General features: G+C 40.5%; 1 long non-coding RNA gene across 2 annotated transcripts; it reads right to left on the bottom strand.

Moving 5' to 3' along the window:
• Positions 1-137,649: 137,649 nt before the first annotated feature.
• Positions 137,650-143,704, bottom strand: LOC134509015 (uncharacterized). Of its 2 annotated transcripts, none has more exons than XR_010069215.1 (3): positions 143,575-143,704; positions 139,820-140,103; positions 137,650-138,183 (listed from the first exon to the last, which is right to left on the bottom strand). It is a non-coding gene; the product is annotated as an uncharacterized LOC134509015 (long non-coding RNA). The 2 variants fall into 2 exon arrangements; XR_010069216.1 differs by having other exon boundaries at positions 139,814-140,103.
• Between the last annotated feature and the right edge of the window lie 475 nt (positions 143,705-144,179).

Raw genomic sequence — 144,179 nt, forward strand, 5'->3', positions numbered from 1 at the left:
CCTACAGCTGAACTCATGATTTCCCAAAAACAACAAAAAGAGCAAGAACAACATTAAGGAAGGTATTAGCCTTATTTTGATAAAACTGTTTGCTGTAAAAGACAACCTGCTGGCTATTTACATTTAGATGAGGAGCTTTGGTTTGGGTTTACATTAGGTATCATGTGATATCTTTATTTCTTCATCCTTTGAGCTCTTGTTCCACTAAGGAACACTAAGAAAACCAGTTCCCACTTCCTCTAGGAAGTTTTTTATTATCATTAGTTATTATATACCTGAATATTATTATAACAATATAATAATTAATATTATACCTGAACATAATAGTAATAATGAAGTTTTAAAAATTAAATCCAAAATTACATTAACATAGGACACAAAAGTCCTGTCATTCTATTAACAAAGCAAAGGACAAAGAACTCAAGAATATTCAAAAATGACAAAAGCATTTGAGTTACCTCGAACCTACAAAAAAATTTTCACATCCTTCAACTAAATTGCAGCTGACCTGGAAGGATGTACGCAAAGCTTTCTAAATCCATATACTATGCTCACACCTAAATAATCTGTTGGTTTCATTGTTATTTAGTTTGGTAAGGCATGTTTATGTTGCATTGCAGTTACAATATCCTGCTTGTCTTAGCAAATTTGGCAATTACATAACTTCCAAAAGCCATACAATATCTAAAAGTAAAAACTTGCGCTGTTGGTTTCTACAACATTTGTTTATTTAACCTTGCTACAGAACTCGTCCATTTAGTCTTCCCATGGCCCATTAAAAAAAAATAAACATTCGGACTTAGAACTTATTTCACAAAATCCAACAATAGACACTTTCTCAACTTTTACAAGAACAAAGCTAAACCTGACATGAGGCCTGAAAGTGGTGTGCATCAAAAAAAAAAGGGGGGGGGGGGTGGAAAAGCAGCCTCTCCCACTGATTTAAGATTACATTTTCTCCATTTACAGATATTTCTGTAACCTCTACTTTCTTATCAGTCAGTGAAGCAGAGTTGTCCTGGCTTTGGAATCATTGTTCCTATCTTGACACAGATAAAATACACTCATATCGAACTGAGTTTGCTTTGATTACCTTTACAAATACAGATTTTTTTTTTTATATTGCCTATATTCAATTTGATAGAAAAAACAGCAGAGAGAAAGAAAAAAAACCCAACAGCAAAACCCAAAACCATGATAGTCTGGAAAAAGTTCTAACGGCAAGGACAATGAAGCTTTTGAAGAGATTGTGTGGGACCTTATGGAGTCTGACTTTGGAGGCCTTTAAGGACATCTCTTAGTAATAATTTCAGTACAGTTGATCCTGTCCTGTGGCAAAGCATAATTAAATGAAGTCCTGAGGTCTCCTGTAGCCCTGTTCCCTGTGATTAGCAGCTTTCCCCTAGAAATTCCCATTTTAAGGACCATGTCATAAAATTGTGTGACACTACCCAAGTGAATAATTTTTGCAGCATGTTCCTTTCACACATATTTTGCAAAAGGGCCTTTGTAAATAATGCAGTTTATAATACTTGGTCAACAGAAGCTAAGTTCACCCTTACATATGTATTTTCCTCTTCATGCAGGGAAATATAAGAATTCTGAAGACTGTAAGCAGGGCGCTGATAACAGAAAAAAGCTGCTGGATTTTTTGACATAATTTGCTCTCAATTCTCCCATAAACTTATACTTACTTCTATAAGATAGGTCTCTTAATATTTTGAGTCTGAATTGCAATAAAACCATTTTTAATAAAGCTAAAGACTATTCTTGAGGCCTAACAAGATTTTTTGCTTTAGGTATTATAGTTTAGTCTGTTACTTATCAGACCCACAGTCTCACCGAACACCAATTTTGAGGAAAATTTGTCATTTCAGACCGCATATAGCAGGCCACTTTTCTTCTTTTCCCCTTTAACCATAACTTTATTTTGGTTCCTTGGAGCATTAAAGCACAAAGACTGTAGAAATTGCTTCATTCCAATATCATGACAGTAATTTCATAATTCAAGTAGAATGGGACCAATAACAATGAAAATCAGACTCTAAGTAATTTCTGAGTTCTTCCAGACAATATGCTAAGAAACAATGCAAATTTGTCAAACAACATAAAAGCTATTTGTTTTCACTTTAAGCTAATAAACTAAAAGTTTCCAAAAGTTAATCACAAGAAAATTCTAGAACCTGATCACCATTAGGAAAAGAGAAAAATAATTTTATACGAATAATTATTTACTTAATACTAACTTTCTCCCTGGATTCTCAAGCCAGTGTGCAGATAAACTAACACATGCAGTCCCCTTGAATTCTGTATAAAAGAAACTATCTACTTTTAATTTAGCAATTTTGAGGATGTTGTAAAGTTTTGTGCCAATTTCGGAGTGGGAAACATGGCAAAACTATCCTGGGAACCAACTGCAAGTAATCTGTTCTCTAGGGATAAAGGTTCTTGCTTTGACCCCAGTTTTTGAGCAACTAGCAGTTGTATCTTCCGCCAAGAAATGAAAAATAGCCACGCACTTACTGAAGTTTCTTTATATCATCTCGACTTGTATTTTTCCTCAGCATGAATATGTCTGACCTTGGGATACACTTCAAATAGCATGTGGTTCCCATCCACATTTATAATGCTTTAGTTGCAAGCCTATTACCATTGCTTAACAACAAGTCTTTTTCTCAATATTAAAAATAGGAAAGGACCCATTGCCTGTAAAAATGAATTATAGCTTAGCAAATGAAAATACTTTAAAATACTTGATTTCACTTTCAGCTGTGCTGCCCTGGCCTAGAATCTCACTGCAACTTGGCTAAGAATATACTTTAGTGCCATGAGCTAAAAATCTACAAACTTAGTATTTATGGCAAGCAACTTGCTGTGCAGATGCTAGTTGGCCATCACTGAGGACCTCAATGAAATTTCAAGCCTGGACATGCTGCTTCATTCTAGAACAGACAGAGGACTGAAGAGATGGGTCTTCTAAAATTGGATCTTTAAAGAATGCCTTGCAAATCTATTAAGAAGAGAATGTGTTTGTGAAACACTGATGTGTATGCATACACGCAGAAATCCAAATAAACTTTGAGAGCCTTCATTTTCTTCATTTTAAGGGATCTTAATTTTAAAGGATAGCAAAATTCCCAATTAAGACAATAGTTTTAATTATTTAAAGGCTGAGACTGCTGTGTGCAGTCCTTAAATTTTTGCATCTGGACTCCGGGTGTTTTTGGATCCTTCTGTCTCCACCCCATAATTGATTTACCAAAAGTTGTCTGGCTTCGGCTGTCCAGTTTTCTGCAAAGCGTGTCCTCTCCAATGGACATTCAGGGTGTTGAAAGTTATCAACTTTGGCCTGCTTTCTATATTCCCATTTAGAGAAGTCGAAGCCTGAACACACAAACTCTCTAGCAATATGTGAGCTTTGGGACAAAGATACAAGAAAGTAAATTTTCTTAATTCACTCTTCCTTTCACTGTTATTGCATAATTCTCCTCTTTGCCAGGGGAATGCTGTCCTGGTTCCAGTGGGGATAGGGTTAATTCTCCCCAGGATCCGGCAGGGACACAGGTATTCCATCCCTTGTGGGCCATGTCCAGTCTGGAGCCAGGAGCTGCTGGGGGAGGGGGCATGAAGTCACCGCTTGGGAGGGACTGGGTGTCCCGTGGCCAAAGTTATCATGTTTGTACATTCCTTTATCTGTGTTATTGTTGCTGTTTTCCTGCTCCCTTTGCTGTTCTGTTAAACTGCCTTTGTCTCAACCCATGAGTTTTGCCTTTTTCTTCCGATTCTCCCTGAAGGCTGCGGAGGGGTGCAGGTTGAGAGAGTGGCCGTGTGGTTCTTTGTTGCCGTCTGAGGCTAAACCATGACAAAGGTAAACAGGGGAAAGGTACACAGTTGGTTCCATGCTTAGAAGAAAAAGAAAGAGCTATTCATCTTCAGATCTCATCCAAGGGAAGTCACTGCAAACTGAGCTGTCACATCAGTAATCTCTTGTTATGAGCTTCCATTTCATTTAACCAGAAAGAGTAAAAGGGCAGCAGCCATGACTAACTTCATGTGGCCACTTCATGCACTTTCCACCTTACTGCCTGGTCTTCTTCCTATGACTGGCTCCTCAGTGCTTTTTTATGAGCAATTCCTGCTGAGGGACAACACCGGGTTCCCTCTTTCCTCACTAGCTGGATCCTGAGCAGTCAAGTACATGGAATTTAGTTTAACTGAATTAAGATGAAGAAAAGAACACCTTGCAAATTTGTTCTTTTATCTCCCCTTCTATGTAAAGGACTCCACATCACCCATTGAGTTCAACAGAAGTTAGGCATCTAAATAGCTTTGACTTTCTGGCCTTACACATGTCAAAATCTAGTATATGTAAAGCAGAAGCTAACAAACAGATAGACACATAGAATCATAGAAATATCAGCTTGAAGGAACTCCTGGAAGCCATCCAGAACAAGCTGGTTGAAGTCAGTCTGTGAAAAACACCAGACTGGAGGTTTTTGAGACTTAGCTACACAAAGCCATGACAGATCCAAGAATGGGGTGTCCACGCCCCTGTGCACAACTTGTTCCAGAGCTACACCACCTCCCCTTTTCCTAATAGCCAACCTCCCAAACAGCAGACAGTGCATGGTCACTGTCCCTTGTTATTCTGCCTGCCCTTTCTCAGAAGAGTCCAGCTCCACGATCTTTATAACACTTCCTCAAGTTACTGTTGGCTGCCATAAGATTGCCCCTTAGCCTCCTACTTACCAGATTAAAACCAAGCCCAGCTCCCTTAAAATGTCCTTATAGGTGATGTTTATGTGAGAGAGCAGCAGGAGTGTGTGGAGCTCTGGGTGGGGATGGGTAACCCAACTGAGAGCTTACGGGTAAGGATTAAAGAGCAGACAAATACGTGTGATATTGCGCTGGGTGTCTGCTATAGGCTACCTGGTCAGGAAGAACAAGTGGATGAGGGCTTCTACAGATAACTAGAAGTAGCCTCCCATTCACAGACTGTGGTCCTCACGAGGGACTTCAACCACAGCAATATCTGCTGGAGGAACAACACAGCCAGGCATAAGCAGTCCAGAAGGTTCCTGGAGATCATCTATGACAATTTCCTGACCCAAGTGTAGAGAATCTAATGAGGGGAGGGACTTTGCTGGATTTCATATGAGGAATGGCTCATTCAGGTATGTGAGGACTGAAGTGACCATGAGGTGGTAGAGGGGAGGGAGCAGGTCAAAAAACAGGACAACAGCCCTGGACTTCAAGAGAACAGACTTTGGCTGCTTCAAAGATCTGCTTGATAGGGTAAGGCTTTAGATGGAAGAGGAGCCCAGGAAAGCTGAGTAATATTCAAGGATCGCTTTCTTCAAGTTCAGGAAGATTCCATCCCAATGAGCAGGAAGTCAAACAAAAAAGCCAAGAGGCCTGCACGGATGAACAATGAGCTCCTGCAAAACTCAAACACAAAAAGTTACTTTTTGGATACAGAAAGTGGAAGTAGGGACAGGTAACCAGAAAGGAATACAGAGACAATGTCCCAGCATGCAAAGATACAGTTAAGAAAGCCAAAGCCCACCTGGAGTAATGTCAAGGACAATAAGGGTTTCTATAAGCGCTTAAGTAGCAAAAGGAAGACTAGGAAAACAGTGGGGCCATTGCTAAATGGAGCAGTGTCCCTTGGTAACATAGGACATAGAAAACGCTAAGTACTGAGTGCCGCCTTCACCTCAGTCTTTACTAGTATGACCAACTTTCAGAAATCTAAAGCCTTGGAGACCAGGGAAAGTCTAAAGCAAGGAAGACTTCCCCTTGGTGGAAGATGATCAGGTAAGGGAATACTTAAGCAAACTGAATAAGTCCATGGGCCTTGATAGGATGCATGCACAAGTGCTGAGGGAGCTGATTGAAGTCACTCTGAGGACACTTTTATCATCTTTCAATGATCACTGTATTTGGGACAGGTATCTGAAGACTAGAGGAAAGCTAGTGTCACTCATATCTTCAGAAAGGGCAGAAAGTAGGACCCAGGAACCTATACAGGCCAGTCAGCCTCACTTCAGTCCCTAGGAAACTGATGGAGTAGGTAATCCTGGGAACCACTTCCAGGCACGTGGAGGACAAGAAAGTGATTGGGACTAGGCAGCGTGGATTCAGGACCACTAAAATGATGAAAGTACGAAACCAACTCCCATAGGAAGAAAGGCTGAGAGAGCTGGGATTGTTTAGCCTTGAGAAGAGAAAGGTCAAGGAGAATCTCATCAAGGTGTACAAATATCTGCAGGGAGGCTGTAAAAAAAGAGAGAACCAGGGTCTTTCCAGTGGTGCCCAGTGTCATGACAAAAGACAATAGCTCAAACTGAAACACAGTAGGTTCCTGCTGAACATAAGGAAACCCCTTTTTTTTATTGTGAGGGTGACAAGCGTGGGAATAGGTTCCCTAGGGGGATGGGGGAATCTCCGTCCTTGGAGGTCTTCAAAAGCCATCTGGATATGGTCCTGGCCAACCTGCTCCTGACCTGCTTGAGGTGACCTGCTTGAGCAGGGGCTCTTGGCTGAGGTGACCTCCAGGGTTCCCTTCCAATCTCAACCATTCTGTGATTACATCATATACTGAACCTGCCTTGAGCAGTGGACAGCAAATAAAACAGAGCTCCGTTACTGTCAGTGAAAATAAGTGCTCCTGAATGAATCAGAGTCCTCTCAAAAATGGTACACAGATTCAGAAACTAATGTTAACATGAAAACATGCCTTGAAAGTGGTATGAGTGCAAGAAGTTTCAAATGAACCCCTTTTGTACTCAGGCTTGCAGTTCATGAGGAAAATGTTTCTTCTTTTGCCTTCTCTCCTAGGCTTCAGCACACAGTTTTTGTTTGCATGTGCTGGCTCTTCTGCAAATCACCCCTAAAGATCCTGTTTTCTTCTTGGTTTTGTCCATCTTGTTTCAACAATTTCCTTCCCGTCTTGTGTCCCCCTCCACTCTGAAACAGTTGTCATCCCCTTTGCTCACGTTGTACCAGCCATCACATGCAAGGAACAGTGGAGGTGAAATTTTGCTGTGTGGGCATGTATTTTCTAGGTATACAGAGCAGTTTTATGAAACATTGCATGCCTAGAGCACGTATGCAGTCAAAGCTGTGATAGACTATCATTTAAGTTGATTTTAGCTGCCCAATTCCAAGAAGCCAAATTTCTGCACATGTAGATTCAGAGTTTCCAAAATGTTATGTCAAAATTTTTCATGGGGACAGGAAGGAGTACTTTCCTGACAAAAAGGCCACAGCACTCTGACCAAATGTCAACTCCTTGCTCCAAAGCATGGACAGTACATAGCTAGTCAAAGAAAAGGTTGCCAGAGTTGTTTTAACATTGCAACACAATGTATTTTCTCCAGCGTCTTCTTGGAAATGGCAAAACTGTTTTGGCTGAAACTTTCTGGAAAAAAAACTAAGTGAGCCCAATATCATTCAATGGTAAATTTTATCCTAAAATGTTAATATTTGGCCACATTGAAAGTAAGCTAACACGAAGGTATTGTAACAAGGTTTGATATATCTCAGTAACAGTCAATGCTGCCAATACCAGCAAAATGCAGTCCCATATGAAGGCCAGGGAACTAATGATCACCAATAACACCGAGGAACTCCAGCCAAGACATCAAGTTGAGCAGTAATGGAAACAGACACAAACCCTTAAATTTGAAACAGGCCAGAGAACTGGTCAGTTTTAATCATCTTTCCTGTCCTTGCACTACTCTATATAATGCATTTTCTGCAGTACCGTATAGATACACACATTACGTTCTCAGCTGATACTTGTTTCCCATAGATGCAGGTATTTCAGTCCTGATAAACCAATCACCAAACTGAGCTCAACTGAGAAAAGAATACAGATTCAGCAATCATGAGACATGAGTTAACATAGCAGAAATGTTGCTGGTGTTTGCATTTGTAATTATAGGGTATTATTCAATACCAATATATTATAAACTTTGCCCAAAGTCATATGGCACTAGGCCAACAAATAATGCCTAATTTACTTTATGAACTATTTGAAAAGGAACAAATGAACAAAAAAAAGCACCACATAAGCGTAAAGTTTAGTGCATCAGGTAATTAACTCTGCATAGTTAAGAGTGAAATTGCAATGAAGAAAAACATGTGTTTTATTTTAAAAAGAAAACCACAAAATAGCTTTTTGGGAATACTAAACTGTAAAAACCTGGACTAAAGAATTTTATGGCTTACTGTGGTATAGGCGTCTCAGGCAATCATACCTCATCTAAATTCCTCAACTCATGATGAATAAGACTATTAATATGAACTTAATTAGAACTAATATAATATCATAAATCAAGAATTAATCATTAGTTCTTAGTAATTTGTTTTATGGAAATAATAGGTAAGTTAATTCATAATTTAGGGTCTAAGCCATCAACACCTGAGTATATGATTCCCCCCCTCTGAAAGTCTACCCTTAAATTTCACAGCTTGGAGTCTGAGAGAATGACTGGATGGAAGTATATGCTTCTGTTATGCAACCGGCCAGATTACTAGACCTAATAGTCCTTTCTAGCCACTGGGTCTATTCTATTAGAGATTTAACAGGGAGAGAGCACTATTTGTAAGGCTATATCCCGGGTGCGGAGTTTAAAGAGAGACGCACAGATGGCACAGAAGGTAAATTCCAGGAATATTGTGCCTGCTGCACACAAGCAATGCGACTAGTCCCTGTTCAGGAGCTACTTACTCCAGATTTAGGTAACGGCCCGGCTTTTGGTCTGCAGCTGGCTCCCTTTGGACTATCAGCAGAGAAGTCCAACTTCAGGGATCATTGTGCATGAGCAGTGTTAAATGGACAATGCTCTTGGACAGCCAGCTGTTTAGTACACATCATGACTCTACGCTGGTTATAGCACCCACCACCCATGTGCAACAAGACAGACTTTGCATCGTTCACACAGTAAGAGTGGAGGTGCTGTGCAGATTCTCCTGTGTTCAAGCAGTAAATCCAGTTTGTTGGACCTGTGCATAGCTGGGTGCTGTTGCCAGCCTTCGAATCAAAAGCAAACCTGATGATACTAGAAGGCATAAAGAATAGTCCACAACTGCCCTTCATTTATAAATGCTAAATCGTAAAAAAATAACATAAAATAGTCTGGGAAGGCTAGATATATAGCTCAACTTTGGTGCCCGATATCTTTTTGGAATGCCTCTGACCAGCATTTATTTAGGAATGGCAGGCACAAATCCCACCTAACTTCACAGACACAAATTTCCTTGGGAATAATTCAGGTAAAACAGGAGGCTTGGTGTCATCTCATCCAACCCCCTTCTCAAACTAGGCCCAGCTTTGAATTTAGATGAGGTTGTTCTAAGTCCTTTTGCATTTTAAAAACCTACAAAAGTAAACATCCCACAGCCTCTGTGGGAACCTGTACAGGGCTCAGCCATCCCCAAGAGAAAAATTTTTCCTATATCTATATGGGATGACTTTGCTTGTGTTTGTTACTGTTAATTCTTGTCCTATAGCTGTGCTCTTCTGAGAAGATTTTGACTCCATCTTCTCTATAAACTCCATCAGGTAGCTGAACAGAGAGGTTTGGTCCAGAACCCAAGCCCTCTCTCTTCCAGGCTAAGCAAACCTTGTTCCCTGAGCTTCTCCTTGTACATGATGCTCCACATCCTGGTGACCATCAACGGCTTCCTTATACTGCTGGCCCAAAACTGGGGACAGAAATCCAAATGTAGCCTCAGGACTGCCAAACAAAGGCGAATAACCACCCCCCAACCTGCTGGCTACACTCTTGCTAAAACAGTCAAATAAGCAATTAGCCTTCACAGCTGAAAAGGCACATTGACATGCAACATTCCCCCACTTTCTGCTGCCATTTGGTGCACACAATCTGAAGTACAAATAAGTCTTGAGCAGATAGGTATCTAGCTTAAATCCAAATTTTGACACAATTAGAGAAAATAAGAATTTTTCTGCTTATCTTGCTCTGGGAGAGTTATCTGGCAGACTTTTTGATGCAACACAACATAAAACATCTGGATAAGGAGGAATTTCCGTCCTTTTGTATACAATACTCTAGAGGTGAGGTGACTCACGCACGTGTGTTTTGGGGACTCAGGTTCATCTCTGTCATGAATATCAGTGGTTTTAAACTCGTGCACCTTGACAGGAAAGCACCTCACCTCTTGCCTGTCCCAGGCTGGACCTTAAAAGAAGGAAAAGCATTAAATAATTTGCCTTAAAAGAGATCTTTGATGAAATAGGAAATGAAATGAAGGGCTCATGCTAGGTACTCTCTGATCCCTAGTCTCTACAGTTGCTCCCATTTTCTCACTTGAATGAAAAAATAATTGAGCTATGAGAAATCTCCACCAGAACGTACTGGGAGGTAAGAGAGGTTACAAATCCCCCACCTCTCCATGCTCTGGCTTGAAAGTTTAGAACACAAGCCTCCCATGTTCAAAGTGATTACACTTGTCATCAATTTAAGGATGCCATATCCAACCCTGACTTGGGGCAGAGGCGTGGAGGGGAGGTAGAGAATAAACAAAACCCTAAAAATCCCTAACATTGCTTTAGTTCATAAGGAAAAAAAAAAACACATGTGGAAAGGAAAGGTCCTGGAGATGGTTCCAGATTATGCGACTTTAGAGGACACAGGTAATTCAATCTGAATTTGAAGAAATATTAAATATCTACTTTGAAAAGAAAGCTATTATTTGAGAAAAGCAAAAAAGGAGTGTAAATTTTAGTTCTTTAAAAATTTTTGCTCATCAAATGTGTAAGAAAACTGATCAATTAAGTGGGAAAAGAGCTGCAAAATATTCCTGAATCTCCTCATTTCATTTACTTTTCTTTTTAAATTCTGACCAGAGTCCCAACACTAACTTTGATTACAAGTGGGATTTGAGTCAAAGGCTCTGTTCAAAGAAGCAAAGAAGTAGTCTTTTGTATATTCTGCGAACGTTTCAGTTCGTCTCAGTAGAAAATTACCAAGAAAAGCTTAAAGTATGCAAACAAAGAGGAACTAAGGGAAAAAATTGAAGTATGGATTAGAATAGAGGAAGGGAAAGGCAGCAAAGAGTAATAGAAGCAAGCTTTTATCTCAAGAATTTAACTTTGTGTAGATTACTCAGAAAATGTCCTGAAACTTCAGGTGTGCACCAGTTCCTCCTATGGAATCTAACCCAAATTAATGAAGACAACACATATTTATCCTGGCAGCACATGCCCTTTGACATTAGGTCCAACTCCAGTGACAATAATTTGACAGCGGCAGGGGAGGGCTCCCCTACCCGCTGACCACTTGCAACCTCAGCTGAAGTCAGCAGATGCTTGCAGAAGTGTCCTTAATCTAACCCAGTCCTCTCAGCTACCTGTAGGCCAAGGAGGGGACACCCTCCAAACTATTTGCACCTCCATTCTTTACTTGACCTGCAAAATATATGATAGACAAGACAACAGCAACATTTCTATTTGGATACCACTTTCCAGTCACGTGCTATGCACATTAATGTAAAGGCTTCTCAAAACTACAGCTATAAAGCTGTACTCTACAGTGTATGTTGAATAACTAGTACTATCAGTACTAGTATTAACAGTAGCTATACAAATGATGTGAAAAAGATTATTACTTATGTATGGTAATCTTAGCTGAGGAGGTACGAAAAGCTTCCAGAAGCCACCAGTGAGATTTCCCAGGCATTTCTGGAACTCTCTATATCTCATTCTGGGATTTTCGGCTTACTGAGGGAAAGGTGTTCTGCTGGACCCACATTGCATAAAAATTGGCTTCATATTTCCCCCGTCCTCCCAACGGTTTGCTACCAGCTCCATGTTTACAGAACTCACTGAGGTTTCAGGTGATTTAAATCTAAAATACTGTTCCAGCCCTGTCCCATAATTCTCAGGAGATTGTTTAAATACCAGGCCCTCTAAATACTGCCCACCCACAGCAATACCATAAATGTTAGGCTTTAGCCCTATGGCCTCAGTCATCTGGGCTAATAGCCATTATTCTATGCAGAAAGGTGAGTGCTTCAGTAGGAAGAACTAAGAAAATACCAGAATACCCAACAGGCTGATACTCAGAGTTCCTCAGTAGGAAGCTCAGACAAAAGGGCAGCTGCCACCTCCGGGGAGACATTCCAGCCCCTTAGCTAGCGGATGAAGGCAGTTGCTGGCTGCAAAGGGGTCAACATGTTTCCTGCACACCAAAGCAAAGGCCTAATTTCCCCTGAAGCTAAGCACTTTCAGCATTTTGTACCTACCTCATTTAGGTAGATCCCTACCCAACAAATGGATCCTAAAGAGTTAAGCCTTTTCCACATGCTGAAGATGAACAGAACAAAGTTCACCCTGTGGTCTTCTTAGGTAGCTGGAAATGTGAGAGCTGAACCAAGTCCTTTTTTTGTGTGTTCTCCCCAGCTCTGTACTTGGGACAAGAAGCTGCCAATGGCAACTCTGCTCATCATGAACAATAAAACTGTCAAGGACAATAGTGGTCTCATGAGAGAGGATCATCTCTGCATTTGGCCGGGTCAACAGAAAATCTCCCACTAAGAGGCAATTAACCATGAACTTGGCAGTGACAGCACTGTGACATGATGAAAGACATGGAAAAAGAACTATCTATGCTAACAGAATATGGTGACAGACAGGGGGAAGAGGGAGGAGGGATATAAAAATGAAAAGTCACCATGCTCCAAAGGAGCAAGAAACAATCAGTAAATTGCCTTATGCGTTTATTACATGCTCGGTTTCTACAGCAATTAGCATAACATAAATATATTTGATATATTAACCTTCAGATGGGCGGACGGTACAGCACTGATCTAAATGTGCAAGGGGTACTATGCCACAAGTTCATAGCTGTAAGTGCCGATGCGTCCCACTGTGTGTTGCAATGGCAATTGCTATGGAGAGGCAGGCAGCTAAAGCCCTGGATAAATCCGTAGCTGTCTATATCTGGGAACTCAAAGTAACTTGCGAAGTTGATTTTGTAGGCTCTTGGGTCTGGGCCTTAATACATCATGATTTATAGTTTGACTTAAAGGCAGATGCATTTCCATTTCTGGACTATGTCTGACACGCTGAATGTGCTCATCTAGAAACAGTATTTTTAGGAAGAAATTGTTCCAGACATTTGGAAGAAGGCCTTTCTGCCCAAGTTTTCAATAGCTCAGTAGCGGGTGTCCAAGCCTTTGCAATGGAACAGACAGTCACATCAGTAAAGCATGTCTCAGAATTTGCCCTGCTTCAAGATTTTTTTATTTACTAGAATCTCATTTTTACCATGGGCAACTGACGTTTTCTAGAGTGCCAGACGCTGTTGGCTACACTAATCTCAGGCAAGTAAGTTGAGCCTGCAGATGTATTTGGCTGCTGTAGTCAAACCCGGCTGATGGACTTGGGGGTTTTGGAGGAACTTTTTTATGGTTTCTGTGTGTGCAGGCAGTGTGGGGATCATCTGCATTAGTTTGCCAGGCCAAGGTGCCAACACCCACTAACGAACTAACTTAGCTGGTCTGGAGACATCATTTACAACAACAAATGATGGGTTCAGATTCCCAATCTTTCTGTTTAAAGAACAGAACTAGTTGTCATCTGTGATTCTGCAGGAAACTGAAGGGAGGAAACAGAAAGAACAGAAGTGATCTGGCAGAAAACAAAGAAAACTCTGTCCAAATGGAAAAATAAAAAATCTGAGAATGAGGATACACAGGAAGAAGTAAAATACTAGTAGGTACAAAGCAAGGAGGCTACATGCATATTAAAAGCAATGATCAGTGAAACAACTCGGAGACTAAATAAGTTATGTACCATTTTCAGTTTGCTAGCAGCACTTACCTAAGACTTCATGCTTAACTTTGCCCTCTAGCAGGATTTCTAGCTTTACAGGTTTAAGTTTTCTTTTGTCATCTCTATGTGCTACTGTTCAGCAGATGTTTGCAGTTCTTTAGTTGGGATAGCATTTTGAATTTGAACAGGAACCTTTTGCTATTCAAGGTCCTACAGCATTTTTTTCCTGGACCAGTTACCAGGTATACGTGTGCCTTTGAACAGAAAGAGGGAGGGGAGAAGGGAGGGAATCTGGAGGAATTAAGTGCAGTTGAGGCGGTTTTGACTCATTACTACCACTATATCTGGAAACAAATTAGAATTTTGAAACCATTCTGACTTTCTGAACAAGATGCAAGTTTTTTGTGTCTACAGAAAAAAACAAGATTAATATAACAGGTTAATTTCAAGTTTACAAGAAGAAAATAGCCTATGTTAAGACTTCCCAAGTTGTGGCTCCTGCATGGGAAGCCATTGAGTTTCTTACCTCCCTGAACTATTTGCCAAAAGACTTCACACACAAACAATTCAAGTTCTCTAAAATTAGCTTTTAAAAAGCTATTTTTGTTCCCACAGCTATGTCTCCATGAAAACTCAGTCTTGTATTACAATCAAAGGAATGCAATTCATGCAAATAAGCCACGTTAGAAATCAAGTTTGTAAAGCAAAAAATAAGACAAGACTTATAAAATAATTCCTAGGCAGACTGACAGTCTCGAGTATCTGTGCATCATACCAGCCTTCGATTCTACCTTGCTCTTGTAACTTGCCCAATGTGTTGGGCAAGAGCAGATACCTTTTGCTCCCCTCAGAAAACTGTGTACAGCACAAGTTAAACAATAAAGTAATAGCATTATTTGTATTTAAAAAATAATCTTTCTGCTTTTGCTATCAGTTAGAGACTACTAATAATTGTTAGAGATGACTAGTAATTGTATCTCAAATACAATGAGACAGTTTTAGCCACCAGCACACCTACATCAAATGCAGGATCTATGCCAGGGATTGCAGTGATTTGCTTTATGACATCAGGTCTTTGTCCAGATCTCCGTGTTCAGCCTGCTGAATTCAACCCTTCAGCCGCGTGTGAATATCTCTCTCATCCCTGGAGGTCCGCAGAACCTACCCTCCCTGCACCCAGCTGGGGGAAAGGAGGGTAAGGCTTGTTTTATTGTTGTTGTTGTTCTATGAAAGAAAATAATCTGTGAGAACAGTGTGGTATGAAGTTATCAGCTCAGATCAGCTCTACAGAAATCTAACATGGCTAAAGGTTCCCCACTCCCTCATAAACCATTTACATAAGAGCTGTTTATGACTTCTCAGCATTGCACATAACCACTTCAAGCCACAGCTCAGCCATTAGACCTTACCTCAGCTCAGCAGGTCTGGCCGAAAAAGCACTTGGCAATGGGTCTCTGGGGAAAGTGGGGCCTCTGTAAGACAGAGTGGTAATTTGGTGGCTTCCCTGCTCGGGGTTAGCGCTGGCTTCCTTCCACAGGACAGCACAAAAGGGTGCTGTGCCAATTCAGGTGCTCAGATAGGAAATAAAAACCACACCTTCATCATCAGTGAACAGGAAAAAACCCTGCGCGCCTCCCCCCTCCCCGCAGCCTTCAGATGCAGCAGTGCTCTTCCATCCATCAAGGCAAAGGGGCTGCTTCCAAAAAAACAAGCAGCATTTTCTTTCTAAACTTCTGATTTCCTGGAGTGTGTATGTATACGCGCCTCTCCATCAGGGCAGCCTATGTCACAAAGCACAGTGGCACACCGCTAATCATCAATAAACTTTGCCAAACCCAGGCCAGAGAGACTGGTACCTGAAGACAGGAAATACCACCACCCACTCCATGATGCGCAGCTCTGCGACGTTAACGAGACAGGGATGATGTTACTGTCTCTGCTCAGGCAGCCCAGTAGAGGAAGCAGAAAGCAAGAGCCCAGGAAGGAAGGGTCAGATCCAGCAGGATGACCGCATTCCCCGTGCCCAGCATGAGATTCAGAATGAGCTTTCTGCAGGCTTTCCGTGTGGCATGCTGAAGCCAGGCTTGTGTCCCGTGCGCTCTGCAGCACTGCGTCACAGCCTCTCTACTTTTCTCTGTGCTAGATGTACACAGTCAGGATACTGCTATCACCTCCCAGCCCATAGCTCCTGCGATCACAGCACAAGCAAGGCCATCCTGCTCAGTGCTGTAGGCAGATGGTGCATCACTACAGCATATTAACAAGGAGGCATGTTTTCTTTTTCTCCCTTCTAGCAAGTCCCCGTGAACATGGCCATCGTGGCGCTGTAGGAGAACTAACTTACCAGGTCTCATAGAGAGCTTGTCACCTGTAATGGGAAGGAGAGAGATGGCCCAAGGAGGTCTCCCCACACACCTTGATGAGTGAGATGATATGCAGCAGTTGCTCCAATATCTCCATCTGGGAGGGCATGCTGTGGCAGTCCCTGCCAAGTCTAGCCAGGATCTAGCATCCAACATCAACCTCTTTGGAAACCTCTGCAGAATGCCACTTAAACCACCATGTGCGGTCATTAACCTAGGCCCCTTCAGGGTTTATTAGCAACCCCATAACTTTCCACCAGAAACTTTTACAGAAGATCTGACTAACAAAAGATCTTTTTTGCTGGGGCCTTCCTCTGCATTTGGAGGGCAGAGTAGTCAAATATGTTCACGGCAGGGTTCTCAAAGTACAAGCTTGAGTCTTGCTTTGGACTTGACCAAAGTGTATTTTGGGTTACAGCTTGCATAGCTCTTCAATAGCCTGTTAACCTCAGAGACCAGCAAGCATTACCCTCATTGGCCTTCACGTATGAGTTTATCCTAATAAACTAAACTTGGCCAAGGTTTAAGGCTCAAGCCCTGACATGCAACTACAGTGTAACTGTTAACACAGCTCTCAACATAGTTTTGGCCTATGCCAACCTGTATTGCCCCAGCACTTCAGAGAATGGGAGCAGCCCTCCTCTTGTGCTGACAGGCAGTACAGACAAGGCCACAGAGGCTTTCTGGTGCAATGTGGGTGGACAGGGTCTGCAGGTACTCATACTCTCATACCCAGGATGGAGTCCTGGCCCATTTTAGTTTACCGGTGCGGATATAACTGATGGGAAGAGTCAGAGTGACTTGCCCTTGCTCTGCTGCTCTGCTTTCTCCTCAGCTCCCATAACTCCATCTTTTTCTGTTCCTCCTCCTAAAATTTTCTTCCATTTTCAGATTTTCCTTCCTTGTAGGATCAAACTGAACATAATCCGCTCCAATAGTTTCCTCCGCATTTATAAAAAGCAAACCAAAAAAGTTTATTTCCTTCTGGGTTTTGTCCTTAGCATTGCTTTCCAGGCAGTCAGTCACCCAGTACCGGCTGACCCTTTTCATGCTACCGTTAGTTACTAACACCATTAGCCTCACCACCCTATTTGGTGAGTTTGGCAGGGGTAAATTCCATGGCAACTAAGTTGTCATTCTTCTCTTTCCCATGAGCCAGCTGACATTCCTCTTTTCGTTCTTCCTGGGCTTCAGAGCAAATAGAAACTTTTCTGGGAAATGATGCAATGCCTTCTTCCCTCTCCTGCCAATCCTGTTCTCCTAAACCTGTCTTACAGTTTTGCATCAGGCTGCAACAATTGTGTGCAATCAACACTTAGATAGCAGTAAAACAGCTTTCCTGAGGAAACAGCACAAATTTCCTGGCTGATGAGGTAGACTCTTCTATGCCATACTTTAAACTAACTCCTCACACCTCTCTGTCTCTACCAGCAGAATGTCCTACCTGCAGCTTCTGTTCAACTTTGTTTTATTTCAACGTAGATGCGTTTTTCAGTACTAGCAGATGTTTACTGTATCTGACAAGCCATGGAACAACAGTGACATCCATTGGCTAAACTAAACCCAAGCTAGAATTGTTCATTACACAAGAATAATTTTCAGTAGAAAAAGTATGTTTGATATAAGTTATTCTACTACATTTTTATGTGATCTATAGTTATCAATGTTTTAGAAGTATCATAGAAGGTAAGCTAAGTTTCACATTTTTCACCTCAGGTCTTTCCTGAGAAGTGATCAGTAAGCTTGTCTTGCCTAGGAGAGAATGCACACTTAATGCCAAATATCTACAACTTGAGAGATATCTCATTTTTTAGATACTGCAACACTGAAACCTCAAAAGCTCAAGCAAATACTAAAGACATCTGAAAATATTTGTGAGGCGCAGATAAAATTATTTGTGATCTTTCTAGCTTGATACGTACAGTCCAAAGGCTAGACCGTAACTCCACTTTGCACTGAGGGAACTGAGCCCCTGACTTTTTTCTCCTCTTTTTTTTTTTTTTCCCCCCCTCCTCCTTTCATCAGAAGACATTTGCTTTAGTAGCTTCAGTAGCTTTTCAAGGAAAAGGCTCTAAGCTGCCCACAACTGGAGAGGCTGTTGGCATCAAAACCAGTCACAGCATTCCAATCACACTTGCAGTAAGTTTTAAGGACAGAGGTGGTATAAATTTCCCCAGTTCTGCTGGCACACTCAAAAGCAGCATGAATCATTCGGGATGCAGAGTTGTGCTGGCTGCTCAGATTGCCCACCATGATACTCAACTATTTTTTTCATGCTGCCATTCCACAATAGAGGATCCATATTTCTAAAGATACGACTTTTCTCTTCAGAGATATGGTTCTTTTTTGTCAGAGGAAAGATTTTAAAGTCGATCTCACTGAAACACACGGTATTTTTTGCAATCAGTTATAAATCAGTCCACAGCATCCTCCATCAACCATCATCTTCTTCCCCATGCCCCAGTCTTCATGTCATCAGCCACTTCTATCAGTAGCACTATTGGTTTTTTCTTCCTGATAAGATGTTAGTATACTGCAGAATTAAAACACAAATGCAATTGTTGTTACTCACTGAGTTATATCCAAGTGTTAAGGTCAATTATAATCTAATTCTTAACCTACCTATACTAAGAAACTAGAAAACTGCAAACATAAATAAATGTTGCAGGCCGCTACATCAGACACTTTTCAGAAGCTCAGTGTTACCTATTTGCTGTTGACGAAAGCTTTCATTAAAGCAGAAGAAATTACATTTGTTTTGCAATATCTACTCTCCATAAACCTACGCTGATTGGTGGAATTACATTATTCTTCTTTGTTATCTGAGGCTTCATTAATCTACTTGGCATAGTGTAGGCTCTAATTATTCTGGCTAGCCTGTTAACCTTTCCTAGAGCTTGGTGCAATATTAACCTTCTTCATTTCTCTTCTTTGGCTGTTCCACGCTGTTCTAAGATTTACTAAAAATTAGCAGTAACATCACAGAGAGTTTTTTGGACAGCTTTTATACATTCCTTCTATACAATAGGATTCCTCACACAAATACTGTGGGAGAAAGATAGAAGGAGAAATCCCTGCAGTATAGCATTCCACAAAATGCTTGTTTTAAATAAAAAAGTATATCCTTGTTCATGATGTAAATGAATATTCTTTCCTTTCTCTTCCTCCAAACACAGGGTAGCGCTCTGGTTAGACCCTTCTCTGTCTTACTTGCGATAATTCTAATTTCTGAACACATCGGGCTAGCGTAGAGCACCATATTCTCTCTGCTGTTTGCTTTCTCGTTATTCATCATGGTTCCTGAGCACAGTTCATGGCTGAGTACTGCTATAGTGCATATCAGGGAGGAGAAGCTGTGCTGTCCAAGTCCTTTATCAGATGACACTGTGCTTGATTTATTTCAGGAGTATCTTGTATGGATATCTGCAATGACTACTGCATAATGGAGATGATAAATCACCTGAAAATATTATCCTTAGAATTTTTAGGGACCATATATTGTCCCTATTATGACAAAGTGAACTCTCTTTGCAAGTTTCCTTTTTTTTTTTAATTTTTCCAGCCTCTAAAGGGTTTAAAATAATTTCACTATTTACCCATGGTTATCCTTCAACTGGCACGCTTCCTTATTATTACCTTGTAACAGTGCAGGTAAAGAAGTGACAAAAGCGACTCCCACAGCTATTCCAACTTCTGTTCCAGTGTTAGACTTACTCCCCACAGTGGAACACAGAAACGGAGTAGCTGACTTCTTTAAAAAAAACATTATAATTCCTATTTTTTACTAATAGTTTGCTACTCTTTACTGCTTTAGCTTTTATTTTTATAAGAACTTTTACTGCTTCTTTCCTGGTGGAGAAGCTGATATGTGCTTTGGCTTGCAACCATTTATTTCTTGTTCTCCCTCAATACACACAATTACATGCTACCTCATTTACCCAAGTGTAATATCAGTTTGCTTTGAAACTGGCAGTAGAAACTGAGGTTTGTAAAGGATGCTGTTACTCAATAAAGAGTACAAGAGATCTCTCTGCAATATGACAGTCGACATACGACTTGGTGACAAATGCAAATCAAAATGCTATGGTTTACACAAACATCCAGAACGCTCTTATTCTTAACACAGGATTTTAAAAGTTTTGATCTTGTGTTGGATTCTAACAATATACTGCCAATTTCAAGCACAAAATTTCAGCTGCTTACACAGGGTCAGCAAGTTCAGCCGAGTGCAGAAAAGTGAAAAGCATGCTGTGTGAAATGCTCCATTATGCCAAACTGACCTTCCAGAGGAAATGAAATAAATGTCCTGCTCACTCACTTCAGGCAGATGAGACAGAAGGGTTTACAGTATTCGATAGGAGGCTTAACGAAAACAGTAAAGTAGGAGAAGCACAGAAATACAGAAAAATTTAAAGATTTACTGCTCCATAACCATACCTTTTAATTTTGGAAATACTTCTTTTTCCTGGACAGCTGTATTATAGGAAGTGTCTCATTTAAAAGAAATCAGCAAATTTAAAACAAAATACTTAGATGTCTGTAGAAACAGGTTGAAGCTTATTGAAAGCTGGGTAAGGAGTACAAAACCCAGAGGAGCAGTTTTGTGAATCACCCCTTTTCCTTTAATGAAAAACAGACAGTTATCCAAAACAAAATGTTATAGCCTGTTCTACCCAAACCTGTTTGTTTAGATCCACAAGTATCCCAGCTAGTATCAGTTAGGAGTGTAACAGAAACACAGACATCTTTCCAGTTTATATTTTAGCTCACCAACCACATCAAAGAAATCAATGTATTGCACAGTACTATTTATATGACTGGTCAGTTACATGGGAGGAAAAGTCTGTTTACGAGTTCCTTACTAAGTGAACTGCTGTGAATGTTGATTTAAGCCTGTCAGTGGGAGCATTTCTGTGAGAGGGACAGATGATGAGCAATGTCCTCCAGCCGACCACATTCAAGCTACGCTGATGACACTTGAACTTCGTGCGAACCTGGACATGGCTGAGGATCTTCACCAACTTCAAACGTATTGGAAGGGAAATCACTGTCATAGCACCTCCTCTCCGGAATTTATTTATTTGGAACTAAAAATCAACAGGCTATTTGAATAAGGAAATGATATTGCTAACAAAGATAATCCTTTAGATAAATCTTTAAGCTGGATCATTCCAGCTTTGCATCTTCACTTGAGAATGCAATTTAGTAACGCACTTACAGGCATGCTGCGGTGAGAGATAAGTAGTGCAGGCAATAAGCTTTCTCTGGGTCTACCTGGACTAAACTTCTTTCCCACGTTCAACGAAATGTGCAGCAATTCAGCATGCGGTGTAATCTCCTGTAGCCCCGTGCAATACCCTCCATTGCAAGCGTGGGAGGAGACCTCCCCAGACTCCAGCACCATCAGGTTCAAGAGGAGATAAGTGTGTCCTTAAGCAATTGAGCAGGAATGCTTTTCTGAACCACAGCCAGAAAGAGCAGCCAATATCTCCAAGGAGCCTGAGGAAACTCTCCTAGTTAAGAGAAATTTGCTTTTAAGTGATTTTTCATTTTCCTGATGCTCTCTTTCACTCATATATTTTCTACTTGGGAGGATATGGGGATGAAAACAAGATTTTTATTTAATGAGTTCATCTGATCCCTCTCTGATCTCTCAGCCTACATTAGTAATCCCTGCTAAGAAGAAAAACATTAGCTTTTCCAGCAACTGGGTGCACTATTAAAGATAAGCTCATGCAATAGAGCAAGGGAAAAACACATATGTTCTCTGAACCATGTTCAAGTGTCTAAAAGGTGGGAAGAGACTTCCCAACTGATATATAAAAATAAAATTCCATGATTCTACCTTTAATTGAAGCAAACATAACAAGTGCTTAGCACTCGCTGATGCTGCATGTTTAAAAGCTTTGCTTCTATATTTGGTATAGATTTACTTGCTTTACCCATTTTACATAGGAGGATGCTAAAAACAGCATGTCTATTTTTGTTGTAGACCCTCATTTTCCCCTATCTTTGAAATGCTCTCTAGCAGCATGAGCAAGTATCATTACTAGATCAAAGAAAGCCAATATCCTTAATCTAGTTAATAGTTACTTACACCACTGAGGAGTAAATTATGGGTGAGGATCATGAAGCAATTAAAGGCAAAAAATTCTGAATACACACTAAACTTCCAAGTTTACCAAGAAACCAAGTAATCGTACCTCATTGCTATTGTATACCAGTATTTCTATAAACACAGAAAACCTCATCTGAAGCCCACAGATTTCAGCAAAAGGGTTTCTTGCAGGGGTCAGCAGATACTGAAACAGGCTTTGGGGCACTGCTAAGTGCCACTGCTAAGATCTATTATCATCTTCAGTCCAGATCCTGAAACAGCATCTAGGAACCTAATTCCTTCCAGATCCCTGTGGGAATGAGGAGTCAAAAGAGGCAACATTCTAAAAACTTTTTCTGATTCAAGGCCCAGCTCATTTAATCTCTCAGGGCAGAGCTAAGGATTTACTTCAGGAAAGCCAAACACACAAAGAAGAGCACTGCAGGACAGGCTCTCCAGTGGTCAAAGTTTTCGACTGCAGAAAGCACAAACAAAAAATCTCCCTTAGCTCAAGGGCACAGGGACTCCTGTTCATTTTCCAGTGTTTATCACTTTGCCAGTTTATCACCAGTTCCTTGTGTTTAGAGCACTAAGCTTTGGGGAACTTCCACATTAGAAAACTATGCAAATGGGCAGAGGTATATAATTTCATCTGGCAAGAGAGGCTAGGAGCAAGTGCCTGAAGTAAAAAAAGAAAGGAACAAGTGCTCTTCTCTGTCTACCCTCCAGGTTTCCAGCAATTGATAGCCAAGGGAATTTTGTATCTGTGCCTTCATGGTAGGAAGCTTCATTGATGAGACTAATCACTTTTAAAACCTGACTTTTTTGCCTTCACAGCCTTCTACATTGTGAGGTCCTGCAGGTTGCTCACATGGGGTATGGAGTAAAGCGCATTTCTTTCTTCTGAACTTGCTACCATACTGATCTTGCACTGTGAGAAGTAGCAAGAAGTTGCAAGGAGTAGTGTGAAAACTGTGAACTGGCTTCACTGGTTCCACTATCTTCTTCATTAGCTATGACAGACGCACTCCTGTTCAAACTACCTGAACTTTGGTCCAGGCTCAGCAAGTAGACCTAATCAAAGTTAATCCTATTGTGTGAGGCTATCAGTGAGAACTTAACACCAAATACCAAAAAAACAGTTTGGCTGGAGACTGGGCCAAAAAGCAGAGGAAACTGCATTAACGGAAGAGAAAATCTGACTATAAATCAACCACTTCATGCTATGAATATCTGCAGCCATCAGGTCCCTTTGAGCTCTTCCTCCATAGCAGTTGGCTGCACAGCGGTGATCTCCCCATCAGCAGGGATGCTTCTCAAGGTTACGCCTCAAGGCTGAGATCCCTTACATGACACCAGACATCGATGTGTTAATAGGTGACATTTTTGGCACGCACGTAATGTTTAAGGTAAATATAGTAAGCTTACGCAATAATCTTTGTATCCCATACTAACAAAGTGTAGTAAATAGCACTGACCACCAATCCATCTGTACAGATTAAATATGTTCCATTCCTAAATTTACTGATTAGAACTCAATAAACTAAATACTAGATCAGATCTGTCTAGGTGATCTCTGACTCTTCTCCTGCAACACTAGTTGCCCTAAATGAGAAGCGTGCGCTCCCTGTTTAGTCACTACAGTCTCCATCGTGTGGATCTCTTCTCAGGGGTTTTGTTAGTCACAGCCTTGGACATTTATTTCTAGAATCTTCTTGGAGGCACCCACTCCTGCAGAGCCTGAAGCAGCAAAATGCTGCCGTGTGCAGCACTGCCCGCTGTTCCTGCTGCGAAGGCTGGCTGTTCGCTGCCAGCCAAAGTATAACTGCAACTGCAGCACACTGTCCCACCCAACCACTAGCAAGCGGACATGGATTTGAACAAATCTTTCACCTAATTCAGCTTTTAGACAAAGCCAAGCCATAAGCCTGGCATGCGTCAGCAACATCTCTTCTCAAATGCCACTTCCTTGACATTTCTGTCCCCACTGACAGGTCCTGCTCGTAAGCATACCAGCACAAACACCATCCACTGTAAACAAGGATCAGCGTTATTTACACTGACGTAACTGAGATCAAAGCGCATCCTTCCCACACACCGCCAAAACAAAGATATGGTACTGTTTATTTTTATGTAGTGTCAAGTCTTTGGAGTCAATTAGAGTCATTACTATTTACAGATGTCAGAAAAAGAAAGGCTGAATGAGGATGTTTGACAAGGTCACGGGAAAGAGGATGATTTGCATGCTGATATGCCTAGGGAGAAATATGTCTTTATTCCATAACGAAAGCCCTGTCAGCAGTGTGATGGCTGATATAATGAATAGAAGTTGCAGCGGCTGCTGCTGACTACAGAAAGGATGTGACCACAAAGATGGAAAGAAGGAGGTAAATTAGATGAACCCAAGAGAGTTCAAAAAGGGCAAGCAACTGAAAGCGGCTCATGCATGTTCACTCATACAGAACATTTTTAAGGAAAAAGTCATTTTAAATCAGATAAATTACAAATCCTGGCAGCATCAGGCTGTTTTTTTCCAAGCCTGTTTCTCCTCCTACTGCAGTTCAGTCAGACAATTTGAGCTATGACACAAAAGTTTTAAGATGTTGGCACCAGGGCTTCATATAGTAAGTGAAAATGAGTTCTTCCATTGACACCAGAGGCTAAAGATTTAATCCCCAGGGTGCTGCTACTGGCCAGGCTCTTTGCACTTGCAGTTTCACAAACAGGCTGTCCCCTCTATGAGCTCCCATCCTCTGCTCATGTGAACTCTCATGCCCACAAACTGAGTGGGGAGGCTGATTAACACATCCATTGAACAGTAACTTGCAATTTCTCAGTTCATTGATTTGACTGAAAGCAGCTCAGCCCTCAGTAGCACAAGGGTTAGAGCTTATGCTAGGGTAATGGTAACATTGCCTTCAGAGGAAGTGCTTCACTTTACCTTCAACCTACCAAACTCCATCCTCCTTATGTGAAGTTTGGGAGGAGACTGATGAGTAAAACTTATATTTATGGAAAGTATAAATATCAAGAAACCAAGTTCCAGTGGGGCTTTCAAGGGCTTTCACAGAGTGCTAAGCAGAAAATAGTTCTTCAACTTCAAAGACTGCAAGGGGGAAGTGTGATCACTCCTGTTATCCTGTCCTTGCAGCATAACGGAGACAATTCCTTCAGCTCTGACTCAACAAGGTGCAGACGTTCAGTATAAAAGCACCAAGACTGGCACGCAGAACAGAGCCCATTGAAGTTTCCCACTTGAGAAGCAGAACTTAAGCTCAAAGTAGGAGCATACATAAATCTGGATATACTAAGAAAAAAAATCTTCCTATCAACTTTGGTAGTACAATACATGGGAACTAGAGGAAAAAGTTATTAGGGCACTCCAATCTTAGCAGCAGCCAAGAGCAAACGTCCTCTGTAGAACAGGAGTAAAATATGATGAAAGACAGAAGCAAAGGAAGGAATTGGGAAATACTGGTGAGGCTCCACTGAATGTTGCTTACAGGGCCAGCTGTTTGCGTTGCAGGGAGGTAACTTCAAATCTAACGAATACATTAGAAAGCTTTTCACCTCCTCTCATACTACTTCCTGGAGAAAGGAAATAAAAATCTTTGTCTTAGTCTTAAAGCTTCAGGACAGTGCAAAAACTTAAGATAATTGTGAATAAGCTTGGGTCAGAAATTTGATGGTGAATTTAGCCATCAAATCACTGAGCTTCAACATAGAACTTGATAACTTTGTCATGTACTCCCATGTTCCAGGGCTCTACGAACATTCATCAGGGCAATTCAAAACCATGTTTCTTTCAGACTGTCTGTATCCTCCCACTAACACGCTTCAAGATAAATGAAAAATCATATAGTTGGTGCTAGCATCATACAAACTTAAAGATCATGCATCTCAGTAAGAATCCCCCCCAAAATATTAAGTTTCTTCACTTATTTATGCCTGTATCTAGTCCTCAAGATTCAGACCAGATCTCCAGTGCTGCTTGTACTGAATTACACTTACAAGGCCTCCTTAAGTCTGGAAACTGCCAGAACTCTCTTACAAAAAGATACAGGATGTGAATACATACAATGTCCTAATTCAGACCAGGAGTACCACCTAGCTCATGCTTAGGGAAGGGCTAAGAAACGTTGTAAAGGTCCTTTTCCGCCATGCTCCCCAAAAAAGGTTGACTGGGGGTTTGGGTTGTTTGGTTTTTTCCTCCCGTCAGCCTCCAGCACTTTGTGGTTCTGGAACAGCCTGAGCTGGAAGTACTATTATTTGTGCTTAAAAAGTGAGAGTTTTTCCTGTGGTTAGGAAGATACTTTTGTACGCACATTTTCAAAGCTGCTCATCAGAGGAATGTTTGCAAACATCCGTTGCTGCCCACTATTAACAATAAGAGCACAATCTGGTTGGGTAAAAATCCTGGTCTGGGAAAGTGACTGCTCTGTTCCCAAGCACTGCTCGTCTCTGCTTTTTCAAATGTCACCCTCTCATTTCCCCTGTATAGTCTCTCCATAGTACTTCCAAAGTATCAAGAAAAGGTTTTAAAAGAAAATACAATTTCTGTGAAGAAAATTCCTCTTGAGGAAACACATAGAAAACAAGAAATACTAACTTTTTGTAGTAATGTTGCTAGGAGATTTGTTAACATTCTTTTAGAGGGGAGGAACATCTGTGAAAGAGTTTTGCAAGACCAAATAGGACCAAGTGCTGAGGGGAGACTTGAAGCTCAGTTGTATTACAAAGTGCATGAAAGCTTGGCAGTTAACATGGCTATGTTAACAGTAGCACCCTAAAACATTTCAGAGAAAGAAGAAAGTCACCCTTCACAAAACCGAGAACACTGGGTATTTCACACAAGAGAGGTCTGAAGTAGAAAGTATCATGGACATGTGGCACATGAGGTCTGAAGTCAACACAAGCCAGACAAACATAGTGGCATTCAGACATTGAAGCAACCAATTTCCCCATAAGAAGTATTTTTGTTATTTCTTACTGGAATTCGATCCCCACCCTACTAGCCCAGTAGATCCCGTTATTACTTGAGTATCAGGGCATATTGCCAGGTCAACTTTCCCAGGCTTTTCTAAGAGAAGTTAGTTCCTGCTCTCTTCAAGTCCTAACAAGCAGAAGATAAAGTGTATCTGCTTAAAATAATTAACCACAGGGTGTTTTATTATTATCGTTTTAAAGCTTAAAGCTATCAAAACAAAGTCAAGAATGTTTTTTTTGGTTTTGGGGGTTTTGGTTGTTTCTGTTTTTTTTCTGTTTTGTTTTGTTTTTTAAATTAAGAAATCTTTACTTAAACAGACATTGAGAAATGCTGCTCTCCATAGATGTTACACAGGAGGTCAGACTACAGGACAACATTCCATTTTGACTTTGGCTTTTACACACCAGAGGGCTGAATCAAACACATACCTAACACCAGTGGGGGACAGAGTAGATGGTTACCTGCTCAACTGCTTGAGTACAACCACATCACTTACCATGGAAACAGGTGCTTTGGTGCTCCCACCTTACCCCATTCCCAGTTAGATTGTACTCATCTGATTGTTAACTACATAAATTATTCCACTGTGAACTGCCACCTGTGCTATCCACAACAGGGCCATGTCACCTAATGGGATGATTCTCTATCCATAGTCCACTTCACACTACCAAATGAAGTACACTCTTTATTAACCTCCTGAGGAAAGAGCTGTATTTAAAAAATAAAAATAAAAATAAACAACAACTCAAAAGAAAACAAAAAACCTAATATTTTTTAAGTTTACTAGCACTTAGCATAAGGATTCGGTGAATGCCTGTTACATTATTTTGTGCACCAACCAAGACTGAAGAATATGTTATAGGAAAGTTGTTGTAGGAAAAAAATATAAATGCTGTCAATCCTCAAATTAAAATTCCACCCTAACAAGACGTTGTTTTCTTCAGGCCCAGTCTTCAGAATAGCAGGTTCTGTTACTTAGTTGGTAGTTAGCAGCCCACTTCCTTTGTAATTTAGCCATGGAGTATTAACTAAACACTGACCTAAAGAGAAAATGGGCCTGAAGGAGACAACAATTCTTGGGATCTCCCATCTGTAGTATGTCAGTGGCATTATGACTCAATTAGTTTATCCTCACTGGATTCAGTAAATGAACTAAAAGTATTAACATAGCATTTCAAGATGCACTGCTATCAGCTCAAACTGCTGTGAAACTTGCCATGCTGATTTAATCATCTTGCTGCCGTGTGATCTGTTGAAGACATTGCATCATTCTTCACTGCCCTTTGAAGGCGTGCAATGTAGCAAGACCTTTCAGGAACTCTTCCAAACATATTATAGTGACTCAGATCTGCACTCTTAACAGGGCTGACCATTAAGTAACCACCCAGGTTTCAGCAGTACACCAAGTAAACAGCAATAACTGCCTTTAGAATCACGTTTTTTCCACAAAATAAATTTCAGAAGCTGCAAGTGCTTGAGTATTCATTGTTTTGTGGTATTTGTGTTCTCTTTTAGTAGCATGTTAGTATAGAAGCTGATAAATTAATGTTTAAAAGCCTAAATAAAATTGTTTGTTATAATTAAGAGAAAGATTTTCTCTTAATTGTCTTAAGTTTTGGGGTTTTTTTAACCTATCAACCAAAGGGCCATGTTAAAGAACTGGATTTAGAAGAAAGCTTTAAATTTAAAAAAAATCTGAATGCAATTACCATCTCAAGTATGACTTTGGCTGAAATGCCAGCACTACATTTTGGTAAATGGAAATTTACTAGGTTTGTCTGGGACAAACCCTTGTAGGTCACCTGAAGTATTTCTTTTCCAGCCTAGGCTGCTGGAAGCAGCCATGATTTTCCCTGTCATTTTCTAACAATGCAAGTAAGCAACATGGATTACACTCTGGCTGCCAACAGTACTCCCTGTGCCCCATGCTGAAATTCTTTCTCTTGACTATTTCATATTGCTGGACAGCAAACCACAGGAACTTCAAATTACAGGAATTCTTACGGTTTATTTGCATTAAAGTCTTTTGCTCCAGTGACTTGAAGTCTTGCTGTTTTACTCTACAAATTATTCCCAGTTCTCAAGCCTGCTGACTCACTAATTCATACTGAATCATATCCAGTGGTTCCAACTGGTTTTCGTCTTTATATACGACTACTTTGCCTTTGAGTCAATTTCTCAAGCATTCTGTACAAAGAAACCAAAGAGCGCTGCACATGAACATGACCAGGATGTGCGTTTACCTTCCCCGTCTGCATTCAGTTCCTTTCCCTCAGGAAAACAGGTTGATTTGAACACATGAAAAAGTCTGCATGTCAATTCTGTGAACAGAAAAATGTCACATCCTGCCCTTCACCCTTTACTTCTTTTAAACCCCATCCCATCAATTTTGGCACTTTTTCTTTCTTTTGATCTGCCCAGAATAAAAGTAGCCATTAGCACAGCAATGCAACCCTCTGGACTATTACTTTTCAGTTCTCATAACATCAAACTGTGTTGAGAAAGCACGGCGTGATGTCACTGCATTTTGTGAAAAACTTGGAGATTGAATGTTCATAGGAACAGCTTCAGCCAAATGCAGTGCTGCCTGGAAAAACACAAGGTTTTTTGCAGAGCATCGCCTCGGCCAATCTCTCCACTTGTCCTTCCTGAATAAGTCCTGCCAGATGGGCCAAACTGTGGACTTAGAGTGAGGAATCTATGTTTTTTGGAACTTCAGAGTGGGAGGTGACAGTGGGGTAAAAAACACATTTCCCAAACTTTCACAGCCTCAAACCTCACAGAATCATGGTTAGAAAGGCCCTTCATGTTCTGTGCTTTCTTCTCTTTCTCCAAATGAGAGCAGGAGGAAAATTTTGCAACACACACAAATGCACCCCATTGCTGACACTGACTTTTAAGGACATCTTCCACTGGGAGACTGTTCAGTGCTCTTGAGAGACAACCTTTTATGTCCTGCCAATGAATTCAGCTAGAAATGCTGAAGAACCTAATTTGAAGCAGGTAACAAGATCCAGAAGTCAGAAGATCATAATTTCCTCGTTTTTTCAGAATGGAGGGAAAAAAAGTTGCTGTTTGTGATAATATTTGTAAGCAGCCTACTTCAGAAAATAAAGAATTTTCCTCAATGTACAGATTTGTTCTTCCAGGATATTGCCCAGTTCTCCTCTGGCCAACACTAGTCTGATCACACCAAACTTAATATTTACAAAAACCACTCGACTCTCTGATGCAATGATTTACATCATCATCACTCATTTCAATGCTTTTTAATGAAGTCATAATAAAGGAGCATAATTACTATATTCATTACAATTAGGAAAAGAAGAAACATGGAGTAAACCATGAAGACTGGACAGAATGCATATAGAGCTGAATGGAAAGATACCACTTTGGATGCACCAGACTGAGTCGTCCTTTTTCCTGTCTATCTACCCATACCCATGAAAATCCCCAAGATTCCAGCAGTTTTTTCTGTCCAAATTCCTGACACACGTGTCTGCACAGAGAGACGGAAGACACAGAGAGGATTACAAAAATATCAGTTTGGCAGGACCTCTGGAGTTCTCTAGTCCAACCTCCTGCCAAAGACAGGACTGTTACCAACAACAGATCAGATGAGCCATAATCCAAAAACCTCCAACAATGGACATCCAGAACCTCTTTGGATTGGTGAAGTGTTCCAGAGTTGCACTGCATTCCTGCCGAAAGAATTATTCTGAATATCCACGCAGAACCAGCCAAGCTGTAATTTGCTGTACCTGTCCTTTATTGCCTCATCTGTCACTACCATGTTTAGTTGATCATCTTTACCTAAGAGGGTAGCTATCAGATCACCCCTTAGTGTCCTCCTTACCACATTAAACAAATCCAGCTCCCTCAGACTCTTCACAGGAACATGCTTTAGACCTCTCTCCAACTTCCTGCCCCTTTGCCAATGCCTCTTTGGTTTTTGTCCCCCCATTCCTCTGAAAATGGAGACCCAAAGACAGGCACTATTCTAGCTGGGCCTCACCAGCCCCAGCAGCGAGAGCAGACCCAAAGAATATGAGTTTTCACTCCCACAGTCCCACAACAATAGAGGGCTGTGCTCACATTACAGACCCACTGGAGGGGATGGGAAGCTTTGAACCCTCTCCCCAGCCTCAGAGGTGTACCGATAGAGCTTAGACATTAAGCTTAGACAGATTAACCATAGACTTTGGTTAGGGCCAAAATATATCATTACAGGCAATTACTTAACTATTTTAGACATCATTCATCCCTTTTTGTTCTTCTCTTTCCTTCACAGATACCACTTCACAAATTATTTTCCCCCTCTAGCATAGAAATCCATTCCCAGGGAATTAAGGGAAACAAATTACTGTCTATTATGATGTTGCAACGCTTAACCACAGGATTCAGCATCAAGAAGTAAAGAACAATTATTGGAACATCGGGGCCTAACTAAACATTTCAGTATTTAGCAAGGCATCCTCTGAACCAACAAGGAAACAGACAGCCAGGCATAGTGTGCTCATATTTGGAAGTTATAAGCTATAACTTGAACACTGTTTTAGGACTTTGAATGTTAGTAACTTTGGACTGGTTTTTAGTATAGGTACTGGCTACTAAAATGAAGCACTTCAAAAACTTTTTTTTTTTTTTTTTTGAGTCATTTGCTAATACTGAGTTCATGATTTGCATGGATCTTCACAAGGGTTCATGACATTTTTTTGTCCGACCAGATCTTTATCAGTTGTTCTGGCAATGATGTTCAGTGAGAAACAGAAGTGCTGACCCAGAAACCAGCTGATACTTCTTCCCATTGAGCACAGCAGGAAGAAGCCTGAAGTATTGAAGATATAAATCCCATTTGCAATATTCAGAGGTCAGCCTGCGCTCTGGATTAGCCCAGAATAGCTTGAATTGGCTTCTGAAGCTTAGCCTGTTTCAAGAGAAGGGACTAGCTTTTCCTGGAATTATAAGTTTGGTGCCTCTTAAAAAGCTGGAATGTGGTGTCCTTTTGGATACAAGAGGTCAGGGCTCTCAGAAAAAGAAGTCAGTTTTGAAACCATAGACATTAAAACCACACAAAACTTGGATTTGTCAAAATAGGAGATCAAATGAATTGACATTTGCAAGCTGTGAATTTCCTAGGTTGAACAAATATGCAAATGCAGAAACCACATATAAAATACAACAGATAAAAATCCCATCCCCACTACTGTCCTTTCCATGTATCACCAAGTTTATCACTTTTTAATATTTAAACTATCCATGATGTTTGTACAGGCTAGAGAACATTAGCCAGTAGCCACTGTGTTTCAGATCTGCAGAGCAGATGAGACTTCTCAGGAGGCGTCACTGGCCCCGCAGCACTGCCACCCTCCCACGAGACACAGTCCTCTTTCTGCAGCCTGACTTCATGTCATGGAAGAGATTTCTAATACCCCCTGCCTTCTTATAATGAAAACACACAGCCCTTGAGGGCTGGCCAGCCCTTGCCTTCTCTAACACCATGCCACAGACAGGCTGGCACCCAGTCACCACGGACCTGAGGCAGAACAAACATTATAGTCACGCTCCATGCTAAAACCCTTCCTATGCTGTGTGTTCAGCTACAGCGAGAGAGAGGGTTGAAGTCTCATTCATGAGCAGGTCTCAGATCAGGCTTTCCTGTGCTGTCACAGCTCACCTTCCTCCTTGGAGGATATGTCCCACAGCAGCAGAGCCCCAGGGCCCTATCTGCAGCCTTAGCTCCACACCCTCACATGGCACACCAGCTGCCCAGGCTCCTGCAGGGGAAAAACAACATCTTACACACCAGAAGGCCTTTCTGGTTTTGCTTTACCAGTTCCCCTTGTCCAAGAGGAATATAAAAAAAATACTATAGTCTCCCTTTTCTGACCTGCAAGGCACCATCTCCCCTTCCAAGCTGAGTTAAACATAGCAGCGCAGCTCCACCACCTACTAACGTGATCCTCCCTGTCACCATTCAGGCCGAAACAGCTGCTGCCGCCTCAGGGTTTTTGCTTTTCTCTCTCTCAGGCCTTCCTGCCTTCCTTCCTCCAAGCAAGCTTTGAGATGGAACAGTCGCAGAGACACAAACGGAAAAGAGGTTTCCACCTAACTGAGCTGTTCTCTACCCTTCTTCTGCAGGGTAGGGATGCTCAAGGCCATTTTCTGTATCTTCCTTCTTCAAAGAAGTCAGAGGAAGATAATCACACTTCACTTCCCTCCAGGGCATCCTGTGACCCTCTCGCAGCTGGATCTAAATAGGGCTAAATGGCTTTCAGATCTGCTGGGTCGGGGGCAGCTGCGTATCTACAGCAGACCACATGGAGCCGGCTCCTCCTGCAGAGCCAGCCAGCCAGCCTTCGAGGTCTCAGAAGCACCAGTTCTAGCACAGGGTGTGCAGCTGCTGAAGCTAACAAGTATTTTTTTTAGGATGACAGGTGCATATAAACAGCGGTGCATTAAATCAACCAGCCTTAAGTAGCACAGGCACATCCCTCTCCACTGTATGACAAGATTTTCGCTGTCTACAGTGCCAAGTAATTAGATAACCAATTAAACCTCTCAAAACAGAGTGTTTCCAATTAGAATAATTAAGAAGAAAAAAAAAAGTACTCAATAAATAACAGCAAGTCTTCTATAGGAGTCATCACTGAAATTGGTTTGCTGTCCCGACTTTGGTAGAAGACACAGATTGCTATTTCTCCCACCCTGTTTCCAGCGGAGATGTGGTTTACACTGGCAAAAGGGTTACTTAAACCAATTCCCAAGAGGAACAAATTACGCAGTAAGAATGATTGTTTCCATAGGCGCTGCTCTCTGCATTATTTGCCATCAGAACAATACTCACAAGAACCAAAGTTTTAAGCACAGAACACATGCCAGTTTCCACCAATTTCATCACTATCTAGATGATGCTGGAATTGAATCAGATTTACATGGTCTCAGCCGGCTGCAGACTCTTCTGAATCCACCAGGTTTTCCAAATCTGGTCCATCCTGCTTCAGTGCTCCCAAAAAACAGAGTTAATTTGTTACAGCTCTAGCATTGCCTTTACATACACAGCCCTTGCATGTCATCACTGGTAGTCACAGGTTGTCTATAAGCGGTCAAAGAGCAGGTGCTAAAGGCACCCCTGAGAGCCTGAGGTTTCTGACCATGGTTTGGGGTGAGCAGATTGAGGAGTAGCTGTTGAGATCATTGCTTCCCTGCCCTTCACAAAGCAGCAGTTGAACCATCTTAATTTACCATGAGGTCTCTTAGAGTAAAACCAATCACTAATTTTGGCTTGCCTCAAAATACTGCACTGCAAATTGCAAATGAGAACTTGCAACTCTGCTGCCTATACATTAGGGCTGAGCTGACACTTTGAGGTTGTAGTCTTATCTGTCTCTGCAAGGTATCTCTACGCAGGAATCAGAGCACTAATAAAGCATTTTAGAAATCAAATACGCAGAGTTTGTTTGAAGTAATAGATAAGCAAACCTTACAGGAGTCCCTGACATTTCTCACTAACCTATTTGACCCATTGTCACCCATGACCTAGGATTTATATTTCCTGACATAAAGATTACTGTGCTTTCTTTAAATAGTACTAAAGTGTTAATTTTTCCTTCTTTTAGTTTTTTTATGATTTTTATGATTAAGTTTTATAATAAACTTACTATATTATTTCTCATTTTCCACACTTTTTTCCTAGTGGTGATCTCACGGTTCTTTAAATATAATAAAATTCAGGAATTAAGGAGACTTTCTGAAGGGGATTCCAGTACATTCAATCCACTGTACGCTCTATACTTCATCTGACCCATCTATGTATGTCCTTGGAAGTTTTCAAGACTGGACTGGACAAAGCCTTGAGCGACCTGATCTGCTCTCACAGCTCTACCCTACCTTGCGCAGGATGTTTTACTAAAGATCTCCTGAGATCCCCTACAACCTCGATTATTCCATGATTTTGTGTCTTTTTGTCATGGTCGCTTCCGTGACATCTGAGTGTCTTTACTCCTGCCTTAAGCAACATGACTAACATCTGTCACACATTGTTTGTTTTCTTCTTTCTCCCCAGGGAAGAAGCAGGGGAGGGTCTGGTATTGGTAGAGTGTTTTGCGTTTGTTTGTTTGTTTGTTTAGCATGCATGTTGCTATGTGTTTACAACAGAAAACACGAGGTCAGAGTAATGCTTCATGGAACCAGAGTGAGAGGCGTAATGAGTATAGTGGTCTTCAGGAATACCAGGAGTTCCTCAGACTCCCAGGTAAGACCTTGCCCCTAACTTTGTGCTACAGAAGCACAGCTGGATGTGGTTTTCCTCCTGAATTTGTCTCAGGCTTAGGAAGGTTTTGAGCGTGAACACCGAGCTCTTAAACTTGATTCAGAATTCAGCAGGGAACTGGTTTGAAGAGTAAGGCTATGTCTAACACGCTCACGGTAATGTGTTGCTGGGGAGAGCACCATTGTGTTCTGAAGATACCTCAGCACTGATGGTTTCACACACACATCCAAGACTATCCAGGATGAGAGAAGGAAAGGGTTCAAAAATTGAACATGGGACAGTATATGGCAATTTGAAATACTCTTTCACTCAGATGAGGAAAGAAAGAAGGGCTGTCTATGCATTAGCTGCAAGTACCTCATGATGGCCTCTTCTCTCTACCATCCTTACTCTACCATCCAATCGCTTACTGGCTCACACAGAGCTTCACGAAGCTGTTTTTCCTAATCTCTTATAGGATTATGACTGCCTGAAATTTCTTTTTCTAATAAAATATTTGGTTTAGTTCCTTACACACTTGCTAAATTTCATCCACAGGGGCTGAAATTTCCCATATCTATGATAAATATTTTGGCAAAATTTCAGTCATGAAACATCTAATGAGACAAGGAAAGATGTTTTCCCTTGTTAAAAATATGTGCAGCTCTTCTGTGAAAAAACCTTGCAACTTTATTCTTAGAGAGACTGCTAAGAAAGTTGTTAGCCTTTATTCACAACAGATTTGTTTGTTTGTTTGTTTGTTTCTGTAAAAACACACCCATATTTGAGAAAACTGTAAGCCTCTGTAGCATCTCAATTCATATGCACCCCATAGTTACTATGAGTTTTCTACCTCTGACATGTAGTCTTGTCTCACCAGAACATTCACCATCGCCAAAGGTCAGGAATATAAGGCTCCTCCCAGCTTCTCTGGGCAAAGAAAAAGCAGCAATTTTCTTCTGTGCACACTAAGTCCTCTCTTCTGGAAAAAAAGGACGAAGAAGCTGATTCAAATGCCAAAGAAACATTTAAAGGTGCTAAAATGCCAACAAACAAGACTGCAGAATTCTTGTTTTTACAGAGGCAGGGAGAGAAGGACTGGGAGACAAAAAACTTGGACGAAGCTCAGAAAAACACGATGTCCTGGTTCCGGCGGGAGAGGGTTAATTCTCCGCAGGACACAGGTATCCCGCGCCGTGTGAGTGGTGCCGCCCGGAGCCGCCGGGGTAGCGGGACAGAAGCCACCCCTTGGAGCGGGCTGGGGCAGGGAGCGGCGGTTCCGTAATCATGTTTGTATATTCCTCTATCCGTGTTATTGTTGTTGTTTTCTTGTTCCCCTTGCTGTGCTGTTAAACTGCCTTTGTCTCAACCCCAGAGTTTTGCCTTTTTCTTCCGGTTCTTCCCGTGTTGGGAAGGCCCCAGTGAGCGGCAGGTGGTTTTTTGTTGCCGTCTGGGGCCAAACCACAACACACGACATGTAATCCTTGATCCCTGATGACTAATTTTGCATTTGGCTTTATAAGAAAAAGCTTTTTTAATAGTTCTTCATTATCAAGCAATCATTGTTATATACTATTTGCCTAACCTTATAAAATATCTGCAAAGATTTTGAATGGTGGTTTTATGGTTGCTTTCAAATCTCTGGTGAAAGTGTTGAACCTGACTGAATTCACATCAAACTGGACAGACACCTCTCAGAAATAATTTGATCGTGTGAGGTATCCATGCTGATACATTCTCCTAGACGTCAATTTGCTAATTGTTAATTAATGTATCGTGTGCTTAATACTGAACAGGATTATTTTTTTTTATTGTAATATAATGTATTAAATAAATCGGTATCCACATCAGGAGAAAAATAGAAGTTCCATGGGAAACCTTAATTCCGGCTTTTCCTATTATTTCTTCATCATTTCCCAATAATTCTTCATTATTATTATTACCATTTACCATGCCTTATTAAGCAGCAATAGGGAAGTTATTATCTTTGGCTCATTTCCTTTCAATAGAGAGAGAATCCTTTAAAATCCTGTGTTTGCCATTTTCTTCTGTTGGTCTTTCAATAAGCACAGAGGAACACAAACAATCAGATCAGATTTTTAGCACTCTTTTATAATTATGACTGTCACAACTACATGTTATTGCCAGTCTTGACCATGGTAGAAAGGCTATAGAATGTTTGTTAAGTTTAATTTACTGTTGACAAAAACAATGCCTGTTGTTTACTGACCAATTAATTGCTATAAATCCAAGTTGAAACATTTTCTCGTTTTGCCATGTGTGTAACCAGCTGATTTGAAAGACTTTGAAAATTGTTCTGGGAATAGCATGGGCCAAAATACACCACAAACACCCTCAATCACCTTTATAAAGCCACTGGCTTAAGAAAAGCAAGGAAAACCAGGCGTTTCCTGTTTTGCATTTAACCTGAGAAATTATCTCTTGGTTTTCTATAGAGCACCTTCAAATAGAACACTACTAACATTTTAAACACTAAAGAGATAAAGGAAGTGTTGTTTAAAAAGGAAATGTGTCTTGGTATTCAGGAAGTGCCAGATAAGTTACAGAAAAACAGACAGCAGAAGTGAAGGAGCAGCTGGAACCCACAATGAATGAAGCCAATGGAGAGGTATAAAATGAGGAGCTGGCAGCCAGGAGGTCAGAAGGAAATTCAAGAACAGCCTGTTCTGATACTCAGTTTAGAGACCTCCAGGAATTCAGGACGTGGCTGCGGGGACCCCATCTGCTGGATCTTCTGTAGTCTTTAAACTTAACAAATATAGTATTGGTAGGAATGATAGCAAATGACAGATATAGTGATTAAAGATGTGAATTCAGCAGAGATAAAAAAAAAAGTCACATCCAAGGACAGAGGATGTTGCTGCACAAGCAGATGTGATTAGGAATGTTCTTGGTTAGGAATGTCCTTGCTAGCACCTGAAATGCTTTAATTGTTCTCCAAGAGACCATAACAATTATGTTTTACTTTTTAAAGTTCTCATTTTCAGCTCTACTATGTTGATACACATCATGGCAGTAGTCATACTGCATGCATCCAAGCAGTGTCATGCGGTTTAGGCATATTGTGGTTCTCTCTATGGATGATTCCCACCAATTCACTGTTTACTAAAATTTTATTTCTATCATTGTTCTGGAGTGATTTTCAGAGCAGCCATTGTAAGGATTACTTGTAAAATAACGAGTTTTCACTTATTTGTGTAACAAACTCTTGCAGCAGCCAATATCCAGTTACATGAAATACTAGAAGAAAATGAAGTAAAGGCATTCCAGGGCTCACTTTCATAGCCGAGGCTGTGGTGTGAACTACTAGTACCCTTTGGCTGAGTATCATTTATATCTCCATTCTAAGGTATATCATAGGCTGTCAAATCATACTGACATTTGTATGAGAAGATACCTTTCTTGTTATTTCCTTGAGTTCTTTCCACCCTCAAAAATTCCTAATCTTACAGAAGCCACATTTTAAATCTAAAACGTATTTAAATTTAATATTTTTTTTCATATTGAATCACACTTAAAATTATACATTCAGTTACTGAGGATGCTTTCTGTGGAAATTTTAGAATATTCTTGTTTATTATGTCATTTTATAGAACCGCATAACACAGAACAAAAGGGTATTAGTCTTCATTACAAATCTGTCCCATGCAAAATGTAAAGGTGTTTGTATAAGACTTCAGAAAAGCAAGTAAAATTTTCTTTCCTCACTTCTAGTGAGATTTAGAAAAGACGGAATTATTATCATGATGAGAAAACATTTTAATACAGCATAGGATTTCCCAACTTTTAAGCAAATGTTACTGAGTAAAGTATTTTTTACTTTGTAACAAACACGGTAAGGTTTCCCAAGCTTGCGGGCAAAACACGTCATGTATTATTATCTGAAACACCATCTCTGAAAGCAATGAGAAGTCACGGACTTAATCAGCAATAATATATGTAAATGTAATTTGGACTACTGGAAAAAAAGAAATACAGATGTAATTCTTCCTTGGACAAAGGTAAAAACAATAGGAAACTTTCCACTATGTTGTTATTACTATGGCTGCTTGCTGTGAATAGCAAACAGATACAGAAGATGAATGTCAGCTCCATATTTTGGGCTGCGCTGTGCGTTTCTATGCTAATTTCATACTTTGCAAAAGCCATTTTAAACAAGACTTTTCTAATACTGTGAACAGAAGCCAGAAATGGGTGGAACTGAATAAAACTGAAATTAGAAATTTGTGGTGTTATTAAGGTTACTTGCATCAGGAAAAAAACCCAGGGTAAATATTGAAAGAGTAGCCATAATAGGAGAAACTTTGTTAAATGTGATTCTATGGGAAATGTTGTCAAGTGATCCAGTCCTGTATTCCCTCTTGCTTTAACTGTAGGTCATGCTTCTGAGAAGACACAAACAGTCAACAAACCAAAGTTTTCTTCTTACTGGCACACTTAACAGTCACGTTTTAGTTTTAGTTCAGTGACTACTTAACAGACACTGGAGGGAAATAGGGCATCTGAACCAAATATTCTTCTAAAATATTTATGATTGCTCATTCAGAACTCAGAGTGATATTTTAGTTGCACTCAAAGACAAGGGATGATTTTAATATTACGGCAATGGCAGCAGTATGCTAGCATAGTCATATTTGTATTGCTTCTAACTCCAAAGCAACATTAAGATAGCCTTTGTTTCACCATCCACTTAGAAAGGACAGCTAAAAATACATTGGACATTTTGTCTCTCCTTTGATCATCTTGCAAATTGCTTCTATACAAACACCCACACCTACACCCATGCTTCTTATCTGTGTTGTTATCACACCTTGATCAAATGTCATGGTAGTGTAAAACACATCTCCTGGTGAACATCAGAAATATTGTTGGTTTCTTTGGCTTATACTCATGCAATCTGCTCTTGAATCTGCTTATTTCTGAATGGGAGTAGTCCCATTTATTCCACAGTTAGACCTCAGCGTTTAAACTCTTGAAGACCCATTGTAATTAAAAATGGTAAGAAATACTGATAAAGAAAATGTAAATAAACATGTATATTCTGCATCGTTCCTATTGCCATCATCTCAAAGTGGTTGTACCGCAGTCAGAATGCCTGCCTCTTCAACTGAGGAGCAAAAAAGTTTGTTCACAGAAAGGGAAAAAAACCTCATCCTTTCCCTTCTTAGACTCAATACAAGCAAAAGAAACCAAAATACAGTAAAATAGTAATCTGACCTTCAAGATAGATATTCAGTTATGTATATGACTGGAAAAACAGTTCTATCTGAAATGGAACAGAAATTTCATTTTAACTCTGGCAATACTGCAAGACTGTGGAAAGTGCAATAGAATGAAAAACTTACATGCATAAAAGCACAACAATCCTTCCTCCCCAGACAAGCATGGGGCATTAAACAGAATTAAATGACAGGTATTGGTTTGACTAAATGACAGTTTCTTTGTATTCTAGTGATTATCTAACCTTTTTCAAACCCATTCAGCTTTACTGTTAACCTATGGAAGAGGCCAGTATGTTCACAAGTTCCAGCTGAATGAGACTAAGAAAGAGAGTTGCTATCGCAATACACCATTTTGTGGAAAAGAAAAATAAAGTGTTTGTACAAGTTGTCATGAAAAATCTTGACCTTACAGAGAGGATCCTAGACTTTTTCTTAAAACTACTAATGCTCAGTTTTGTCCGCTGATAAATTTATTAAAATCCGTAGTGCAATTACACTAGCAAAAGAACATTGCAAATACCAGCATTAGTTACATGTAAACTACCATGTTGGATGAAATAATTCTTTCTAACTCTATCATCCATTGGAAATATCCCAAAATCCCAAGCCAGACATTCTAAAGTCATGATCCATATATCATGATCCATTTATTATTTTTAACATGGAAGTTCATCTCTTTTTTAGCATTTGTGGTGTCATGTGTTAGATACTGTTTTCAAACTTTTACTTCGCAAACATAACAGCTTCAAATCTATTTCTTTTTTGACAAAAACCTCCTCAGACGTTGAGGCATATGATCTTTGGATTTAAAATACAGTAGTCTAAGACAAACAGTAACAAACACAGGTTGAGACTTTAATGACAATTAAAATCCATGACAATTTAAAATCCATTAGAAATGTACACAGGGATATTATACTCTTCACAGAAAGTTCTGTCCCCAAAATATGTGATTTCAAGACTATTTCTTCGTCTCTGGATACTCACTTCTGAATATCAGTGAAACCCTGACAGCTATGCCAATGAAATGAGCCAAAGAAATGAACATGATTGAGAGAAGCCTGGCTCCTCTCATGGGATAATTCCACTAATATTATTATTCACCAGACTCATAGAAATCTCCGTCAAACTTGGGGTGTGATCATCCTGTAGCACCACCAATTAAAAGACAATGGGACTGTCACACAGTTTTAAATTCTCTAGAAACACAAAACACTACTGACTTGGGATGTGGGTGAGACCATGCTGTGGCTGTGCATAGTAAGCAGAAAGGATTTCTTTCTAATCCTTTCCAGCTTGGCTCCTGGATACAAAATGGAACTGGATATGTGTATGTACATATCTGAATAAAGCAATGACATGACCTGAACTTATGAGAAAGGACACCATTTTGATCATGTTTGTCCATTTAGATTCACAGGTGACACATGTTTCTATTAGCTCAAGGCCAGGCTCAAGCTGCTTCTCCTGTATGGAAAAACGTCGCCTGTTTAAAGTGGAACACTTAAAATGCTCTCGGTGCTGCTTTGTGCACATTTCAATGTACCTGTTCAAAGAAGTTAAATGCCTTTCCTGAACCCTTTTGCAGGGGGATTTATGTCATCAGTCAAGGACAAATAATCCCCTCTGACACCAGCAAAACACCAGTTTGGCTATTAGACTAACAAAAGTAACATTATGTTACATGCCTAATGAGCTGGAAATACATTCACTTTGCACTCCGATTGCAATGCAAACATTAAACAGCCCTCCAGACCCACACTTTTAGACAGACATTTATCAAAATAAACCTTAAGCAGAGATTAAATACAATTTATCTCAGCCTTATTAGATAGTCTTTTTTCTTATTTGTGTTGTTCTTTAGCTCCTAGACAAAACAATATAAGCTCTAAGATAATGGACAAATAAGTGATAAGTGGATTTAACAATAATAGTAAGTAACAGGAGAAAGGGAAAACACTGTATAACTCAGACATTATTTAATGAAACTAAAAGCCATGTAATCCACTTGAACCAAAGCTTACAACTCAGATGGGTTTTAAAAACGGAAAAAGGAAGAGAAAATGTGAAACTGTGCTGGGGCAGTTATGACGCCACTGTGGAAGCAAAAAAAGAGTTGGCACGTCAGGGAATAAACAGAGCTGATTCAGTGACTTGTCATGTCACCATGAATATGTTGATTAAACCCCCTGAAGTTATCGGAAGGAGGTTTCCAGATGTGATGCTCATCAGCTATTGCTCAAGCAATCGGAGATTAGTAGCACAGTGTGCTGAAATACTGTTTTCCATCTCATCAAATATTCACCTTCCTGAAGTTCACTTGCCCCCACCATCTGTGCTTAGGTAAGCAGACAATGCTTGCTCAGCCATCCCATTGCGAGGGTTTCCACTGACTATTTCTGTTTCCTAGTTTAGATAAACAGATTTGTCATTGTCACTGTCACACATTCAACAGCACTAATTCCACATGGATTATACCAACTTTAAGCTTTAAAAGCCATAACTGTCTGATGTTCTTTAGCCATATACCTCAAAATACTGCTTTCTATAGATATATAGTATTAATAGGTTCACTTCAGTGGTATGTCACACAGTACATGACTGCAATTTGGGGGTTGAACCTGGTATCATAGCTGCACGCATCCAGCAATATCAGTTTGGTTTACTGCTGTAGACACTTTTGAGAGTTGTTTCAGGAAACTAATCACTGCTTTAGACCGTTTCGGCTCCTTTAGCAGAATAAGTTGGCATGACTACATTACACTCATGCTCAGAGAGCTTTCCATCTCCTTCAAATAATAGTCGTTGCATATCCTTGCATGGTTTGGACTTGTGGACTTTGAAGGAGAAGTTTCTACTCTAAAAAGTCTGTACTCAAAAATTTTGGCAACCCTCCTGCCCCATCACTTACCAAGTGTCAACCCTGAAACTACTACTGCAGTGGCAGTACTGTACTCAAGTACCTGTATCAGGACCTACTCAAGTGTCCTAGAGTCATAACCGGACCTGTCATGGAGCTAATGAAATGCCAGCAGAACTTAGAAATAAGAATCCATGTCTCGTCAATAATAAAGTCCCAAAAATTTGCTTAGTCCCTCACTAACAGTCCAACTTTACCCTGTTGTGAGCAGCAGTAATGCTGAAGCTTGCTTTTTGTAGTCCAGGTAAGGCCACTGTATATTCACTTACATTCTGATCATATTGCTGAGCTTCCCAACACAGTCAGTTTTGTAGGGCATTTTGAGTCTCAAGGTGCTTGTTTCATGTCCTGCCAAATCAGATGAGCAACTGAAACTGCCCAGGCAGATAGCTGTTTGTGCAAGACACTGAGCTGGATCCGAGACCTTAAGGCTGGGATTCATCTCACTGATTTGAGATGTCTGCAGCATAGATTATGACTTCTGAGATAGCTGTCCTCAGCTCCCAGGTGGAGTGATTCAGCTGACCTATTTCTAGACATCTGCTTTAGGGTAAGATGACTTAAGCTCCAGAACTGTTATCTATCCCTCTCCACTGAGTATAAAGGAAGCACAAGGTGACTAACCCAGTGGGGGAGGTTGACATTATCAGATGTTTTCTCCAGCAAGCCTTCTGAACTCAACTCTTCCACTTGCTTCCATTTATTTAATAAAACATGTTATGACAGGAACTACCACATAATTTATTTTTCCCTTCTTTCTAGAACAGGTCAAGTTTACATTCAGCAACCCTTGCACTGAGCAGAGTCATTTCTCCCTGGTTAAACCAGATCTCCAGAAAAACAGCTAGTCTCTTCTATTTGTCTACAGTATTCAGAGTTGTTTTTATTGAGCAATATCTTCCACCACTACCATAGGTTCATTGCTCTTGCTCGTCTTCAACTCCTTTTCCAAGCAAGTGATTCCATAGTGACAGGTAAAGAAAATGTGAGTATCACCTTCCTCCTGTCTCCAGTAAGGTAAACTACTTAGCCATGCTGACTTTCAGGAAGATTGCCTCTGGGCTAAAAAAAGCTACTTATCATATTTACTTCCTGTGTTTTAACCAGTGTCTCCTCCGTTGGCAGAATAACAGCCTGGCCTAACTGATCCCCAATAGTCTGCTGCTTAGATATGTATCCAGCTATAAGATACAGGAGGACTCTAGTTTATAGGCTGTTACGGATTTCATTAAAATTCCCCTGTGATGTTAAAAATGGTGTAACATTTAAGGATATAAGATTTTTAGACTGAACACAAATTGCCATGACAGCCTCATATCTGCTAATGCAATTCTAGCTCTTCTTGCATTCATTCCCTTTTCAGGAATCTGTCAGTGAGCACTAACTATACATTATCCAACTCAGTTATGGATACTATGAAGGGCAGATATACAGGTACTAGGAAGAGAGAATGTTGGTCTGCTTAGACTGGGAACATACAGGCGTGGATGGGACATGCTGGATGTCAAGTTCCATTTCTTGTAACTGAAGGGAATCATGACATGTAATCCCCCTACTATATTGAAACATACTGAAACAGACTCTTTCTAGACTGAAAAGAAAACAAAGCTACAGCTAAAAGCCCCAAGAATTCCTCAATTTTAGAAACAATCTCCATCTGCACTGAACACATGAGCTTAACGAAAACAAGTGGCTCGTTGTTTCCATAAGTCTATTGCTCAAATTAAGTATTTCAGGACATATACTACCTAGCTGCCACTCTCTATCCTAATCTTGACATGATTTAATCTGTTCTTAGAGATGCTGGTATAAGCAGACACACAAAAGACAATGCCAAATCTCAATACAAAATGACTGGATCATACACTTCTGTTTGCAACATGAAATTTACTGCAGGGCATGATTTTTAACGTTGGCAATTAGTTGTACGAGGGGAAGTATGTTTCAGATCCAATGGCCATTACACTGTCTGGTTTTCATTGTTTTAGAGAAGCACTTAAGATCAGGTGTAGGCCAACAGCTCATAAATCTAGAAAGAAACGAAAGTTACGTTTCCTTTGTGCAAAAATAGCAATCTGCGTTTTTTCAAATACTGTTTCCTGTTTATGTTGTCACTATTTTCCAGCCTCATGAAGTTCACCCAGGCCAAGTGCAAGGTCCTGCACCTGAGTTATAGCAATCCCAGACACAAATACAGGTTGGGCAAAGAATGGATTGAGAGTAGCCCTGAGGAGAAGGACTTGAGGGTTTTGGTGGACAAGAAGCTCAACGTGAGCTGGCAATTGGCACTCACATCCCAGAAAGGCAACTGTATCCTGGGCTGCATTAAAGAAGTATGGCCAGCAGATTGAGGAAGGTGATTCTACCCAGCTACTCTGCTCTCAAGAGTACCTGGAGTACTGCGTCCAGCTCTGCAACCCTCACCATAAGAAGGAGATGGACCTGTTGGAACGGGTCCAGCAGAGGGCCAGAGAAGATGATCAGAGGGCTGGAGCACCTCTGCTATGACGACAGGCTGAGCAAGTTGGGGTTGTTCAGCCTGGAGAAGGCTCTGGGGAAACCTTATACCAGCCTTCCAGTACCTGAAGGGGGCCTACAGGAAAGATGGGGAGGGACTCTTCATCAGGGAATGGAGCGATGAGGGGTAATGGTTTTAAACTGAAAGAGGGGAAATTTAGATTAGATATTAGGAAGAAATTTTTTATGATGAAGGTGGTAAGGCACTGGAACAGGTTGCCCAGAGAAGCTGTGGATGGCCCATCCCTGGAGGTGTTCAAGGCCAGGCTGGATGGGGCTTTGAGCAGCCTGGTCTAGTGGGAGGTGTCCCTGCCCAGGGCAGGGGGGTTGGAACTGGGTGATCTTTAAGGTCCCTTCCAACCTGAACCATTCTGTGATTCTGTGATTCTATGATATACATGATGGAAAATGGTAGATAAGGAAAAGAGGACAGATATATCAGTTAAATTGTTGAACTTTACATGCATTTTAAGGGAATTAAATGCATATGGAAGTTATTTATACTGATAAAGATGAAAATGCAAAGCATTTCAGGTACAGGTGAGAGAGACTGCACATTGAGGGCATGATCATTCTAACAGCTACTCATGCAAAGACTACCATAAATCTTACTCAAAACTATGTTTTTTCATACAAGTGAACGGTGGTAAAACACAAGATAGCCATTGCTTTTGGAGTTGAAATCATAATCCAGATGTCACCATGATGAAACATAAAAATTGGAGATTTGTGTAAGAAATACCGAGAATGCAAGTATAGCACTATGGGAATTGTATTTCAGAGCTATATTTTACTGTGTGAGTAGAAGTCAGGGAATAACTATATTTCTCACAATGCTACTTAGCCCTCTGATCTGTTTCTGTGGCATGTTTGTCCTTTTTGACATTTGTTCATTAAGAATATGAAAGTGCAGTTCGTGTTTGTGATGCTAATACTCTTCCGAAATATAGCTGGGGACTGTACCAGGAAAAGCATGCCTAAATATTATCTTGTGAACACATTCATGTCCTAGACTTCCAATGCTATGAGTCCTGAAGCCACCTACAGTACTTTAGAGAATACCCGTTACCAGAAACATCTGTACTATAACACCATGCTTAGAAGAAGAAAAGTCATCACAAGAATTACAATGTAAGAGGGACGTTTTATAATTGGTTCTAACTTGTGGTTTAGATTTTAGATAATATGTTATTTTCAGTTTATAATCAACAGCTACTTTTTTAGTGAAAGAGATGACAGAATATGCCAGATTACTAATCCATTTGACTGAAAACAGATACGTTGTTCCGGACCCCTCCTGATACAAAATTAATCCTGGTCATCAATAAGACTGGCTTTGGTCCAGATCTTTAGCTAGGTAAGAGACACCAAAAGCTTGAGACCTTCTAGAATGTGTAAGAGGGGATGGACTATTATTTATTTAATCTAACTATTTAATTTGAAGATTTAATTCCAGTCCAATATTGAGGAAAAATTGTTGTTTTATAAACTTGATATAATGTAAATTCAATCTCAGCTTAATTTAATATCAAATCATTATTGTTTTTTTTTATTTTAGCTGCTGTCAATTTCATTAATTCACAATACTGATCCAGAACATCAGAGGATCTAACAAGCTGCTGCCTCCTATACATAATTGCCCAGACAGCCCTGCATAATTTACCCTTCGTTCATTTCTGGGAGTGGGAAAAAGGTCCAGTAAAGATGACCATTAAAAGGAGAAGAAATAACACGAAAGAAGGAAGAAAACAAAAAGGAAACAACTAAAATCAAGATAAAAGGTCTGATAATTGTGCAACAAAAATCATGAGTCTAAGGAAGAAAAGAGGGATTGGTTAGTCATTAGCAGCACAGTCTGAAGTAAAGCAAACTTTGTAGATACCAATATTTGGGGCACAACCCAATGTCTCCTCTGTGCCACTCCTCATTCCTAGTGCAATCTCATCAAATATCATCCCAGATAAAGAGCAGAGCTTCGGAGTCAAGCATGAGAACGTGATGAAAACTCAAACAATGGTAAATGCAGACTCATCTACTTTGCCAATATGACACACTTCAATAATACCTCACTAAACTAAACGGCACCATATATTTTATTTTCAGTTGGTAAACTAATACAGATAAAAAAGCTACTTGAGCTTTTTTTTCACTTGGTAAATTTTCCCAAATGTTTTCAAATTTGGGATCATCTTTTCATGGTCTTGCATGCCCATGATTCTTCATAATGAAGACAGTAGATTTCCAACATGTTCAAAAACTCACAGCTACCATAAGAAGTTACTAGAAGTCACATTTCACATTTACTTAGAACCATCAGATCTGAAGAACCGATGGTGTATTTCCAAACTGAAACAGTTGCGTTGTCACTCTCATTGTCATACATCAAAAGCATACAAACAACTGTAGCGGGTCAAATAAGACAGCATGGAATGCAAAAAGACTCCAAAAGGGTCTGTGCTGGAGCTGGGAAGGGAAGGAAAGTCTACACTCACTTCATCTGCCCTAATAATTCTTTGACTGGGGAGGGTAGCATGTTTAAAATATTTGCCCCAAAATGTCCCAGAAAACCTGTTGCAGTCATAAATTTACGATGATCTCTTAATTCTGAAGCCAGTAGTCTATCCACTAGGCCACACTACATCTGTTTAGTCCAGTGGGACAGTTTTGGATCCGATCCAAAACACATGGAAAATAACAGGAGTCTTTTTCTTGACAATGGTGGCCAGCAGACGGTCAGCCCCAGAATTACACAGATCTCACTGGCAGATGAAAGGTGTTACACTATGAAATAAAGGCATATATTACTTTCGTTGGAGGTAAGTTTGAGCAGTTCCGTCAACCAGTCAATATGAAAGTTCTCTTTCATGTCTTTAAAGTACAAAGTTGTCCCCATTTAAACAAGCACAATGAAAAGGAGAAGCTCCACTCATCCAGTCTCTGGGCACAGGTTACTGGACAAATCAAACTTGTCTCAGACTGTTTGAAAGACAAAGGCTCTCCTGCAGTCACCAAGCCTAGGTCAGATCAAAACAGTGTTTGACAGCAATCCCCACAAAGGCTGTGGATGTTTCTGTGGGTTCTAAGTGCTCCGTTCTTCACAAACAGGCATTGCTGCTGTTATTTGACTATTTTTAGCAGTTCCTGTTTTCTTCTTCAGTGAACTATACACTGTTTTGCCCTCCAGTCCCTGTTTAACACATTGCCTCTGTCTGTGCAGTAGGACTGGCGGCTTGTCATTAATGGGCATGTTATTTAGGAAATTAGTGGATGCTTTTAAGATGAAAGAAAAAATATACCTCATTCGTGTAACTTTTTCATAGACAAATGCGTCTTTCAGGCTTGGAGCTGAGCTAATTTTATTTTAATAAAAGGAGTAGAGAGGGTTTATACACACCTGGTAAAACGCAAAGAAGTTGGAACCAGAAAGTGCTGTAGGGTTTTGGAAGGAAAGAGGCTACATCACCGGAGTGTGCACACAGCCAGCTCCTCCTCCCATGCCTGTGTGCTCCCACCCCACATGTGGAGAAGCTGCAGGAGGACTACGGGATAGAGAACACGTGTTAATACAGGTTTGAACCCTGATGTCACCGAAGAACTATCAGCTCTATAATGTCTTTGGCTTTTCTTTGCAGTGCTTATAAAGCTAGCATGAATATCATAGCAAAGGCAAAATGGCCCAGTTCAGATCAAAGCTGAAACCATATAAAACTGTAATAAACCTGTGCCAGATGATCTCCAGCTACTGTAAGCACATGGTGGTGTATTTAGTCCACTATTTGTGATCAATTTACTCTTCATTTAAACTGATAAAAATGAAAACATAATCTACCCTTAGTCTAAACATTACAGAAAAAAAGTCTCTTCCCTTCTCTCAAATATTCTCCTTTTCTTTTTTTCATATTTTTATTTGTGTTCATCAGCTGAAACAGGCAAAGCTAATGAAAACCACCAGAATATAACAAAAATCTATAAATGTTTATGTATTTTGAATATACTAAAATTAGTATTTTTTCCCTTACTTCCAAATTGTGTGCATACTCCTCGCTGAAATTACTACTCTGTACGTACACACATAGTAGCTACAGAGAAAAACACTTTCATGGCAAAACCCTTTTTCCTTGTAACAGTGTATTTTCATACAATGTAGAAAATGGTGCTGATATTGATACACATATATCAGGAATCAAGATAAGTACTAGGACTGTACTTTAAACAACAAATGGGGTCATAGGACCTGATGTGATCCAATCCTTTACAGGCAATGCTGTTTTATGTAACTCAATGTGAGGGGCTTCCTATCTGTGGAGCAAATCCTTGAGACTGATGCTAGTGTCAATTTATGACAGCTGAGAATGTGATCATTCAATTCTATAGCAAGCAGTAATTTTTTTTTTTAATTAATTCTTAAATTACAGAGATTGCTGCTACAAAGACACTAATTTCTTGTTTTCTAACTTACGATGAAGTTAGTATGGAATACACACTTGTAAATACAGTAGCAGGGGTATTTTAATTTTCTTGGTTTTGGTAATGAGTTAAAATAACACAATAGGAGTTTTTCTTGGAGTACCAGGAAAACTTCTTCCACCATGAAATGATTTCGCTGGAAGATGTACTGCATTCACAGTAAAGTGGCTAGGGTAGTACTGGTGCAGTGTTTGTTTACAGCTGTATGTAACTAACAGTGCATTGCTAATTGTCTGAGTAGTACTAGTAGCAAATGGGTGTCTGATACATAATGTCAAGTTCATGAAGAAATATCAGTTTAAAAGATTTTAAATGGGATTTGCAGGTTTTTGGTAGTGGAATGAAACTATAATGAAGCCTTGTTTAACCTCCAAACTTGGAAAAGACTAAATGGAGGCATCTGACCTGACTGTTTTTGACTATATAAAAAGCTAGGTAATTCTGGAGAGGGACTCAGTGCTCTTAAGGGAGTAGCCCAGAGATGCCAACTAGGAAATACTAAATATGATATGCACCACTGACTCAGGACTGCACCAGAGCACCTCCATGCACTCGGAATTCTGAGCTCCCAGGAGGAAGAGAACTCCTCTGCAGAGTACCTTTGAGGTTAGACATCTTGGTTAGAGGGAGGCATATGTAGGTTTAGATCTTTCCCACGCAAAAAGGTTTGGATCCAGTGCTCCCATATCAACACCATTTTTGTAAATACAGACAATAGTTTCATAATAAATATGTCCAAAACCAACAAAAAGCTTATCAAAAGAATAGAGGTAAATAGCTCAGAAGCAGGACCTCTTGAGATTTTTAAAAAAAAAAAAAAGTAGGTCCACAATAAAGTGAGTTTATGGCATCCTGTATTTTAAACATTAAAAAAATCTATGAAATATGTAATAAACACTTTATTAGTTCAATTAACATTCTTGGTATTGAGCAAAAGAATGTGTTGAAACCTGTAAGTAATCTAGCTGTAAGACAAGCTCTAAAAACCACTGACCCAGAATAACAATAAAAATACAAAGGTATCTTAACTAGGTGTTCTGTTTGAAATAGTACATTGCCTGGGGATATTTCATTAACATAATTATGTCTGGCTGTAACCAAAAAAAAAGTCAGACTAAAAGGAGGTGAAAACATTACCCTGCCAACTTGAAGAGTGTGTGCACCCTGAAAATACAGAACATCTGATATTTATGTTTGTATACAATATAATGAGCTCTGGAGCCAGATGGTCTGATTTTGTTCATGGTGCTGGGCTTCTGGGAGGTATGCATATAGATTTAATAAAAGCCAGAAAAAAAACATCTACTTCAGCAACGTATTTTCTACTAAGTAGAAAATAAACTAGGAGGTAAAGGAGTCTTAAATGGACAATTTGTTTGTGTGAAGAATTTCTGCTTTTTGGAACCAGACTATACGAAATGTCCCTTAACAAGCAGATTATCATTAATTATAAGCATATGCAGACACAAAAGTAGTCAATTAAGTGTATGTCTTTAAAGATAAGGAGATGAGGAAGGACAAGTTTCAATTATAAAAGGTGCCCCAGTTTTCCCTTCCGGTCAATCTATCCCAGATTCTTTCATCTGTTGGTACACTACAACTCCATCTCTGTCCTCTGAGTAACAGTATATTTTCTCATGTCACAGCAACTATCAAAACTAAATTGTCAAAGAAAAAAAATTACCCCAGAATAACAACCCAAATGCCAGGGAAAAAGAGAAAGAATAGCATTGCTGAAAAATCAAACCCTAGGCATTTAACGCTTTTCCATTAAAGCCTAATGTATATGCCTAAGCATATACAATTCCTAGACAAACGGCATTTCCAAAACCCTCTAAGATGAGGTTTATTTTAATGTTCTCTTCTCATCTGTAAAAAATATATTTGTGATCCAAAGAGTAAACGGTTTAAAGTATCAAACTTTGACTTGTCCTTTGGACAGTTACACATTCTTGAGAAGCCAGAATAAGAGATTTTGTTCTCGGATTAAGAAACAACTCTTAACCTGCTAGAACAACAATGTACTATATTTTCCATGCCCTTTAGTCTTTTGTGCCCTGCACTAGCAATTAAATCCATTTCTGGACTGTTGTTTCCCACAGGGATGGGCCCAGTTTGATCGTAAAGAAATTGCAAAGCTATGGAAATTCACATGATTCGGTATTCAGGTTGTTTCATTTCAACTACTTCCTTTTTTACTTTATTACAGGTTTCTTTGTCATGGCAATATGAAATACTTTTTGCCAACATGGGAGGTCATTTTCAAGGGACAGGAAGAACTAGAGATCTGTGTGCAGTTGCAGGGGCATGATCTCATTGCAGTCATAGAGACACGGTGGGATAGCTCACATGACTGGAATGCTGTCATGGGTGGCTACGTACTTTTTAGGAAAGACAGGCCAGCAAGGTGAGGTGGTGGAGTTGTTCTTTATGTGAAAGAGCAGCTGGAATATATCAAGCTCTGCCTACAGGTGGATGAAGAATGAGTCAAGAGCTTATGGGTAAGAATTAAGGGGAAGGCTAATATGGGTGACACTGTTCTGGGTGTTTACTACAGGCCACCTGATCAGGAAGAGAAAGTTGATGTGGCCTTCTACAGACAGCTGAAAGTAGCCTCATGATCACAGGCCCTGGTTCTCATGGGAGACTTCAACCATCCTGATATTTGCTGGAAAGGCAACACAGCCAGGAACACACAGTCCAGGAAGTTTCTGCAGAGCATTGATGATAGCTTTCTGACGTAGGTGGTGGAGGAACCAATGAGGAGTGGTGTGCTGCTGGACTTTGTACTAACAAACAAAGAAGGACTAGTTGGGGAAGTGAAGGCTGAGGGCAGCCTTGGCTGCAGTGACAAAGAGATGGTGGAGTCCAGGCTCGTGTGTGGAAGAAGCAGGGCAATAAGTAGGATTACAACCCTAGACTTCAGGAGAGATAACTCTGGTCTTTTCAAAGACCTACTTGAAGGAATCCTGTGAGTTAGGGCTTTAGAAGGCACACATCCAAGAGATCTCGTTAACATTCAAGCACCACTTTTTGCAAACTCAAGATCAGTCCGTTCTTATGAGTAAGAAATTAAGCAAAGGAGGCAGGAGACATGCATGGATGAGCAAGGAGTTCTGTAAAAACTCAAATGGAAGAAAGAACTTTACAGAATGTGGAAAAAGGGACCGGCCACTTGGGAGGAATACAGGAATGCTGTCAGAGCATGCAGAGATGGAACGAGGAAGGCTAAGGTCCACTTGGAATTAAAGCTGGCAAGGGATGTCAAGGAAAACAAGAAGGGCTTCTTCAAGTACATCAGTAGCAAAAGGGAGACTAGAGGAAATGTGGGTCTGCTGCTAAATGAAGTGGGTGACCTGGTGACGGAGGATAGAGAGAAAGTGGAGTTACTGAATGCTTTCTTTACTTCAGTCTTTACTGCTAAGGCCAGCCCTCAGGAATCCCAGACCCTGATCGTAAGAGAGAGACAGTCTGGAGAAAGGAAGACTTTCCCTTCATTGAGGAAGATCAGGTTAGAGATCATTTAGGTAAACGTGACACCCATAAAGCTATGGGCCCTGCTGGGATGCACCCACAAGTGCTGAGAAATCTGGTAGGTGTTGTTGCTGAGCCACTCTCTATCATCTTTGAACGGTTGTGGAGGAGAGGTGCCCGAGGACTGGAGAAAAGTCAATGTCACTCCAGTCTTCAAAAAAGGCAAGAAGGAGGACCCAGGAAACTACAGGCCAGTCAGCCTCACCACCATCCCTGGAAAGGTGATGGAACAGCTCATGCTGGATGTCATCTCTAAGCATGGGGAGGAAAAGAAGGTTATCAGGAGTGGTCAACATGGATTCACCAAGGAGAAATCATACTTGACCAATCTGATAGCCTTCTATGATAGCATGACTGGCTGGTAGACCAGTGGAGAGCAGTGGCTTTTACTCAACTTCAGCAAGGCTTTTGACACTGTATCCCATAACATCCACATAGGAAGTGTGGGTTAGATGAGTGGACAGTGAGGTGGACTGAGAACTGACTGAATGGTAGAGCTCAGAGTGTTGTGATCAGCAACACAGAGCCTAGTTGAAGGTCTTTAACTAGTGGTGTTCCCTAGGGGTCAGCACTGGGTCCGGTCTTGTTTAACGTGTTCATCAACTACCTGGATGAGGGGACAGAGCTGGTGACACAAAACTGGGAGGAGTGTCTGGTACACTAGAAGGCTGTACTGCCATACAGCGAGACCTGGATGGGCTGGAGAGTTGAGCAGGGATGAACATAATGAATTTAACCAAAGACAAGTGTAGGGTCCTGCACCTAGGGAGGAATAACCCCACACACCAGTACAGGTTAGGAGTTTACCTGCTGGAAAGCAGCTCTGCGGACAAGGACCTGAGAGTCCTGGTGGACAAAAAATTAACCATGAGCCAGCAATGACTCTTGTGGCCAAGAAGGCCAACGCTATCCTTGGGTACATTAAAAACCGTGTAGCCAGCAGGTCGAGGGAGGTTATCCTCCCCCTCTACTCTGCCCTTTTGAGGCCACATCTGGAGTACTGTGACCAGTTCTGTGCTTCCCGGTTCAAGAAAGACAAGCAACTACTGGAGAGAGTCCAGTGGAGGGCTGCAAAGATGATTGGGAGACTGGAGTATCTCTCCGATAAGGAAACACTGAGGCTGGGTCTGCTTAGCTTCGAGAAGAGAAGACTTAGAGGGCATCTCATCAATGCTTATAAATATCCACAGGGCAGGTGTCAAGAGGATGGGGCCAGATGCTTTTCAGTGGTGATCAACAACAGGACGAGGGGCAACAGGCACAATCTGGAACACAGGAATTTCCACCTGAACATAAGGAAAAACTACTTTACTTTGAGGGTGCCCGAGCACTGGAACAGGATGCACAGAGAGGCTGTAGAGTATCCTTCTCTGGAGATACTCAAAATCCAACTGGACACGATCCTGTGCAACCTGCTCTAGGTGAACCTGGTTTGGCAGGAGGGGTTGGACTAGATGATCTCTGAAGGTCCCTTCCAACACCTACCATTCTGTGATTCTGTAACTTTATTTTCTTGGGATTTTTAGTGGGTTTTGGAACAGAATATACAACATCGTAACACACTGTGGTTATGTCAGCATTTTAAGGAAGGATATGTGTGTATAGCATCTCCAGAGGATGAGTTTGAAAACCTTTTTTAATTATAATAAACTGAAGAAGTGTATGATTAAGGCTAATCATTTCAGACAGCCTGTACGAAGACCATAATCCTGCCTTTGAAAAACCTCCCTTCCTTGTATGAAACATATTGAAGGTACTCACCAGAAGCCACTGTTATGTACATTTCCGTGTGAAAGATGATTCTAGAAGAGGTGTGAGACGGCGCTGCATTGTACTTCACTTGCACAAGTGGTCTGATTTTGTGGTTTGTTTAGGCAGAGTTCAACACTCCAAACTCACTATCCACTCTTCCGTCTTATTCCAGGTCTTATCCCAGCAGTGCATGCCTCACTGACTTCTGGAAGAAGCGGAAGGAATATTTCTAATCCTTCCATTGGATATGCAGAAGGGGAAGACTCTTTGTGAAGCTCTTCACTAACAATACCATCTTTCAATGAGATTTTCAGAGAAGTAAGAACTTCAGTCTTTACCTAGAAAGGTAACTAGGAATTAATATTTAAAAAAATAAAAGGGAAACTTAACTTTCCAGAGATAATTTGATGTTCTGTGCTAGAACTTCTAGAGATTGTGGTCTGTGATAATATGACATTAGTCTAAATTGAATGATGTTTCAGAATTATTGTTAAAATTGTCCATGTTTTAGCTACAGGCATAACATTTCACTTTTGTATCTACTGAAGTCTACTTTTTATTATTCCCATTTTCCACACTGGTAAAAAAAAACAACCAAAAAGTAATTTTATACCTATGCTGAACAACTCTGCTGTAGAGATGTTATGGTTCAGGAATTCCTACTCATTTTAGAGTCAGCAGACAAGTTCCAGTTACGTCTGTATTTAAACAACTAATTTTGAGGTCAGCATAATTACATCTTTCACTGATGGCTGGACAGGAATAGTGAGAATGGTTGTTAATTCCAAAGGGTGTAAGATGTCATGAAATTTATTATGGAAATTCAAATTTCAAAATTTTTGTATGTGTGATTTATACACAATATTTCGGGCTTAGACAAAATGCGTTCCCCATGAGATTCATAGTTGTCCATGGCCCTGAAATTCAGCTTTAGTGCTGCCTTTACACATGTGAATAAGAAAGGGTGTTTACCTCAGATTTCTTTTCGTACTTTGATGTCTTGTTTTCTCATAAACAGCATTCACATAAAGATCCCTGACCTTCAGTTCTATGACTCCTCTGGTTATTTAAAGACTTATTATTAAATAAAAATACTTCCAAAGGGAAGAAATAGGAATCATGAAGAACTGAACACTTGCCTTCAGAGTAGAGTATGCATAACCCAGAAGTTGATGAAGAAGCTGACACAGATGCAAGAAGAAAATAAATTAATATGTGCTGATAAATTAATAAATGCAAATTTTATTTGCTTGCTCTAAAACTGAAAAGGATGAAGCCATGGAGTTCAAGAGCATCATAGAGTAGTTGAAATTGCACTGCGATTTTCTGGTGTTAGCAACATTATCAATGTGCTTTTTATGCATGTGCTGAGGATTCACACAATATATATGCAAATGAACTTTTCATCCCACTTCTCACAGGAAGAGAACAGCAAACTTTCATCTAAAATGGAAAAAAAAATTACAGTAAAATCACAAAAATATTAAATTAGTCTGAACTTTCTGGTCAGCAGGTTAAGTCAGCACTTACCAGCTGTGAGAGATATAAAAATGTTAATCCACATGACTGGGGACTGTTTATGGTTAATGGGATATAAAACTTCTGTTCACATCTTTGCCAAAAAGTAAGCGATCAGGTCTAATTGCAAGAGAAGACCTAAAGAAGATACACAAGAGCTTCTAATGCCATTGAAATTTTGAGTAAATGTTAAGACATCATGAACCGGGTTTAACATGAAAAATTGTCTTACACTGAGAGCTGTTTCACACTCTTGACGTTATTGCTGATGTGGGAAAACAGTATTTATCGGTACAGATAGACATATCTTTTAGTCTGTGCAATTCTTTTTAACATGACGGCGTCCCTGACCGGGGCTAAAGGGTTCACAGGGACAAGAGGAAGCTAAATGGAAACAGAGAAAAGAGAAATCAAGGCTACACAGATAGCTGGCAATTTTTCATGTTTCCTAGGTCAGTCAGGAGTGCACAAACATGTCAATGTTTAGTTGATATAGAAACTGTCTAGCTTATCTCTAAATAAATTATACAGTTTTGCCTTTTTTTGGTAAAGCTAGGAGCCTCATTCTGATTCCTGATCTGGAATAAAGAGAACGTAGGTATCAGCAAAATTCCCAGTAACTGACACTTTGAAGGATTTTTGAGAAGATGAGTAGGTAATCTCAGCTGCTATTTTTTAAGGATTAAAAAGTTTAGGAAAAAATTTGAACGTGTAATTCAAGAGTACCTTCAAGCAAAAAGAACCAACAACAAAGCAAAACAAAAAAAGAAACTTAGCTGCACAAATTACTATTTTAAGCATTGCACAGAATTCCTGAGGTTGGTCTTGGGATCTGGAGGGCTTTAACAGTAAAGTGCTTGGGCTAAGCCATTACTAGGCACTGGCTACAAGCTAGGAGAAAAAATGACAGCAGGAAAGTCTGCCACAGAAGCAGACCTTAATGCTGGATGTATCTTGGCAACTGGAATACTTACTTGGAAGTAGGTCTCAGCTGTGGATCTGAATTAGATTTTACTCCCCCATTTGGAAATACTTCCATGAAAAAGTAAGGAGGAGGCCCCATTCCCCACTCCTTCCTTCAGGCTGATCTCATGTGGCTTGAGCTGTGAAATCAGGGAACAGGCAGGGATTTGTTAACTAGAAATGAGATCTTGAACACTACCAAGAGAAAAGAAGACAGCCGGTAGACTGATGATTTGTTCTGTTGTTTACAGACTGCGAAGCTGCTGGAAGGGAAAGTGCAGGAGGTAGACTCTTCTTGTTTGTTTTTGTTTTGGCTGAAGCTGAATAAAAAGGCTCTATGAATAAATCTGAAATTCTGGAGAGACAATGTTTTCTGTTGAACATGCGACTCCCGCTGAGTTTATGTCTAGCTGAGTGGCCCTGACTCAGACAGAAGGACTTTAAGACCTTCCCATCTACATGAAAAAGTCCCAGTACCTGCTAAGGCAAGAAAATCCAAACATCCACCACTGGCAGTTCACCAAGAGCCAGAGGGCTACATCTAATAGCAAAACAGAAAGGATAATCCAGCTCTCCTTTTCCATTCAGAGAGCCTCTGCTCTGAAAAGAGCAGCGGTGCAATGCTGGGAAAGGGATCGTGAGTCACCAGGGAGAAGCTTGCTGCATTGTACAGCTCCCCGGGAGGCCCCTGATAGAAATGGGATGTATTATAAGGCAGCACAACTTTTCAGCTGACAAGACTTGCATAAAGAAGGAAACAGAACATTAGGAGAGTTAAGCTGCTATCCTACTAGGAAATTCAGCCAGTGAAAGGATCTGTATCAGAAAATTTTTTAATTTTATCTTTCATTTGTTAAGGAATATTCCTAAATCTGATCAACAAATCACTGGGCTGTGCTGTTCCTAGTTCAGAAATTCTTCCAGGAAATCATTGCTTTGATTTATCCCCAGAGTTTTCAAAGGTTTTGTAATGTGACAGGGCAATTATCAGAACACTTCTCTTAACTTAACTTAGGACCTAAATCTCACCATTTATTCTTATTTTCCTTTATTCCACTCTTCGATTGAATACTGGTCAATAAAATTCTACTGTTTAAGCCTATGTCTTATCCTGATAGCTCCTATATTAAACTGGAAACCACCAGCAAAGGAAAAAGAAATAATAAGACATGTAAATACATTATCTGGACATGTATTACTGCAGACCAGAAGGCCCAGACACCTGGAGAGGAAACAACATAGCTTTTATCAATTAAAAAGATAAAGAAATGCAAATAATAGAGCAGAATTTTTAAAACAAAATTTATTTCAAGGAAAAGAAATGCCTGAAAACATCTAACTAAGAATTTCTAATGTGTCTTTTACCATTTTCCTTTGAGTACAAATGAAGACATCAGACACCTAACATTCGGGTTATGGCACGCACCAGAGTTGCTACAGCACTGAGACTGGGAGACACACACAATCAGTTACTACGTGGTCATGTTTGTTAAAAACTACTTCTGCCTAGGCCATGTCTACACTATAATGGCAAATAGAGTACAATATATGACATGGACCCATACAAGCATTGCTGACCTTCATACCGACCGAAATCTCAATCCCAGTTCTTCCTCTGTCTTCAAATTAAAGAGTTAAACCACAAAATCTTGATTGAAACTTGATCATTTGTATTTCAATCTAAATTTAATAGATTACGAAGAACAATGAAAAACTTGGAAGTCAGAAATCAGGTGCCTAACACTGAGGAAAAACAATAAAACTGACTGAAAAGTGGAGGCATACATGTTCCAAAATGAAATAAAATTTTAGAATATGACTTGATTAGATGGCTTGAATACAGTCAGGAAAGGAAAAATGCCTACTACTCACGGTAAAGTAAATTAGGAAAGTAAAAGCAGAAATTGGAACTAAAAAAAGCAATGCATAATAAAAAATGGCTATTCAGGAGGAGTGAAACTGCAGAAGTGACGTTAAGAAGTCAGGTGCAAATCCCTGACATGGAAGGATAAAGAGCAGGTAAAATATTTAGGGAAAAAAAATAATAATGTAGCAGTGGTGTCATACACTGAGCAGGAATTATGCAGAAAAGACAGAACAGCTTATATTTGTTTTGTGTATTTTTTGTGTATCTCTGTTTAAAAAACAGCCAGGTACAGGAAAGGAGATAAAGTCCTGTCCAGCTAATGGGTTATTGAGGAGGATGCTGCGTTTAGCACCATCTTTGGAAATAAATTTCTTAAAATTAGTAAAATAAATTTCTTAAAATTCTTAAAATAAATTTTTTAAAATGTCACTCAAAAATCCTAAATGAGCTAGCCAAGAATATCACAGTAATATTAGCTTTAAATATATCTTACAAAACCAGGGACAGGTTGACAGCTAATGTGCGATTATTCACAACAGCAGGGAAATGACCTAAATACTTACCACCTGATTAGTCCAGGTGAAGCAGGAGATGAGTTAATACGGAATGCAAGAGATAAAAGATGAAAGGATGGGAATATAATTATTGCTTGTTAACATCGTGTTACAGAAAATAGATCTTGTCAAACGAAACTGCTTTCGCCAATCAGACTGCAGATTTGGTTGAGGTATAACACGGAGGCAACATGCTTGGCGTTACAATAAGCTGTTTGACTTGGTACTGCCCAACATTCTGGTTAAAAATAACACTATGCAATATCCCTAATATGCCAAATAAGCAGTTTAAGAAAGCTGACTGATAGACATCAAAGTAGATGTCACTGAGAAATAAACATGGAATGGGGATGTTTTTAGTTGACTGCAAGTACTGTGGTTCTCCAATGATAATCAGAACTTTTATTAATAATCTGGTGGTAAATACAAATGTTTCTGCCAATAAAAGCACATTCTTATAAAGACGGGTGCAGTGGTGATAATGTTGAGCTACAACCCAGTAATGTTTTACTCTACTTTCCAAAGTGCAAACCACTGTGTCACCCTGAGACCACAAGCGTAAGGAGTCTCGGAAATCAGATTAGCAGGGTATCGGTCAGAAGGCTTCGTTCTGTGGCTCTGCAAGCTTGCTCTGACACCAGGATGTCACCCTGACAACCATTCCCCACAGCAACTGGGAGATATGTCAAGACACATCTTGCTGGTGCTGCAACTTAACTTTCTACGACAGGAAGAACTATTGTACATAAGGTTGCTTTCCAGACTGTCACATGTGGGTAAAATACCCAAAGGTCCACTATCCCTCCTCACGTCAGTCTAAGGAATTTTGTATATCACTTCCATTAAAATTCCAGACTGTTTTGAAAATCCAGAGGTTCAACGCACAAAAAAATTATCTCAAAGAGTAACAAGTTACTGCACATTAGCTGTCTGTCTCCTTTGAGCTGCAGTCTGAACTTTAAGATTTGCATCCGTAACTATCCTATAATCAGGACGATCTTCCGGTCTGCAATTAAGCAGTGTCAGGCTTTAAGGGCACAGTATATTTACCCCAAGACGTCATTTTTTTATAGATGTCCTCCTGAGATGGGGGATTGTACCTTTTATTTCTGGAAGGGAAAAGGCGTTACAGGAGACAGAAAACAAGCCACATGTCTTGTTCCTTAGATGTCAATAAAAGGAAAGGCAAACATATTTTTCCAGACTTTGTTATTAGGCACCTTTTCTGATCGACTCCCTCATGCTGACGAGCCAGGCTACATCCTCTCCCACAGGCCATATCTCCTCACTGCAAAGAAGGGGTTTGGAATTTGCTTTATGAACATGAGATTTTGGCATGTGCCTTGGCTAACTATTTTTAAAACCAACCTTTGTAACTGCCAAATCTTTTAAAAACGCAATGGCTCAAATGAGCCAATGAGAATGATAGCTTTGTTTTATCAAGTGTATTTTAGAAAAAGAAGTAATCACTAGCTGTTGTCCTGTCGTTTGTAGAAAACAGGCCTGTGCATGGATCTCTTATTACCTCACTTGTTATTTACAAACTGAAATGTAATTTCAGTAGGTGAACTCTTATATTTCTTTATTTCCTTCAGGTTAATCTCCCTCTCTCAGTCTGAATCTAGATTAATTGTATTTTACAATACAAAGTATTTATCCATTTGTTCCACCTTCTGTTCTGCGTCATTCAGATTAATGGGTATTATGGTAGGACTGGACAGCTGCATCTGAAAATATTGCCTCAGGAGTCTGCCTGTTTCTTTTAAATGAAATAAAGGCAGCAAGGGATAAAACTGAAAATGGAGGCAAAGTAAATCACTGCCCTCATGATAATAAATGTCTGCCAGAACTCTTATTCAGCAGCTAATTGGTTTCCTTTATATACAATGCCCTAAAACTCCAACAATCTTTAAAAATGCATTTCTGCTAATCCTCATAGCATTCAATCATAGGTCTTTTAAATCTATTTTTAAAAAGCAAATACCATAGTACATTTAAATCAATAAATATTCTTACCAATTATAACAAAGACATTTTAAGCATTACAGATTTTATATAATCCTCCTCCTCTCTGGGAAGAAAGATGGATATGCAAATTGACTTAACTGCCTGTCAACAAGAAGCAAGAGCAGTACCAGCCTCCCAGGGATAAAGAACACTCCTTTAGCACTTGCATGGATTTGCACCATGGAGCACTAAACCGTACCATCACTGGCAAGGAAACAACCTCCAGGCTGAAGAAACAGCCTCTCTTCCTTCTACTGGTGTTCTCATTCTCTTTCCTTCACAACTACTTGGTATTAATAGTGTATCACTAGTGCTCACAATGATCACGAAGTTACAGAAGAGAAGAAGGAAGGCGCTGACGAATAGAAACATGACATCCATGCATGTGAGATGAAGATCAAATGAGGGTAAAAAAGGAGTGATTTTAAATGTTTTTAAATAAAATTTGCTATGTGCTTAAATTTCAAGTGCTTACTGTAGTCTAGATGAGACTAAACACACTGTGGAGAAGAAAATAGACTTAGTGTTTGATATTAAAGTTCTTTTTCTGAAAAAATACTAGTTATCAAACACACAGTGTTACAGTTTTAATAGACTATAATGAACAGTTCATTGAACTTGTATGAGATATTTAGACACAGAAACTTGCTAATGAAGACAAAACTCAGTGATCGTAACTGGGGTTAAATAAGTCTAACTTTGAAAGAAAATGCAGTCAGATAACTGTCAGAGTAACTAAAGTTTCTTATAGCTTCCCAGGGAGGTTATAGATTCCACTTATTGGAAGTTTCAAAGTAAAATTAAATAACTTCAGTTTCACAGTCACAACTTATTGTTCACCATTAAATCAAAAGGGAGAAAAAAAGACATCTGTTTATCAGTATCTCAGAATATACACCTGCAAGTATGGAAAAAGTATTTAGCAGATTGGCATGGAAAGGCAAAGTCAGCAACATTTTAGAATAATTAAATCTTCCCCAGGCATGTTCTCAAAAACACTACAAAGTTTATATCTACAGAAAAATAAAAAGGATGCTCATTAAAAGACTGCAAAAAAATTGTATTTTTAACATAGGGATGTAAAAACAATTCTAAAAAGTGCTTATGGTTGGGGATTTCCAATGTACCTGCAACTCATACAAATATTCAGGTGATTCCATTAGCATTCAACAAGTCCACATTGTGCATCTCAGATCTATATGTCACAAGCAGGGTGCCCCAGGGATCAATACTGAGTCCCACACTGTCCAATGTCTTCATAAATGATTTGGATGATGGGGTTGAAAGCAATCCTACCAAGTTTGCTTATAATGCCAAACTGGGTGGTGAGACAAACATGTCAGAATGGGGAGCCATCTGTCAGAGAAACCTGGACAGGCTGGAAGAGTGGGCTAGCAACAGTATGAAGTTTAACAAAGATGAGTGCAAAGTCCTGCACCCGGGATGAGATAACCAAAGAGCCCTGTACAGACTGGGATCTGTGTGTCTGGGAACCAGCCTTGCTGAAAGGGACCTGGGGGTGCTGGTGGACAAGCTGAACATGAGTCAGTGCACTGCCGCAGCAACAAACACAAATTGGATCCTGGGCTGCATCTGCAGAGGCATCACTAGCAAGAGACAGAACTGTGATCTTCCCACTTAACTCAGCACTTGTTTGACCGCACCTGGAGTACTGTGCACAGTTCTGTTCCCTGCATTTCAAGAAAGATGTAGACAGACGGGAGAAGGTCCAAAGAAAGGCTATGAAGATGGTGAAAGAGCTAGAGAACCTGTCCTGTAATGAAAGACTGAAGGAGTTAGTGCTTTTCTCCCTGGGGAAGAGAAGGCTCAGGGGGAATCTCATCACAGTATTCCAGTACTTAACGGGTGGCTACAAAGAGATGGAGGCTCTCTCTTCACGAGCAGCCACATGGAGAAGACAAAGAACAGGTACTAGTTGCACCAGGGATGTTTCTTCTCGACATAAGAAAGGAATTTTTCACAATAAGATGATTCACTGGAACAACCTCCCCAGGGACATGGAAGAGTCCCCAATGCTGGAAGTTTTCAAAATATGATTAGACATGGTGGTAAATAATCTCATCTAGGCTCTCCTTACCACAAAAAGTTCAAACAAATGATCTTTTGAGGTTCATTCCAACCTGGGCTATTCTATGATTCTACTTATCAAGAGGTACTGTACAAGAATAAAGACATATATTTGTCTCTTTCCACCGTGAGACTAATGCCAGAGAGTGACACTCAGCCTTGTTTCCACGTTTCAGGAACCACACTGAAGACCTGAAAACCTTGTGGAAGAGACCTATAAAAACTTTCAGAACTTAAAAAGTTGCCATAGAAAGTGGGAAAAAATAAATTAAAAAATCTTTTCCATTTGACAAAAAAACCCTGTCCTCATTACAGCATAAAACCAGCTTCAGTAGTACTCGGTTGTAGTAGTATCAACCAAACAACGAAAGATAGAGAAAAAACAATGCAGCTGTAGCTGTAAACAAAAAATTGTAACCTGCAAACATTTTTGCTGGTGCAAGTAATAAGTTACTGGCACAGTTGTTCTACCTTTTTGGCAGGGCCCTAACCAGGACTGAATACAATTCCAGTGGATGTGCTTTGGTGAAGATGTATTATTAGGAGCAATACAGTGGATGGGTGGAATATATTGGCACCTGCTATGTAGAACAGATAGCCTATTACTGCCTTATGGTATAACAGTATGACAGGTCTATCACACCTCTTAAGACAAGACCAGTTCTAGTTCCCAGCATTCCCTGCATTTGATGATACATCTGTTACGTCCACATGATCTCTCAAAAAGTAACTCCTTACCTAAGGAAGAAGCTAACAGATATAACCAGGAAAATCCCATAAAATGTAATCTACATGCTCAGCCCTTAACCTTTCTGAAAACTACAGTGAGAAAACTCTAACTAGAGACCTACAACATGGTTATTTGGATTATTAGGCACAGAACAGCCTCTGACTGACTTGATGGACAAAATGACCTGGCAGACTTGATTAACATTTTTTGCCATCGTAAATGAAAATACTTTTGAAGTTGCACATCAGTTCCCTGCCTTGTCCGTTAAATAAAAGTCTGTACACTAACTAAAGTCTGTCCACTAATTAAAAACCATCCTTCACCCCTGGCTTTGTACTGAAGAATTATATGGATGCATACAGTAAATAGCAAGCTAAATCATGGTCAAGTCACTGATTTTATGAACTAGTCATCCTGAGTTATAAAGGAACAACTCACCATTAAGGAAAAACAAAATGATGAAGGGATACATCTTATTAAGAGTCTTGACACTTGACATTGCCTCTCTCCCATGCTCCTGGATCATTTAGTACTGAATTCACTCACTTTTTAAATCTTCCATCTTTGCAGGTAAAACTCTGCTGATAAACAAGTGCCTCAAATTCCAAGTTATGGAGAAATAAAATCATTCACTTTTGCACAAACAAAAATAGATCTATTTATAATTATAGTCTTCCAGATATAATGCTGTCAGGAATCTGTAACCTACCTGCACTACACGTTCTTTTCCTACGAAAAGCGTAGCAAGCAGGATGAATTCAGCACAGGGTTAGTACTCTATTTGTTGATGTAGTAGTGGCGTATCTGGTCATGCGATATATCTCTTCTTTAAGCAATGGCTGTTCCCTGTTGAATTAAATTGTTGTGTCAACAGGGTGTCTAGTTCTCTAGAAACCTTTTATTAAAGGGCTGAAGATAGTGTGAAAATATATTGCAACATCTAAATTACTGTACTATTTCCTCCTGTTTTATTGTGGTCTTACATCAATGTTTTTTTAATAGATTGGCTTTCTTGAATGAAACACACTAAAATGTTCCCAAAACATTTCTATTGCTTAGTCTGTTTAGATAGAGAATCATTTAGTTCTCTCAGTTCATAAACTTTTGCTAAGTTGGTCTCTACTAATTTATCTGAGAAAATATCAGTGCTGTCATTTGAAAAGGTGCAAGATCTTATGTAAAATAAATCTCATTAATAGGCTTTATCCTTTACACCTTAGGATAGCAATTATGGAGAGTCTTTCCTGCCTACCACGCCACCAGTGTTTTCATTTGATAAGGATGTGGTACCTGCTGATTCCCAGCTGTAGAGATGTACCCTTTTAGATAATTAACAAATGCCACAGCCAGAAAAGTCTGAGTCAAGGTCTAAGAATCTTGCAAAAGAAACCTGCTTGAAATGAACCACTTAGGAGGTCAGTGTGGCCCTTCCGTTTACATGAGATGGCAGATTTCTCTTCTGCCACAAAATTATCTTATCATTCTGTGCATTTCTCATCAGGCTTCCTTGCCTTTTGGTACTCGGACTACAGTAATAGCATTCTCACACCCTATTCTGTCTTGATCTTGAAAATGTGTTGACTTATAATTTTGTAGAAGGACTCACTATCTTGAAATATATATTTAGCTGGTTGAATTATTCTGACTTTCTGGAGTAGTCACAGACAGAAATTTACATGTCGCTCTGATATTTTACATAACTTTGCAATGAAGTCCTTCACTCTTTCTCTACGGAAGCAGTTCCATTAGACAAAATACAGCCAAAGTATAAAACCATTTTGAAAAAATAAGCACTATTCAATCACTTGGAAGGACAGAATTATACAAAGGTCCTGAAACTCAAAAATATAATTCTTCTTTCTGTTGTTTTTTTGGTTTGCCTTTTTTTGTTGTTGCTGTTTGGTTTTTTGTTTGTTTGTTTGGGGTTTTTTTTTTGGTCGGTTGGGTTTTTTTAGCAACATAACTCAATAATATTGATTTTGCTTACAAATTGACCATACGCTCATTAGAGTTCTGCAGCATTTCTCTCACAACATCTAGTTTGTTAAGGGCAGACGTTGGGGGACGTATTGGGAAACACGGCCAGAATATTATCATCTCTTGCACTCCTATTGCCACTCCTTACCACAGAACAGAGCACCAGAGAACATGCTGGATTTTGTGTTTAGGAAACCCTCCATAGGTCTTTGAGGAATGGAGAAAATATTCAGACACATTCAGGAACGTGGTGAATTCCAGACTGCATTTATGCTGAAAGCATCGCATTCTGATGATGCTGAAGATGTCCCTTCTGAGCTCAGTCAGTGAGTTAACACAGAAGAAAGGGAGCAGGAAACACAGGCAAGATTTGTCAGGATTTCTACGAGGCTCATTTGAGGTCTTATTTTCCTGGAAGTGTAAATACTATTAGCATATGAAACAACCCAGGAGTGAAATCCAGTTCCCAGTAATAACTGCATGGTTTTGCTACTAAATTCAATGCCTTGGGACAGGTTTTTCATTCTAGAATAGATGGGAAAATGTGTGAGGACACTAGGGAAGAAGTAGAGAAACAAGAATACGTCTAATCATTTTTCAAACACCGTCTTTTTCAAGCTCTCCTACAGCTCCACCCTTGCTCTTTAGCCTCAATTCAATAAAGCAGACATGCTTCGATATAAAACACATTTATGGGCTTTCTTAAACACCCACAGATTCACAAGGACTTCATTTCCTTCATCAGTTACCCCTGCCTGAGGTAATTTACTGTTCACCCCATGTCCCTTTACTAGTGTGGGGTCTTCACGACAGCTGCCCTACCCAGCTGTGCAGTACCATCCGCCCCATTTGCTGTTGAAAGCCCACAGGACAGCTGGCCAGAAATACTTTGCCCACTTCGCACCACAAAACTGGCCTGGATGAGGCTGTAACGCTGCAGACCTTTGGCACTGGTGGAATAAGGCAGTTTCACTGTGTATCATTGTATGCTTATTTATAAACTGCCATAGAATTTAAAGATCTTTCATCAGTCATTGCACACTTGGCAGCTATCTATCATCAAGTCTGCTCTTTACAATATTTTTCTTTACTTTGGGAAGAATAATAAAACCCACTGTTTCCTGATGAGTGGAATTCCTGTGAGTACCTGTCATTTCAACCAATCATCGTTTCTATTAGCTTGATCACAGTGATTATAAATTTATCTCCACATACAACCAAGTTTAAGAAGGCGGCCCATCTCTTGTCATTTAATTGTATTAAAGCATGCTCTACAAATTGTAGTTGGGGAATATTTTTTGTAATTAATATTTTATTAAGATGTGTATAAAACCATGTCCAGACAAATGTGCCTGTCCACAACAGTGCTAAGCTTTCATGGGCTGGCTTAAGTCCTCTGCAAAGTTATAAGCTAAAGTTATAAATGGCATAAGGCACACACAAGAAAAGACATGGCTAGATGTGAGGCAGGAAGAATGCCAGTTCAGATAAAATAGTCAGGACACTTCTTTCGATTAAGAACACCCACAAAGGCTAATATTATTATCTCTGCCTTCATAGGTGCATAGACATAACAGCAAATGCTGGGAAAGAGGAACTTTAAAACACTTTCCTGGCTTTATGTTGTGCCAATGACACCACTGACCCTGAAAGTGTAATGGACCATTGAACACTGAATGTTGCTAAAAATTCCAAATTAGCTTATGCCTGTTTAGTGGTAAAATCAAAAACAGAAGTCAGGTTGACAACCAACGCTATTCTATTTGCTAAAAGCTATTTCTGGAAATTTGCCTAATAAATCCAGAACTTGGAGGTTTTCTGATGCACTAAAAAGCAGTCAATCCTGCATTAACCCAGGATAGTTTGTTATTGCTTTTTTCAGCTTCTCTTATTTTTATTTCACTATTATTTTTTCAGCATATTCAGCTTATTATTCCTTTCCATTTTACCTGGATTTCTAAAGCAGAATAGATGGATTACCTCTGTTTGAAAAGGCAATGCTCAATACTAAATGATTCACCATATGGATTATGGATCTTTCTATATCTGACAAGTGTTTGACCTGAATTGACTTTGTTTTGCTGGCTCTGTGGTGCCTCTCTCTGTGTCAGGTTTCTGCTGTATTTTAGACATACAAGAGTGTACAAAGACAAAAGAGTCATTTTCCACAGAACAATGACAATCATTAGAATTTTACAAAGCTAAGAGTTAATTATGTCTATCAGAATGATCATGTTTCAGATGGGCTAAGTATTTAAAATTCCACAGTGCCTGAGCATACCTGTACATTGGGTAAAATCTAAACAAGTTAATTTGGAGTACTAGAAAGAGGCCAAAGAATTATTATTAGTTCTGTCAGCACTGCAACTAAGTGTTATGGAGCATGCATGTCTTAATGAGCATTTTATGACATTCTTCTATGCATCTTTAGGGGGAAATGTTATCAGTCTAAATGTGCTACTTATCACATTTGGTAAAGACCTCTAAAGGTGTACAGTTGCTGGATGATGTGTTCCAGAATTCACTGCAGCAGAAACTCATCACACTTACCCTTAAATTTTTGATGTTGCAGTACTGAGGAAATGAAGTCCTGGCTTTCGTATCATTAAAATTATCATCCTACATACAGTTCTCCAATATTTACACATTTTTAAAATGTTTTAAGTTACTTAATATGTTATTAGAGGTATTTCAGTTATTTATGTTTTTATTATTATTAGGTAGTGTAGCTTTCAGTGGACATGCTACTTTCTAAAGACATAAATGATATCACGCTTATGGTATCTCACTTTCTGAAATTCACTCCTCAGCTTAGTCCACCAGATGTGGAATTTGTAAACCTTGTGGGTACACTACAAATTCTCTTTTAGAAGACACAAAGGGCAGAGTTCTTTGAATCAAGCAGCCGAGTCAGATGGTTTGAATGCTAAATGTGTATAGCATTCATTATTGTTAATTTAGAGTTATTATCTTTAAGCAGATGGTTCTAGTGGAAAAGCTATTTGGTGTTTTTGAACTTTTCTATATCTGTATTTTAATCTACCTGAGGCAAGTGGTAAATACTTGAAAAAAAAAATAATGAAGAGGAACTGGCCAGGGCAAGAGATTAGGAATATTCTAAATGGGGAAAATGGATTGGTAGTGACCCAAATTTTTCATCATCCGTGCACACTTTCATGGCCTATATAAAGTCATTTGGCTCTCTGTCTTCCTCTGCACATCCCAGAACCACAGCTGGCACCAAATCATATTGTTTTTGTTGGAGAAGAACAGGTCTGAACACTGAGCAATCAGAAGTACAGCATGTGGAGCAATCCTGGGAGCAACCCATGTGCTAAGCATGTCTCTGCAAGGCTCTTCCTTTCAGCTCCATGTTGTACTGCTTTCTTTTTCTTTTTTTTTTTAATTGGCCATATCACATCTATCTGACTTAAGACGATAAGTTCCCTAAAGCAGGAACCTGTTCTACTTATAAAGCACAAAGCACTCTATAAATTCAAGGATGTTGTATGAAAAGTAACTGTGTTGGTCACTAGTTACATTTTCTGGTTTAGTTCAAAGCAGGGAAATAAAAAGATAGGAGATTCACAACAGATGAGCTGAAATAAATGTCTTCAGCCCTTACTCTGGGGTTGCTCCATGCCAGTTTAGGGAAAATAATCACAATTCTTTTGCCAAGGGGCTAGAAGGAAAGAAAGGGGACATGTTGTTCACAGTCATCTGCATCATGGGATATGGAGGCTCTGTGTATGTAGCAAAAAGTGAAGATTAGGGACAGAGGAGCCATTACAGCAGTTGCTACATCCTCTAGGAGAATGTCCTCTAATCCCCATGAAATTGCACTTCACCAGGGCTGTGGATTAAGAGTGAAAGGAAACTGGCCTACAAAGAAGTAGCAGACATGCTAGGTCAAATGCAGCATGTGGGAAACTACATCAGTTGTAGTGAAGGGAAGCTCATCTTGTTTCTACTTTTTTATAATGAACATGTTTTAAATGCTGTGCAACACCTAGAGTGTAAGATTGATGCTATAAATGTTACAAAAGTGAATAAAACAGCTGAAGCATGAACTAGAGATTTTGACATTAGCAAAAAATAATCAAAGAAAATAGGAATGTCCAAGTTCCCATATTAGTCATTGTGTTCAAGGAAAACAGTATACTTTGAGTTAAAACTAATCCCTGTCTCCATGTGTCTGAAAGATAACATGGGCAGTGTGGTGAGTGGAATTTACCTTAGTGGGAGACAAGACAATTAAGAGAAATAAATCACAATACTAGGAAATTACTTCATAGGAGAAATAGTCTTTTCACTACAAGGCTCTACAGCAATCTTTAGTTAATAGATAGACTATACTTAGCTACCCCAACACCTTCATGACACACAGATATGTCTACATCAGAAACCAAACTAACCACAGCTGTTCCCTTAGAATGCAGCTCAGCCTGGCTGTGCTCTAATATCCCTTCTCCTGTTCATTCTCCCAAGCTGTAGTTGACACAGACTTTTTGTTCTTTTCATTCTTTTCCGTCTGATGGCGTCATAGTTATACATTCATAGTCCTGGTTTTTCATTATAACATTTATTATGATAGCTGTCTACAGAATTCTGTGTCTGTGCAATTGCACCTAGGAGGCACTTAAAGTCATACGGGGGCTCAGCATGCTGTATTCTGTGCAGAGAAAAAAAATTATTCCTGGTGCTTGAACAGTCTAAACAGTAGTTAGAAGGACACCGTGCCCCAAATCATGGCAGTGAAAGGGAAAAGTTGCATAAAAAGGAGTTTACCTGTTAATTCCAGAGGCAGACTTGGCCCTTAATGTGTGTACTCCACAGGCAGTTCAGTCTGACAAGGCTACAGGTGGGGAAAGGTTAGCTGATAGTGGCAAGGAAGCTTTATTAGGTGTGAGAATCCTCTAACAGCAACCAAAGTGAGGAGAGCAGCAAGACAGCAGTGTGGAGTTAAAGCTATATATTACACTATACAACAAATGCCTACCAGTAATGAAAATGAGAAGTAGATGGGAAAACTGATTTTTCCCATCAAGAATTCAAGAAAGCTGTAAGAAAATCACATGGCAATTTTAAACTCTTGAAGGCTGTCTTATTTAATAAGGAATGGTTATAGTAAAAGTTGTGGAAGGAAGCTTTGAAAAAAAAAAGCCTGTAGAGATGACCACCTGGATTTGTGCAGGGCTTTTATATTTCTTTCAGCAGACCAAATAGGTTAGCATAAAGGACTCCTTTATCTCAGTCTAAAGATTCAGGACTAGTCCTAAATTTGGGAGCAGGAAAGGTTTCATTCCAACCTCAGGGAGTCAAGCTCACGGTACCAGGGAGAGGCAGAAGGAAGCCCAAAGGTTAGGTTTCAGGGCTACTAATGTCACAGCTTCTAGGGATTTCAAAGGGACTGGGAGTGGCCTGTAGCATTAATCTGAATCTTAGGCAAGTGTCTTAGGAACAAAAACGTTCACTGTCTACCTCCCCTGATGCATGGTGCCTTTGCTCCACCACGAGCCATGGGTAGCACTCATGGCTTGGAGCGCGCCTGGCAAGCAAAGACTTGCAAGAGCTGGTGCACTTCTTAGAAACTGAGTGCTAAGTTACAACTGGCATATCCAAAACCTCCCAATACTAAAAGTCATTATGACTATGATAAATGCTACACCCCAATCCTTTCTTTAACTTTCTCCCTTCATAGCTAAGAAAGAAAGGCCTGTAGTTAAGAAAGATATCTGGTTCACTGAAAGGGGACAGGATGAGGCTTGGATGTGGCTACTTATTAAACATGAGATAATAACATTTTGCTGCAGATCTGATTAGGACTCTAAGGACACTGGCAATCTGAGTGGCTTAATATGATTTCCCAGTATGAAAACGTAAGGTACTCCTAGGGTTTAGGGCCAGCATTTCTGGTGTCTTGATTTGCTTTGTTTTGTTTTCTTTTTCTTTCTGCCTTGTAAATAGTTGGATAAGAGGAAAACCACAAACACTGACACTCATTTAAATTCCATGTCTTTTGTATCATGGAACTTAAATTAAGAAATAAGAGCAAAGTACAGAAAACTTTCTTAAGGGTAAAAGTTTATCCTCTTAAATACTCTCCATGGAGAAACTGTGTTGAGTCATCTTCATTATGGCACAACAGAACATTACTTCAGACCTAAAACGATTAGTGTTATGAGTCAGTTCATCAATTGTTTTAGATCTAAAGTCATGTTCCAGCATTGTCATGTAATGCAGTAGGCTTAACTAGCTGGGGAACACAGCAGAATGGTTAGACAAGGAGAGAAATGTAGCTCTTATGGATATCTCTTCTGAAAAAGAACAAATACCAGACCACGTGATTCCCAGCTTCATGTCATACCGGAGTATGACAGCTCAGTTCAACACCTCTCTCTCTCTCTCTTTCTCTCTCTCTCAAGAGGGTCTCCTGGCTACACGCAGGACCTAGGGTCAAAAAGAAAAGTATGGTTTCTATCAAAATCAGTGTGCATATTTCCACTAGTTGTCTCAAATACACCCTGTGTCAAATTTCAAAAATAAGTCCTGGGAAATAACAGATTCTAAGCGAAAAAACCAGTACACAGTGCCTTGTCACTGGCATGAAACTGCACCCAGCAAACTTCAGCAGGTATGGTAATTGAGGGTTACAGTGCCGTGATTAACGACAGCTAATTTTGAAGTACAGATTAGGCTCATTTCAGGTATTAAGCCCTGAACAAAGCTCCATTTGTAAGAGCGCTTCAAGGCAGGAAAAGAGCTCTTGATCTCAGTGCCCTTGAAAACGTGGCCTTTTTATTTTAAAAACACATAGAGGATTCTGACCATAGTTCTGCTATACTTGAGGAAAAGTGCTGTCAATTTACTCGTCAGGTTTAATATAGCTATTTCTAACATTTTAGAATATTTTATCAAAACCATAAATTTGCCAAGAACCCTGCTTGAAGAAGGGAGCAAAGAAATGCGACTTTCCTAAAGATCTTACTACTGCAAACCTGAGGCAAAACCAACCACAAATAATAAAGGCATGTGAGAAAGAAGACGGCATGAAAGGCTATGACATAAACAAAAATATTAAAAGGCTGTGAGTTCCCAAATACTACACACATAACTCTTGATAGAACAAATTCAAGTAAAATTCTGATTACGTATTTCAATTTCTACCTTTAAAATAATTTCTTCAAGGTGGACTACACAGATCTCTGAACTGTCCCCATTTGTGATTTCCATTGCAGATGTCTAAATGAAGGCAATTTCATACATAACAGTTTACACTTGCCAAATCTCTCAAGGTAGTGTTCAGCAAAAGCAGGAGCAACTCAGTGCTCATTCATAACTAAACTCCCACTCTTACTAAACCAGTCACGTTATCTTTGCAACTTAACTTCAGTCATCTGATTTTAATCTTTGATAGTAAGGCAGATCCCATCCTCTTTGTCCTCGTTTGCATTCACTTTAAAATAGGATGTTCCAAGTTGTTTCCTCATGAGTAAATTTCACTCCTTGCCTGCAAATCTGGGGTGTGTCTTCAGGTGAGGCTGAAGATTAAGACAGGAATTTGCCAGGGCCCCAAGGCAACAGGATTGATAAAGCAGGACTGTGCTGCTGTAGCTGAGGTCAGAGCACCACTCTCTGGACAAACATTTGCAGCATTTTCTTACCACCACATGGTAGTTATTCCTGTGCAATTGTTTTTTAATATACTGCATCATTTCCAGAATCACTGAAGAGAGGATGTCATATCATCAGTACTGGCTACTTTTCTGCCAAATCTGCTTCCTTTGTGCCGCAATAATATCAAGACAGAGATTGGCTGGAGTGGTAGAAACCACTGTCTTGAATTAGCAGAATTTTTTATGGATATTGAGTGCTATGACAACAATTGTATCATCTGAAAGGCTTGGCAGTTAAAGTAGAAATTTAAGAAGGAAAAGAATGCTTTTCCTCTCACCCTTGGAGAATGACGAACTGTCCTTAGAATCAAAATATTTCTCAGCCTAATCCTTGGATGTATTAAAAACAGATCAGTCTGAAGCCATAGGTGTTGAATGGTATACTTACAACATTTTCCTACATATATACATTTACTTCTGAAATGTGTGAAAAAAATGGAGGTTGACTTCTCAAACTGTACTGCTAGTGGGGCTTTTTGTGACCTACCGTGAGAAAAATTAGAAGATCAATAATGAGGGAATGGCACAAAGCAGAGTGGAAATCAGTTCAAAACTCAGGCTTTCTGTTGAATGAGATTTCTGCTGCTACTGAGCTATTTGTGCATGAAGGACAGTGGTACAGCAAGCAAGTGCTACAGCAGTGTAGGGGGAAAAATACGGAGGTGGGATGATACATTATGGGTAGCAATGTGTTGCAGCATCATGAAGAACAAGCAATATGAAACACATAAAAGAAGACAAGAAAATTAGACAGTTGATAAGTGCACCATGGTTGAGTTCATAAGCGATATGGGATGGACTGTGAACAAAATAAGAAGCCAGATCTTTAGTCACTGAGAAGTCACATCATCTCGTTACAGTCAAGAGAAGTGTAACAGTTCTCCTCCTCTAATGACTGCCTCCAGGATGTAAGACAGATTGTATGACAAGGCCTTGAACACAAAACAAAGAGCTTAAAGTTGATGTATAGCTCAATAGATGAATAGCCAACAGGCCTGCTGGAAGTGGTGAGGCGGCACGTGCAAGCAGCAGAGAAAACCTCTCTCTCTCTCTCAAGGGACAGCAGCCATATGGCTCCATTCTAGCGCATTCCTTTGCCACACAAGCAGTAGAAAAACAACGCTATAAGCGTTGTGCATCGATGGCACCCACATAACACGAGGTATATTTTCCATTGAGCATGACAGCAGCAGTACTGAACAGATGTAATTTCATTTTCTCTTTTCTTGAGAACAAGAAGGATGAAAAAATGTCTTATAACCCAAGCAACATTAGCACATGTTCAATGGGACAACTAATATATTCCAGCTGTTTATGACTACCACCTTCAAACCCTGCCCTCATCACATAGGGTTTTACTCAAGTAGTTGAAAATTTATAGACTGGATTCATGTGGAGACTTTTGAAGTCTGACTCAGAAAAAAGCAAACAGAAGTTGACTATTGCCAAACTGTGAATGAGCACATGAGTAAACAACGAAGGAAAAGCCATTTACCTCTGAAGATTATAAAAGAGGATACGAACAAGGGACTTAAAATAACAAAATGGTATTGAAATAGTTGGGGTTTGTTTGTTGGGGTTTTTGGTGTTTTGGTTTGGGTTTTTTTCAGTAAAATTAAAGCTTATTCAAATCTGTTTTGGCAGTTTTTATTTCTGTACAACACAGAAGTAATGAAAAAAAAAATTTATTCATATGTGTACCAACTGGTATGTTTGTTTTCTTTTAAATGTAACAGAAATTTGATTCAATCCTTCTGCTTCTATAATGAGTTTAGAAATGCTAGTTCTGTGATTTTATTTTTTTTTGTGTTCAGAAATCTATATGTTCCATTGTTTTCTTAGAGCTGTTTTAATGTTCTGGAACCCTATGTGAGAGGTGACCAAATGTCTTGTGATTACCCTCAGCTCCTTTTCCTCCAGATGAATGTACCTATATGAATAAGGATCTAGAATCACAATGTTCTCTGTCTCTGAGCTGAATCTGAGGTATTCTCAAAGGTCAGACTGGAAGTGCTGAACAGACCACCTCTACTGCTCTGTACATCCAGCCACATTTCAGACTCCTGCACTTCTCTCTATGAGCAGTGACAGAGCACCTAAAAAAAACTTCTTGAAAAAAAAGTAACTCCATTAACAACTTAAATCTGAGGTCTGGGAAGGAAGAAGCAAAAAGATGTAAAGAAAACACAGAAACAGAAACAGACTGCAGCTGAAGCAGAATTATCTAATTTCATGCGGGAGTACCAGCTAGGTTGGATGAGACTTCTTGTAATGGTAAAAGGAACAAAACAGTACTGATTGACGAAGAAAAGAGAGGTTCTTTCATCAGCATGTGTGGGGAAGCCCAGGCTGCTGCGTTGTTACCTTAGCTGCCCTGCAGACTCAACACATGTCACCGCGCTGCTGCTGCAGGGCAGAAAGCCACCACTGTTTCCCTCTCAGGAAGTGCCAAATGTCTGTGAAGACCTATGGGCTCCATTTCTGTATATCAGATCCCACGCATGAAGTCTCGCTGATGCTGGATTTTAGATGTCAGTTCCTCTCCTGTCTTCTGAAAGCTCCAAATATGGAGGTTCCCATGCTGTTTGACTCCTTTGGTATTTGCATCCACTGTAGATGTTTAAATGGCATGATTTTGGCCTGTGACAATTTATTCTTTCCCATATAATTTCCATGTAGTCTTCCAGAGAGAGAAGGGGTCCGAATTCATGGTCCAATATGCAATTTGTCTACAGTCTACATGCAGCATAGGTGAAAAGTACTGATGCAAACCATTTCAGACCGGTGTTATAAACATCCTTAAAGAGCACAGTCTTTGAAGCACTCATTGCCCCTGCCCCATGAAAATACGAATTTTTATCATAAAAGAAATACGATTTTTGCCTCTTAGAAGACATTCATATTATAGAGAGAGCAAAATAAATATAAGCAAGATGAGCTGTTGTTTTTCTGTTCTCTAATAAAAATATCACCTTTTTTTCTATCCAGTAGATAAATATTCTTATTATTGACTTAGAAGCTGAGCAAAATCAGCAAGTAAATACAATTTCATTAACTGCAATAGAATTCTTGTCCATCCACGCTATTGGTATATTTGGACCATTGAGTCATGACCTTTAAAAAGAGATTTCTTCTAAATATTTTAATTAATAAATTTTAATTTTGTCATCTTTATACAGTGTAATATAATTCCTTAAAACAGGGAGAAATTATTTGAGATATTATTTTTGACATTGGCACGCTACAGAGCAACTTTCAAAATTATTTATGTTGGGCAAAATTACCTGCCAGAAGAGCTAGCAAATTAACTGAAACACTAAATCCCGGGAGCTGTTAAGCTTCTCCCAGCATCTGCAGTATCACTGTGGGTCCACACCAGCTATGAACATTTATGAAGTATTCCACATCTCACAAAATGAATTCTCTTAGGGCTGGCACTGGCAATATCCCATACCAGCATCTCACTCAGCTTCCTTGTCTCCTTCTGTCAAAAACTCAGTTCATTTAAAAATGCAAGTTTCTGGCTACTTAGATTGCAAGTAAAAGCCATGAAATATGATGACGTGCATTAGCCTAATTCACATAATCTGCAAATGTAATTCACATAGACTTTTGAGTGTTTATTCAGCAACACACAACACTGGTGTGTCAGGATGGTCTGTTTCTGTTTTCCAGAGATAAGGCAGGAAAAATGGTAATGTATGACAGATTATACACTTGACCATGAACATTCATTCGTTACGTGGGAGGGGAAAGTGTGACAGGCAGCATCTTCCGCCAGAAGAAACCTGACCTAAGGAGGCTTATAGAACAATAGGACTATTCAATTCCCATCAAGAAGAGAAGACTTGGTAGTATGGGACACCACCCTAACCGGAGTACACTGAGTCTTACTTGAAATACCTGCTGAAAAAATGCAAGCAGAAACTTTCTTAGTTCACATGTATGAACTGTGTTTTGGGGAAAGTATTTGGGTACAAGTACTTCCTTGAAAATGTTATCATATTTTACCTCCTAATGTTACAACCAGGGACTGAGACTCTGGTAAACAGGTAAATGTAACTCCTTGTGAAGAACAAACAGCGAAGAATACCACATCCTTGAAGAGACTGGAGGGACCAATAACAAGCTTGCAAAATAAATGGGGGAGTTGCAAAAGCTTCTGCATTTATCTTTCCCAATCCACACAAAGAGATTCCTCTATTATCAGCTCAAACCAGCTACCGCACGCCACCAGGAACCACCCAAAACCTGCCATGAAGCCCCTAACAGACTAAATGCACATGTGCCAAGGTGATGTGAATATGGAAATGAGTTCTGGACATGTAATGAATATGGATATGAGTTCTGGAAACATAGTGAATATAGCAATGAGTGCTGGGAAATGTAATGACCATGCATATTCTGTATGGATATAAGTCTCTGTGAATCTCGCATTCAGTTAACATGTTAGGTGGGGAGATCCCCCGTGTCCCCAGCGCCAAATAAAAGAATGCCTGCTTCTTATGACTACATTGGTGTTAAGAAGTTCATTCCTGATTTTGGTGACACTAACAACCCTCTAAGCCAACAGCTGTTTAATATAAACATAAAGCACCTAGTGCGTTTTACAAAATATTTACTGAGTGGCTGTACTTCTTCCTGAGTAGCTTCAGCAAAAAAATGTGACTCTCCAGCACATATATTGGAAATTGTCTGTAAAATTAAAAGCATAAGCTAAGACAAGACACAATAATAGCAGGTCAGATCTTGAAAGTGCTTCTTCAGGGCAACAGTCTGAATCAATAGTAGAGCAGCACGGCTTTCACTGGGGCTTTGCTCTCGCCAACGCCAGGTTAGAAAGGATGCCTACATCAGCCTTCAGAATGTATCACACCAGCCAAGAAATTTTCTCTGTGCCATAGAGTTCCTCTGACACTAAGTAGAACTCTAAAACTTGTCATGGTTTTAACTCATTTTCTGCCTACAAGACAGTTGAGAGCAAACAAAATCTTTGGCTATGACCTTGGAGAAGCATTTAAAATGCGTCCTATTAAGACCTCAGAATTTGTAACCCAATATTATTGGTCACTGAAACCCATGAACAGAGTATGTCTAAGCACTGGACATACCCAAAACAATCACTTTACAGACGCAGGTAGTGCAGTCATTGCCTGACACAAGAGTATTTGACTACTTCCAGACTGCTCTCAGGGGGTGCTTTTGCAGTATACACAGGCGTACACAAAGCAGCACCTCTCCTAACCAAAGAAAGCTGTTATCAGCTATGCTTCAGCAACACTTGTCAGAGAGCTTGAGTTTCAAGCCTAACCAGAGCGAGTAAAGATTTCCTCATTAAGACACCTTAGCTTCATGGTACTGCTGTGTTAAAGTAGATACATCTGCTCCTTTGTGTTCACAGTGCAACTCAGCTGTGTTCAAGGTGCCAAGCTAGCATTTGGGAATTTATTTTTTTTTTTTAAAAAGGAAATAATACCAGGTGTCTGATATGAAAGATCTCATAAAGAATAATGATTTACTTATTTATTTAGACAACTTTTTATACTTTTCCACCCAAAAGGCAGCATGCGAATGGATATAAAGATACAAAGGGAATTAAAAGTTTCTGTTTCTTCTTGAAAAGCACAAATAATTCTTAGGCAACCACCACCCACCCCACATTTGCGTGCACATGAAAACTCTGGCCACAGTTCAGTCAGTGCTGCACTTGTTCCCAGAAACAACATATTGGTATAATATGAAGAGCCCAGCAAGCTTCCAAAACGCTGCTGGATCCCATAAGGTTTTTTTAACAAGTAGCACAAATCTTTTAAATGTGTTTAAAAGCATCCTAGCATGTTTGGTCTTTATATTCTCATTGTGGATGTTTTTATAGCATAGTCAGGAATGTTTCAGTGTTTGTTCAACTTGTAACTTTATACACTGAGCCTGACTGGGCTGCTACAGACTAAGAGGAAAAGCCAAGCTTGGCACCAGACCTCCTCCCCACGCAAAGGAAACCCAGCATGTGCCATGGAGTGTGCTGCAGTGTTCTAGGAAATGCTCCATCAAAGGATTCCTTGACACAGAACTGCTCATTTCCACGGTTTTCCTCAGGGAGCTGAGAGGTTTTTGTTACCTCTAGGGTATATTTCCAGTAAATCCTGAAAGAGAGGTAGTCTTCTGATCATGTTTTCAAAACCAGCAAATGATGCTGACACTTTTAAATACTGAGGTATCAGTTCTTATCAAGAATTAAAAAAACAAAACCAAAAACAAAAACCCAAGAAGACCTCTGTAGGTTGTCCTGGTGCTCCAGCTCACTAGCTCATTTTCATATTTAATTTATTCACCTATGATGCTACAGCTAAAGTAATCTCAACTGACCCCCTCCAAAAATACTAAGCCCTATTATTCCAGACAATACTTTGTGAGCCTCCCAGCCTATGCCAGTCAGCCCATTTGCTTTACTCTTCCAGGACACGCGCTTTGCAAACCTGTTACGCTGCGCTTACCATCTCAGGGGCAGCAAGAGGGCCAGACAAGCGTGAAAAGACCAAATAAAGCTGCAAGAATCATAAAGCTCAGGCTTGAAGAAACAGAGCAGATTACCCAAATACATTAGCAGAAAGCCATAACTGATCAAATTAAATAAAAGGGGAGGAGATAAAAAATACTTTTTAAGCATAGGTCACTAGGGTGACAACAAACAGCAGGTAGAGACAAACAGTCATCTCTTAGGAGATTGTAGAATATGCAGAGTTCTCCTTCGTCCTTTTGGAGAAAGGCAGGCCAAGGTAAGGCATCCATTTGATGTTTTTCTCAAGTGTTAAGCTGACATCAAACATCACTTTTTAAAAAGTTTGCCTTCAGAACAAAATGAGCAACAAGAATGGTGTAATGCCATGTGCTAGAAGGAGTAAGCAGTGCTAGTGGAGTAGTGCTAAAGTAACAAGTCCTGTCTCGTTCTTCTTTCATTGGGACCATGTACCAAATAAAGACAACCTTGTGGAAGTGCCACCGAACAATGTATTGGCTTCCACACTGAAACTTTCCTGCTTTACTTACAGTATCTTTGGAGATACTAAAAACCTGACTAGAGCAATGTGATCTAATTGACCCTGCTTTGAGCATGAGAGGTTGGACTGGACAATCTACCAAAAACCTCTTCCAACTCAATGATTTTGTCGTTCTGTTAAAATACTCGTTTAACTGACAGTTTTCTTAAAACCTCACTACCTGGCAACCTGTGGTTATACAAAATTCACAGCTTTCATGTTTAATACAGTTCTCATACCCCTAATCATACAGAATAGTTTGAGAAAGCTATTAAAAGTAAAAGAATGTGAAAAAAAAGAAATTAATACAAAAATAAAATTTGGTAAAATTTGGTAAATTTTATGATCCAAGATCACAAGTTTTCTGACTCATGATCTCTAAAGTCTTATGGTTTATAGCATTAGTACTGAGGTGAATGTCTCTGTAACTGCTATAGTCAGACACAAATCAGAAATTTTACTGAAGATTGAATAGGGGAAACAATTACATAAAAAAAAAAGTGCGTAAACCATATGTAGGATACTCCAAAGCCTAAATGGGAGCAGATGTTTTAGACAATGCCTGATTATATTAGATTTGTTGTCCCTTATTTTAGACTGTCCTCTGTTCTTGGACAATCTGTAAACACTAGCTTTCTTTTACTATTAACTTTTAAGAAGAAAAGGGAATAAATATACCAATTATTAGGACCCATACAACGGGAACACTGGCTTGTTATTTAAAGGTGGAAGTTCCACATCTGTTTGACAGCTGTCATGCTCTTCTGTTTGCCTCAAAAGCATTTACATTTGAGAGTCATTCACAGACTGTTGCCTAAAGACGACTAATCTAGGGGATTTCAAACTGCATCTTTATTCTGACACAGGGATTTGCAATTCTTCACAAGCAGGATACTTCAGCTTAGAAGCAGTTTGTAGAATTTGTCGTAGAGCATATCCTTCTCTCACCCTGGTACCACCCCAGACAAATTCATGATTTAGAAAAGGCTTTGTGAGAAAAATTAAAAACTATTTATTCAAAGCAGTTAATTCAAACCCTTAAGCACCCAAGAAAGTCTTTAACTTTGTTCCCCTGGAACTGAGTAACACAAAAACTACAAACAGCATAAGAAATAGCTAATAGAGGAATGTCTATTTCTCTTCTTTGTGTTTGGAAGAGCAGTGTTTTATCTGGCAAACTGGTAACAACAGACAAGGAGAGGCTGAGGCACTCAATGACTTTTTTGCCTCAGTCTTCACTGGCAACCTGTCTCCCCACACTTCTTAAATGGATGGACCACAACGCAGGACTGGGGGAGAAAAGTCCCTCCCACTGTAAGAGAAGATCAGGTTCATGACTACCTGAGGAACCTTGAACACACAGAAATCTATGGGACCTGACAAGATGCAACTCAGAGTCCTGAGAGAATAGGCTGTTGTAGTTGCCAAGCCACTCTTCATGAGATTTGAAAAGTCATGGTAGTCAGGTGAAGTCTCCAGGGACTCGAAAAAGGGAAACATTGCATCCATTTTAAAAAACATTAGAAAGGAGGACCCTGGGAACTACCAACCTGTCAGCCTCACATCTGTGCCTGGGAAGATCATGGAACTCATTCCTCCTAGAAGCTGTGCTAAGGCACATGGAGGACAGGGAGGTGATTCGAGGCAGCCAGCATGGCTTCACCAAGGGTAAGTCCTGTCTGACCACCCTAGTGGCCTTCTCTGATGGAGTGATTACATCAGTGGAAAAGGGAAGAGCTACAGATGTTGCCTACCTGGACTTCTGTAAGGACTTTGGCACAGTCCCGCACAACATCCTTCTCTCTAAATTGGAGAGGTAGGGGTTTGATGGGTGGACTGTTCAGTGGATGAGGAATTGGTTGGATGATCGCATCCAGAGGGCAGTGGAAAATGGCTCAATGTCCAGATGAAGATCAGTGACGAGTGGTGTCCCTCAGGGGTTTATATTGGGACCAGTACTGTTCAATATCTTCATCAGTGACACAGACAGTGGGATCGAGTGCACCCTCAGCAAGTTTGCAGATGACACCAAACTCAATGGTGTGGTTGACACACCTGAGGGACAGGATGCCATCCAGAGGGACCTGGACAGACTTAAGAAGTGGGCCCATGTGAACCTCATGAGGTTGAACAAGGCCAAGTGCAAGGTCCTGCGCCTGGGCTGGGGCAACCCCCAGTATCGATACTGGTCAGGGGATGAAGGGTGTACTGGAGTGTACTACTGGATGAAAACCTAGACATGAGCCAGTAATGTGCGCTCACAACCCAGAAAGCCAACCACATCCTGGGCTGCATCAAAAGCAGAGTGGCCAGCAGGTTGAGGGAAGTGACTGTGTCCCTCTACTCTGCTCTTGTAAGACCCCACCTAGAGTACTGCGTCCAGCTCTGGGGCCCCCAGCACAGGAATGACATGGACTTTTTGGAGTGGGTCGAGAGGAGAGCCACAAAAATGACCAGAGGGCTGGAGCACCTCTCCAACAAAGACAGGCTGGGAGAGTTGGGGTTGTTCAGCCTGGAGAAGAGAAGGCTCCAGAGAGACCTTATTGTGGCCTTTCAGTCCTTAAAGGGAACCTACAGAAAAGCTGGGAACAAACTTTTCATCAGGGCCTATTGCGACAGGACAATGGGTAATGGTTTTAACCTAAAAGAGGGTAGATTTACACTAGACATATGGAAGAAATTCTTTACTCTGAGGATGGTAAAACACTGGCACAGGTTCCCCAGAGAGGTGGTAGATGCCCCGTCCCTGGAAATATGCAAAGTCAGGTTGGATGGGGCTCTGAGCAACCTGATCTAGTTGAAGATGTCCCTGCTCATTGCAGGGGAGTTGGACTAGGTGACCTTTAAAGGTCTTTTCCAACCCAAATTATTCTATGATTTTATGATCTTTTGTGATCAGACAGAAAGCAGGAAAGTGCTGGATACTGTCTGCTAAATTCAGGTGTTCAGACATCAAAGGACCCCAGAATAAGTGACTGTCTCCAAGATATAAGCTTCCAGGAATTATGTGTTCTAGTTCTCTTTCACAAGCCTTGTGATTTAGAGCTCTGTCTTTTGTGCTTTTTTTTTTTTTTTTATTGCAATGACTGTATTATTCATGCCTTCCCCTTTTTCTTTACTTTCAGGCACTGAAGCTGGCCTGCCCAAGGAACAAAACCCTCACAAAATTATGCAAGGTTGAAGATAAGACTGTAGTGGGATAGATTCCATTTAGTTCCACCTTCTCATGTCCTCAGCCTCTTTTTCAGCTAGTAACAACAAAATATGTGGTAGTCATTCAGCCCAAGGCAGGCTACTATCTTTTCTGCTAAAGGCCACAAATTGTGTCGAGTGCAGTAAAACTCAATAACTACTCTTTTTACAAATATGTTAATAATAACATTATAAAATTTCTCTTATTATTTTCTCCCTAAACATTGCTGCTTCCCACAGTTACTGTCCCAGCAGTACTTCTGCTGCTTAGATTTCTCCATTTTCTATTTCCTTTCGAGAAAGCCAGATGTCTTATTAAACTTACAGAGGCAACACAGTCTTCTTAGCTAGTAGCATCACATGCATGGCACGTAGCATGGACTAAGTGATGCTCAAGGACAGTCATCAGGGCTATCACACCAGGAATCTAAAAAGAATTGTACTATTCAGGCATCATTTGGACCACAACTACGGAAGCCAATAGTTATGACAGTTTCTCATTTCTTTCTGTATGAAACATTTCTTCTTTCTTCCAGGAGCCCCTACTTCTGGATCCAGAAATACAAACTCTGCTCATACCAGAGATTATGCAGACATCTCCCACTATAGTATTACTCCTTTCTTTGAGAAACTGGGTCTTCTAAATCAGTCTGGAGACCTATGAGGAAGTGGGAATGAGCGGTGATCCAGAGACTTACCTTAATATCTTCTGCTTCTACTAAGTTTGATGAGAATTATCCATCAGAACTATATACACTTTTTCAGAGTTCACTGTGCTCAAGCCATGTCTTTGAAGACAGAAATACAAGATGAGCCACCTAGGTCATCAGTATACTAATGAGACCACACCATGTGGAAGATATAGCATGCCCAGTGATCCAGGCGGCTCACCTGACATCCTGTTGATCATAGAATCATAGTATGGTTTGGGTTAGAAGGGATCTTGAAGATCATCTAGTTCCAACACTTCTGCTGTGGGCAGGAAGCTTTCCACCAGACCAAGTTGCTCAAAGCTCCATCCAACCAGTTCTTGAACATTTCCAGGCATGGGGCATACATAACTTCCTTGGGAAACCTGTTCCAGTCCCTCACCACCCTCACAGTAAAGAATTTCTTCCTAACATCTAATCTAAATCTTGCCTCTTCCAGTTTAAAACCATTACCCCTTGTCCTATTGCTACACTCCCTGACAAAGAGTCCCTCCCCGTCTCTCCTACAGGCCCCCTTTAGAAATTGTAACACCGACATAAGGTCTTCCCAGAGCCTTCTCTTCTCAGGCTGAACAATTCCCACTCTTGACAGGAGAGGTGCTCCATCCCTCTGATTATGTTCGTGGCCCTCCTCTGGACCCATTCCAACAGGTCCATGTCTTTCCTGTGCTGAGGACTCCAAAGCTGGACACAGTACTGCAGGTGGGGTCCCACCAGACCAGAGTAGAGGGGTAGGACCACCTCCCTTGACCTGCTGGCCACACTTCTTTTGATGCAGCCCAGGATGCGGATGGCTTTCTGGGCTGTGAGTGTGCATTGCCTGCCCATGTTGAGCTTCTTGTCCACCAACACGCCCAAGTCCTTCTCCTCAGGGTTGCTCTCAGTCCATTCTCCATACAGCCTGTATTTGTGCCTGGGATTGCCATGACTCAGGTGCAGAATTTTGCTCTTGGAGCAGTTGAACTTCATGAGGTTGGCACAGGCCCACATCTCAAGCCTGTCCAGGTCCCTCTGGGTGGCATCTCTTCCCTCCAGCATGTTAACTGCACCACACAGCTTGGTGTCATTGGCAAACTTGCTGAGGGTGCGCTCAATCCCACTGCCCAACAAAGATGTTAAAGAGCACCGGTCCTAGTACTGACCCCTGAGGAACACCACTCATCACTGGTTTTCACTTGGACATCAAGTGTTGACCACAACTCTTTGAGTGCATTCATCTAGCCAGTTCCTTATCCGCCGAGTGGTCCATCCATCAAATCCATGCTTTTCCAATTTAGATACCAAGATGTCATGCAGGACAGTGTCAAATACTTTGCATAAGTCCTGGTAAATGATGCCTGTTGTTCTCCCCTTATCTACCAACACTGTAACACTGTCGTAAAAGGCCACCAAAATTGTAATTTGATTTGATGAATCAGATTAGTTTTAGGAAGTCTGTTGTATTCATTCATCTAATTTTAGTTTATGTGAATTTTGATTAAAGTAAAAAACCTGAGATATAATGCAGGCATAGAATACATACCACACACGTTTGTATAATGACTTGTTTATAAAGTTAACAAAGTAATCACTTAGGCTCCCAATAGCTCTGATGTCATCTCATTACTTAAACACTTAAAACAGTTGCAAAACTTTTCTTGTAACATCAATCAATTGATAACAAATAGTTATAATCCTTTCCAAATTACAAATTTAGAATGTTAAAGACAAAGTTAAAGTTAGGTTCTTCATTCATGTGTAGAGACATAATGAATAAGGGGCTTTTAAGAGTTAATAAAGAAATCAGAGAGGGAAGCTGTACCTCTGCAAGCTATTTCACCATTTCCCCTCCCCTCATCTGGATTGGATACTGCTGGTATATGAGTCAGCTAATTATGAAAGACTTCTCTGAAATGAATTAGATGAACCCAGCGTCTTTAACAGAAACAGATCTTGTGACCTGGCAGAGTTCCCATCATGGTCCAAATAAAGCCCACCCAGATGTGACCGCTTCCTTTACTGTAACTCAAAGAACAGAGTGAAACATCAGTATGAACTTCCTCAGCTAAGCATCTTTCCAGTGTTCTTGATGGATAAGGAAGTAACCTTTTGAGTTTACCATTTGCTATTCTCATGAATCAAATCATATGTGGCACTAGACCCAGAGATAAACTGGTATAAAGTTATCGAGATCAGAGTTATGGTTTTGTTTTAAAATATACCTGTTTATTATTGTCTTCAGAAAATGACCAGGATGGACAAAGTAGGTGTTTTAAAGTGGCAAGTCTGATGAACTTAAGGGATATAAATTTGTCTGAAGGAATTATTATCCCAAAGCTGCTTTCCAGCTTTAGTATTTTTGAAACCAAATGCACCTGGTGCACTTCACTACCTGGTGAAACGATTGAGTGTTTTGGTTACTGGTCTGATCCCAGGTTCTTTCATGTTAGTTTCCAGATTCTGTTGACTTCAGTCACTGTTGAACTGAAGTCATGCCCTAGTTCACTGCTTTGAAAAAAACAACTGGAAAAATATGAAACTTCATTTGGTTTTGTCTCTGTGGGTCAAGCCGGTAGCCTAAGAGACTACCTTCACAATAAACTCAAGCTATGCTATAGCTCAATCATAGATTTACAAACCTAACTCCTGGAAGCTAAGAAGAGACTGAGGAGATATAAGTTGTAACCTGCACCCTAAATGAACATTTAATTCATTTAGCAAGTCTGATGTGTCAGCAGAACTGGCCAGTTATCAGTTTAGACAAGTGATATCACTTGCACCTGGTTAACATCAGGTAAAAGAGCTGGGGGGTGAAGAAAGTCAGAAGTAGGGGCATAAACGAACTGCAAGTATCAACTGCCAAGACAAAGAACCTTTTCACTAACCACGCCAAAGCTATCAGCAAAGCAAAAAAAAAGCTATTTGCCAAAGCAAAAGAAGACACACCTCTCTATCCTATATAGCTACTTACCCTGAATTAGCTATATAACTTAACGTATTATTAGTGGACCCGTGGTCTACAAAAATTCAAAGTAGACAAGGCTAAGTTGGTCACGTGGGTCTCTGGAAATCTTGCAGGGAAATTAATTTTTTCATTTCCTCTTCCATTTAGAGGAAATAAGTGTTTTTAATGCATTGTTTTTTCAGTGGGACCCAAAAGTGTGAGAATACCAAAATAATTAAATCTCTTTTAGTAATTTAGGTTACAAACTGACTTTCAAAGCCTGAAGGATCAGGTTTTCTTATAGTACTAGGCACATGGACAAATTCTCTTCTTTCTTATGCTAGTTAAAAATCAACAAATACTATAAAGAAAGGTAAAATTTGGCTTCTTATAGTACTCAAAGAATAAGAGCTATTTAAAAAGATTCTGTCTATCCTTACTATGCTGTATTAATGTTTACTCATATTAGTATTGCTAATCAGGATTTTGTTGTTTGTTTTTTTTAAACATGAGCATTTAATAGTCTCCCTTATCTTTTTAACCTTTTTCCCACTTAGTGACTTGGTCTGCTCTATTTAAATTTTCCAGGACATTTCACACCTATTTATTGAGCTCTCTAGTTACATTTGACCTAATGTATGTATATTCTTTCTGTTCTTTCAAGTGATATCTCGTGAGATTTACTGATGTGCTAAATGTCTACTTCCTTGGCCTTGAACTTACCCAGAAGAATGACGCACTTTGATTGTTACGTCATGGTTTCTAGTGAAGACATTGAATAATACCCATCTGCTATTTATTTCATTGATTTTCTGCAACTAAGTCTAAACTAATGCCTGTTAGTGCTCTCCAAAGGGTAGTTAGAATGAGACAGTGTTTTCTGATTAAATGTTTACTTTTCAATATGTGCTATGAATTTATTTCTTAAAAATTTTTTTTTACAGTAAAAATCCTATTTATCCTCCAAGTCTGTATTATAGCATGCTCCTGTGAGGCAACATTTCCTGGGAAACTAAACCAGAGCCAGAGTTGGAACTGAAACTGTTTCAAATCTGCTTACATCTGTCACTTTTACTATTAGGTGTCGTGAGCCTTGTACGCAATTCATTGTTTTTCATTGTTATTCATTATTAAAATGTTCTTATTCAACCTAAAATGACTTCCTGCTAAAAATTATGAGAGACAAAAGAGCTTTAAAAAGTTGATTTTGGATATAACCTAATATTTGAAACGAGTAGGCCCACTTCAGGATCTTTCTGTCTGAAAATTCAGTTTCCCAGTGGGCCCCTGGAGGAGGTATTGGCTGTACCTAGCTCATGCCATGTAGCCTAGGGGTTACCACACTTTCTGAGCAATGGGATATATCATTTTCAAGCCCTCTCTGATTCAGAGGATTTGGATGAGATCTCTTGTAAACCAGTTTCAGGGCACTGTTAACCACAAGAATTCTAGAGCGCAAGGATGGGTACGAGAACCATCTTCTCTTTGCCAGTTTTGTCAGCAGTAAAGAAACCAGTTTATTAGCTGAGTATCAAGAATTTAAACAGACGGAAAATATTTCAGGAATGCTGAAACTTCAGGGCAGTTGTTTGTGCAAAATTACTATCCAAGACTAACTGAAGCACGTGAATACTTTTAGTGAAGTAAAACTGCATTTTTCTATAAATTAAGAGTTCTCACAAGAATCCTGCTGATCCTGATAAACGTGTGTCCCTGCATCATGCCATCCATCCAGACAGACACCGTTCCGCATTTCAGTATCTTTCCTACCTGAATTATCTGGTTTTTGCACAGAGTGGAGATAATACAAAAATCAGAGCAAGAAGCATAAACATATTTAGAAAAAGAAAGGTTTCCATTTCCAAGTACAGTTAATATTGTATAAATCAAGTTACTCTGTACTAACAACAAAAACAAAACCCAGACAAAAATCCTTTTAGTATTTTGGCAAAGGCTTAATATCTGTTTAATCTGGTTCCTATTAGTTCTAAACAGAATTTACTCCTCTTATATGATTTCTTATTCATCCCCAACCCCTTATATTGTTTAAGAAGAACCTTCCCAAGTCCCCTGTAATTCTGCTACTTAAACTATACCATGGAGTGGTGTGATTTTTTCTAAAAAAAAAAAAAAATACCAAACAAAAACCAACCAACCAACCAAAAAAAAAAACCCAACCTCTCACACAGTCCAGGCAGTTTTTAAAATTAAAATTAGTCAAATGCTAACTGTTTTGGTTAAACCATGCTGTCAATCAATCACCACCAAGACAATCGTGATTTTAACCTGATCACATTTATGCTTGTATCCAACTTTATCCCAGTATCCTACTACAATTTCATTATCAGTGCACACAGAACTAGAGACTGTCTTGTGCGGCAGACCACAAGGTACAACACAGTGACAACTCTGCATGCATGTGGCTTGGTGTCTAGTCTGAAGAGCTGCCTGCCTGCACAGCCCCTGTTCTTGCTTTTCTTGCCGGAGAGTCAGAGCATGCAGCGCTTTTCAGCTCACAGAAGAGACAGTAGCTACCTTCTGCAAGGCAAGGGGAGGATCTGTAAGTTTGGTTCTCTGGGACTTTCCTCCAGCTGTGTCCCAGACCAGCCCTCTCTCCTATTCCCTCAAAACTACGACTCTGGATATAAATAACCCCCTGAGATGAGAGAGCACTGAGCTTCTGCACAGCCGTCTCCAAACCCAGACAGATAGCGTTTGCTTCCACTGGGCCTGTTTGTTCTAACAAAACCATAACAATTAGAAATTTGCATTTTCTTAAGTGCAAAATAGAGTTCTGATGCAATTCAGGTACAGAGGTCCAAACATTTAGCTAGTATTTATGCACGAACCCAAAGTCGATTCTGTGCTTGTTTCTGGAAATGAATGTTGCCACCTTTTTTTCCGCAAACTTACCTAATATGAAAAAAGTTACTTCTCCAACTGGTTTTTGGCACAAGAACACTTCAATATCCACCTAATAGCTGTTGCATACTAGTAATTTCTTGTCCATTTTTTCATAACTGAGACATAAAAAAAGTACACCACTATTATCCTGGTGATTAGAGCTTGGTGTCATGGCCACCTTCAAATCAAATAGTTGTGCCAGCCAAAGGCAAATATATCATTATTAATACATTGAGGTTTGTCGTAATAGAACATACTCCAGCAATCTAGTCATCTGTAGCCTCCAGGCTCCCTTCTTGTAAACTCAGGTTGGAGCATGGGAAATTCCAACTAGATATAAGGATTTATTTTTTGTGTAAACTGTGGGGGCGGCCAAACACTGCAACACGGCCCAGCGACGCTGTTGAATCTCCATCGCCGGAGGTGTTCAGGACAGAACCGGACACCGCCCTGATCTCATCAGATCTGCTTTGAGCAAGGGGCTGGGCTGGCTGACCTCCAGAGATCCCTACCAACCTAACTTACTCTACAGTTCAGACCCCAGGCTGACAGAAATGGGGTAAAGCTGAAACATTTTCCCTTAGATGGGATCTCCCTGCATCTTGAGCTCCCGTTCCTCCCTTGTTAAGATGAAGCGCTCTCCATTTTAACCACTTTTGCTAGTCTGATACCCCAGGTCTGTAGGTCCTTCCAGATTTATGGGGTTTGTCCTTGTCACAAGACTTTCAAAACTTAAAGCTTGGAAGTTTCATCTTCAGCTCATCTTCAGCTGTAGTGGGAGACATTTGTATCAGCTGTTTGAGGGCCCCGAGTGCATTTCTAGGCCTTTCTGTCCTGACCAACTGCCCCCAGGGCTTCCTCCATGGGCCCAGGAGCCCACCTAAGCCCCTCCGGGGCCATCAGTCCCTGCCCCAGCGGCAGGGCTGGTCTCCAGCTCCTCACAGCCCAGCCTGCAGGCTGATCTCCCATCCTGGCCTCAGCCTGACCCTGTACCCGAGAAGGTGGATGATGCCCAGGGCTGGGGCTGCCCCCCAGCTGCCCAGCTCCCCAGCTGGGGAATGGGACAGGCCCATGCCGCCATGACCCCCCCACATCCCTGCAGTCCCCAGGGAACCCGTGGCCCCTGCAGTGCCCTGACAAATTTGCAAAAACCACACCCAGAAGCAAATTAGTAGATAATGAAAAGACAAATATTACAAGGTCTACATAATAAATAGCCATGAACATATACATACACATAAAACCCAAGCATATCAGCCCCATGCTTTGACTGCCACTGCAGACCAAGTCCAAACTGAAACATGTGTCTCAAGATTTTTATTGCTATTTTATGTTAATACTACTTTAAGATGTTAATATCACTCCATTGAAGTAGCTCTGACTGCTTCTCTCCTGTGTTGACCATGACACAATCTCTGACTTTCTCTCCTACAATCGCCAGAAAATGTCACAGGATGTAAATTGCAGTTCCCCTGTAGAATTTTACTCCCTTAAAATTGCTCTCTTCAAGAATTTACTCCCTGTTAAGCCTCAGTGAGGCAGAATTGATTTGAAACTCATTTCTTGATCAGATTTCATAAGATAAAATTAACCAGATTACTTATAACTGTTTAAAGAGGAGGAATAGAGAAGGTTTGGATTCTGAAAAAAAATAAAATAGCTAAAATAGAAAGCTAGAGATCAGGGTACACATGGCTGTTGGGAATGCCTGGTGGATTATTAACAGTCATCTTTGCATTTTTCCGTGGTTTATAATATCCTGGCAATTTTGTCTACCACACTCAGTTGTACTTCAACAAGATATTCTTCACTTTGCATCTCCACCTGTCTCTTGCCATATTAAAAGCAAGGGACATCAAGTTTGAAGTTCAGATGGGTGTTTACAAAGTTAGATACAAACATTAGAGTTGTTCCCATCAAGCTAAGAATTACTATAAAGCTCAACTTCAACACAGAGTAAAGGGCAAACATCTTTGACCAACCTTCCCTAAGATAAAGCAATACGTATATTACAATGTTCCAAAACAAAACTGCCATAATAAACCTTGTCCCCAGAGGATGACAGAAAAAACAGACCATGTATAACAGATTTTTCTTAGTTCAATTAAAGCACAACAGGCTGGTGATTAACAAACCAAGGAGAACTCCTGAAAAGCCACAGGAAAAAAGGCCCTTGATTAACTCCCATTTCACACACCAAGCAAGAGATAATTCTTGCGGAAAACATATTCCGTCATTAAAGAAATTGAGAGATTGAAGTCTAGCAGCCTAAGCTTCCCACTAACAATATTTCTAAACTCTCATTTGCAGCCTTCGTGTTTTACATGTGCCTATGTCCATGCATTTTATTTTTTTTTTTGTGGTTGGAAAGGACCTTTGAGTCCAACCAAACAACCTACAATCTCTGCCACTAGAGCATGCCCTGAAGTGCCACATCTAGACGTTTCTTAAACACCCCTAAGGATGGTGACTCAACCACCTCCCTGGGCAGGCTGTTCCAGTGCCTGACCACTCTTTCAGTAAAGTAATTCTTCCTAATATCTAATCTAGACCTCCCCTGCCACAGCTTCAGACCATTTCCTCTGGTCCTGTCATTATTCACCTGGGAGAAGAGGCCAACACCCACCTCTCTACAACCTCCTTTCGGGTAGTTGTAGAGGGCAATGAGGTCTCCCCTCAGCCTCCTCTTCTCCAAGCTAAACATGCCCAGCTCCCTCAGCCTCTTCTCATATGACCTGGTCTCCAGACCCCTCACCAGCCTGGCAGCTCTCCTCTGGAGACGCTCCAGCACTTCAATGTCCCTCTTGTACAGAGGGGCCCAGAACTGAACACAGTACTCGAGGTGAGGCCTCACCAGTGCCGAGTACAGAGTGCTGCTCCTGCTGGCCACGCTATTCCTGATACAAGCCAGAATGCTGATGGCCTTCTTGGCCACCTGGGCACACTGCTGGCTCATGTCAACCTGGCCGTCCACCAGCATCCCCAGGTCCTTTTCTGCTGGGCAGCTTTCCAGCCACTCTTCCCCAAGCCTGTAGCATTGCTTGGGGTTGTTGTGACCGAAATGCAGGACCCGGCACTTGGCCTTATTAAACCTCATACAGCTGGCCTTGGCCCGTCGATCCAGCCTGCCCAGGTCCCTCTGTAGAGCCTTCCTACCCTCAAGCAGATCAACACTCCCACCTAGTTTGGTGTCATCTGAAAACTTACTGAGGGTGCACTCAATCCCCTCATCCAGATCATTGATAAAGATATTAAACAAAAACTGGCCCTGAAACTGAGCCCTGAGGGACACCACTGGTGACTGGACGCCAAGAGGATTTCACCCCATTAATCACAACTCTCTGGGCACAGGCATCCAGCCAGTTTTTAACCCAGCAAAGAGTACACCTGTCTATGCCATGATTCGCCAGTGTCTCCAGGAGAATGCTATGGGGGATGGTATCAAAGGCCTTACCAAAGTCCAGATAGACATCGTCCACAGCCTTACCCATGTCCAGAAGGCGGGTCACATGGTCATAGAAAGAGATCAGGTTGGTTAAGCAGGACCTCCCTTTCCTAACCCCATGCTGGCTGGCCCTGATCCCTTGGCCATCCTGCACTTGCTGTGAGAGCTCACTCAAGATGATCCTCTCCGTGATCTTTCCTGGTACCGAGGTCAGGCTGACAGGCCTGTAGTTCCCTGGATCCTCCTTCCGACCCTTCTTGTAGATGGGCGTCACATTAGCCACCCTCCAGTCATCTGGTACCTCCCCTGTTGACCAGGATTGTTGATAAATGGTGGAGAGAGGCTCGGTGAGCTCTCCTGCCAGCTCCCTGAGTACTCTTGGGTGAATCCCATCTGGCCCCATAGACTTATGCACGTCTAGGTGCAGAAGCAGATCATTGACTACTTCCTCCTGGATTATGGGTGGATTGTTCTGCTGTCCATTCTTATCTTCCAGCTCAGGAGGCTGAACACCCTGGGGACAGCTGGTCTGACTATTGAAGACGGAGGCAAAGAAGGCATTAAGTATCTCAGCCTTCTCCTCATCATTGGTTGCAACTTTCCCCCCCCATATCCATTTTATTGTAACAGAAATCACAGATTCTTTCATATGCAACGATATTTTCCATTATGCACCTTAACTGAAGCTGAATGAACGGTTCAAACCAAAACTCTGTCACCTAAGACAAAATATTACTTCACTGAGTAGTATCCAAGTTATGAACTGTAGACTACTGCCAATCAAATAAATTTTCCTTCACATTACTTCTAGCTAATCCACACAATCCAATATTGAATCACAGAACTCTTTTGTCAAAAACTTCAAATAGAAAAAACTTGAGACTGGACGAGGGGAGGCAAAAATAAATAACTATCCTTATTTCAGTGAAGCAAAATAAGGATTCAGGGCAGGAACCAGTGGAGAGCTTTCCGTCAGTTGTCAAAATAAAGCCAGGCTAGAACAGAGATCAGACATGGAAAAAGTTTGTTTCAACATAGTTAAATTTTGGCAATATGAAGGCAAAGAGTGCAGTAACCCTAAAAGAAAGGCTTCCTACTGACTCTAACTATAACTCTAATAGTTTGTATTACGTACAAACATCCACTACAAGCAACCTGACACATTATCTCACGATTATGCACATATAAGCTAAAAATTTTCCCTTTGCCTTGATCATAAAAAAGTCATTTGTGGATGGGAAATGATGATACAAGAGAGACTTGACCTTGAAGAGGAAAATTGACTAAATTTAAATATTTTTCCTTATTCACAATGGAAAAAACATGAACTGGTAGGGAAAATATTTCATTCTCAGAGCCCATTTGAAGGTCAGGAAAGCAGAAGCACTAACTACCGAGAAATAAATCACTGGGATGCATTAGAATTTCTCTCAAACCATATCTTTTGGGAAGACTAAAAGAAAAAAAATGCTTGGGCAAAATGATAGTGAAGGCATCTATAAATGTCAAACAAATCCAGATTAGACGTAAGGTAGCACAGCAAATTATGATAGCACCATTCAAACCAATAAAGGAAGTAAGCACAAGACAGTTAGTGTTTTCTTTGACAAATTAGTTAGAACAATCCAAACCTCTCAACCATAATCCCTCATTTCTGATTAAACTGGAGTGATTTCAGCTTTCAATGTTGATCACCTTCTCTCTAATTACATGAGCATGTAGTTAGCCTCTCTGAAGAGCCTATAAAGAGCTAAGTGCCATAATAAAAATGACTATGAAAAGATTGCCCTTATTAGCCATTTGATGCCATGAGATTCTGGTGTTCCCGATTCAGTGAGACTCTAGCAGTTGCTGTAAAATCTGCTTTAGATTAAAAAAGAAGCTGCATTTGAGGTCTTCACAAACATTTTTAATTTCTTCATCCATGCCTAGGTGTTGATGTAAAATCCTTTCCTATCTACAAAATAGATACACTAAGTACATAAAGAAATAAAGTTTCATTTCTGTGTAATGATAAGAGACTTTATCCCAGCTTTATGGCCAGGTTCCAAGTAGGTTAATAAATCCCGTTCATCTGTATTCCCTGTGCAATTTTGAGATGATAGTTTTGTTCTTTATCTCCCTTTCTACATGGCTGAATAAAAGTGTTTGGCTTATTTTGTACTCTTAACACCACAAGAATTCCCAAGCACAAAGATCACTGACTCAGATGGACAAAAATGGATACTTAGTCAGAAAAAAACTTTTCAAAACTCATTTCCAAAAGATAGACAGCTAAGCAAACTAATTGTCAGAAGGGGTTGATTTGCAGTGGGGAAAAGGGGAATAGAAGCTAGAGGAGAAAGACTCCAGCCTTTTCAAAGAGTGCAGAAAGCACATCCATACTACAGTGCCAAAAACATTATAGCCATATTAGCAAACTCGAGAAGGAACCTAAACTGGCCTAGGCAGATTACTTTATCAAAACTGTTACAATGCTTTGGCAGGCATTCCAGCTTATTTTAAACCCTTTACTGGAAAACATAGATATATGCTAAACCAGAAACTTATTCAGAGAAGAAAGCGTGGTCACTGCAAAGGGCAGATGTCCATTTGCAGACAACCACTGCCAGATGAATCTGGTTGTTCTTACTCATACCGGCTGTATTTCCCTCCTGTTTAATATCACTTGTTGCTGGGCAGCACTAATAGTCTGTAGGTACTATTGCTAAGATAACCAGATTTCTTCTGCCAGTGCTTCACCACTTCAGAGGATTTACATCTTTAAGGCCTGTTGCTTGGCTGTGCACTACGGAAGACTATGCAAGCCTGAAGAAATAGGACCAGCAATTGCAGAAGTTAAAAAAAACCCTATGGATTACAAATTGCATTCAGAAATGGTAAGGCATAATAAAACATTCTTACCAAGAAATTAATTAGAGTAAGCCAATTCTGCGTTTTTCTACCGTCTCACCTATGGTAGAGTAAGTCAGGTTTGATCTACTGACTTAATAATGTAAGCCAGCTGAAAGCTTTATAACAGTGTGGATAGGTTGCAACACAAGAGTTTAATTTTTTTTACCACAGGAGCAAGAGTGGGGCAGGGGAACAAAGGGTAAACTGAATTATTAAAGTCAGCACAGAGCACCCGTAGAAGTGTACAGTACTTCCTGAAGGCAACCATGGAGCCATTGAATGCCACCTCATGTAGCTTTGCGCAGAGATGTACCAGAACGAGCATCCCCCTCCATCAAACCTCCCATCTCCTGCTGGGGTGAATGGGCAGATTAGCCAAGGTGAGCAAGAGGTCCCATGGCTTGGTAAACCATGAGGTAAGGAGGGTTTAAATTAAAAGATGTGAGAAAAAATCTTAGAAAGAATCTCAATACAACGTTCTGGAATCTGGTACATTAGTTGCGCCTGTGTTATGTCAATGGAGTGGATTGAGAGGACATATTTTTCATAACATTTGTTAATGATGTGGTTAGCTTCCAAAAGTGATTTATTTTTTTTTACAGGCTTTATGCATAAATAGACGATACATTCAAGCACTTAATGATTCATTACCAATGTTTCAGGATTGCAGTGACAGACTGAAGGATTCAGTAGTCACAGAACTACAAATGTTTTGATACATATACATAATCATAGCAAGTGTTAAGAATACAGCAGCCCTGAAACTTTCAGAGTAGGGAGTGCAGAATATTTTTGAAGGAAATGTTGACATAAGCTACTGTTAATAATTCCTCCTGCGCCATAAGTTCTACTTCATCTCCATGTAAGAATGATAGATACTTTTCCAAAAAGTCAAGCAAACCCAGATTTTAATCTATTTGCACTCTTATCTTTTCTAATGCCATTTCTTTTAAGCAAATTAAATAGCAAGGCACATGTCTAACAAAATTACCACTCTTTTACAAAAAAAAAGGGCTGCTCTTGTGTATTTTCTAAATAAAGTTATCACTGCAAGTTATCCATCAAACCAACATGCACAGCCCCAGGAACTCAGGGTACATCTATACTCCAAAGAAGAAAGCTGCTTTATATTTTTCTTCTTTTTTGGGCTTGGTGATTGTGGTTGATATTTTCTCTTGACTAAAACCAGGGAAGATAAGAAAATATGAGGTTTAATATCAGCTAGTGGCTCAAGTTCAAGCTAATAGAGGACATTTGCATGAAGCTGAACTTGGTTGTTTCCTGCTGTATGCAAGTTTTGTCCAGCCTGAGCTAAGAACTCCTCCCTGCCCTTTTCAGCTCAGATATACCCAAATACATCAACACCCCAAAACTGGTCCCCTTCCTTTACTCAGCTCCTGGGGCCTTTTAGATAGCAGTGGGATAAACAGCAGGGCGCCCGCCTCTGGAAGCCTACTGTGCAACTGCATATTGCCCTGCTGCTTCAAGAAGCTCTCCAGCCCCACAGACAACCAGAGCTCCCTGCCTAATCAGACCTCTGTTTCCATAAGCACTTTCTAACTACAATGTACTACAGCCTCATCCAATCTTGTAACTGAAGACCAGAGAGAAGACAATCACAGAAACATGTCTTCCCCTCCTGCCCCCCCACACTTATTACGGGCAATATAAATTTTCAACACTCCACATAAAGCCAGAAAAGAAAGCCAGTCTTGGGGCTGGTACCAGTACAGCAAGCTGTTCACAAAAGTTCTCTATGTAGAAAAGGTCCTATTTCCAGTAAAGATGATGGAGAAATCTTAATGATAAAATCCCTTGCATATTTGAATTCTTAGGGCAGGAGACTTAGTATTTACATGCAAAAATTTCCAAAATCTAAAACTGACTTTGTCCAGATGGAATCAAGAACTACTACTTCATACAAACCACAAAATACAGTGTAAAGTATCGGTGATGAAATGCTCATTACAGTACACCTGAAAACAAACGTTATTTTGAAAAAGTCACATCTGTGAAGTCCACAGAGCAAGGAGAATGAATAGATTGTCCAAAGTGAGGAAAAAAGTATAAACAAATTATTCTCAACTTAAGTCCATCTCATTGTTTCATTGAAAGAAAAAAAAAAAAGTACTTTGGAACTCAAGTTTCTCCTGTTTAAATGAAGTGATGGGCAATGGGAAATGTTTGTTTTTCCTTTTTTTATTATTTATTTGCTCCTTTGGCTTTTTCTTTTTTTCTTCCTTTCTTCTTTTTCTTTTTTAACAGGACCAAGAAAAGTCATATGAGCAACTTTTAAATCATGCAAACATTTATTTAAAAAATTATTAGCATTTTATTTTTAAATAAACCTATATATATCCCTATTTATTTTATTCCCATATTTTATACCAAGGGCACAGAAAAATCTTAGTTTTACAACAATCTCTTTAAAACTTCAGCTCCCAATAAGGCAAAACAAAGTTTAGAGTTTGTTTGAAAATAAGAAATTCGGAAATATCTAAAATCTTTCTCAATACGATGCCAGTTATGGCTAACCACAAAGAAGATGGAAGGCTAATATATTTTTGTAACCGATTCTGTTAGCATTGGTGTGTACATTAAGGCTTTCTCATATTTCTTACTGACCCTTCAGTCTTGAATCAGAGCAAGTAAAAATATAAGCCTTGACTCCTCTTGATAATCTCACCTTTTCAATTGTCTGCAAGCATCTAATTTGTGACGATTCCTCAATAAGAACAAAGTGTTTTTAAAAACTTGGAGGAGAGGGAGCATTCACAAAAGGAGAAAATGTATTTCTCCTTTTGTAGCTTAAAAAAAAAAAACAACCTAAAACATCTGTCTCTTTTTATGCTTTTTAAGGTGAAAAAAAGCACCATGCAGAACCAGCTTGCACAATATGATAAATAAGAGCCAATACGCAAGGTACACTTCCATCCCTGACAGCAAGGATTGGTGGAAAAAACTTACCTTCCTGCTTTAAGAACAAGTGTGTGCACTTTTAACTAGCAAGGGCTGGATCTTTACTGTTTTGTGGGATTTGACTATTTCAGTATGTGCTGGAGATGCCGAATTTGCAGAAGTTGCACATGTATTCAATTGACTTTAATCAGCCTAAGATTTTGCTCTCTGAAAAATTCCACTGACGTGAATGAAACTAAGCAGTAAGAATAAAAGGGCAAAACCTCTCAAAGAATGATGATTTTCTTCTGTGATAATATACACATCTGCCAGTCTCCATAGGATTTGAGTCTACACCCTCCTCTCTCAGTTCTTTCCCAACAGTTCTTACTCTGTAGGACCAAAGTGAAAATATTAAAATTTTGACGTGATATCAAAAAATGTTTGATATTCTCAAATTATAGAACAAACATGCAGATCCCACTGTCTGCAATGATTGTAGTACCATCTAGTGGAATAAAAGTAGTTACACAAGCAGTAACTGCGATATCTAGGTCAAAGGGTAGAAGAGTTTGGGTCTATATACTGTGCTACCTGTATCTGTCCAGCAAAGGAAATTTCATAGCACAAGAATATTTTGGAAGCTCCATGGGATTTCTGACAGCAGTCATGTTACAGTACTAAATTAGTGGCACCTGAGAGAAGGATGGTTTCCATATGAAAGTGGTGTTAAGTACCAATGCAGTTTCAAGGAAGGGAGCAGGAAACAATCATTCCCACTCCCCCCTAAACGATTTGTTTAAACACACTGCTGAAAACATTAAGCAGCTGATGAATGTCAGTCAATGCATTCTGAAATTATAAACTGCGCTGCTAGACCAATCTTGGCAGTTTTAAGGTCTTTATATCAAATTTTGAAAAGAAAACTTGTAGATAATTGAAAACTGGAATAGAATTCAATGTGGACTGATTGGAAGAGGATTGTGCCAGATTGATGTAGTAACTGGATTTCCAGACACACAAAACATGCAATATTTTGCCTATCAAGGCTGCAATAAAATATGTGATACATACTGCATAGGAAATTACCATTGCTGGAGAAAACATACATTGATGTGAGAATTATGAAATGGATTCACACCTGGAAACATGATATGACAATTTCCGTTGAAAGAAAAAGTTTAGGTTTTAGTTTCAATTTTCAAACTTTTTCACAAAAAGGGTGATTATACTAATGAAACTTATGCAGATCTTCAAGCTTTCACAGAACTGGTGCCTTGCAGACAGCACTGTCACTGTAGAGAAAGACTGGAATATGAGAAAGGAAGTCGCATGATCTCAAAAGTTGAACTGGTGGAAATGGTATAAGTTAAACAAGATTTGCAGTGAAGACTCACACCCAAAAAAAAATCCTGCAAAAAGCTGGAAATTCATCAACTAGAACTGACCACAAAAGAAATGAAGAAAATACACTGAAGTATATTAAATCAAAGGATGACTAAACCATACCTGTGGTGCAGCACAGAAGATGCAAAATTTGTTTTCAGAGACAGTAGAGTGCACAATGTTCAAAACAGTGAAAGGCATTGGTAGAAATTAATTTGAAAAGCTGCATACAATTCTGACCACTGCTCAAGAAAACACTAATTTTATCTGCAGCAGGTTCTACCAGGATGATGTCAGAAGTAGAAATAAATTCTAGTATCAAAAATAACAGTATTATGGTGTAAAGTAGCTCTTTAAGAACATGTCAGAGGTGTAAAAACCTGGAAGGAAGAAAAGCTGTTAAGAGTGAAGGAGAACAAAAGCAAGTAACCACTCAGGACTGCATTATGAGCTGCGAATGGGTCTAACCCTCTGAGGACTGGGGTTAAGGGTAGTCTTCCTGTACAGTGGAATGAGAAACAACCTTACTAACTTTAAATGGAGCTGGAACTGCTCATGTGAAGTAACTATCCATGACAGATGGAGGTTGGAACTGCTGATCCGGGAAGTCACTTTTCTGTGTGTTGTATTTCCAGATCCTTCATTTTCATTCTAGATTTGCAATCCATCTCCAAGCAAGACCTTGGAGGGAGTAATTCCAATTGCAGAGCCTGAATCCGAGCTGGTTCTACAGCGAACATGTAAATCCCTGTTTCTTCATGTTAACATTCAGACCATTGATTTTTTTTTAATCTGTTTGATTTTCTCTCTGATGAAATTGTTTTTCAGTAAAGTGATGTAGTATCTCTTCATGTGTTCAATTTCCAGACCGACTGAGTTTCATCACTTACATACTTAAATGGGCCTTTAATTGACTGACTTGGTCTTTCTTATTTGGAACTTCATGCATTATGCTCATACAGTACAGAAATGAATTGTACTAAAATTATAGGTTACCATGAATTTATGTGATTTTCTTGTCAGAGCTAGCAGTAAGATTCTTTTTATGGACTGTGCTGAGAACGGAGAGCCAGTAATTTCAGACTACACAGGTTTCACCATTAAAGAATGCTTTACAGAAGGACAGCAACTTAATAGCCTCTGGAGCTCTAACAAGACAGGTTTGTACAAAAGTAGACAGAAAAATGTTAATACAAAGATCATTTATGCATCTTGGATATTGAAATGAAATATTTGCGTTTCTCATTTCAACAGGTTGTTTTAATAAATGTTTTTATAAAAGTGTATAGATTTGAACACTAGTAGATTCTTCTTTTATATATATTAATTTACTGCTGTAAAGGAGATTGAAATTAAATTTTCTACTGTTATCTGGAAATTTTAGCTACAAATTTATGCTAATAATTAGATGGCTATTTGTTGGAAGAACTTTTTTTATTAGGAGATTTAAAGAGTATGTACCCAGGTTTTTTGTAATTATAAAATTCCTTTACTAGATGGAACCTAATTAGCTTTCACTATGTACACCACCTTTCTTTCACTGAATGGAAGTGAATACTCATTTCTACAAAATAGACTTAATTCTCTATAGATTCAGAGAAAAAAACCTAAATAGTATCTTAGTATTTTGACTTATGAATCAAGAACTGCAACTTGTTTGTCATGTACTACTCAAACTGAAGAAACTATTCAAAACTTGAGACAAACTGAAGATGTGTTGCAAAAATATTAGGGCTTGTTCTTCTAGAGTTCTTGGTCCTGTGAAATACTGCCACATCCCCCAATAGAAAAAGAGTTCAGGTGAGCTGGTTTTGTTTTCTAACAGGAACTAAATGCAGAAGCAATAGAATAAATCACAGAAGAGCTTGTTTCCACAAAAATTTCCCGTAGGGTTAGGGGGTTTGGCCTCCAGCTTGAGAGATTCTGTGACACAAATGTTCAAACAGATCAGCACTTCAGGTTTTTCAGCTTCTGCTATAGAAATATCAGGCGCAGAGTTTACCTGTTTTTTAGCAGAGCAGTGGGAGCTCTCTGCAGCAGCACACCGACAGCAAGGCGGGGCTCGACAGCCTCCCTTGAAGGTGAAAAGGGGTCAAAATGTGGCTCCCTGCCTTTTGCTGGGGAGCGTCTTTTGAACCTGTGGGTTATGGCATATACAGTCAGCTCTGTGGCAGACGCAATGATGTACTGATTTGTAACTCGTTTTCATGTGTGCTGTTGGCTGTTGCTCTTTTTGCAGTTGTTCAGCGGTACCCGTAGAGGGTACTCACGGACAGCCAACCCCGAAGTCAGCAATGCCAGGGCTGGAGTGCTGCCGCCTGGCTACCTCTAGTAGTCGCAGTAGCTTTACTGCAGTTTATAGTCTGTAAATTTGCTTTGAGGCAGATCAAACAGACGTAGCAGTACTAGTCAAGAGTTTTAATTCTAGACTTACAATAGTGTCTCCTAATCAAAAAATATTTATATTGGAAATGTTGCTGGTGTGAGTTACCTACACAGAACTGAATGGACGGAAGCTTCTCATACTGCTATGCCCTCCAGCTTCTTGTGTCCCATTCTCCAAATGAGCCAAGTGCTGAATCCTTCAAATTCAGATCCTGAGCCACATCCGTCTCAGAAAGTGATGAACTGAAGTGCTGGTCTGTTTGAATGTTTGTGTCATAGAATCTCTCAACAGACAGCCCTTAGAAATGAAACTTCATCAGCTGCTGTGCCAAGCCCAAGACCTGTGTTTAACCTCACATTTCTCCCAGAATCTCCCCTTTTTTTCTTTTGACTCTCCAAACCTCCTAGTAACCATTACAGCATAACAAGGTATGTTGTATTTCAACATGTATTTCAACATGTATTTCAAAGGCTCTGTCAGATAATTTTTGAACACACATCCTTGTATTTATTTATTTTAATGTAACTCTATGAAGAGCAACAAAACCTCCTTACTCTCAGACCTTTGGCTCTTGATTGATTAATCCAGGATACCAGAATCTCTCCTCTATTTTTCTCACACAGCCTGTAGGTTCTCTGTTTCTGCAAGAAAAGCTTTCTATAGCTTGCTACAAAGAGCTTCCAAAGAAATTTCTGCTGCTCTAAAGTAATTTAACAGAGATGATATGAAAAAGTAAGTTGTTTTAGCCCAAACACTCTGTCCAGGTTATGCAACTGTTTGGCCAGAATCATTCCTTGTTTCTTCTACGAAACTATGAAATGGTATATGACACAGTCCACGAAAAAAAAAAAAAAACCAAAAACATGCTAACTTAATTCACAGTAAGGATTTAAAAGTTCATGGGTGCAGACCTGAACCTCACTACACCAACTAAGTTGTTCACTTTTGCTACTAACGTACACGGCTTAAACAGTGCCACTCACCTGTCCACTCTCACTGAATCTACTGAGGCAAATCCTACAAACTGACAACAGCTATACAGGCATGGGGAGAGAGTGGCAAATACACTTGCCAATTCATGAGATGGCACTGCCTTTCCTTAGACACGGCCTCTGTATGGCACAGCTGTGACTCCAGCATCCGGGTGACATATCCCACCAGAAGGAAAACTCATTCCAGAGAAGAAGCATTTATCTGTATGCCAGCTTGAGTATACTGTCAGTCTGAAAATGTGCTAGCTCCAGTTCAAGAAGGACCACAAGTCACTGACTGCTAAGAAAACATCACTGTATGCTGCCTTACCTCTTCACACTTTGTCTCATAGCTGCTGTTGGCCGTAAATACACACTGGCAGATACACCAGTATCCTTAAATGGGGTGGCCATCACAAAGAAGGCAACAGAATTACCCACTTTCCTCATCAGGAAGGTAGCTAGTTGCCACTTGGAATGCCCTTTTCACCTTATGAGAGCAACATCAGTTTCTATAAAGTACGATTGTATACAGGAGATAAGTGTCAGAGTATCTCTCCATTTAATAGGACTCAGGCCTGGGACAAGGGACACAACACATGGGTACACAGCAGACCATGAGTAAAAGCAGTCTATTGTCTTTGTGCAAGTACATAGCTAAATTTTGCCATCTTTAGTTTTCATATAGACTCGTTGAAGGGCAGATTTTGACTTCTTAAAAGCCTGGCTGAGAGAGTCCCTTGAGAGGCAGTCCTGAAGGGCAAAGGAGTCCAGGAAGGCTGGACATTCGTCAAGAAGGAAATCTGAAAGGCACAGGAGCAGACAGCCCCATGTGCCCAAAGATGAGCCAGGGGGAATAAGACTGGTCTGGCTGAACAGAGAGCTTTGTCTGGAACTCAGGGGAAAAAAGAGTTTATGACCTTTGCAAGAAGGGGCAGGCCACTCAGGAGGACTACAAGGCGGTCTTGAGGTTACATAGAGAGAAAATGACAAGGGCCAAAGCCTAAGTAGAACTTAATCTGGCTACTGCCATAAAAGACAATGAAAAATATTTATATAAATACATTAGCAAGAAAAGGAGGGCTAAGGAGAATCTCCATCCTTTATTGGATGCAGGAGGAATCATTGTGACAAAGGCTGAGGAAAAAGATGAGGTACTTAATGCCGGCTTTGCCTCAGCCTTTAATAGTAAGATCAGTTGTTTTCAGGGTACCCAGCCCCCTGAGCTGGAAGATAGGAATGGGGAGCAGAACGAAGCCCCTGTAATCCAAGAGGAAATGGTTAGTGACCTGCTGCACCACTGAGACACACACAAGCCTATGGGGCCAGGTGGGATCCACCCAGGGCTACTGAGGAAGCTGTAGAAGTCCTCACCAAAACACTTCCCATCATTTATCAGCAGTCCTGGCTAACTGGGGAGGTCCTAGTTGACTGCAGGTTAGCAAATGTGACACCCATATACAAGAAGGGCCGGATCCAGAGAACTACAGGCCTGTCAGTCTGACCTTGGTGCTGGGGAAAGGTATGGAACAGATCATCCTGAGTGCCATCATGCAGCACATGCAGGACAAGCAGGTGATCAGGCCCAGTGAGCACGGGTTTGTGAAAGGCAGGTCCAGCTTGACTAACCTCATCTCCTTCTATGACAAGGCAACCCAGTTATTGGACAAGGGAAAGGCCATGGATGTTGTCTACCTGGATTTCAGTAAAGCCATTGACACTGTTTCCCACAGCGTTCTCCTGGAGAAACTGGCTGCTCATGGCTTGGATGGGTGTACTCTTCGCTGGGTAAAAAGCTGGGTGGATGGTTGGGCCCAAAGAGCTGTGGTGAATGGAGTTAAATCCATCCGGCAGCCAGTCACAAGTGGTGTTCCCCAGGGTTTAGTCTCGGGGCCGGTTCTGTTTAATACCTTTATCAAAGACCTGGACAAGGGGATCGAGTGCACCCTCAGTAAGTTTGCAAAGGATACCAAGTTGGGCAGGAGTGTTGATCTGCTTGAGGGTAGGAAGGCTCTACAGCGGGATCTGGACAGGCAGATCCATAGGCCGAGGCCAATGGTACGAGTTTCAAAAAGGACAAGTGCCACCTCCCTCAGTACCCTTGGGTAGATTCCACACGGCCCCATAGGCTTGTCTGTGTCTAAGTGGTGCAGCAGTTTTTTTCATCTTCCACCCCATTTTTTTTTTCACTTTCCTTTTCCTGCAAATAAATGAATGTCAAAATGAAATAGAAACAAGACAATTACATAACTATTCAAAAGAAATCCATCTGGTCAAAATAGTAACATCCTACCTTCAGCATAGCGTAGTCTGGTTATTTCTCAGACATCATCAACACTGACCACAAATTTTTACATTCTTAAAAAATCAGAGTCTCAATCATCATATAAATCATGCTCTTGATTTGAATCACCTGGGAAAGCAGCAAGCTCAGTGGAGCCTTTGCCTTTTTACCACAGGAAAAAATATCCCTATCTGCAGCAGATGGAATTTGTAAATTAATCATTCCACGAGTGCCACAGTAGGCCAGGCCTGTGAGAATATTTAGGGACTGTGAGAGAAATATTCTTCAAAGTCATAACAACTAATTGCTTAAAAGCATACAAAGATAGATGTGCAAGCATTCTCAAAAACCTTCAGATATCTGAGCACCCTCCTACACCACTCTCACAGGCAATTGGAGGGCTGCAAAATGAGGGAGTAAGTAGAGAGGTAGTATAACTCAGGCTCCCACAGCAAGCGGCTGGGAAAGTGTGTTGCAGAGTATCTCTGGCCTTCAAACACTCCTGTCCAGGCTGGGAAGGACTGATATGTGTAGCAAGCATGACCTCTCCCACCTCCCACCTGCTGCTTCAGATAAGGTTGGAAGAAAGAGAAGTGAAGTGCTGGGTCACCGTGCAGTGCCTGCTGGTTTGAAAGGATCTCAGAAAGAAGTAGGGAGGTTAACATGGACATGGAGGCTATAGCTACAGCATTGCAGGGCAACTTGTCTGCTACAGTCAGTTATAGGATTATGCACCTATCGGTTGTTATAGGCTTTCTAGTCCAAAGCACTACTGTCCACAGGCATGTCTGTGGTCAGCATCTCTCCAGTGCAAAGAGAAGGACAAGGTGTGATGCTTGCACTCTCAATCTGAGCACAAGCATCCAGACAGTTTAGGCTTACACCAAGGCTTACTCCATCATTACCACAGTGGAGACAGAGCAGAAATGTCCCATTTGGTGACAAGTGCCTGCTGCTGAGAAACTGGGTATTATCTAATTCACTGGATTGCTGTAAATAGGCAGAGGAGGCAGATGGAGCTTGTAGATAGGAGGGTTATGTGTTTGTACCAACAGGTGCTTGCACTTAAAGGTCAGCTGCAAATAAATAAGCTCAGCAAACCACACTCTTGGCTGAAAAGAAAACGGTAGAACAAAGAAAGCTACTCTTGCAACTTCAGCACTGATTTCTAGTGGAATAATCAAATACTTAGATTTTATAACCAGATTACTTGACTTCTGAAACTCTCAGCAGATGCCACATCTTGCAGCTGGCTCTGTCTAGGTAAATGCATTGTGTATGTCTCGGTAAAGGCCTCAAGAAATTCCTGTATCCACACAGGACATAGTAGCCTAACTTCAACTTGCACATATTTTGCAGCTCCTTTGCTGTTTAATCACCAGAGTTAACAGGATGATGGTAGTTAATAAAGAAACTCTTAATTGTTTTCAAGTCAAGACTCCTTTAAAATTAAAGCAAATCCACTGTTCCTGTAAGAAGTTGAAGGTTTTTGCACATCAGCCACAAAGACAACACTGAGGATGCTTTTGCAATCCTCACCAAAGACTAGGGATTCCAAGCTCAGTCTCACAAAGTCTTCAGTGATGCTTTCTCTTTTCAGGACAGAACCATCATCTGTTAGAATCATAATCTGGCTTTTGTGTTTGGGCCATCTCACAGAGACCACGTTTCAATCCATCACTGAAAAATTTGATCTCAGCCCTTACTATGCCTTAGGTGATCAGCCAGCAACTGAGGCAGTGATCAAAGGCATTGACTGAAAAATTGAGAATAAGCAATTAACTCAGGCTTATCCTACTAATCTGATAAAGCCAGAGAGTGAACATAGTCTTGTGCTCTACTACAGTCATGCATAAAGCAAATGGTCAAGTTGGAAAAATTCTCATGAACCATACATCTAATATATGTGCAGAAATAGAGTGCTAGGGACTTCTGAAATATGCTGTTGCTGCATATCTTTGTGTAATGGCACACAACCTGTTGAGATATGATTTGGGTAGATGGAAAGTAAAGAGAGTTAGCAAATGCCTTCCTTGCTTGGGCCCAAAGCATTAGGGTTGTGATCAGCAGTGCAAACTGGTGGCCAGTTATGAGGCAAGTTCCTCAGGGGTTGATACTCTTTAGCATTTTTCTTAATGAGCTGGAGAATGGGGTAGAGGGCACTCTCAGCAATGTTCATAGGGTATTAGGAGGAGCACTTTACGTACTGGAGGAAAGGGCTGCTATTCAGAGTGACCTTGACAGGTGGGAGAGAGAGGCTAACAGAAAGAGTGTGAAATGCAAAGTCCTGAATCTAGGATGCAATAGCCTACACAATGGTACAGGCTGGGAACTGACTGGTCAGAAAACAGGTTCTCAGAGCAGGACCTGGGAGTTGTGGTGGACAAAATGCTGAACGTGAGTCAGTGGTATGCCCTTGCAGCAAAGAAGGCTAGCTGCATACTGGGCTGTACGAGCAAGCATACAGTCAATAGGCCAAGGATACCATTATTCTCCTCATTCAGGCCACACATGCAGTACTGAGGAGCCCCACACTGGAGGCAGTACATCTTGGAGCAAGACGAACGACAGCTATCAAAATGGTCAGGGCCTAGAACACAGGACATACAGAGACAGGCTGAGCGAGGTGCGTTTGTCCAGCCTTGAGAAAGCCCAGTCTGGCACTGCATGCTGGCTACAGGTCTCTAATGGGAAGGTGTAGAGAAGGTGAAGTTTGACTCTTCTCAGGGATGGAAAAAGAAGCAAGGGACACAAAGTAATACAAATTCTGTATTTATAGTCCATGTAAGGTACAAGTGCTTTTGGTCTAACTGGGACCAATTTTTCTACTTGTATTACTTAAATATTAGCAACAAAATTTGTATTGTAAAGATGCCACTCAGCAATTGCTGAGTAAGGCAACCAGAACCTGATCCTTGATTGAAGAAAGTTATTTATTGTAATTACAGTTAGCTTATTATTTTTTATGAAGCACAAAATCAAGGAAGAGACATTTCATGCAAGCTCATGATAACATTCACATAGGAAGGACAACTCAGTCCAGTTTGATTTATGAAGTTATCACAGTTTAATTAAGCTCTGATCAAATGTAGCTATTACTCAACTAAATTGAAGGGTAGATCCAAAGTCAGTATTTTCCTAAAAATGATGCATTCCAGCTGCAAGAAAGAGGCCTTGTTAAACAAGAGTGGGCTCATGTACCACAATCACGTCTGTATCGCAAGGATGCTATTACTTTGGGAAGCAAAGCAGAAAAGCCTGCTTTTAAAGCCACATCATGCACACACACAGAACAAAGAAGGGATGATCTTCAATACATCTCTGTCCCAGAATAACCTCCAAGACCAAGGAAACACTGTTGAACTGTCTTCCTAGGGGCTCCCATGAACTTTTCCTTCAAGTAATAATCTTTATCATTGACATAAGGAAATAGGAAGCACATCTACAAATGCTTTGGCTCTCCTGATAACTATGCAGATGTCTAGGGTCCACCAGGCACAAAATGAAATGATATTTTGATCCTCAGCACTACCTCCGATCATGTATTTGCACTAACATCCTGTGTATGTGATCCATTAGAGCTGCATTTCTCACCTTCACAGCTAATACACATCCCAAAAAAATTCCTCCTGAAAATAACGGATCTTTCCATACAGCAACATGTACACAGAGATGGGTGTTGTATTTTTGTATTGTTAAATATCTTCCTTAAATGCTGTTTTGTGCACAAGGTGTTCATTTTTTTTCTACAGAATAAATGTTTCACACTTAGTTCCTTTCCCTTTCTGTTTATGCAGGAGCAGTGAACAAGATATCACCCATGTGGTTTGTGTTGCTCACCAGAAAGACGTTTTTGTTTTGCTGCTCCTGGCTGCTTCAGTTGCAGTGCTTGAAGAACTCCTGCATGGCATTCCATGAAAGACAAAACACATGCCGTCATTGTCCCCGCCATGCATACACACACATTCTGCTTCCCTGGGCCTGCAGAGAGTCTATGCAGTATTACCACAGGAACACCTCTTTCCTCTGTTCACCACCAGCTTCAGAATCCCTACTGTGGGGAAGTCCAAGTCTCATCTTTGTATATATCTTCATTTTTAACATATACATTATTGTCATGCATCAAATCAAAGATAATTTCCTTCACGGGTAGGCTTACACGAGGAACTTAAGTTCTGTTGCAGCGTTGCTTGTATCTACATTCTTAGCACATCTAGAAAGAGCTCAGAATTCAACAGTAGCCCCTATGGAATGAGCCGGTGGAGGGAACCAAGGAGCCCGAGAGCTTTCACTGACCACGCCTACGAGTAGGAAGAGGGAAAGTCCCTTTGCCAAAGTGTTAAACCTCCTCAGTACGTATCATATCCCATATGCGAAGTCTTGGCTCAGTAACGGAACAATACGGCTCTGCAAAAGCACAGCCTTTTTATTAGATCAGTAAGAAGTGTAAAGCACAGCTAGACTTTCTGATTACAACAAAAATATAAAACTTACTAGTTTTAAGAAATTTACTGTGCTGGTGTTTTAAAGAAAATGCAGCAATCAATGCCCTCCACCAGCTTCCTACAACACAGTCAGATTCTCCCGCTCTGGTTTATTCAAAAATATTAATTTCTGAGTTCTTATTTGGAACAACATCTGAAAATATCAGTTTAACAGCCAAAAGACCTGAAACATGGCTGAGCAGGCCAGATGGATACATTTGAACTGCATTTCTCTGAAAATCAGGTGGAAAAAGACTATTATTAATCCCAGCTCCCCAGTCTGGCTATTTTAAGACATATTTGTCTCCTTGTTACTATAAGAAAATTTTGGTTTCACAAGGGGTCCCTCTTTCTTCTATTCCAGGCATAAATTGGAAATCTTATTTACTGCTTACCTATATCCAGGAGGGAAGCTTTTTCTTTGCACCAGGTGAATACTGCCAACCATAAAGGAAAATATAAATACTCAGAGGTTAGGCATAGGCATAGGTATCTTCCCTACCTATGTTTAATCCTCTCCTGGAGTTACCCATGCAACAGGGTCATTGCTGCCTGTAATATAAATGAGGAGGACTATCTTTATTTCAGCAAAACTACTCTGGAAAACCATAGATACCAGGGACACTTTTTCTAGGAAGGTAGAATGGATGGCTTTTGAAGTACTTCCACCGCTGTAAAAAAGAAAGTACAACCTAGGTAACATCTAGTCTGTGCAGAAGAACTTGCCAGTACAAATAAACAAACGTAAAAGGACTGAAACATCAAGAAATGGGATGAGAAAACCAATCTTTCTTCCTACAACCGTTTTGAGATTCAGAGGAATTGTAAATACAAATTTAGGAAAAGAAATTTGAGCTAGCTGGTATTACTGAACTGCAGAGGTATGACTCACATGACTGGATATTAAACTCATTGGTTACGGACTATTTAAGAAAGGCAGCAGGGATATTATATGGTTTAGAATTACAAAAGATTCAGAAAGACAAGACCTTGATTGTATACTAATTCATGTATTAAGTTATAAATCACAAAATGGGATAATGCTAAGACAATGTAATAGGCTATTGAATAGGCTGAGAAAATAGAAATAGCAGTCCCCCTGTTCGCTAAAACATTCTGGAAAAAATGTGTCCAGCCACAGAATGTCAATTTAGGAGGTGTAGGTGCTGTGAAAGTAAAAGTAGATCAAGTACAATCAATTATACTGATGCTTTCTCCATGTGGAAATAGAATACAATTCTGATTAATATACCTACTGGGTGCCTTAAAAGATCCAGTCTCTCAAAGATGAGGACAAAAATGGAATGGAAAGAGATATTTAAGTACAAAGAACTGGAAGGAATTACCTCCGCTGCTGCGTGGCCTTTCCAGCATCACAGCAACCATGTTCTTGAACTAGTTGAGCATGCTTCACCAAAACGTCTACTCCACCTGCTCCATATCACGGAATCACGGAATGTCAGAGTTGGAAGGGACCTCTAGAGATCATCTAGTCCAACTCCCTGCTAAAGCAGGGTTCCCTAGAGCACATTACTCAGGACTGCATCCAGATGGGTCTTGAAAGTCTCCAGAGAAGGGGACTCCACAACCTCCCTGGGCAGCTTGTTCCAGTGCTCTGTCACCCTCACTGTAAGGAAGCTTTTTCTCATATTTGATCGGAACTTCCTATGTTCCAGCTTGTGCCCGTTACCCCTCGTCCTGTCACTGGGAACCACTGAAAGGAGTCTGGCTCCATCCTCCTTAAACCCACCCTTTAGATACTTGTATGCCATAATAAGGTTTCCCCTCAGCCTTCTCTTCTCCAGGCTAAAGAGTCCCAGCTCTCTCAGCCTTTCCTCATAAGGGAGATGCTCCAATCCCTCAGTCATCTTGGTTGTCCTATGCTGGACTCTCTCCAGTAGTTCCCTGTCTCTCTTGAACTGGGGAGCCCAGAACTGGACACAGTATTCCAGTTGTGGCCTCACCAGTGCAGAGTAGAGGGGGAGAATGACCTCCCTTGACCTGCTGGCCACACTCTTCCCTATGCAGTCCAGAATTCCGTTGGCCTTCTTGGGAACAAGGGCACATTGCTTGCTCATGGATAATTTACTGTCTACCAAGACCCCCAGATCCTTTTCTTCAGAGCTGCTTTCCAGCAGGTCCACCCCTAACCTATACTGGTGCCTGACATTCTTCCTCCCCAAGTGAATGTTACAGGCCTCAAAAAAATACAATGGTTTCTGCCGACCCAATATGGGTGGAAATTCTTTCCTAACTCATCATCTGGAGGTCAATTGAATTTTGAGTACTTCAGAAGATATTAAACATCCATAAGGCCTACAAGACTAACAGCACCCTGCCAAATATCCCTCCTCTAGTTGTAATCAGTTACTAGGTATTTATAGGAAGGCATTCTTTGCCTTTTTCTGCAGCTTCTAAAGAATGAAGAAAGAATAAAATACCTCCTGCACCACGAGGTGTTCAGTAGAAATCCTGGGAATGATACAGTTTGGTTTAACAACCAGAACAAATACTGATCAGAAATCCTTCAAACCCTCTTTGGGATACCAGAAAAAGTGTGAAAGGTAATTGGAAATTGGTATAGAAGGCTTTCCTAAAGGCTCCAAACTGGCAACCATTACTGAAGGTAGTTGTAATTATAAAAGAGGACTGAAGATACTTGTAACAGCTGAGTTTGTATGTGGGTATGGAAAACATGGGGCCACCAGAAAGAATAATATTGGTTGAAAACACAGATAAAGGAAGGGGGAAGCTAAAGAAATCACTGAAACTGCATAGCTGTTAAAATTAAAGATGAAAGGATGGAATCACTTGAACTTACCAGACAAAAAATCTTAGCCAATGGTTATAAATATGGTAAAACTATTAAGCATGTTAACTTGTGATTGCCACCAACAGAATGATTTATACATCAATGTTTTTGTATTAAGCTTGGAGTGAAGCTGGATTTGTAATTAGTTCATCTTCCAGTGAAAATTACACGGGTTTTATTCCCAAAGGAGGATCTTAAACACTTTGTAAACTGCATTTTTGTAAACTTGCAAACTGGCAAGCTAACATTAACCACAGGCAAATTCACAGAAAGACTGTTCCATCAGAGAAGTTATTACCATATTATAACAAAACGAATGCAAAAAATCTTGGCTTATGGAAGCCCCAAGTAGCTGATATATCAGAAAAGGTATCTGTGAAGGGGAAATGGGATCCTACCAATATCTGCAGTCGTCAGTATAATTCATTGGAGAGGTAGATGAGATGTGAACTGATCAACTGATATAGGCTGGCCTGGTTGACTTCTTAGGATATATTCATTTCAGCAGCATCACTTTAACACAGCTAAATGCTATGTCACATACCTAGAAACACAGGCTGCGAGGAACACTGTTAGGGTAGAAGTTTGTATCCTGGAAAGCAGCAACACTAAAAAGCATATTCAAACATATGTTGCCTGTGCAAGAAGCTAAATGCAATTCTCAGATGCATTAGCAGGAAACCTGAAGGTGGGAGTAGGGAAGTAATTTCATACAGAAATTAGAGAGCCTCTTATTGGAATAATCTTACCAGATCTGGTATCAACACTTACTTATAATAAGGAAGCTGACAACTTGGAAATTTTTTGGATAGACCTGCAATAGTGATTCAAGGAATTATGGTGAAATTTTGAGGAAGCTCAATTTATTTTGCTTGTTCAAAAGATGTTGTAAAATAAGTGGGGCAGAAAACTTTCCATTAAGGTCAGAGACTTGTGTGTGAGAGTGTGGTACATCATGAAAGATGCAATCTGTTCAGGGTGATAGTACATGGAAAAAATGACTTGAACTCCAAGCTTGTGAAAAACAGCGTTTTTGAAACATTTATTGTTTTCTAAATTTCTGTTGAAAACTCAAAATCTTCTATGGATTTGTGGCTGGACGGAGTCAAGAGGCAAATTCATACTTCATATAAGTATCAAAGGAAGATCCTTCTGACAGACAGTGTTTCCATAGTTTAGTAAAAAGTGTATACTTCAATAAAAAAAAGAATATTTTTTGCCTTCTGTCCTAGTTTCAAAAACATGGGACATTTCACCAATCCTCTATTTTTTGAGAAGTTTCTTGTTACACATCTTGAGAAATGGAAGAGAGTTTTAGCGACCAATTGGTGTACAACAAAAAAAATTTTATACCCTGCTAGCATATTGGTTTTATATCATATTCAGAACCTTTACTCCTAAAAACAAAGCTCTGCATTACCTGCATTAAAAGAGAAATTGTCACTAGTGCTCATCTTCTGGTCATTCAGGACAGGTCATTAGTAGGTGGAAAAAAACAGATTTGGTTAAACAAAATGTTAAGTTACCAATGTGTCCTGTTACCTTTCCAGTAATGGCAAAACCATCCCACCCCACCTGTATTATTACTTCCCTGAGATTTGGTGAGGTAAATTTACTACCATTCTTAAAGATGTCCTAATTTTCCCTGGAGCTGAATTAGAGAGTGACTATAGCAAAAGAATTGCAAAGGCATGCAAGAAGAATATGAAGTCACTCAGTTTAGGACTTGTAAAAGAGCCCAAGGATCTTGGATTTGGACTCAGATGCCTGGAAACATAAGCAACCATAACCCACAGGGGAAAAACATAGGAGAAAGCAGTCTTTTGTGGATGTCACAGAGGAAAATCTTTTAAGAAACACTTACTTTCATGAATTTCCCTCTCTTGGGATCTGAAAGCTAAGTCAGGAATGACTGGTTTGAATTGGCTTATGTATGTCAGCAGCTACTCATTTAATAATCACTTTTGCAAGCAATGAAAGATTAGTGAAGATGCATTTTCAGAATTACAAATTAGTTTAAACCAGAATTTTGATTTATTGGAGGCCTTTGTTGTTCTTATACAGAAATATTTGATTCATACAGATGATTTTTTTTTTAACACAGGGAAGATGCACTTCTTTATAAACACATGCAATGTCATTTAAAAGTACACTATATGTATGATGAATGGACCATGTCTCTGCATACAAAAAAATCCATGTTTTTTTCAGGCAAAATCTGAATTGACGTTGCCACTGATTTTCATTCTACAATAAGGCAGCTTGCTTCCTGGAGCACAGCAACTGTGAGTGATACTGAGTCAGATTATTTTATCAGATACAGTGGCATAAATTCAGGATTACTTCGGTTACAAATCAAAGTAACTGAGAGCAGTATTCAGTTTATCATGCTTTTGTTTCTGAGAACTTCACATAACTCATGAGCCCTGGAAAGCCTCCTTAAATTGTTTTAAGAAAATGTAAGTGCAGAAACAAAGCTACGAGCCTATGAAGGCATGTTAGCTGTGTCCTTGTGAGGGACTGCACAAACAAAAGAACACAAAGCCTTCCTGAAAATTGTTTCCTGTTGGAATTCACAGCCTGAGACTATGGAACATTTTCTGTGATGACTTTAAACTGTGACTTACTTCTGGTTTCGTGCAAAATGCCGAGTTTGCTGTTTAACTATTATTTTTTTTTATATATATTATAGTGAAGTCTCTTGATTAACAGCTGCATTATCGTAGTTACCACTGCTTATTTTTTGTCCTGTGTGGAAAAAAAACATCTGTGATCCTGTCTTACTTCTTCTAAAGCATGTGTTTTTAGATAAGCAATGAAGGGGAAGAAGACACATACAATTTTAAAAAAAAAAACAACTAACATGAAAATGCTCATTAGTAATCTTTTAAAGTGAGATAACAGGATGGTTTTCCTGTGTAGGAAATACCATAAAAGAATCCAGGAAAAATTATCCGCTGAGAGTGCAATCACATGATTCCCACGGGGAAGGAAAAAGCCTGGTTGTTTAAGGTCACAGTTCAAGGGACAGAGTAGTTGATGTCTGTATCCCATCAAAGCTGAGTGCTTGAATCGAGCTTGTAAGACATTCTAAAATTATACCACAATGACAAGGAGTGACCGCATGGTTAGGCCACAATGCTAAGAAAAAAACTCTCAAAATTTGTATGTCAGATTTTTCTGGGGAAAACAAATCATTAATAATATGGTAATGATTTTTGTAATCCACGTTTTCAAATTTTAGCTGAAATATATTATTGTAAGGAGTAATATTTGTGCAACTGGCTGTGACAGCACTCTCAAAGCAGAGACATGCGCCTCCACTTTTCCAAATGGAGCATGTTAAGAAAATAGTTTCTAGTGGCAGCCATACAAAAATTTGAAGAGGTTTTGGGTTTTTTTTTAATAGCAGCAGTCTGTAAAAGAAATTTTTACGGAAAAAAAATAGGGGGTTTATTTCACATCATTTGCTCAATAGGGATTTTAGATGGCATTGAAACTTCATTTAAAAATATATTATAAAATTATAATTGAGGATGATGTGGTGGTATCATCAGTTGTTTAATAGCATAGAGTAAAATTATGACAGTATGCTCTATATGAACTTTGAAAAATGAGAATTTATATTTCCACTGAAAATACACGATCTGATTATATTCAGCCAGATCTATAGCTGGTGGGCAGAAGTATGTTTCTATGAAGGTCACTGGCACACGTGTTCCTGGATCACAGACCCATGATCACTGGTTTTGGAACTCTGCAAAGAAAAGGAGAAGGGCAGGGGAGACCTCTCTTCACTGCATAGCCTCTTTTCCTGTCTTACAGCACTGATTATTTCAAAGCATTGCTGTCTTTGAAAGCTGAAGTTCAATTCATGCTTATTTACTTCACATGACAAAAATTCCTCATAATCCAGAGGCAAAACTGGTGTATTTGATTCCAGTGTCTTTTTCAGTCCTGTAAAATATTTGTCAAGGACTCTTGGACCAAAGAAGGAAACTCAGAGTAACCAGTGAAGTGAGATGGTCCATGCAGAAACAGTTGAGCCCAGCCAACATCTCTCAGCCACTAAGTGCCTGTATCCATAGACTCAAGTCTGCTGAGAGCAGTTTCCCTTGCCATGCACCCTCACCCTGCTTCCATTTCCTTTGAGTGGGCACAAAGGGCTAATGAAGAGATGAAAAGAAAATAACACAACTACAATGTTAACACCTGGAATGAAGGATGTTGAAGGATGTTGAAGGATCAGTTTGTGATTTTAGCCAAAAGAATATAGTGAAAAAGACGGAGATCTTGCCTACATAACTAATGGGTCTGTTCTGATAACAGATGATACGTTATTTTGATGGTTTTTATTTTTGCATATTTGCTAAAACATTTTCTTTCAGAACCTCCTGCCAGCTGGACATGTCTTCCTCTCCCTCTCCCACACTGTGTGAGTCCAGTGGTTAAAGCAGCACCCAGGGTGTATAAGAACAGGTTCGCATCTCCTCTGTCCAGCTTGGAGGAAGGTTTTGATTTCTTGTCAGGCAAATATCCTAAATTTTAAACAGTGTAGTATGAAGTGTAGGGCCTACCCCAGTACTCCCACACAAGGGACAGCAAAAGAAGAGACTGAAACAGCAAGGAAGAAACTCAGAAGAGGTTAAGAGAAGAAAATGGAAATGCCAGTCTGAAAAACTCAGATTCCCCAGCTGTCTTGGAAGTCTCCAACTCATGGTGACAATGCCATGGTGACATTGACGCCCATGCACTCAAACGCGTAACTGAGGAGCCAGCCCGGTAGGCATAAGGGGGAAGAGATATTAACGTAGGAAAAAAATGGTGTATAGACATCAGATCAACCATCCTCATTCCTTCTTTTCACCATCTGGATCTGGTCTTTAAACTCAGTGGTACCTCTCTCTTTGCCTCTGACCTTTGAGGCTCAAATCACAATTACTTAAGTGCAAGAAAGAGATATCATTAAGCCAAAATATTTTTAACAGTGAACCAAGGAACACAGCACCAGCAATGAGGAAGGATTTATCTAAAAATAAAATAATCAAGCATCCTAGAATAACTTCCAGACTGTTTCATTTTATAAATGAGGACTACCGGTATCGTGTCTGTGTCTAAGGCATATTGTCTAATACACACAACTAAATAAATGTTGATAACCTCTAGCCTGACAGAACATGAATAGGAAAGGCTATGCTGCAACACTAATTTGATATATTGTTCTACTTTATTTTGTTTTCTGCAGGTGCTATTGGCAGCTTTGCCTGTTCTGAGAGGAAAATTTCCAAAAGTCACTCTTTCCCTGCCAGCACAATGTTTATATTCATGCTACAACTGTTGGCATATAATACTGAGTACTATGAATGATTATGCACTGCTGCATTTTTTCTTAATGAATGGGACACATTCACAGATGATTAACACTGGCCTTTAATTCTTTTCCCAAAGTTATTTTTAATTTCATTTGTGTAAAATATAAGAAATTCAGTTCTTACAGCAAGGTTCTACTTACTTAACACTAGCCATCTAAAAATTAGAAATTTAGTATCATTTATATAGCTTCCCTTATAATCATAGACTCATAGAATGCTTTAGGCTAGAAAGAACCTTAAAGACCATCTAGTTCCAACCCCCCTGGTGTGGGCAGGGACACCTCCCACCAGACCAGGTTGCTCAAAGTCCCCTCCAACCTGGCCTTCAACACTTCTAGGGATGGGGCATCCACAACTTCCCTGTGCAACCTGTCTCAATGTCTCACCACCCTCATAGTGAAAAATTTCTTCCTTATAGCTAATCTAAGTCTGCCCTCTTCCAGTTTGAAGCCATTACTCCTTGTCCTACTGCTACATGCCCTTGTAAAAAGTCCCTCTCCAGCTTTCCTATAGCCCCCCTTCAGGTACTGGAAGGTGCTATAAGGTCTCCCTGGAGCCTTCTCTTCTCCAGGCTGAACAATCCCAACTCTCTCAGCCTGTCCTCATAGCAGAGGTGCTCCAGCCCTCTGATCATCTTGGTGGCCCTCTTCTGGACCCAGTCCAACAGGTCCATGTCCTTCTTATGTTGGAGGCTCCAGAGCTGGACACACTACTCTGTGTGGGATCTCATGAGAGCGGAATAGAGGCAGAGAAGAGAGCAGAGGATAGGTCAGCGATCTATCCATCTAAAAAGCCTTCTAAGGTGAATTTTATTCTAACAGTTCCTGTGCCTCCACAGTGTTGGTGAAGCAAACAACTCGTTCTGAGTACCTTTTCTAAACTGCTAAAGCTAGATGACATAGATCCCAGCTAGCTAATGGCTGTGTTATATACACCAACGGAAAACTGCCACAGCATACAAATTATATTAATTACCTCAGGATAAGACTGAATTTCTCTCTTGAGGATCAGTCTTCATCCAGTAAATTCCCATTGAGTATGACTAGAAATTAAATGAGAAAGAAGCTTTTTCAAGTTCATGGAGCAAATTGTCCCAAATTCAGCTGCTTTTTCATCAGATTGAAGAAGCAATAGCCAGCAGAATCACTTTTCATGAAGTAGAACTACTGAAGTATTAGCAATATATAGACTGAAGTAGCCTCTGCAGTGTTTTGGCACTTACCAACAAAGTTAGTATTTCCTTTATTGGGTTTGCAGAATAGCATTACATTATCTTAGAAAACACATTGCTAGTTTGTATTCTCTAACTCCATAAATTACATGAGAGCAATGGATGATGCTGATCGTCTAATTCCTAAATGACAGTTCCTCGCAAGAAATGATACTACATGGAAAATTAGACTATTTGTGTAATAATTCATGTGTACATGCCCAGAGGCAAGAAAAGGAGCCAGTGGTGTCCACCCTGTGCATTCCCCATTTAACCATCTGAATGGTGATAGAGTTGAAATGGGCATTTGGATATGAAAATATAAGTATATAACCAATTGGCACTTTTCATGTTCACAGATAGTTGCCCTCAGCCACAGTGTATTTTCCTGATAGTTTACAGCCCGTTCCGCTGTCATACCCTGTTCTTTTACAACCCGACAGAAGTTGATGATATAAACATATCCTTTTCCCAAACACTTGGGTAGTGTGTGATTTAACCTTTAACTCCTGCTTGTTGTTATAGGTTAGATGTCAAATATTTTTTGTGAGCTTTTGGCAAAGGTTTGAATATCTTTTCGTCACTCTTCCCCTAAGTAATGTAGGCTGCAGTTGGAGAAGCATCGCAGGGAGGTCTCCCTTCCCCCATCCCTCTGGCCACTTCCTCCAAGCTCAAACAGGAAAGCGAGGACAATGTAGAGGGACCGGCCACGGGCTCACAGTAAATCTCCAATTACTTGAAATGTCACTTCCTGTTTTTGAAGACTACAGAAGAATAAATACCCTTCTCGGCTGCGCTGCCGGGGCTGGGGGCGGCAGGAACACAGAGCCACGCTGCTTGCCCAAACACCCTGACACTTCCAGAGGTGACAATCAATCTTCCTCTAGGGGCATATAAATGCTATTTGAGATGTGTAAATGTGATTTTATGCCCACTAAGGTTGCAACTTTTGCCTTACACATATTAGAGGCCAGTTTTCACCATCAATTTGTATGGAGTTTAATTTGTCAGAAGTCTTGGGCCGTGGCAGTCCCTGCCACTTTTTCTCTTACAAACATCTGTGTAACTCTTTTCAGTAGATCCTGATGAAAACACACACATACACACATATACACACAACCCCTACATTGTGCTCCCCTAATGATTGGGGTGTATTTTTTTCCAGCTGTATGCAGTCTTCAGTCCGATTTATCAAAATGACAGCCCAAAGTGGGCTTGAGCATAGGCTGCAGATGGGGCAGGAGTAGATTAAGTCAACAGTAGCATAATAGAAAGCTACTTAGAGAACTGTGGTGTTAGTGTAAACGAAATTTCAACTCTGTAAGCAGTGTTCAAGCTGCTGAATAAGAATTTTCAGTAAGTTTTGGCATCACACAAATGCTTTCCCAACTCCATGTGTTTGTAGACCAAGTTCTGTGTTTTGGAGAATGCAGAAGAAAGCTCTGTGAAATACTTCTTCACACCTCTAAGAAATACAGCAAGGTGCAGTTCCACACCTAGCTGTTTTGCTTTGCCAGATTCAAATATACTTAATTCATAAAGCAATTCATAAAACGCATGCCTGTTAAATTCGAAACTATGCTCTGAGAACATCAGATCGCACATAAAGGGGAAGCCAGTGCTGCTGCTTTTGAAAGGCTGACAGTGCAAAACATGTTGCCATAGCGAGCAGATATTCAGTAAAGTCAGGAGCTGTTCCGTAGAGTAAGCATGTGTCACTCGCTGTCTACACTGTTTTCAGAGAAACCCTACTTGAAGAAAATTACTTAAAGTTCTCCAAAAGTGTTTAAAAATACTTTCTGGATGTTGTTCCTGGACAACCCTAATGAACCCAGAAATTCACCAGAATTTTTCATTTGTTGCTGTTTTCATTACTTATATTTACCACTTGTTCCTCCTGCTTTTATCTAAATAGTCATTTAAAAAGGAAAACAAATACAGGGAAGGTAAGAAAAATCTTAATTATTTTATTTTTCTAGTTACAACACAGTTGTTTTTCTGATACCAAATTGTATGAACAGGACAACCAGGCAATCAGGCCCAGTCAGCGTGGGTTTGTGAAAGGCAGGTCCTGCTTGACTAACCTGATCTCCTTCTATGACAAGGTGACACGCTTAGTGGATGAGGGAAAGGCCGTGGATGTTGTCTACCTGGATTTCAGTAAAGCCATTGACACTGTTTCCCACAGCATTCTCCTGGAGAAACTGGCTGCTCATGGCTTGGATGGGTGTACTCTTCAGTGGGTAAAAAACTGGCTGGATGACTGGGCCCAGAGAGTGGTGCTGAATGGAGTTAAATCCAGTTGGTGGCTGGTCACAAGTGGTGCTCCCCAGGGTTTAGTCTCGGGGCCGGTTCTGTTTAATACCTTTATCAATGATCTAGATGAAGGCGTGGAGTGTGCCCTCAGTAAGATGCAAATGACACCAGGTTGGGCGGGAGTGTTGGCCTGCTTGAGGGTAGGAAGGCTCTGCAAAGGGATCTGGACAGGCTGGATCGATGGGCTGAGGACAACGGTATGAGGTTCAACAAAGCCACATGCCTGGTCCTGCACTTGGGTCACAACAGCTCCTTGCAACACTACAAGTTTGGGGATAAGTGGCTGGAGAGCTGCCTAGCAGAAAAGGACCTGGGGGTGTCTGGCTGAATATGAGCCAGCAGTGTGCCATGTGGCCAAGAAGGCCAATAGCATCCTGGCTTGTATCAGAAAGAGTATGTCTAACGGGACTAGGGAAGAGGTTGCTCCCCTGTACTCCGCCCTGGTGAGACCACACCTCAAATACGGTATTCACTTTTGGACCTGTCATTACAAGAAAGACATTGAGGTGCTGGAGCGGGTCTAGACACAAAGCTAGTGAAGAGTCTAGAGCACAAGCCTTATGAGGAGCAGCTGAGGGAACTGGTGTTGTTTAGCCTGGAGAAAAGGAGGCTGAGGAGACCTTATCGGTCTCTACAACTACCTCAAAGGACGTTGTAGCAAGGTAAGAGTGTCGGTCTCTTTTACCGAATAACAAGTGATAGGACAAGACAAAATGACCTCAAGTTGCTCTAGGGGAGGTTTAGATTGGATATCAGGAAATATTTCTACCCTGAAAGAGCTGTCAACCAGTGGAACAGGCTGCCCAGGGAAGTGGTTGAGTCACCATCCCTGAGGAATTTAAAAGACATGTAGATGTCATGCTTAGGGCCATGGTTTATTGGCGGACTTGGCAATGCTAGGTTAACAGTTGGATTTGATGATCTTAAGTGTCTTAAGTGTTGCAACCTAAATGATTCTATGATTCTATGAAAAATTCCACAAAACCAGTTTGATTTTTGTTCCAAGGGAACCCAAAGGGGAATCTAAGAGATTCCTTCTCATGGGACAGACGCTGGAGCATGTCCCAACTCCTTCCAGTTTACCTGCCCACTCTGCAAACACCCAGTGAGGCACTTGCCAGGGCCTCGGAGCTGCCAAATTCCCAAGAAAGTTCCCTGCTTCTCTGGGAGCAGCCTGGACAGGCTGCTTGTCCTAGAAGGGCAAGCTGGGAGCTGAGGGGATGGTGCGGCAGGCAGGACCGTGGAAACAGCAGCCCCATCCCAGAGCAGCCAAACAAGATGAGCAAGGAAGGGATCTGTGCATTTAGGAATCTGAGGCCTTCAAACACAAACGTCCTTCCATAACACTGTTTTCCCCAGACGGCCTGCTTTGCAGATCACCGAGGCACGAGATTTAGGCTTCCACTGTGCTCGCCACTGGGAGCGGTACAGAAGTCTAGAGCCCTTTTTCCTTCACTGTCAGTTTCAGCATTTGGGGTTTCATCCCATGCTTAAATGAAACCAAATTTCACAATATTAAATCCTCCATACCACAAATATCATTACAGAAAAGTTTAAATTGTATAAACACTGCAGAAACGCATCTGAGACTGCTTGGAAATGGAGTCATACACCATGTTTTGCATTCACATTTTCATTTCATTTTTTCTACCCTACAATCACGTTTTATTCCACTCTTTTAGACAGAGAGTTCTACCAGTACTCCTCTGACACTACTAAGACTAAGGCTTCTTCCTGTGGGGTAGATTTTCATGTCTGAAATATATCCATGCTGAGGATTTAGGGTGAATAAAGCCATATTTAAAGCCATAATTATAAAACTCAGAAATTCCCTTCTGAAGAGAACATCACCATTTCCAATAAACTTGGGGGGTTTAATTACTATCATTTCCTAAGGACAAGAAATGCTTATCGACCTCTTCATGGCTTATATGCTTTAGACTTCAGGGAAGTTTGCAGGGTATTTTTTATTGCTGTTATTGAGAAAAATGAAAAACAAATCCAAAACCTACAGAAGCAGATGCATTGATATTTAGGACCTGCTGGGACCCAGTGGGTTCCACCATTTTAAGTTGGAATTACCCATGTTGTTCCACAAAAATAACAGGTACATAAAGCACTTGAAAATCAGAGACACAAATAAAATTAATGACGGCAAATCTCCGTTGGCTAAGCAGAAATTATTCACTTCAGAGAAGGATATGGATTTTTAAGAAAAATTGATTGGCTGAAAATTTGTGTACATTAGGTAGCAAAGCAAGGCAGTATATTTTCCCTCTAGTTCTCACTACTTTAAACACAGCTGTATAAATACCTGGGACTTTGTGGAGATTGTCCTTACCTACAGTGATAACGGAGAGGGGATAATCCCATTCACTGGGCCTAATAGTCTGCAAGCTTCTATTGCCACCAATGCAGAGCACAGGAATAATAAAGAACTGGAGTCCTCCACAGATGTGTACAAATACGGGCTGGCTGGATCCTGCCTTGGTGTTACTTCGGTGCTTGCACAGTTACAAAGACAACAGTAGTTTTTCTTAGGTGCATTTCTTTGTTGATGCTTTGATTGTAAAGAATACGTTAAGAAGAGGGGGGTCATATAAGGCTAACTTTGAAGTTGGAAGTGTCCTACACTGTGACAAATACATCTGTCAGCATGTCACAGCAACACACAGCATAAGCAGGTATGAGAACCATTTGTACAGCTTTTTAAAAAGCTCCATCCACTCTGGGCTGCTCACATCTTTTTTTCTTTGCTGTAGATGAAAAAACAGCACATTTTTTTTTCTTGAAAATCCATATTCTGTTTTGACCAGATATGAAACTTCTTGATTTGAAAAAAAAAAACAATGCGAAGGGGTCATCCTTTGCTGCCACACTTCCTTGCTGCTTGTTTGCTGGCTGTCACAGCTTGATCCAGTCTCCATGTAATCAGGGGTAAAATTGGTGCTCTGCATTGCACAGCAACTGCAATATTACGTGATTGATATAAACACAGCCGGTGCACCTGTAGGGACCAAAGACAGGATCTGAATTCTTCATATCCCTCCTCCTAAAAAAGAAATCCGTATCTGACCTCCATAGTGAACATACAGGGAGCTTTTGGAGAATCTGAAAATAGGAATTAAAGTGTACGTGTCTGATACAGATTATAATCCTTTGAACAAGTGCCTTTGAAAGACTTTTTATTTCTTATTTCATTGTTCATGTCTGGCTTTTTCAGACTCACTAGGCTACCCCACAGGTATTTATAAATGGGAGTAAATGCAAAGATTTGTATTCAGCCAGCCATTCATTTCTGGGGATTTGGTCAAACCGGAGTTCATGCTTTCAGACATTCCCTGAAGACTATGATATGGTCACCCTTAAAAATCAGAGGGTTTAGGAGACTTGATGATTCAGGAGGCTTACTGCTAGTTTATAGAAATACAATTAACATTTGCAAGAAATGCTAATTTTACTGCAGTACTCTCATGCTAAGAATCTGTATGAGTAAATTCACTGTAATAATCACTATATTTTTCATATTAGAAAATTGAAATAGAAAATAGGATGTGTTTAAAGGTCACCTAGTCCAACCGCCTTGCAGTAAGCAAGGACATCTTTAAGTAAATCCCTCTGGGCAACCTGTGCCAGTGTCTCACCACCCTCATTGTAAAGAACGTCGCCGTAAAGTCTAATCTAAACCTACCCTGCTCTAGTTTAAAGCCATTGCCCCTCGTCCTGTCGCCACATACCCATGCAAACAGTCCCTCCCCATCTTTCCTGTAGGCCCCCTATAGGTACTGGAAGGCTGCTATAAGGTCTCCCCGGAGCCATTTCTTCTCCAGGCTGAACAACCCCAACTCTCTCAGCCTGTCCTCATAGCAGAGGTGCTCCAGCTCTTGGATCATCTTTGTGGCCCTCCGCTGGACCTGTTCCAGCAGGACCATGTCCTTCCCGTACTGAGGACTCCAGAGCTGGACACAGCACTCCAGGTGGGGTCTCACCAGAGCAGAGTAGAGAGTCTGTAGAGACTCACCTCTCTGGATCTGCTGGCCATGCTTCTTTTGATGCAGCTCGCGATGTGATTGGCCTTCTGGGCTGCAAGCACACATTGTTGGCTCATGTCCAGCTTTGGACATACAGATGTCCAAAGATGAGACATCCAGATGAGTTGGCTCATCCACCAGTACTCCCAAATCCTTTTCCGCAGGGCTGCTCTCTGTCGCATTATCCTGCAGCCTGTATCAATAATGAGGATTGTATTAGTTCTAACTAATGGATTTAAAACTGTTCCTTTTTAATACACTGGTTTAAGTGCTGCCTAAACCATCAGCAATTCCATGGCTAGTAACATTCAGTCACCCTCAGTAAGTTTGCAGATGACACTAAACTGGGCGGGTGTGTTGATCTGCTTGGGGGTAGGTTGGCTCTGCAGAGGCATCTGGACAGGCTGGACCGATGGGCTGAGACCAATGGTATGAGGTTCAACAAGGCCAAGTGCCAGGTCCTGCACTTGGGTCACAACAACCCCATGCAGCGCTACAGGATTGGGGCGGAGTGGCTCGAAAGCAGCCCGGCAGAAAAGGACCTGGGGGTGTTGGTGGACAGCCGGCTGAATATGAGCCAGCAGTGTGCCCAGGTGGCCAAGAAGGCCAACAGCATCCTAGCCTATATCAGGAATAGTGTGGTGAGCTGGACTAGGGAAGTGATCATGCCCCTGTACTCGGCACTGGTGAGGCCCCACCTCGAGTACTGCGTTCAGTTTTGGGCCCCTCGCTACAAGAGGGACATTGAGGTGTTGGAGTTTGTCCAGAGAAGGGCTACAAAGCTGGTGAGGGGTCTGGAGGACAAACCTTATGAAGAATGACTGAGGGAGCTGGGGTTGTTTAGCCTGGAGAAGAGGAGGCTGAGGGGAGACCTTATCACCCTCTACAACTGCCTGAAAGGAGGTTGTAGAGAGATGGGGGCTGACCTCTTCTCCCTGGTGACAAGTGATAGGACAAGAGGAAATGGGTTCAAGTTATGTCAGGGGAGGTTTAGATTGGATATTAGGAAACATTTTTTCACTGAAAGGGTTATTAAACATTGGAATAGGCTGCCCAGGGAGGTGGTGGATTCACCATCCCTGGAGGTGTTTAAAAAAAGGGTAGATGGGGCACTTAGGGACATGGTTTAGAAGTGGTTTTTGTCAGGGTAGGTTAAAGGTTGGACTCGATGATCTTAAAGGTCCCTTCCAACCTCAGGAATTCTATGATTCTATGATTCTATGAGTTAATTTATTTTAACTTAGACAAATATCTACATTGAGGAAGTCATTGACATATTTAACTTTAATTATAAATACTCAACTAGACAAAGGTCTCAACTCCTGCTGTGAGCTGATCCATATGAAAAAAAAAATCATTAAATTGGGCATTTAATTATCAGCTTTTATTGACTCAGCCTGGAAAATCTGTTCAATTAATCAAATAGAAATAAACTCCTTTGTTTCTCATTTCTGTGACTATATTAGACTCTCCTATTATAATATATTGTTAGCCAATATCTCCCAGTTATCAGGTATTCCTACCTTGATATTAAGTAGATTTAATTTCTTTATGGAGGCACAAAGGTTAGCAATATATTTTTGTACACTTTTGTACTGTTTTCCAATGGATGGGGATAGCTTCTCGGATTTCAACATATTCTGGAGAATATCCAAGGCCAGTCATAAACACAAACTAGCAGATTATATGAATTCCATAAATTATTAAGGGTCATCATTAGCTAACCTTTCTCCTCATTTCCATTTCCTTTTGACAGGAATAACGACTCTGTTATGAAAAACTTTCAAAAGTATAGGAATGCGGAACATAGGCAGCCCAAATCTGTTTAATAAACTAGTCACAGATTAAAGTCCAGCTACACTGTAGTTTATGGGACAGACTGAATAGTATCAAATAAGCACTTTTATAAACAACAGTCAAGCGTAGGAAATAACATAACTTCTGGAAATTGCAATTTGTTTGTCATTAGTTCATATTAGCATTAAACATCAAGTACCTCGAAACCATAAAAGTGATTTGAAATGATACCTGCAGCAGTACGACCAAACTTCTGCTGCTCAAAGTTGGCCTTTTGGGAGTATGGCTTGTCTATTTTGCACAAAGAAAATCAAATGCAAGCTCCAACCAAAACTCACTATAACAAGTAAATGACCTTCCTACTTTATTTGGGCTGCTAGCTAGGTGATGCATTAGTCCTTAATTCACTTGACAACTTACTTCTGTAGACAAAGCAGGAGTAAAACAGGAATTATCATCCGAGACAAAAGTCTGAAAAGTTCCTGGCAGGACAGAGTAGGAGGAAGCCCCCATGTGATGTAACTCAACACGGCTCAGTTAAAATCACCAGCTGAGAACCTTTATAGCTTGGCGAAGATTTAAAACAAATGTCTCAGAACGTACACGGCCCTTATGCAGACTCTAATAACACAAACTTTCTTTTCAGTTTAAACCCTAATATGGCTTTGTATTAAACTGCTTAGCTCATATTAATAGAGCTGCCTGGTTTTTTCCAGGCATGACAAATAGCTGCTGCTCTTCCATGGTCACTTGAAAGCACTGAAGCTTCACCCAGTCTAATTATGAAGTTGCTGTTGTTAGTTTACGCGTATATCTTTCAATGGAGGCAAGTTATAAGGCTTTGCCTTTGTACTAGTTCAGTGCTGTCTCACTGGATCTCATTTCAGCAAACATGTAGGGTACAGTGGCTTGCACTCCACTGCTAGCAGTGTGTGTGAAAACGCGTGTGAAATTAGGGGGATTTCCTGGGCTTGACATTGCTTTGAAGGGATAGTCAGACCAGTATGGAGAGGTGGTCTACTGTAAAAGGGAAAAAGGTTTAAAAATACGTATTCTATTTATTGTAGATTTTATTTCCTCAGTTCTGGCTTTGGTAATATTCTTCAGGAAACTAAATGATGTCATTTCCTTTCTACAGGCAAGTTACATAAATGCTGGAATACAGCCACTTCAAACACCCTTCAAACAGATGGCCGTGTGTATGAATGCCAGAAAGTGAGAGCAGCCACTTGTAGTAAAAAATGTTACCCCACACATGGTATAATGTTTATTTTATAACCTCTCTCATGGACTTACATGGCTCATTCTTCTAATTTTTCCAGGCACAAATCCCTTAGGAAGTAGCTGTAGAATACCAAAGTAAAATAAATTAAAATTATATAAATAAAATAACTTGAGCAGAGCAAAGCTTAATGCCTCAATAGATATCAACCACACCAGAGAGCAGAACAGAGACAGATCTCAATACCAAGCATTTCATTTGTTTAGTTATTCCAGGACTGAACTTTGAGTAGTAAACCAATGAGACTTAAGAAAACCCAATTCAGTTTAAAGGCTTTATAAAGCTTGGTAGGGAACTTCAGATGGAGGTGTGATGTCTGCATTCCTTGAACATGACCCCATATTTGCTGTAACAAAAGAAAACCTGTCCATAAGACAGTGAGCTAAGGCCAGATGCTGCACTCTGTCACATAGGAGGAGCAAACAGAGCAACTTGGTCCTTAGAAACAGAGACGTGAGGACAGAAGCCAGCACTACATGACTAACCTTCCTGGAAAAGCTCATGCACAGAACCACGAGCAGCTGGAACTACAGTGGTACACATCAGAAAAGAAAAGGAAGACAGCACAAAAGGAAGGGACCATCCCACAGGACACACTGCCACCCATCCTAGTAGACCTACAGCCAGTGCAGCTGCTGGAGGTAGTGCTGCTTCTAGAATCGTAAAATGATAGAATAGTTTAGGTTGGAAAAGACTTTTAAGATCACTGAGTCCAACTGTTAACCTAGCACTGACAAATCCACCACTAAGCCATGTCCCTAACATGTCCCTCCTCAGATTTTGCCATGGTGGGATGAGAAGCAGGCAACACCAGGGGGTCGGCTGCAGCACTACTTTTACAGTGTGAGGAAGTGGCTCAAAGACACCCTGAAGCGGTAAGGCTAACATGAAGACATCAGGGAGTCCACCTCTGGGCGTTACAAAATCCCACGATGCTTTCTAGCACCAAAATCTTTTGGCTTGATAAAACCACGCACCGAAAATAGTGGGTGGGATTTTTCTAAAGGAGTTCAACATTGTTATGACTCTGTTAAAATCTAACACAATGGGAGAAGTCCCTGACTTCAAAAGGAGTGGCAGAAGGCCAAAGCACAGCACTTCTAAAGTTTCTATCCAGGCCGTTTTGAGGCTATTTCCTTTCTTGCCTGCATTGCAGGCAAAAATATCACCCTGACTCCAGAACTGTGGCTCCAGTATCATGACTCTGCCATGTGAAAATTCAGCTCTTAAATGTGGCAGACTGGTTTTCCTCAGGTGGGAAAAATCATTGACAAAGGGGTCTGGAAATATCTCTGCAGTTTAACCTGATTTACTCATTCACTGCAGCCTGGTAATGGAGGCAACCACAAACCATTACAGGCAATTTCCTTTTTTTTTCAAAAGTTTCCACTCATACTGCAGTGTCCAGTTCCCAGGAAGCTTTTCTGTCCCAGGAGTCTCTTCCAAATACAGGGAATAAAGTAAAAGGAAAGTTTCAGCTGGATGCCGCGGCTTATTTCAATGACCTTTGCATAACAAAACAATACAGCATTTCTTCATAGTAGATAGGGGCACTGCCATTTCAACTCCTGGTAGTAATGATAACAAATAAAGTCTCACGATATTGCCACGTATCATATTAAGCTTGCTGGACAAGGGTCACTGAGGTTTCCAGGGGGCTGTGATGGAAGGCAGAGATGTTTCACTCTACCTCCTTGCTCTCTGTTCCCCAGCCATCATAATGTCTCAGGGCTCAGACCTATTTTCTGGGAAGCTTTACTCAATTGTGAAGGGTGAAAAAAAGCAGCGTTGGCAATGCCAGGATCCTTCCCCGCAGACCCTTGGGGGCACCACATGGGCAGCAGCTTGTCCTGGCTGCAAGGGAAGGAAAGGCATGCTGCCTGCTGGAGCGCAGCAAGTGAGGGAGCTGCCCATCTCCATCCCTTTCCCTCTCCACGCTCCCCAAGAAGAGAGGGCGTGCACGCAGCCATGTCCTGCCCTGCAGGAAGCAATGCAGGAGCTTGAAAACAGGGGCACCGCAGGGACAGGCAGGGTAAGTCAGTGCTGGATCAAGCCAAGGCAAGAATTGCAAGGTAAGGCGCATGACTGATATTGCAGATATCTCAACAACATCAATGGCAAATAATTTCAGCATCACTTGATAGCACAGTACTTATATGTGATGGGGTTATTGTCCATTACTCCTGCAACGGCTACAAACTTGCTCACCTGCTAACAGTAATTGTGAGTTTCTGCGTAACAGTGCTACAGCTGTCAAAGCCTGCTATGGAATTCAGTTCTTGGTTCAAACACTAGGTTAACAAAAACCACTCCACAGTACAGCAGCAAATGGCACCAACCTTGCTTGAGAAGGTAACAATCCATTTTTAATACCTCTTTATCGCATTTTGTCTCCTTGCACTACAGCCATGCAGAAAGAGAACTATCCTTGACTACAGATACATCAACAAAATAAAGTCCCAAATCTTACTTTTCATTCTTTTTGCAGGACAGAAAAAGTTGCTCAGAAGTCCACTGATAATACATTGGCCTGAAACACCCAACTGTATGAAAGAGGCCACAAAAGAAAAGAACAGTGTCCTTTTGATTCTTTGCAGTAGTGATCAAAGCTAGCCGTGTGGCGTAAGACCCTGAACAGGCCACATTTTCATGCTCAGAGGAGTGTCAGAGCAGATGAGAAGAAGGGAGAGAGTACAGGGGTTGCACAGGTTTCCCCACTCTTGTGTAATTCCGTCCCCAGTGAAGGACTCTGCGTAATAGTTTGCTCTAGGGCAACCCATGGAGCAGCAAAACCCAGTGCTACCAGTTGCCATGGCTGCCAAAGCCAAAATTTAATCTGAGTCATTTGTGCAGTTTGCCTTATCATTCAACACTGTGAGCGGAAGGTCTGCTCACGCTGGGGTCGTTCTGTGCTCGCTGTGCAACAGGGACAAGGAGTCACTTGGACGAAGGTACAAGCAGGTGCTGGAAAATGGCAGCTCATTTGTTTCTCTCATCTGCAGTGCTCCCTTTTTTCATCTCCAAGGAGACTGATTGATCCTCACTGCCAATGCACCAAAACACAGAAATCCACTGCAGTGAAACCGTGAGTCAGAACTCCTCAATACAACTTGAACTGTTAAAGAGCCAAGAATCAATACACTCTGCCGAGGAAACAGAACCAAACGTACCAGCCATTGCTGCAATGAAACCACTACTTTTTTACTACTGTTACAAGTTCTTTACTTAAGGTCTTGTGACTCTTTGGAATGTCAAACGTCTCCATTCAGGATGTTTCTTGCCTGTATTTTGTGTGTATTTGATTGCAAAAGAACAGTTTAGAGATCCTATTACCTTAAGGTAGAATTGTGTCCTCAAATGTTTTTATGCTTCTCTTGGGCTCTGCTGCCTGAACTCCACCAAATAGTCTAATAAGTTCCATATGCCCATTTTTTTGAAGAACACATTTTCAAAGCAGCAAATGTTTTGACGGATTGGCTCACAGAGAGCCTGAATGCTGTTATACACATCGTTTAGCATTCCACAAGGCCCCCACTGTTAAATTCTGGGAATGTGGCCAGAGTGACCTACCTAATACTGCACTAACTAGCTTTAAAAAAAAAAAAAAAAAAAAAAAAAAAAAAGAAGAAATTCTTAACCATTGTGCTGCACTAAAGCATATTTGGAATTTGAACATGTATTTGCTGCCCTGGTAATTTTCGTTTGAGATGTGTGGGAATTAGGCTGACACATAACTGGACTCACAGAAAAAATGTTTTGCATAAAGCTAAAAATATATTTTTAAAGTAGCTCACACACTTCATCTAAAGCAGAAACTGGGGCCCCCATTTTGCAAGAAGTTCAACACCACCTGAGAAGCTGAGCCTCCCACACACATTGAGTTCAGGCAAACACAAGCATGTCCAATACTATCTAAAGAACAAACCAATTCATTATAGAGCTTGACACTTCATTCAGAGCATAGTGGAAATATTTAAGAGAATGCAGCAAACACATATGCCTGTAATTTAGATACATATTATGAAAGCATCCAGGACTGGAAAAAAAGTGCTCACACATCTATTTTGGTTAAGGAAATGTTCTAATGTTTTTTTAAAGACTTCAACTCCTGCTTTGATTTTTCCGTCTCCTTTTTGTAGCGTCAATTTGTCCTTTCTCTCTTCATATACTGCACTCAGGTCAAAATATTCTGGAAAGCAGGTGCGGTTCTGCTAATTTCTTTACATGTTGAAGACAAGAGACTTGAGCAAACCGAGAAACAAATGATCGGTTTAGTACTGCAGTCTCTGATCTCCCATGCTGAAACCAAATGATGCTTACTTTTTCTCCTGACAGAAAGGAAGGAAGGAAGGAACGAACGAACGAACGAACAAACGAACAAAAAAACGAAGGAAAGAAGGAAGGAAGGAATTGAAGGAATTATGATGCATTTGTTTATCTGGAATGGGAAATTTCCTGAACTGCCATACTCATTCTGTGTATATAATCCACATAAAATCCAATATCTAATGTTAGGCCAAAGACAGAAGAGAGAAAAGCAGTAAGAAGGACATGTGGGTGCTAAGATATTCTCTGTCTCTGCATATATGATGAAAGGCAAGGCAGGGTTAACAACCCAGGATGGTTTAGCAACATATACGTTTGGGAGTGGCAGTTATCAGACGTGTTCAGTAGCTGATGTGGAAATCACCTATGTAGTTACCATAAGCTATATACGGCATAATTTCTTTCACCCAGGCCAATTAGACTGCAAATACAGAAAGCATGAAATGTATGCATATGTTTGTGTGTGTGCACATGTGTGTGTGTAAAAGCAGCTGTTTAATGCAGGAATACATGTACCTGCAATAGGAAACCAGATTTCCAAATCTGTGCCGCTGTTGCACCTCTATATTAGTGTCACACCTCTAGGCTTACTTATTGGAGACAGTTTTCGTTGAAGCAATGTTGACCCACAAGATGTGTTTTAGGGAGGAAATAATACTTTGTAGACGGAATGGTTTACACTAAATTTAGGGATATTTTATGGTTATCTGCTCCACTTCAAATATTGGCTACAGATTTCTGTTGTCACCAGTGGCTATGCTGACCTGTTACTCCAGAGGCTGGAATGCTGCTGGCTGTGCCTGTCACCAAGATGCTGAAGGACTGGGGAAAAAATGAGACCTTTGCAAGCTCCTAGCAGTCTATAATGACAAATACAACATGTCTGGGACATACTGTCAAGAATAAGACACCAGCTCTGGACAAAGATCAGTGGGGGGTGTAAGTATTTGTGCTAAAGTACAAAGGTATAAATGTGATGTTGAAACCATGTATTTGAATACACACAACAGCAACAAACTGGAGGAGGCAGAATAAGGAAAACCAGTGAATGTGCTTTCCGATAACTGGTTTGTTATCTCTTCTTTACATTCTTCAGACTACCTTGCAGTGCCTATACAATTTACTGTGTGACTATAAAGGACAAAGTCAAAGTTTTATCTGTTAAAAGACAAAGTCTTTGGCATTAATGCCAATGTGAGACACATATTACCACCCTGAGCCACTCTCCTTAGTTGTGCTGGCACAGCTGCTTGTGCAGCAATGCCATGAGGCACTGTGAACCAGCTTATAAACAGATCGCATTTCCAGAAACACTCCCAAAAACTGTTTTCTGAAGCTGACGATCTCCTCAGTCTGATTCATCAACAGCTGCACAAACCGTTGTGTTGGAACATCTGAAGGGGTGATGCATTAACTGGTATAATTAAACTGGAATAATTGCCAAAGACCTAATTTTCTGAAATCACAGCCTGCTTTCTATGTGTATTAGATGTTTTTTCTCCTAAGAAACTGACTAGTATTTCTCCTTTGAGAACTGTCTGTGAATTACTAAACCAGCCTATAGAGGTTCTACATATATAAAATAACCCTCAGGTTTTACTGTTGTGTGGTGCTTTCTAAAACGTCCTGAGAAGACACAATTCCTATTGCAGCAGAAACCTAGGGTTTACAAAGGATACCTCTTCTGGATCACTGATCCCCAAGGGCTGCAATTTAGAACAAGTTTTGCAAAATCAAGAAAAATAAATGCAGGGAGTATTCAGGAATTAAATTCAGGGACAAAACAATGGTACTTTATTGCTCTGACCTCATTAATCCCAATAAGTGAACATAACATTGATTTGCAGTTGGTTCTGTTCCTCCTGCTGACATCACGATTTCAGAACTACTTTGCTTAGAAAAGTTTAAGGGATAACTTTGAAATTATTGTTTTATTTGTTCTTAATTTTGTCAGAATACTTGTTTACAGAAGAAAAAGAAAATCTCAATAGTATATTTGAACAATCCACACTCCACTAGCAAGCATTGCCACAAGAAACATTTCACTTATCCAAATGGTGATGCAGTCCCAAATTGTTTGTATTTGTGATGTTCTAGTAATAGGGATAGGGGAGAGAAGCTTATTCACATAGGTTTTTAGTTCAGCTGTCTGCTCAGTCATGTACAGCAATAAGTATTTTTCAGATTGTCCTTTAACAGGCAGTTTTCTGTGGAGAGAAGATGAAAATAAAGTTATTCTCATGCAATTACAGAAAAGTCTTCGAACATTTCTTAAAAGAAACGCACACAGACTGCATACACAAAGCGTGGTATTTCAGATTTCTGGATGTGGTTTTAGCAGGCCTTTCACTTTAAAATACTTGTTTATTTAAAGTCCTGCATGCCATTCTTTGATGAAATGGGTTAACTTTTTTTCATTGCATTTTGGCTGATAAGAAAGTCAGTAACCAGAGATCTCCCTAACCACTGGGAAATCATGAAGAGTCACAGATTATGGCCTGTGACAGCTCTGGGATTCAAGGACTGCCTCAAGATGAAAACCCCGTGGATATCACACTGCCTGGGATCTTTGTGGGGTTTGGTATTTTCCCTGTGGCCTCACCTAAAGCTATGGCCAAAGCCAAAGTCTTGCCCAGTACCAAGACAAGGCAGGAAAAAAAGAGGAGAGTTCCCCATCACTGCTCCAGTGTGAATGTCACATAACATAATGTATGGACCAGTTTGTCACAACCCATCCCAGATCCTACATGCCGCGACAAAACCTTCATCATGGAAGATATTTTCCCTAAATCCAGTTCTGATTTTTTAACCTGATCATCAAGTTAGCCCTCTCCATCAGACCCTCCTAAGATGTGGGAGAGAGGGTATCTATGCTAAATACATTATTCTGTATGTTGTGTTCATTAGGGTTATGTTAGCAAACAGCCAGCTGAGACCTACAGCTCGATCAGCTCTGCCCTAGGTTGCTACTACATCTGGGACTTCAAGCATCTCCAAGGTTATGGGGTTGGCACTAGCCATCATGTGGCCCATGCTCTCAGTTTTGCTCAACAGATGTGAAAATGTGGGTCTGTGCTGCAAATTTGGTGACAATGCTTGAAGGAGTGAAATATTAAATATTCTTCTTTTTTAAACATACATATAAAGCAAAAATGTAATTAAGATACATTTGAGTATTAGCACAGGACATGCATGGAGCAATTATCTCTGTAGAGAAAAGAGCTTGACAAGGCATTTAACTGCAAAATCTACAAGACTTAATTTTGTCACAACAATGCCCGTTATTCCTTCAGCAAAAGCTGTTGCCATTCTAGGATGCCCGCATCACCTTTACTGTTGCTATTTGGAATACTGCAGCTATTTGGCATAAGCCATAACAGTTATTAATAGCCAATGGGCTACTAAGAAGTGGCACTTAAATCTCCACCATCTCCTCTGTCTGGTACTAAATATTTCCTCTTAAAACAATTAGTTTAAAATTTCATTTGCATGTAGAAGGATCGGTACATTTGTAAATGTCCTTTACAACAAAGCAGAGAACCGGCAAGAAAAACCAAGCAGGATCCGTGTCCTCTGTGACCTGGTTTATCAGGGCGTTCACTTGGTCAAAATTTAATGTAAATAATGGTGGCTTCCTCTTGCTGACAGTCTGAGTGGGTTTGCTTGATCAGCACTAATAGGGAAAAGGGTAAGAGAAAGATTAAATGATCAGGCCGCAAAGGAAAATTTTATGTGTAACACTGCAGTGCAGCAATGACCTGTCAGTGATGGTATTTGCTTATTTCTTGAGCCTATTTAGCACTGGTGTGATTTGGAAACAAAAGCACATAGACTTACACTCACTTCATTCAGCTACCAGTACGTTACATTGCCACAGGATGATTCAAAGTGGGAGATCATTTTGAAGTGCAGGGAACCAGGAGAAGGTGAGAACCACATTAACGAGCCGTGCTGAAGGGCTTTGGGGCAGGGGTACCTATGGCTGAAAGGGCTCTGATAGCAGGACAAGCTGGTGGACCCAGGAGGAGAAGCTGCTGGCTGGTTGTACACCTGCCTGGAGACTCAGAACTTGGCAGGGCAACAGGAAGGAGAGCCATGTTCCTCTGGGCACTGGACTGGAATGGCACCTGCAGAGGAGACAGGTTAAAAAGGTTCACCCACATGCACTAATGCAAACTCCACTCCGGAGGCTTTGATTTGCATAGGACACAGTCACTGGTCTCAATCCAGCTTCCAGCACAGCATCAGACTTTCTTGGTCTGCTTAAGACCGACATTCAATAATGGTACCCAAATTTGGGTGAGCCTGACTACTCACAATTTGTCTTTATACCAGTGGTAACAGAGTTTAATTTTGCTGCTGCAGCAAGACACAACAAGGGAGAGTGGACACAGAGGGACAGGATGTATGTGGGGAGTTCAGATGAGAGAAAGGGTGTAGAAGGGATCAATATTATTGCAGAGGCCTTCAAAACTTGAAGCCCCTTCCCCTGCCCATGACATTCTTCTGCCTGCACACTAGTGCTTTTAAACTATAAAATGTACTAAGATTATAAAGGGAAACTAGGACATGGAAGAAAATATTTTCCCAGCCATAGGAAAAGTACACCTACCCATAAAAATCTGCTCAGATCTACCTAAACAAATCTGAACATGTTGTGTTTCAGCTGTTAAATACATCTCCATCAGGACTTTGCAGACCAAGGCAAGAAGCGTGTCAAGGCACCAGGGTCAAGATATAATTACCTTGTGACAGGGGCTGAGAAATGCCTACGCACCAGAAACCAGTCCCCAGACCCCAGGTGGCATGAGAGCACTATCCAGGCAGGAGTATATCCAGCCAAGAGGAGCTTATGCACAGGAGTCTGGGACAGAAGAGAAAGGAGCAAGCTGCTGCCTGCCTGTGCAGGGAACGTGGAGAGAGAGGACGGGACTGTGACGCTGCTGTCAGAGCTCAAGCTCCCATGCAGCTCCTTTCCCCAGTGCAGCCCACGGTCCTGCCAGGCCCCTCTGTCCCCTGGCTCCTTCCAGACCCTGTATCCTCTCCCGCTGACAGACCGCTGCCAGTTGCCTGACACTTACTTCTTCCAGTGACCACCACCTGCCAACCCCTTCACCTCAGATGGTGTCAGCAGACACAGGCAGAGGTCAGATATATCTTCTGCTATTCATCACCTGCCTCCCTTACGGTATGGCTATTTTTGCTGAACCCAAACACTGAGCACTGAGTGATAGCACCACCACACTTTCCCTTTTCTTTTCTCCATCTTTGTCTTTCTCTTACTAAGAACACCACAGCCTGTTCTGATTCCAGCCTGCAATACATGCCCTATCTGTCAGAAAGTCCCATGGTGAGAAAAATAAACTAATTGATATATTTTTAGTATTTCACTTACATTTCCCAGATGGTCATCCAGCAACCCTATGCCCTGGTGTTCATAATTAAACCCCTGTAGTCTATTACAGCCTACCAGAAAATGCCATGGGACCTGAGTAATAGAGCCAGCCACATAGCTTTAGCAAAACTTGGCAGGAATATTCAGCTGGTTCTCTTGCTTTTCTTTTCCTCCTCCAGTTCTGTGCCTTGACTCCTCTTTTGTTAGTTTTGGAGACGCTCATTGACGTAGCAAATACACTACAGAAATTGATGCTGAAATTGCACAGGGTTCTAGAGAGGCTGGAAAGAACTCGTAATGGTGCTAAGATGGGCAATGTCATCCAATTCTATCCCCTCGGTGCTAATTACAGCAAAATAAAAGTCCAGCTTTATCCCTGGGATGGTGCTTGAGCCACAGCCATTATTCTCACTCCTCACCACTTCCACTGTCCAATCCACCCCCAAGTCCTCTGAGTCATCAAAATTGCCTTTAGCCTTCTTCACTACTGGCAAACAGGCCAGATTTAGGCAGGCAGCACTGCAGCAACACTAGGATGTTGCGACACTTTCAGACCTTGGCACTTTAGTCATCCCATCAGCAGAAAATGCGAGGAAAGAAGAGGCAACCAAGTTTCACTTTTGCCACTATTGAATATTATGACATTGTCATTTAAAACGACAGCAGATACTGGTACTACCCGGTGCTGAAGAAGGTTTTGAGGTTACTACCGTGACCTGGAGCATTTGTCAGTAGTAGGAAAAGTAACTGGCCAAGATAACGAAACAGAAGTGCAGGAAGGAAGCCGCTGGCCCAAGCCTCCTCTCAGTTAAGTTGACAGAAAGGTTTCCACTGGTTTCAGCAAGAGGAATGTTATTACAACAGGTCTGAATGGTCTAAAAAATCTGTAGATACCATAAAACAAATAAGAAAACTTTACCATTACTGAAATGCCAGAATAAAACCTGAATCGCGGCACACCGAGAGCAGAAATGGTAAGGCATTTCCATTTCGTGCCTGCAGAGCAAAGAATGAAAGCAGCCTGGGAGCTAGCAGAGCTCCCTGCCGTGACAGAGACATGGCGAGGGAGAGATTTTCAGCTTGGCAGCACCTGGCCAGCCTTCCAGCACACTGGGCTCTACCAGTGCCATGGAAGACACAGGAGGAGAGCAAGTGCTCTGCTCCTCATCCCTCCTGGCAAGGACAGGACGCAGGCATTACCCCGAGAGAAGTCTCTCACAGCAGTGTGAGGTCCGGGTTTAGCCTGACACCAAGGAAACTGAGGTAACCGAAAAGTTAAAACTGGAATGATGACTGGATGCTCTAAAATCAGGAATAATTCCATATATGTCCATAGGGAACATCATCATTTCATTATGCATTGATGTTAGAAGACCCAGGCTTCAAAACTTCCCAGGATTTTCTTTTAGTTCACCTGTAGTAGTATAACTTAACAGTACAGCTACCGAAAGACGTAAACAGGTATTTCAGTAAGGAAGATAACATTAGCATACTGCTCTAACATTAAAAAAAATTGCATTGGTATCTGTGGTAGTTCCCTCTCAAAATGTCAGTTTACACCTTGTAATTTTGATGCTTTTATATGTGCTTTTATATGTGTTTGCAGATTCTGCACAAAAGTTATGGAACTTTTTGTGCAGAATCCTTAAGAAGTAATAGAATGCTACCATAAGAAGTAACTAGCAGAAGAAATAGTCACCTGCTTCACACATTATTTTAAAAGAGTTAAAAGAATTTTATAAAATCCTTTTGCTGTCATGAAAAGGATCCTGTGATTTAGACAAAGGAGTGCAGGATAGTGATATTTCTCTTATTCCATTTAATGTTATTCAACCACAACATCGTTATGCTGGCTGCTGAAAAATAACAAGGAATGTCTTAGGAGAGCTGGCACAACATGCCCTGTAGGCAGTGTTCTTCCTCCTGTCTACTGGAAAGAATCCCTGTTAAAATATTTAGAAAAACAAATCTTGTATTATTTTTAACAGCTATACTTATGCTAGCCTCAAGAGAGAAAGAGAGAAAGGAAGGAAGAGACAGAAAGAGGGAGAGAGACAGAGACAAAGATTGAAAAAGTGAGAATTTTAAAAATACAACCAAGAGAGAATTAAAAAACAAACAAAAAATAAGTGAAAAGAAGATCAAGATTGTTTTTCAGATTACCCAAACATTTGTTTCACATTTTACCGTGTTTCTCACTGACCTGATGATGAAACAGACACCTTGGATCGCCTTTATGACACAGACTATTCACATCTGAGTAGAAATGATTTAAAAATAGGAGAGAAACTGGTTGAAGACCTGAGAAAAACAAGGCTGGTGTCTCAAACAGCAAGATGATTAAAATAATGTTCTGTGACTGTGCCAGGCTTTGGGTCTATATCTGGAAGGCAGGAAATGCTCTCAGGGATGTGCTGGGAGACTTTGGGTAATCTAATTGATCTCCCTCTGCTTTTCCATCTGTAAAATGGAAATAATTATACTTGTCTCGTTTCAAATATCATTTGGGATTTGAAAGATGAAGACTTTGTGCCTGATTCCGAGGGGGCCATGACTTCTTCTATTTAGCCTTCTATTCTATTTTAGAATAAAAATACTATTTTCAGAAGGGCACAACTTGCAGCAAATTTGACTGAAATCGGTGGCTGAATGAAATGGAGTTGATTGCAGCTGAGTGCAGCCCCGAATGTTTCCATTTGTACTGTCAGGAAATACACCAATTCCAGTCTTTTCTGTGGTTGAACAAATATTCATTATATCTATGGGTACAATGCATTGCATTAAAATATATTTTATGTTGACAGCTTT

The sequence above is a fragment of the Chroicocephalus ridibundus genome, chromosome Z, assembly GCF_963924245.1.
Source record: "Chroicocephalus ridibundus chromosome Z, bChrRid1.1, whole genome shotgun sequence".
NCBI lineage: Eukaryota > Metazoa > Chordata > Aves > Charadriiformes > Laridae > Chroicocephalus > Chroicocephalus ridibundus.